At 36.9% G+C, this 137,399-nt stretch overlaps 2 protein-coding genes across 27 annotated transcripts; both read right to left on the bottom strand.

The window, feature by feature from the left end:
* Positions 1-2,062: 2,062 nt before the first annotated feature.
* LOC143177745 (cyclin-dependent kinases regulatory subunit) lies at positions 2,063-40,832 on the bottom strand. Of its 26 annotated transcripts, none has more exons than XM_076375937.1 (8): positions 40,432-40,832; positions 39,911-40,038; positions 36,987-37,082; positions 36,781-36,900; positions 18,259-18,340; positions 6,021-6,121; positions 4,684-5,782; positions 2,063-2,905 (listed from the first exon to the last, which is right to left on the bottom strand). In XM_076375937.1, exons 2-4 carry the CDS (start codon positions 39,970-39,972, stop codon positions 36,795-36,797), a joined length of 264 nt encoding a protein of 87 aa, XP_076232052.1. In that variant the 5' UTR covers positions 39,973-40,038; positions 40,432-40,832; the 3' UTR covers positions 2,063-2,905; positions 4,684-5,782; positions 6,021-6,121; positions 18,259-18,340; positions 36,781-36,794. The 26 variants fall into 26 exon arrangements, with proteins under 26 accessions (XP_076232052.1, XP_076231991.1, XP_076231999.1 ...); XM_076375876.1 differs by lacking the exons at positions 36,781-36,900; positions 36,987-37,082 and adding an exon at positions 17,676-17,873 and having other exon boundaries at positions 2,063-2,389; positions 2,476-2,905; XM_076375884.1 differs by lacking the exons at positions 36,781-36,900; positions 36,987-37,082 and adding an exon at positions 17,676-17,873 and having other exon boundaries at positions 2,063-2,389; positions 2,496-2,905.
* A 25,143-nt stretch (positions 40,833-65,975) lies between these two features.
* On the bottom strand, positions 65,976-137,069 carry LOC143177737 (uncharacterized). The gene is made up of 3 exons (XM_076375855.1): positions 136,054-137,069; positions 132,214-132,353; positions 65,976-66,800 (listed from the first exon to the last, which is right to left on the bottom strand). Exons 1-3 carry the CDS (start codon positions 136,239-136,241, stop codon positions 66,259-66,261), a joined length of 870 nt encoding a protein of 289 aa, XP_076231970.1. The 5' UTR covers positions 136,242-137,069; the 3' UTR covers positions 65,976-66,258.
* Positions 137,070-137,399: the final 330 nt, after the last annotated feature.

Genomic DNA, 137,399 nt, shown 5'->3' with positions numbered 1-137,399 from the left:
GTGTTAGAATCGCTTAAAGGAAATGATCTAACTGGGGTCCGGACAAGGTGAGAATGAGGGTATAGAAAAAGAAACAAGTACACTCGATTAAATTTGAATTGGCCCTTACAAGGGCTTATTTACGACGTTTATTTTAATATTTTTCAGGCGTGGCGGGAGGTCCTCTGTTTTCCTGGACGGTGGGCTCTTCGTCCGTGGCAGACTGCGTTGTGGCTGTCGATGGAGGGGGCCTTGGTCCGAACGACGCCAGTCAGCGACGCTGGCGTCTGGAAAAGAAAATAGCGGCGAAACCGCGACGGTAAGCGAGAGTGTAAATCAAGCTATACCGAATATTCCCGATTCCTGGCTGTGACAACAAGCCTATAGCAATACCTTGCCTGTAACGCGAAGGTAATGCAGTGGACTGTATAATCGACTTTCCTTTACCATTAGAGGAATCGTCGATAGGCGAATCCACAGAGAGGAGGAAACCTCATCTCTACGTCTTATGCATCTTATAAAAAGGCTTGCTTCGTGTGAATCACTGCGGGAGCAGAGATTCGCGAGCTGTGAGATGCACTATCCCTAGCTGGTGCTAGGCTCAGAGGCTGGTGACGGCCAGAGGCTCTACGACGCCGTTCACCGCACCGTGTGCATCTATTCGTCACACGGGGGTTGCTACTAAATGGATGGTAGAGCGCGAGTAACGTAGAGGTGATAAGCACTTACGTTTACTCTGTCCGGATGTACCCGTCAACCAATGCACCTAAGCAGTGGTCTCGATGCTCTTCTGACGACTAGCAAATTCAGAGAATTGTGACAATCACCGATTCCAAGAGTGCATTCAATCGCCAAAGAAATCTCTTTTTTGCAAGCTGATTCGTCTGTCATGCGTATAATACGCGGTAGCCGAACAGTCGAATAGATCAAACCGCAAGAGAAAATCGTTCAGTCAGCGAGAATTTTACTCTTCGAGTACTTCGAGCCTTTTGGAGAAACCAAGATGCTCTCTTCGAAGTAGTCTCGAAATGGCTATGTACTTCTACTGATTGAACTGTTACCTGTCAAAGGACTGGCACAAGACTGACTGCGAGACTCGTGCGTGTCTCCGCGAATGCGCAGAATACTCTAATTAGCCGTTACGCGGCGCTCGCTTATTATACTTTATCTTTTTTCAACATTCAACAGTTTTCTCTCTCTCTCTCTTCCAGGCTCGACGTTCCCACTCGACGTCGGGCCTAAAATTCGAACAGCTGACACAGGTCGTTCACCTGTTCGAGTTCAGCTGTAATTGTCTAAAAATGAGTCCTTCTTCAAATTCACCGTGTTTGTTATGAGTGAAACGGAATCTCCAACCGAAGGCGACCTTCAGTTGGTCACGTAGATCAACATACAACGGTTTTCGCAAACGAGATAGAGTTCTCGTTATATTATCGCTTTTTTAAACACACACTAACTAATCATATTTCTCTTATAAGTCACAAAAAATGTAATAATTATGTTTATTTTCAATATTATAGATAAATAATTGTGTTTACTTTTAATATTATAGAGAAAGAGTTCACACTACGCAAGTGAAAGAACGGCGGCAGGAACTTTGACCGGGGTCGTGACAGCGGCTACAGAGGCAGGAGAGACGGGCACCAAAATATGAAGAGTTTTATTTTTAAATAAAAAAGTTTAAGACATGTATTGTTTAGTTATTTCAAACTAAATGTATTGTGTAATTATCGTATAATTATCGTATAATTACACAAATTATGTTGACACAAGAGAATCCATTGTTGATGTCGACGAAATTGTTGAGCTAGCTAATGAAACAGGATTGGATAATATAAATGCGCCAGATATTGAAGAATTATTGCAAGTTGCAACTGGCGAAAGTCTTTCGAACGACGATCTTAAATTATGTAATAATGCGATAGATTGTATGGATGTGGGCGAACAATGAATAATATGAATGTAGTGGTATTTAGAATGGCACATTCTACAGGCAGTACGATTCGTGTGGCGTGCGGTTAAGAAATAAATTTCATAAACTGTGATTTCTCTTTAAAATAATGTATAACAACATTTATTGACCTAAGAGTTGTACAAACTTGAAATACTTGGCACAATTCTTAAAACTATGTGTACTTCAGTCTTTTAACGAAAGAGATTCTTATTAGTATATGAATTAGTAATTGTCGCGAGTTTCTACATCGACGGAATATTAATGATCTACAATCCGAGCAGATGGCAGTGATGATCAATGTTGATATGGATCAAGGAAAGGCCAAGGTTAAAATCTGGTTAAAGCTGCCTCGGTCGGTAATCAAGGAGCTGGTCAAAGCTGCCTCGATTCGGAGGATCCAAGGAGCTGGTTAAAGCTGCCTCGGTTAGGAGTGATCCAGGAACTGGCTAAAGCTGCCTAGATCGAAGGAACCAAAGAGTTGGTTAAAGCTGCTTCGGTATGATTTGAGCGTTTGGATTCAGAGTGAGAAATGCGCTACGTACTACTACTGTCTTTGTTCTACCTCAATGCTGGTGCTGGCACCGTCTTATTTATACCAGAAAATTTCCTCCCTCTTTTGGGCCCGATGACTGCCCTCGATGTCGGGGTAGCGTTGTGTTGCGCCTGCGTGTTCAGGAGTCATCGAATCGAGTCATCGCCTGACTCGTTTAGGAGTCAGGATATGTGCTCTTGATTGGTTCGGAGATCTTGGCGCATGCGTCTGGTGATGCTCGCGCAAGCGTATTGATAGTATCGCTCGCCGATTGATTTGCGATGTCGCTGCTTGATCGTCATCATGTCGTCAATGCGTGTTCCATCGCACGCCATAGGGTGTTGCTTCAGTCACGTACTGATTTTGTGCGTATGCGTAATGGGAAGCGTCCTGTTGTGTGTGCGCAAGTGCATCGCTCGTCGCTGGCACGATGATTTAATCTAGGGGATAGAGGTTACGATATGGTTGTATGCTCGGGTCATTGCCACTATACAGATTTAGCTATCACTTATCATTTATTAAATGTAAAAGAAAAATTGTCTTTTAAAACTCGATTTCTTCATGGGTGAAATCGCAGCTGGTTGTTACATAACTGTAAATACATTGAAGTCAAACTACTATCAGCAAACCAAAGCATGTCAAAGGACCTCACAATGGTAAGAACTTTACTTTTAACACGTGAGAGTTCCTCCTGCAAATTTTGTGTTACCTGTATGACAATATTTTCTTTCTTTATAATTATAAATGATAAGGTGTATTTACATCCTCATTTTAACTTTTTGATGATAACTATGTTTCACGTTGCAAAGGTATTTTCTTTCTGCGTATACAAAAATATATAAAACATGGCATACATATGTATATGAAACACTCGTCAGTCTACAGTACATTAAATATTATTTACTTTTATTATTTAGTCTTCTGCCATATTTTTTTAATCCAGAATGTATGTTACATTTGATTCTCTGATTACATTTACTTAATTTGAAAAACAATAACGTTTTTAATAAATAAATCATAATGCATTATTTTACTTTGCATTTATTAAGTTATTATTATTGTATTGTTGAAATATAAATTTATAATTCCCTTTAAATATAAATTATATAAATATTATTTTGAATATCACTTATAGATATCTTTAATAATGTCTTACAAAGATCTCAGTGGATGTGAAAAAATGAAAAGAAGAGACAGAAGAGAACTGGAACAAAATAAAATAAAATTGACATTATCCTCTTTTTTGACAATGTCAATAATATAAACAATAAATTTAAATTTGTATTTAATTATAGCGAAGAAGTATTCATGCACTGTAAAACTTATATTGAGAGAATTTATGGTAATGATTTAATTAAATGTTACGGAATTGAAAGTAGAAATGGAACAGTTTGATATATTAAGCAAAGCCGAGAATTTAGTCAACGCTTCTGAAATACTGAATTTTATAACTGAAAACAAAATTGTATTCGCATTTCCTAACGACGAAATAATTTTAAGATTGTTTTTTACATTATGAACAAGCAATGCCGAAGGGCAGCATTCATTCTCCATTTTAAAACTGGTAAAAAATTATTTTCACAGTACCCTTTCAGAACAAAAACTTAACACACTAGCAATCTTATACATAGAAACGGATATTGTAAAAAGTATTTGTTACGAAAATATGATTAATAAGTTTCCAAATGCCAAAATTAAAAAAAGAAGTTTTAATTTCTAAAATAATTTAATATTAACTTCTTAGTTTCATTTTAAAATATTTGGAACCTTAAACTAATAAAATAAATTAATACAGCGTCAAAAACGATGACTTTTTTAAAATAAATATTATCCTCATCTTCATTCTTATTGATATAAAAAGGAGCCCGACTTTCATTTGTATGCCTAGGGTCAAAAAAGTTCCAGACGTGGTCCTAATATGTCATATTATATTGTTGGATTTTTTTAATGCGAAATTTATTGAGTGTGGAACAATACAACTTAAATAAGCAAAGTGATTAACAGTGTGGTCATCTGAGTGCCACGACCTTCGATCTAAGACTGTGTCAAATTATATTAAATGCTTTTTTATATTAATTAAAATTATTATTAAATTTAATTTATTGTACTTAATTACTTATCAGTTTTCACCTTCCTAATCCATTACTCATCAATGTAATCAAGATGGGTAATGTAGAAGTTTTAAATTACCGACGGTTCGGTTATTAAGCTTACTTACTTGCTATGTGTTGGTATGGTCTGGATGAAGATCCCAGTGGAAAGCTCCTCCCCTGTCAAGTCAGTCTCCTCGGCGACGTTATCCCTGTCCCTCCCCCCTGACATCAGGCCCCTACAGGGGTCGACCGCTACAGGAATCGGTCTTATTAACACTGGATGGCTATACCAGCTGCCTCCAAGATCTTCGTGCTAACACCACGATTGCTAGAAAACGAATTTGTTCTCTACCGCTTGGATGGATCCTTTTATATTCAAAATTTTAAGAATGCGCCTGCACAGTGTTTCATAATTTAGATTATTTTATTCTATTTTTCTATTTTAATCGTGATTTCGACTTTGCCCAGTGCCTCCGTAAACGGCTTGGTGGACCGCTGACGGGTTTTGGTTGCGACGGGGGTTGAAGTGGGACCTTTCGCTGGTGGCGCTGATGGTGAATCCCGCGGAAATATTGCTGGTAGTGCGAAACCCTGAAGTGTCGGATGGCATCTTCTGCAGTGACAATTTCCCTTCCGAGTTCGAAGAGGCTGCCACTCCCATTTTGAAAAGACGGAACGTTTTTCACGCTTTCTGACATGGATCTGCAGGGGTGGGGTGGGGGTGGGGGGCTTTGTATGCCATCCAGTCGGGTTCCGGGAGGGAAATAACCGGGGAAATAAGCGGGATGGAATGAATCCATTTTTGTTGTAAAATGTTTGTGAATTATATATTTGATTTAATTTGCATTTTTTATATGTCCTGGTTTTTGGAGGTGGTAGAGTTGAAGCTGATTCTGTGGGTCTTAATTCCGGTGGCCTCGGTTCTGGTACCACTGGGCCAGTCTCTGGCGTAGACCTTAATTCTGTTGCTGGTTTTGCATGCGTTGGCTGGGCTGGTAGTGTCTTTGGAATAGGAAATTGTAACAAAAATTTTAAAGAAGAAACGGGGACAATTTTATTATAATTGTGAGGGACTCCGGGATAGAAGGGAGAATCTTATTCAAGATAGCTTCTAATTTAGCTTGATGGCTTCTTCTTTTACACACGTTCTTTGGCATGGTGAAAATTTTCTTCGCGGTGTCTTCTAATATGGCGGTCTGGCGTGGCGCACGGAGGCAAAATTACCTAATATCATGCAAATCAAAATTAATCTCATTAATCTTTAAATATCTACATGTTTCAATTTTAAAAGTAATTTATATACATACACAATAGTTCAAACTCTTTCAAGTATATAAATTATACATTTTGAATGTAATTATGATTTTAAACCAGGTTAGTTATTCTCTACAGTCTATTTATTATGTTTTATTCAAAATTCACTAGAAGAATGTTATTAAGATATTTAAAAACTTGGACCCACTTAAACATAATATACACTTCTGTACTGTCTTCGAAAAGCAGCGTTTCCTGCGGTAGTTAGAACATCTGTCCTAGGTCTACGAAACAGTAGCACATGAGGTTCTAGAAGCAAATTTAAATTAATTTAATTAGTCACTATAGTAATTACTAATATAAGTTTCTGATTTAATTGTAGAAGTATTGAAGGAGGATGACCCTAAGACCGGGTTTTTGGGTCCAGTACCAAACTGGCCGAAATTGTGAAATTATATTCGTACTAATACATCTCACAATGCCATAAAAGGATTTTTCAAAAAAGTGAATCGATTCGGAATTACAGACGATTTCAGTGTCGGATATTATAGAGGTAATTTGCACTTTTTGGTAAATGATATATTTCATACTGTTGCAATTGAGTCCGCATGATGTTACTTTTCCAAAAACATCCTACATATATAAGCTATAAACTGTGTAAAAAGTAACAAACATTCAAATCCAGTACTTTTTCAGCGCACACCACCTGTAGAGCTTACATCGGAGAGAGACGCCTGATGTCGATCGAAGTTTACGATTTTTTCTCAATGAAAAATGTTGTCCAAACATTCTATGAGGAAAAAGGAGACTTTGCAGATAACAACTTAAGTCATTAAACATACACAATTGAGAACTATAGTTTTTTATAACTTAGCCATTTGAAAGCTATTACGAATGAATGGTTCTTAGTTATGGATTTGGTTTGGAGGATTTTCGCAACTTCTTAAATGTTTTATTTTGAAAATGTTTCACATATTGTCGGATGATTCCGTTCCTGACAAGAACGGATTTGAACCATAAACATTCTTTCATGTTGGCGATGTACAAGGTAAGTACAAAGCAAACGTCGTATCGCTTGGCGCTCTTGTGACACTTGCGGTATTTTGTCTACAGCAGACGCCGTAACAGAGTCAAAAGTATTTTGTTTACGATAAAACACTCTCCAGTAGGCCTAAATTCGTTAATTTGACGGACTGAAACCATCTAGTAACGTGCGCGACCTGTCTTTCTTGATCGGTGTAAGCGTAAGCTATATGATGCGCGCGCGCCAGGCGATACGACGTTGGTTTTTTCCTCCGAGCTATACAGTGTACCGTGTTGTTACGTTCAAGTATCTTCCTTGTCGCGATCATCAATTGCGACAGTGCTTACTAGATTTCGTAGAGCGTATACTGGAGTCTCAAGACAGTTACGCGTAATATTAACTTCTAAATCTTGACGGTATTATTTACTATATCAAAGCATAATAAATGCGCTTGTAATAAATATCCAAAGCGGAGTCGGCGTTTAACGTCCGTTACATTGAACATTATAACACGCGAGTTAAAGATATGCGATTCTTGTTGTTATATTGTTGCAAAAGCATTATCTTTTGTTAAGGATACAGGTGCTGAGTTTTCGAACAATACTTCCACGGTTCTTTGTACAAGTCAAGTCATCAATTCGTAAAGTTTTTCAACTGCGAATAATGATGAATCTATTGAAAGCTGCATAGCGTTCGATATAAATAATTTTAGAAGTACTAGTAAAATAAAACTTCCAATTAAAAGACCATTATTATTAGGCTCGAAATGTATAGTATTCAGGAATCCAAACGGTCGTGTTAGAATGTCATCTAAAGCATGGTTGAAGGTTTATAATAGTGATTTCTTGATACCGGAAAGGTCAAGATTCTGTGACAAACACATACAAACCAATGGCTATTTAACGAAAAATGCCATATGAGCTATTGAAATTGTTTCCCAATCTTCTGATATGGATGCGTGCTACATTTTTCAGAGAAGGGTAGACAGCATTCCATTATTCAAGCAAATGAATCATAACTTGTTACTAACTTCGATGGGTAGTAGAAGCTGTAAATGGTCTTACAAAAACTTGGAAAGCTCTTAACAAAGTTTTTCTAAATACACAAATTCCGCATATCAGAGATTACGTCAGAATTGTATGTGCACTATCCTATGCTTTTCGACCCCCTCACGTTGTAGACACGCCAGAAGATGCTAGAATAGCAGATCGTATGTTACAATTAGTGAAGCAACCCAACACACTGCAGCAGTGTGTTGAGAAAGAAGATTAAGCGAAAAAGCGTGTCATATGGACAACTATCGCGAAAAATTCAGTGCCGAATTTTCCTCGGTTGACTTTAGAAGAGTCAAGGTACCTAACATTCGGCGTCTATCAGTTGAAACAGGCTCGATTTTACACTGATGAATATATGTATAATGACGATATATACTTATTATATGTATATCGCCAAGACAAAAGAATTTTTAGGATAGAAATCCGTTCTCATCATACATGTAAGACGTACAATCTGTGAATAGAAACCACTGTTGGACCTAACCCTGTATGTGATTAGTACTGTCAGTGCAAGACTGGTGCCAGAGTTGTAGGATGTTGTGCCCATACAGCAAGCGTACTATGATATTTGAGTTACGGACTGCATTATGAAGACAACACCAAGCAGCTGGCGCGAGAATTTGAACAATATGTTCAAGACGTAACTTCATGTTGGTCGGATGATGAAGCAACATCATGAGAAATGGAATCATCCGACAATACGCGAAATCTTTTCAAAATAAAAGATTTAAGAAGTTGCGAAAATTCTTCAAACCAAGTCCATAAATAAGAACCACTCATTCGCAATGGTTTTCAAATTACTATAGTTACAGATTGTGTATGTTGTGGTCGCTCGAGCAAGTTGTTGTTTCTTATACAGTTTATAGGTTATATCTGAGGGATGTTTTTAGGAAAATAGTATCATGCGGGCACAACTGCAACAATATGAAATGTATCGTTATTTTCCAAAAAGTACAAATTCCCTCTATAAAATCCGACACTAAAATCGTCTGTAATTCTGAATCTATTCACTTTTTTGAAAAATCCTTTTATGGTATTGTGAGATGTATTAGTACGAATATAATTTCATAATTTCGGTCAGATTGGTACTGGGCTTAAAAGCCCCGGCTTTGGGGCCCACTTCCTTTACATAAACAGTAATGAAATTAACTGATAATTCGTCATTAAATAAACATATCATTTGCTATTATACATAATTTATACTTTAAAATCAACAAAGTTATATTTTCAAACCCAACTATTATGGCTACAGTCCAAATTTTCCTGAAATTGTACATACTGCTGAAGCTGTATACACCGTGCTATATGGTGTATACAGTATTCAGCAGTTTTAGCAGTCTCAACCAGTTTTGGAGTCTAGTCTTAATATAGACTAGAGTCTAAAAATGTACATACAAACATGTATAAAATACCCGTATATGTATAAGACTATATGAAGCGTCGGAACCGCTTGCTGAAATATATGGGAAGCGTATAGCTCAACGTTATTCAGAAATGTTGTTCAAAATGTTATTCAAATAAAATTTAATTTGAATAATGTTCAACTCTGATACAAGATGTGAGAGGATGCGTGGTGCATACAACCGGGAAGGAGGACATTCTATTACTTGTAGAAATATGTAAACCGAAAATGAGAAATAAAATTTTTTTATAAGACGTCTAGTTTTCCGAAAAATTGAATTTAAAGATTCGTCTACTATGCGTGCACTTGACTGTCTTTTTACTAATAATTGTATTATTTTACATTTACATTACAAAATGAATTGTTAATTGTTTAGAATTAACGTCTTCTCACCAATTTTTTTGCGCCTTTGCTACACTGTAGATTTTGATGTATAGATTAAGAATCTAGAAGAAAAACTTGGTGCCTTTTTCTCGTTTTGGAAATATAAAGGTTTATATTACGGTGCGGTCGCCGCTGTATTAGTTACACAGTACTGATAGAATGGAGCTCATGCGTATGCGCATCTTACGCGGAGTCATGAGACACGCATGCGTGCTAGTGAAATATAGTTTGCAATATAGAAGAGCATTCATTTATTGTCCACACTAAACAAGTATTACACATAAACTATTGCTCTACTTTTATTTTGGAAACTTATGAAGTGAACATGATTGAAAATGGTTGCTTTATAAGTACATAAAGTAATAATGTTCTTATACATACCATGCTTTTGAAGTTAGCGTTATTAAAACTACTTGCTTTACGAGTATATAAATTAATGATAGTTGGTTTTCATCTATGCCCCAAACTAATAAAGTAACTATAATTAAATATGCTTGTTTTATCAATTCGTTGGATGCAATACAGAAATTTATATAATACTAGCTGCTGAAGTATACAATACATAGCAAACATATTAGTGTATTTACTAATAAAGCAAACATGTACAGTATCTACTTTAGTAATTTGCAATATAGAGTGTTATATCCGGCCTTCACCTGGTCCCCTTTTTTGCTGTCAATAAGCGAGAAATGCTGATGCATTTTACAACATTGTTATGCGAGCGATTATAACCGTCGCCGCCGAGTTGATGCAACAAAACAACGCGTAAGCGTTTTCCTTTTGGGTATTACGAAGAATGATCCAAAAGGAATATTATAAAGAGGAGATGAGACAATCAGTCGTTAGTCTTTCAGTCAGGATCAGTCAATCCGGGATTAGAGCGAATCTCTGACCATCGCCGCGACGTGAGAGCTGTAACACTGTAACAGCGAGGGCGTATCGCGTAGCAACGGTAAATCGCGTAAAGAGTCGAAAGGAACAGCTAATAATTCCGCGAAGTTCATATCCGCCTCCTTTTTACCGCGTAGAGTAAGTCCGCGAAGTACAAAGTAGGGAAGTGCGTGAAACAAAGGAACTCGCGACGCGAAACAACTCCGAGTGACCAGCGACCGGCTACACTAGCGAGATGACATTCGTGACTTTGTACTCTCAATTAAGAAAAAGGAGTTGGTATGTTAAACTGCGACTTGTCAAATAAATATATAATTGTTAAACCCAAACAAGATATACCAGTTCACTTTCCTCCCTCTCCTTACCATACATATAAGAGAAAGTTTAATTAAGGTGTGTTTTAGCACTTTAAAAGAGCAAGAACCCCTAAGGTTGATCTCTGCCGCTCGAGACGACCACCGTCTAGCAGTGCCGACTCTGGCACCACCGGCGCCCCTGCCCAGGTCCAGTGATCCCCACCACACGCGCTAAGGTGGTAGTGGGAGCGCCCCACCAATCGTAGGCGGTGAAAGGCGCCTCACGTGGCGGGAGAACCGAGCGCCGCGATGCAGATTACAGATGAAAATCCGCACCGAGCGGAGAATACGAGCGCCATGAGAGGCATTGAGTGGGGCGGGGAAGGGGGAGCATTAGGCAGCGGCGCCCCTATAGATTTGGCGCCTTGCCCCCCCCCCCCCCCCCCCCCCCCCCCCGGCAGTACTGGCGTCTAGTTAGGACGTAATATGAGCAAGCACATGAACTTATATATTTATAAAGCAGGGGTTGCAGTCAAACTATTTCTTTTTATTTCCAGAGGCAAAGAAGTTAGTACTTATATATTTATGTAAAAAATAATTTCTTTACAAATATTTCAAAACACATGGTGTTTAAACATTCTTTTATGGAACACCGAATAGGAATACACGCGTTTCCGCCTTTCTTCTTCATACGTTATATCGGTCAAATATTTATAGCGAGCCGCTATTTCATATCGTCTTCTTGTCGTGTAGTTCTTTATTAGAGTAAATTGTAATACCTCATGGAGAACACCTTTGGCAAATCCATTTAGGTAACAGAAATTTATAATGATCATTCTATTATGATCATTGAGATTTCTATTTCCAAATGCTTGCTGAATAAACAAGGGCTACTTACTCGCATTTCCAATTAAGTCTTGAAGCAATAGCCAAGGGTTATTCATCATCTGAGTCACCGAATATCCTGCCATTGCGGTAAACTATTTTTTCTAAATTTTCAAGCTTTGAGAAGCAGCATGCGCGTTCCATGACTCCACAGAACTTGCGCATGCGCATAAGCTCGATTCTGTCAGTACTGTATATCTGATACAGTGGCGCCAGCACCGTACTATAAACTTTTATATCTTAAAAATGAGAAGCGAGCGACAACTTTTTCTATCAGATTCTTAACTACAAGGTAGCAAAGGTGCAAAATAGTTGGTGGGGAGGCCCTAATCCTAAAAAATTACCGCATTATTATCAAAAACCAAACTAAACAATAATCATAAAGTAGTACAGTAGAGTCTCGGTTATCCGAGTCCCGGTTAATCGAGGTTCCGTATTATCCGAGGAGCTTCAACCTTTAAGGTAGGATCTCGGTTATCCGAGTTCGGTGTTCCTTATTATCCGAGGTGCTGTGAATCAAAATATGTACAGTGGTGTCCGCGAATATGGAACCGTAATTTTTTTTTGGAACCTTTCCCAGCAAGGTTTGAGACTCGAGATCACAAGCCGACCGCCGAAGACAAGGACAGAACTAGCCGTTTGTGTACTCTTTACAGAATGAATGCAGTTGTTATCGGATCTTAACGAGCGAAACAGCATTCGATTTTTCATCTCCTGATGAAAGAAAGTCCAAACATTACGTAAAATAACGAAAATACGAAAAAAATTAATTAAAACAAAGCGATTCATATCCCGACGTCGACGCGCGGCATTCTTTGCTTCTCGCCGCGCGTCAACGTTATAAAGAGCGCTGCCGCCGTTTTGTTCTTTGCCGCGAAAGAAGCCGCGGAATTCAAAGAAAAATGTCGGAGCGAAGTAAGAAAACTATAAGATTTACTGGTAAAAAGATTGACAAACAGTGCATCAGTCACCTTACAACTTTCGATACGGAAAGACAACTAAATCTGTAGAGTGTGTTCTGTGTAGCATGAGTGGAAAACGTAAACGTGTTGTTGTTTCTTTAGAAACGAAATTTAATGCACTTCAACGCTTGGATCAAGGAGAATCCCTAAAAAAGGTGGCTACTGATTTAGGTGTCGGTGAAGTTACTGTGGGTGATTGGAAGAGAAAGAAAGGGCACATTGAAAAATGGTACAATTCACGATATGCTTCGGGATGTGGTAGTGAATATAGTATGGTCAGGAAAACGATGAAAAAAGGAGAATTTGAAAAAACTTCAGAAGCTCTGTTTTTGTGGTTTACTCAAATGAGAGAAAAAGGTAGCCCAATTTTTGGGCCAATTTTACAAGCTAAAGCTTTAGAATTCCACAAGCAATTTGAGGACGAGGAAGAAGAATTTACAGCTAGCATTGGCTGGTTAGATAGGTGGAAAAAAAGATTCGGAATCAGACAATTAAACATCTGTGGGGAAAAATTATCAGCTAGCACGGAAGAAATTGCCACGTTTACAACTAAAATAAGGAGCATAATAAAGAAAGAAGATTTAAGTTTACACCAAATTTACAATTGCGATGAAACAGGTTTAAATCCTAAAATGCTCCCCTCAAAAACACTTGCAGCCAGAAACGAAAAATCCGCTCCAGGGTACAAACGAAATAAAGAAAGATTGACGATATTGGCCTGTGGAAATGCATCTGGTGAGCACAAACTTAAACTATGTGTTATTGGAAAGTCTAAAAATCCAAGAGCCTTTAAACATATCAATACAAAAAATCTACCCGTGAACTACACAAATCAAAAAAATGCATGGATGGACTCAAGTTTATTTAGAAAATGGTTTCATGAAGATTTTGTTCCCAGCACGAAACATTTTTTAAAGGAGAAAAATCTTCCCATCAAAGCACTTCTACTTTTAGATAATGCACCATCTCATCCAGATGTAAGTGAACTTGTCTGTGGTGATATCAGAGCAGCTTTTTTACCTCCGAATGTGACATCCCTTATTCAACCACTTGATCAAGGGGTACTCGAGACTTTAAAGCGAAATTATAAACGACAGCTTCTAAAGCATTTACTCGAAGATTTGGAAAATGACAAAAGTGTTGTTGAAAGCCTTAAAAAAATTAACATCAAGGATGTCATTTACTGGTTGGCGGATGCATGGAATAGTGTTAAATCATCTACCATGATTAGGTCCTGGGAAAAAATGTTAGGTTCTACTAATGAAAATGACAAAGATGGACAGAAGAAAAATGATGAAACAGAAATTTTAGAAATAGCCAATAAATTTCCCGTCTCAGAGGCCCTTAATGCAAAAGATATTACAGAATGGATGAATGAAGATGAAAACCAGGAAATGACCGACAATATAATTATAAATGTTGTGAATCAACAAAAAGAAGAAAATGAAGAGGAGGAGGAGGATGAAACGTGCACAGAATCTGTGAAAAAAATATCACACAGTGATGGCCTAGCTGCTATCGAAGCAGCTCTATCTTATATTGAACAACAAGAGGATACTACATCTGCCGATATTTCCTTCTTGAGACGCCTACGGAATGTAACAGCAAAAAAGAGAAAAGGTACAATAAAACAAAAAAAGATAACCTCATTTTTTTCGAAAATTGAACATAAAGAGTAAAAACGTGTAAATAGATTTTTTTAAGGCAGTTAAGGAGGAGTGACAACTTAATCAATCAAAAAATTTAAGTAAACCTATGATTTTCATACGTCCCAACGTGTCACCCCCCTCTTAATTAAACTTTCACTCAATTAAACAATTAATTAAATTTAAATATATGTGCAATATTATTCTACCAAAACGTTTTTGTAGTTTTATTATACGATTGATCAACTCCCATTAACCCTTCCGTATTATCCGAGTTTTCGATTATCCGAGGTAGGCTCGGTCCACATCACCTCGGATAACCGAGACTCTACTGTATTTAAAAATTATAATATCATAAGAACGGAAAGACTCAACTTCATTCAAGCAGGAGGTACAGCAATAATAATAAAAAAGAAACTTCACTATGAAGAAATTAGATTTCTCTCTTCGATTGATAACGAATCACTATAATCAAAATTAACATTAATATAAATCTATATATAGTTAGCATTTATGCAGTTAACGACAATCGAATCATATTTTTAAATGAACTAAATTCTATTTTTGAAAAACTTAATCTAGATAATGAAACCAATTTTTGTATAATGTCAATAATCAAAGAGGCACGTATCCAAAACAATGGCAATTTAAGTAAGGAATCAAATTTAAATTGAAAATTTACTTTCCTTCAACATGAACATTTAACCCTTTCGCTACGAGCGTCGGCCATGGACGGCATCCGCGTGACGGCCTGTGTGTACGAGCGTCGGCTATAGACAGCGACAGAGTAATACCGCTTGACCCTCAGCCCCGCGACATTTTTGTTTTTAGGCATATTGAACATCGATGGCATTTGGCTCATTTTCTGGTTTGCTTTTCATTTATTTTGAAAAAATGAAATATAAACATGCATTGGTTTGGAGCAATCGGGACAAGAATTATGTTCCAGTCTCCTTCAAGCTGTCAGTGGCTAATATTCAACCGTTTTGAATTAATCCAAATAAAAGTATATTTTGAATGCGCGAAATATATACAGGGTGTTTCTAAATTCGTGGGAAAACTCTGACATGTAGGTAAAAGACAAAAAAAATAAACCGAAAACTTCATATGCAATATTTTCGGAAACGCTTAGTTTGTTAGTTATACGCGATTTTATATTTCGTAAAATACCGATGTAGCAGTGACCCATCCCCTATAAGGTCATTGTCCGGGCTTCGACGAGGCCTCGAGCTTTTAAGGATCTAAGCATTTCTAGGCCTAAGTGAGCCTCTGGCGACTCGCAACGCGTGTCGAGAGATACTTCATCGAATGGGAAAGTATATTTTCTAATTGAAAATACTATTGATATTTATCTATGATTAAGCGATTGCTTTGGCATTTTTAGAAAGTCGAAAATTTTGCTTTCTCAAAAAGGGATAGCTTGTACCTTTTTGTGAGTGTATGCGTGTGTGCGTTTGCGTTTTTAGACGTGTGGGTTCGAATGGGCGAAGCACGCGCTCTGCGGCGCAAGTGTGTAACAGACTCGCAAGAAGTGAGCACGTGCAATCATAAAATGTGAGACAACATAATTTCGTTTATTGCATTTTATTTATGCTATTTCTAGAAGAAATACATGTTTATTTTACTTTACTTACCATACTTTTTAAATAACGTGGAAAAAATTTCATACTAAAATATTAAAAATGAAATTCGGTTTGAATGCCCTGTCATTTCTCAAAATGTTTCTGAAACTTCAGAAATCCTTTCGGAAAAGTCTATATAGAGATATGTTTGCGTGAAGGTGGAGGCCATTTCGAACATCGATTATAAACCTATGGTAAGTCCTTATTATTCACACATAGCGTTTTTCTTTAATACTATAGTCGAAGTCGCGTTAAAAGTTTACATGTAAAAATACATTTTGAAACATTTTCAGAAATGACGGCATTCAAATCGAATTTCATTTGTAATATTTTAGTACGAAATGTTATTTTCTTCTCTTCTATCTACATCTCCGAGATTTCCCACGAATTTAGAAATACCAGGTACATTCTGACGTTGCACATAGCGCCGTGCCCGTTTTGGCAAATTACGCGAAGTTTGTGACAAGAAGGACCGTACGGCCCCCTTGCGGAACGCATGCTGAGAGACGCTTCCTGGAGGGAAATATCGTGAATTTGAATCGTCGCTAATTTCGGGTGCCTCCGTGTCGAGCGCGCACGACGTTTCAGGGCCGTACAGGAAACCTGAGGGACCCTAAGGCCGTCCGTCCCCGTCCTCTGGCCGTGCAGCTTCCAGATTCAGGCGCCGTATCTACATCGGATGGTACTGGGACCTTCCACCCTCGGAGTTAAAGGACTTGTCGCCTCCGCGGAGGACCAGGGAGCCAAAGAAAAATCTGCCCATAGCGAGCTAAGGGATGGTCCCGCGGTGCTGCCCTTCTGTAATGACTCAAGAGGAAGGCGAGGATGGAGGCGAGCCCATAGATCTTGCTCAAGCGGTAGGGGCCACAGGAAGTCCTGGGGAAGTCTCCACGATGCGAAGAAATACGGATCGTCGCCGGAGAGGAGCGGCCTGCCCTCCGCGAATTAGGGGGGATGCATGCACGCGTGCCGAGCGTCGTCACTCAATGCCGACACGCGACTTTGGGTGAACGCTACAAGCGACCAGAAAAATTAGGGTAAGCTGCATAGTTTACCTTGATCTAATTACCGGGCACGGAGTGCCGTTGATGCTAGGCGCGATTCGGATTTCCTCCAGGGCGTCTCCGATCTCGCGGTATTGTGTATTTTGTCTACTGTGTCGCTTATTAAGGTCGCTTCCCATTGCTGTAACGGGCTCGTTCGGTCATAAATTGTGCGTGCTCGGCGAATTTTATTCGAAAAGACGTTCCCACTAGGCGAGCATAGGTGCATGGTCGCTTTGGATCTGCCGGGCTCGTTTGGTGATTAAGCAGATCACGGTGCAGGTCCACTGGACACTTCAGACCCTCCTGCTCGTAGAGTTGACACTTTCAAGTGGACGGCGAACGCGCTCGCGGCCCGAACTTACAGCAATGGGAAGCGACCTATACGGTGTCACCACGAGCGACACAAACTTTGTAACGGGCCGAGTCTGCGTGTGCCGAGATTATTAGGACGCGTGTTTGTTGCTACTACCAACCACCTGTGTATTCTTCCGTTACCGTGCCGTCTGCACGGTTCAGTATATTGTATAATATACACTCGTGGAAGATACTTGACGTTTCGTCTTTGCCTTGCCGTGAAGGCTCGATTCTTCTGCGCGTCTGAACCACAACTTTTCCTCTCCCGCTGAACTAGTCGAGGTTTTCTGCCGTACCTGCACTGTAAGGCTCGCGTATCGTTGTTGATTTTCATTGTAGTTGACACGAAAGTGCCTGGCGCCAATCTGGACAATCGTCCTGCCGAGTGACTTGCAGGGCGGATACGGCGAAGTTGTCAGGCTGTCCTGCCTCAAGCTCACGGAAGCCCCACGCAGAAAAAGCTGTCCTCCAACACCGCATCGATCAAAAATAGCCTGATAATATTAATTTAACGGAAATCTTAGTCTATGAAATATATTTCTTGACAGCACGCCAGACGAATCGAATTCCCTATTCACAGGTAACCCGCTCTATCTGTGAACATTCTATATACGACGAAGTCAGATCGTTCCTCTAATAACAACAATATGTATTTACTGTAAAAATATGATCGTAGTTTCACGATTGCTTCAATGCAAAATCAGCATTTTTTGGCATTTTTTGCATTTTTTATTTTTCACGGCGTCAATTATGAATTTAAAAATCTCAAAAAATTCTACAACGTGTATCTTGATGTCTGAAATATCTCTGATTTTTTGTCGAATTTTTTATTCAATAAGATACGAGTGATTTCCAAAAGAAACGTGATTTTCTATTTACCTTCATTACTACTTCCCAGGTTGAGATAGAGGGTTTAAAATTGGCACAAACTACTTTTTTATGATGATTTTTGTGAAACAACCTGGAACAGAGAAAAAGAGAAACAAGATAGAAGAATCACGCGATTGGAACTGGATGCATTTAGTAAAAGATACGATAAAGAGGATTGGACAAAAACGATACATGAGAAAATGGCAAATTTAGATGCAATAGCAACCGAAGAAAGCATAAGAGCTGAAATAGAGAAGGAAAACGCAAGTTGGAACTGATAGAAGGGGAGAAAAGAAGAAATAACGTGACGATTAGAGGTCTTCAACCTAAAGAAGGAAACAGAACTGAAGAAGTGGAAAGATTTTTTTACAGAGAGTACAGAAAGAGAGGGCAGTGTTGATAAAGTCACAAAATATGGTATTGTAAACAATAATCAAAGCGGCATGTTTATAGTACGACTGGAGTCAAAGGATATGAAAATTCAGTTAATGCAATAGGAGAGGGAACTGAGAGAGTTATCGATATATATTAACGATGATTTTACGCTAAAGGAAAGAGAAATACAAAAGTGAATCGTGGCAATTGAGAAAGAGTTAAGAACAAAAGGTAGAAAAGTTAAATGGAAACATATAAGGTTGCAAGTCGATAACAAACGGTACAGATGGAGCATTCGAAAATGCTGATCATTTAATTTATGGATTTTTCTGGATTTAGCGTCCAGAAAAAGTGGAACCTTTTCAAGAGGCAGTATTAGAACAATGGAGGGTCTCAACGAAGAACCGCAAGGGAAGAATACAATAAACCAATTTGTGAAGATGATTAAAGAACAACGCGAAAGAGAGCAGAAATATGTCAGTGTTGGAAAGCAGTTAGACGATTCAGGCCATATGTCCAGATTCAGTGCCAAATTCAGGCTATATGTCCCCAACTATAGAGGAATCTCTCTGCTCGATATAGGCTACAAAATATTAACGAATCTACTATGTGAGAGACTGCGTAACAGGTTGAGTAGAAAAGGATTTTTTGGGAGAAAGTCAGGCCCACTTCCACAGAGGGAGGGGGTCTAAAGACCAGATATTTGTGTTAAACGCCTTAATGAATAATAAATTGAAGAAGTCGAGAGGTAGACTCTATGCACTCTTCATCGATTTCAAGGCAGCATTTGACTTAGTTAAGAGGGGACTTCTAGGAGCGAAATTGGAGAATTTTAGAATCAGACGGAGGATGATAAGAATGATAAAAGAAATCTACAACAGAACTGAGATCAGAGTTATTACAGCTACGGACGTGACAGAATCCTTCCGTTCAAGTAATGGCGTAAGACAAGGTTTTTATTTATTTATAAAGTTCACATCCACCATGAGGTTATTAGTGATCACAATTACAAACACAATTACAACAATTTAATATTGAATACGAGTGTAAAGGAATTATTATACAATGCAATTATATCCACATAATAACATAAGGATTTTTAATTATGCTTTCAGTGCTTGGTTTTTGAGATTTATTTCTAGTGTTGCTTATCAAATTCTGTTGTATAAATTTACTTTTTTCAAGAGCAATAGAAATTGTGTGGATAATTTGTCATCATTTAGAATTTTGCCGGGTTCCGTTGGAAGACGAAATTTGGATCTTGTGGGTTCGTAGTTTGTGCAGGTAAATAAGTGGTTGATTGACATGATACAGTTGCAGTTGTTACACATTGTTAGTTCGCTTTTGGCTATTAGATGTGAATGGCTAATATTTGTATGTCCAATTCTTAATCTTGTCAACATCATTTGATCTCATCTAGTTGTGTTCTTCCAAGTTTCGTCTTTTTGGTCTTAAGGATATGTCTGAGGTAAGTTTGGAAGTCTTTGTGGAAGATTTGTGGTTGTTCCCAGAGTTGGTTATAAGTTCCTTCTTCATCATTGGAATTAAGAATCTCAGATTGTAAATATATTGGAATCTTAGTAAAGATAATTTCTTTCGAATTTAACTTGTTTAAATTTTTAATGATTTTTTGTACTAATGGATGTTGAGAATTTTCCTTCGTGGTAATAAAGAGTGAAGTATCTGAATTAATCAGTACTATTATTAAGAATTTGTTTTGGTCTGAATGATTGATATAGTCTAGAGCTTTTGTAATGGCATACATTTCGCTCGAACATAAGGAATATTCTTTTGGAAGTTCAAATTTCGCCTGTTGCGTGGGAGTCTTAACAGTGTAACTTGTCTCCGTTTTGGATTTATAGGCCTTGATATACAATCTGGTATGGTCTCTAACGTCTTGTACTTTTTCCGCAGGTATTACTTTAGTGTTGGCGGTTCTTAAGTCTGTGGTTTCGCTCGGTCTTGGCAGATCTATTATTTTTAATTCAGTCTAAGAGGGTGTGAGGTATTGTCTTCTTTCCAGCAGATTTCGTATTTTCAATTCGATTTTTTTTAAATAGTTCCGTGTTAGAATATTTATCGCTTTTAGGAGGTATGATCTTTTTTTAGGTTCAATTATCGTGTTTTTGTGGAACAACTTCTATGTGTTGCTTAGAGGTTTTGTGGCCACAGCAGATGCATATTTGAAGGTGAGTGATATATTTGATTCTCAAAAGATGTTAAATTAGCTTTACTGAGAAGTCCAGTTCAAGGGCTTGTTCGAAAGGCTCCGGTAATTATTCGAGCTCCTCTGTTGTTTATTACCTCCAATTTGTCCAAGGTACTCTTTCTGGCGGAGTTATAAATTATCGACCCACAATATACTTTGAATCAGATAAGTGCTGTATATGTAATAGAAAGTACCTCGTGATCTGCACCCCAATTTCTTCCAGCTATTGTTTTAAGGATATCTAATCTTCTTGGGCAACTGTCTTTAAGATTCTTAATATGCGGTACCCATGTTAACCTTTCATCAAAGGTTAATCCTAGAATTCGGACTTCCCTACTAGGTGTCAATTCCTGTCCATCCAGAAAAAGATTAATATTTTGATTGTTGGAGACTTTCGATCAATAGAAATTGATGAAAGTTGACTTGGTTTTGGAGAATTTAAACCCTGTTTCTTCAGACAATTTTTGTAAATTGTCGAGGGCTTTTTGAGCAATAAGTTGAGTTGTTTTGAGATTTCTCCTTGATATTAGTAATGTGACATCGTCAGCGTACATAGTTCTTATTGGTCTTAGTATTGAGTCTGTTATTTCATTTATTTCAATGAGAAAGAGAGTCACGCTCAAGATTGCTCCTTGAGGAACCCCGTTAGATATTTCAACTTTCTTTGACGATATATTTTTGACTCGCATTTCAACAAATTGAAAAAAGGAAATTCAACAAATTTCCTGTTACCTTGAAGTTGCATAAGTTTCTTAGAATTCTGTCTCGCCAGACCATATCATATGCCTTTTCTATGTCTAAACTGACCGCAATTAGATGTTCTGTGTTACTGAATACATTGCAGACGCTAGATTATATTGTTACTAAAAAGGTGGTTTTTCTCTAAATACCATTTTTGTCTCTCATTTAAAATCTTCTCTAATAATTTGCAGAGACAGCAAGTGAGAGAAACTGATCTATAGTTTTCGGTGTAATATTTATCTTTTCCTGATTTGAAAGTCGGCACCACAATGGACTCTTTCCAATTGGAAAGAGCTAATTAGCGAGGAATACATTAGTAGTGATGATTACGTTGTACATTCTTAAGAGATATTTTAGAGCCCCTATCGGTAGTTTTTTAATGAATATATTTGGGATTTCATCGGGGCCAGGGCTTGAGTCTTTACAAGGCTGTAGTGTTTTTTCTTGTTCTATTTTCCTTGCTAATGCTCCTGTTCTTTGGAAAATGCATTTGTTCTCAAAGGTCTTATACTTCTTGTAGACGTTAAAGGCGCGTTTTTTTTCTTTGACTGCCTCTTCGCACTTGTCGATCCACCAAGGTAGATTCTTTTCCCCCTTTCTTTCTGAAGTTTTAGGGATAGTTTCCTTGGCTGTTTCTATTATCAGTTACCCTAAGCTATGAAGATATTCGTCTATGTTCTGCGGTTTCATATTGCATGGCTGAGTGAGGTGTAGAATTTTAGATTCAATAATAGACTTACATGCCTTCCAGTTGGCTTTCTTGAATTTCCATCTGGGTTTGGTAATGGCTTCTTCCATACTGTTATTTAGAAGGTCAACAAAAATAGGAAAATGGTCACTATTGTACAAGTCAGAAGATGTTGTCCAGTTTATATGATTAAGTAATGATGGGTTGCCGTAGAGAGCCAAATCGATTCAGCTAGAGGAACCCGTTGATACGTTGAAGTGTTTGGGAGTGGCAGAATTTAGTAATATCAAATCGGTTTCCTGTATTATATGCTCTAGCATTTTTTTATTTACACAATATGTGTAGATCCCCACAAGGTACTGTGACTATTAAAGTCTCCTAATAGCAGGATAGGTTTAGGTAATTCTTCAATGAGGTTCGTTATTTCTGTTTCTTGGAGGTTGTGACTATTTGGGATGTTTACGTTGCATATAGTTAATTTTGTTGAGGGTAATGTAATGTGTGCTGCAACAGCTTCAAGTTCGGTTTGAATTTGTAGATCGATGAAATGTATGTTGTTTTTAACATAGGCGACTACACCTCCACTTGCAATTGAATAGTTTGTTTTATTTTTATTTATTACTCCGTAATTTTGAATATTGAAGTACTGATTCTCTTTGAAGTTGGTTTCTTGGATGCACATAATAAGACGCTGATGTGTGTTAATAAGTTTCTGTAGAAATTCGTAGTGTGGTTTATGTCCGTTAACATTCTATTGAAGTATTTTGTAGTCTATAATTAGAATGTTGACTATACATATATATCTGTATGTGGATAGAATTATAAATTTAGTTCTCCTTCAGACGACGAGGCGTATAGGGAATTGAGTGTTGTATCGAGGCTTGGTTTAGATGACTTGTTCAGTTTCTTAAAGATTCTAGTGAAACGGTACTTTAAGCTTCGGTTGTTCAAATGCAGATATAATTCTTTCATCTGATAAAAGGTTATTATCTACGTTGGGTTCAAATGTCTTAGTTTCCTGATTCGTCAGTCCTGTCTGATCTCGCTCGTTTTAGAGGTTTATTTTTAGTATCCAGATTTTGAGTTAGGTCTGTTAATTTTGTTGTAATTTTGAGTAGCAGAGTTACGGATTCGGTAGCGATGGCTTTGTGTTCTTGCTGCGTTTGTTTGTCTTGTAGGGTTTCCTTACTTTCATTTATGATTGTATTTGGATTTGTTTCGTCTGCATTTTTGCAGTTTTTCGCTATATGGCCTTCTTGTTTACAGAGAAAACATTTTAGTGTATCGAATGAAGAATATGAGCCGTTTATTTTGAAAGTGGCATAAATCACTTTTTCAAAAAAATCAAGTTAATGATAACATTAATTACAATTTAACGGTATCTCTTCATTTCAAAAAAATTTGCAATCAAATGTTGAGAACTACTGAGAGTTTGTTCGAGAGAAGTTTTGCTAATTAACGGTATAACAAAGATGTTTATTTCGAAAGTGGCGTAAGTCACTGTATTCAGGAAATTAATTGCGGGGCTTAGTGGTGTAAGCGTCTCGCTGAAAGTCGACACCCAAAATGTTTTATAAACTAACTTTAGATGAAAATGATAAATTTATAACTTTGGATTTGTCACCAAAAAGAGGAAGACCTAGGCGTTATTCACAAATATAAATGGATCCGTTATACGCTGACTCTCGTCCTGTTACTTCAGCAATATATAAAGACATGATGGATTTGCTTAATTATATACCCCCAATATACCACAGTTATTTTAAAAATTTGAAACAAAATACGATTTCCGAGTACTTAATCACTCCTATTAATGACGAAGATTAAATTGAACTGATGTACTTTTACATGAAATACGTTATAATTATGAATTACTTATACTTATATTTCAAAATTTACTAATTATTTTTGTATTTTATGAATATTAAAATAAAAAATACTTGAATATACCTTTATATGAAATACATGGTATAAATTATTATTATTATTATTATATGTAATTTATTCATCAATTTTAGTAAATCACTGTCCTTTCAAAACCACTTCAGTAAAATATGTATATCTAGATAACTGGTATACGAGTATAGAGCTCGCAAACAAAATCTATGTAACTGTCAAACAGATATTGTTGGTACAATACGGCAGCACAGACTTGGTGTCCCATCATATATAAAAACAACGTTACTAAAAAGGGGCCAGTGTTTTGCAATGTATAATAATAAGATAATGCTATTGAAGTGGCGGGATAAAAGAGATGTACTGTTTCTTAGTACAATTCATTGCGCTACTATGATAGAAAAAGAAAAACGACGTGTTATAATAAGGAAACTGGAAGTGGTCATCGACTATAGTACGAAAATGGGTGGTGTGGACAGAAGTGACGGTATAATTGCATCGTATACACTTGCAAGGAAAAGGATGAAGAAGTATTATAAGAAAATGTTTCTCCACCTCATAGATGTCATTTGTTTTAACTCATACATACTATATAATAAAAATAAGGGAAAATTAAATAGGCTGAACTTTTTATTGAAATGCGTTGAAGAATATGCAATTCAGCAAACACAAAATTCTAAAGCTGGTCGACCATCTACATTCACAAAACCTACACGGCTCATCGGAAAACATTTCCCCGGTTTTATACTGGCTATTTCGTCAAAAGCAAATCCTCTCCGAAGATGTACCGTCTGTTCGAAAAATGGAATCAGTAAGGAGTTAAGATATTGGTGTAGGACCTGCGAAGTGTTTGTTACGTTGTGTGGTACCGTGCTTCGAGAAATATCACAACGAACTCAATTTAAATTCTTAATATTATTTTCTTTCTGCATGTATTTTTGTTATTTATGTATTTCATTATTTTTTGAGAATTTTTAAGTTTATAAAAACAATAACCTTTTCAGAAATAAATTATTAAGTTTTGATTAAATAAAATATAGTTCTTCCCCGTTTTTCATAAAATTTATAATAGGACCATTTTGCCCTCCGTTCGACGTGTATACACGTCATTGCCTGATTTTAATTCCACACACTGTAGGGGGTTTTTAAAACTAAATTCCACGCTTAACTGGTTAAATTTTTTGAGACATAAACTTCCTACATTGTTACAAGAAATTTCGGAAAACATCAACGAAGATATGTATTTCCAACCGGACGGATGTTCAGCTCATAATGTTGCAATAGTGAAAACGTATTTAACTACAGTTTTTGGGGATCGATGGATCGGAACATATGGTCCAATTCGATGGCCAGCTCGATCGCCGGATATAACCCCTTTAGATTTTCATCTTTGGGGATATTTACAATCGATTGTGTATGAAAGACCCGAGGATAGTATTGAAAATCTTAAAGAACGCATAATTCACGCGTGTAGAAATGTAAAAAGAAGTCCCCTAATGGAAGCTACACATAAGACTACATTACAAAGAGCAGAACTTGGCATTGCAGAAGATGGGATGCAATTCGAAAATTTAATTTAATTACTAATTAATTACATGTACATTTTTAACATTTGTGTTTTTAATTTGGCTCCGAATAATTTTTCTTTTTTTTTTTTTTATGAGCAGGCCCTGAAACAATGTTTACGTTCATTTGTTTACCTCAACATGCGAGGCGTTGATATTATGTATTATCTAATTATTTCAAATATTTTGGCAACCGATTTATGGCAATATTTTCTTTCAAGGTTATTTGAAAGTTATCGTATAGCAGGTCGTTGAATTCGTTTCAACGTCACCTACAATATTATGAAGTTAATAATATCCAGTTCCATTATAGATATGACGGCGACCTTGATTTTTTGTTAAAAATCAATTTTTTTTTCTAATTTAAAAAATTGCAATTTCTTGTCCGTTAAATACTGATTAACTTTGGTAGGAAACACTTTTCTGTCAGACTATCCGAAAGGACAAAAAATCGTGGGGACTAATTTGTGCCACACCCTGTGTAAGTTTAATGTGCGAAAATCTCAATTCTTGAAATATGTGTAACGTTTATTTACTGAACTATCAAGCGGTCTTAAGTAGCTGACCACCACTGTATATATCATTCTGAGACAGTTAAGGTTTTGTTAGATCAAAATCGGTCGACGAGAAGGAGAATATTTCCTAAATAGATTTGGAGATTAGCTTCACGGCGATTTGGTTTATTTGAAGGTCCATTACAGATTGATGAAAGACCTTCATCATCAAAATTTGTTTCTTCTGGAAGACCGACAAAACCTTTCTCGAAATGTTCCCATAAAACCAAAACGCGAAAAGTGACAAATATTATAAACCAAAATTCCGTCCAGGAAATTACTTTTGCTGCAGAAGTAGCTCTGCGTTCGGATGGTCAAAAAAGTGCTGCTAATCTTGTTAGTAATGCATCAAAGTTTGTACAAGAAATTAAATGTTTAAAAAAATAAACTTTGCGACAAAGATCAATGACAGCCGATGAGGCTTTGGCATTCTATATAGACTTTTTGAAAATGTAGTAATTATTACTAATAATTGAACTATTAAATGACGTGCAGAAGGAAGTTATTAACAGCATTGCTGTTGATGAAGATGAAGAATCATCAGAATTCGCTAATTCTGATTCTTCTGAAAGCAAAGTGAATAGCGACTAGTATTAGAATTATTTTATATTAACTTATATTTCTGTTGTTTTTTAAAAGTATTTACTGATTATTGTGTATTTTCTTTTTAATTTTATTTTATAGCTATAGAAAAATACTGTATTTTTATTTTTTTTTATTTAGTTAATAATATTTTTATATTATCAACACTTTTAGTAAAATAATGGACTGTGATATAAAGCAAATGTATATTTTGAGTATTAAAACTTTATATAAGCCCAAAACCGTGAAAAAATAATTTTGTCCAGCTAGCGTATGGTATTCGAACCACTGTGCGAGCGTTCAAAATACATCCATTGTAGAATTCTGTACTTTTCGTATTTTTCTTACAATAGTCCTTCTCTTGGCATTTTTTAATATGATTATAATACTGTTATGACTTCGATCCCGTTCAATATGGAAATAGGGAAATCGATTAAACAAACCAATAATCTTAATGTACTAATAAATACTTTTCTATCACGTGTTACGAGCCGAGAGCTAGATAGTCTGACCGAGGGTCAGGGTTTTGGGAATATTGTTATTGTTTCGTGGACAAACCAACGAGTAACTTTGCACTCATTGGGAGTGCAAAGGATCCAGTGCGCAAAGGCCAACACCGGGAGCCTCTTTAGGTTTTAGGTAGGTTTTCGTGGACGAACCGACACTCAACTTGACGAGTATCGGGAGCCACTAGGATGGAATAAAGACGAACCAGCGAATAACTTTGCACTCGCCAGGAGCCACCTCACGGACGTGGACGCACCAGTGCGCAAAGGCCAACACCGGGAGTCACTTGTAGGTTAGGAAAGGGACCTTCGCAAGGATTGCGAAGATGTTAGTATAGCCTCGTAACTTTCAAATTTATAATACATCTCGAGCGGTAAAGATACAATATTTGTGGGATCGTTACGCGTTCGCTTCTTATTGGATTTAGGAAAGGTTTTGATTGAACTAAGTCCAATTTAACAAACCTTATAAAAATGTATATTATTACACGTTTAAGTTTGACTCGAAGGAATACAATTGTCGATGAGTTTACGTGTCGCGGAACTAAGTCCTCTCTCTCTAGATTACGCACAGAGGTATGCGGGGGACGCGTCGTTAAGACTACGTTACAGTGAATTTACTCTACGTACTGTACTCTACGATTCTGCTCGATCTTGCTTCCAGTCTAAGCTGCGTACTAAACTCGAATTGGATTGGAAATGAGCCCGCTAGACCGAGTTTCTTGGCCTTTTTATAGTCAAAAATCTATGGGGAAAATGGTGGGGACTCGGCTGCATCGCAGAGTTTCCGAGAAAAGTTGAATGATAGTTTCAAAGAAATCTATTAATTGGGTGCAACGGAAATGCCTATCGGCCCTTGCATGGTGACTTCCAGGCAAAGTCAAAGGTCAACGGAAGGAGCTTTGAATCGAGCCCTTTCATAGTTACTTTACGTAACTCGTCTGGACTCGTAACACACGATCCGAATCGTGTAATGTAATCTATACATATGTGAGCAAAACTCTAAAATCAATATCTGTGATCTGTGTTCTACGACTCTCTTGGCGTTCTTCTTAGTCTTAAAAACCTCAAAAAAGATATAGAAATTAAAATAATGTACAATGAATTCAAATAAAAATCAACAAATAATAGCGAAATAGTACTCTTTGGATACGTTCACATATAAGCATCGAAAGAAATAAAGAAGTAGACGCACTTGCTAAAACTGTGATGACAGAGGAGCCTGATAATCGTATTTTAGTCCCTTTTTCCGATTTTCGCGAATCGTTTAAAGTTAAATATAAATTAAGAATTGAGAAATTTCTAATAAATCAAAGCAAAACAAAAGGCAAAAAGTACTTCTTGTAAGGTAAAGGTACTTGTAGTTAATCATATACCAGTAGTTGACCAGTTTTTCGAAAAAGATAAAAAACAAGGTTTTTATATGTTGTGCACTTTTGATGAAAGTGAACTTCAAATGCCAGAACATCTGTCAGTTAAATATTAAAACAATTACACGTGAAGTGAAATATGCATACTAACAACTGACGTGTAAATTTATTAGGATAAGTAATATGTCGTTATATTTCTGTACGTTCTGTCCTACGTGACGTGATGTAGGAATCAGGAAAAATGATTTCACACATGGTTTTCCGTGGAGTTCCCTTTTATTGCGATCGCCCGCTATACTCCTTTTAACTAGACTAGCCAGTGAGGATGCTGAGAGTACCTCGGCGCCCAAAATCCTCTAGCGCATCCCGGCCTTCATCACCTCCGTGTCTTTACCAAATCACGCGAAAGAATTAATATAGGCAGAAAGAACTCTAAATCTTCTACAGTTAAAAGAAATAATACAGGCTTTATAGAAATTAAAGCATCAAAGCGCCATAATATCAGTACGTGGTTCTCTGATTCGAAGAGCAAGGACTTGTATCAGAAGTTATCATGACGTTGGCACTGTTTATTTTTCCATACGTATATCAGGCGAAACTTTAAGTTCAACATTCTCAGAAACTAAGCATCGTATAAAGAAATAGCATTCTTTATTTTCGGTTTATTGCTTTAATTTAGTTCTTTATCAAAAATACGCATTGTATTTGCAAAGTTTTATAACAATTTTTAGGGATTTCACTGAAGAATCTCCTTTCGCGTCGGTAAGTGAAAATATTTGGAATATCGAAAAAAATCACGTGTGACTTGTGCCACGTGCTGGGGACTTGGACCTAAACGTTCCAAGCTTCATTCCGAAGCTGTTGGAAGCAGTCCCAAGCAGTTCAAAGTAGTCCGAAGTGTTGAGCTCACCTACTGTTCTAGCAACTCATAGTGTAGCTCGGAACGACATTTCACGGGACTTTTTGTGAGATAAATTATACACACGACTCGTATGTATAGTGTAAGCGCAAATTTTCAATAACTCGCGTACCAAATCTGGACATCACGACCCTTCTACGTAGCCAAATTAAAGTCATTTTTTTACTCTGTTCTATTCCTAACTTGGCAAAAAGCACTTCCGAGACGGTATTACACTTTTCGTCTTTATATTAGAAGACTATGAGATGGCAAAGCGCTCATTCGAGAGAGGGAGGTTCAATCAAGAGCTCTCTGGTGATGATTATGCTCAGAACAATATGTAAATTACCTAAAAATGCTTTGATTTCATGGCCGTGAATTGTTGATTTTTGCTTTACTTTGAACACTCATATTACTGAATATCAGCAGAATTTGACTAAATCATGATCAGAACATTCTCAGTTGACCTTTCTCTATCGAATGTACCCTTTCCCACCTCAAAATCTTCTAATATAATGACGAAAAGTGTATCCCCATAAACCAATGTTTTTGTCTAATTTTGTTGGGAATGTCGCCGCCCTGACATGTCTGATTCTAGGCCCTTAAAACTTAAAATCACAGACGATTATATAGGATAGACTGGATATGCAATGCTTTTTTGTGTCTCACATCTTTGAGGCTTTAGAGCCTCATTACCATTCTCGCGCTACGCCCAACATTAGCGGCTGTAACTGAAATAAGAATGCAGCACTGTGAACGATAAGAATAACAATTGTAATTTTGATCTGAAATTAAATACAAAGTGTGCCGAAAGATTAGTTACTTGGATTAGATTATTAACTTATTACAAACTGATACAGCCACCGGGAAGATATAAGACCTATTTTGTCAGTAATATATCGCATTTCATAGTAAAATTTATAACATACATTGAATAAATAAAGTAGTATGAAGTCATAATGAAATTATTTTAAAAAATTGATAATGCATTAACCTGAGAACATATTTTTTTAAATATTCCTTTTATTTCTTTATTAATCTTTATAAATGAAGTATTTATTTAGAAAGAAAAAACGTAATAAAAAAGAAATTATAGATGTTAACATCCATTATTAATGTTAATGTCAATTAACATTACAATTAACCAATTAAGTTAATCAATTAATAGTTTCTTCACGAATCGCTGCAAAAATATTTCAGAATAAGATAAGAATGATATTTTTATGACATACATACAATAATTTAAGCAGTAGTAATACCCGAATCGTACGACATGAAATAACGACGAACCGCACTCCCGTCGCACTACTACAAATGCATCTGTGCCTACTGTACATGTGTCTGCTGCCTTTTCCACGCTCTTCATAAAAATTTCATAATTTGAAAAGCCAAGCGCGGTCAGCCATGGGACATTTTTACTTTTTTAATTATTTCCTTATTTTGCTTTTGAACGTTTCGGTCGAATAAAGATCCAAAAATTATTAATTTACAAAGCATTTTCAGAGTTTGATTTTCTATTAACCCTCTATGGGCCCGTGTAACTTTCAAGTCACATGTTAACTTATCAACATTTTATCAAATAATTTTAGTTTTTTCCATGAGATCGCGTATACATATCTTAATTCTATAATTTCTCCGAGAGAACCAATACCAATATTCATGATGGTTGCTAGGACTAAAATAAAGAAATAACAAAACAAAGGCTGTGCAAAACTGCCTATATAGTAGAAGCAAGCGAAACTTTTATAACAATTGATATTATTTGTGCTTCTGTCAGTGTTTACCGATCAAAAAATAGTGTATATACACTGCGTATCAAAAGTTTAGACGCACCCTATTTTTTAAATAAAAACACAGCTCCTTATGAATCTTTCATTGATCCTTTTGTCGAATGTTTATAATACTTCGAAAAATTATGATTACAACTAAAAACATTGAAATTTGGTACTACAGGAAAGCATTTTTAGCTTAAACGTGCAAAATGGACGTATCAAACGTTTAGACGCACTTACTTTTTTGTTGTTTACAACTTCATATTGTAATCTAATGGCTGTATTAATTATTGGAATGAATATGGTTAAGTATGAAGCGAGTCAACATGAAAATAGCTGTAAAATTTAATTGTTAGGTAACGAAAACAGAAGCATCGAGTAAATAAATACAGTTAACCAGCAAAAAGTTAGTGATTGGCATGTGTGATTTGTTGTTCTTTATTATTTATTGTTACTGTTACTGTATTATTATTGCTATTATTATTATTAGTTAGTTATTTACTAGTGCTATTATTATTACTGTACATTATTGGTTATTACCGCTACAATGGGAAAATCTAGTACCTTAACTGATTTGATTTACTGCTCTCTTTGGGATTAAATGTATCAAAAATGATAATTTAGAGAGTTCTCAATCAGAACTCCAATATTGTTCGTGCAAAAATGGCAAACTGCCCAAATTTGAAGCAGGAACATAAAAATTTTCGCCTTGTTTTCGCGAAGGATCATATGACGTGAACTAACGAATGGGACAATGTAATATTACAAGCTATATTTTGTATTTTGGTAAAAAGTGTATGAACGTATGTACGTTTGAGGTGATCTGGAGTGATGAAAAGAAATTTAATCTAGATGGACCAGACGGATTCAATTTATACTGGCGAGATTTGAGGAAGGAGCCGAAGTATTTTTCGAAGCGTAATTTCGAAGGCGGTTCGTGTATGATTTGGGCTAGCTTTAGTGCATTCCGCACCACAGCAATTGCGTTCGTTTCACCGAAAATGAACAGCATTGGATATCAGTCAGTGCTTAAAGACAATTTGCTACCCTATATCCGCTGTTTTCCAAGCATTAAATTCATTTTCCAACAAGACAATGATTCCGTTTATACGAGTAGAGGCACAAAGAAGTAGCTCGAAGAGCAAAATCTTGATGTTATGTCCTGGCCATCTCGTTCACCGGACTTAAATCCGATAGAGAATTTATGGGGAATCCTCATTCGCGATGTTTATGCAGATTGTCGCCAATACAGTTCAGTTGATGAACTCAGAAATGGCATTATGACAGCATGGGCGAGAATCAAGCCCGAAACCATAACAAATTTAATCGTGAGCATGCCAAACCGATTTTTTTTTAACAATACAGGGTTCTGGTAGTTATACAAAATACTAGTCGTTATGTAAAATTGTAAAATTTGTCGAATAAATAAGCTTTGTTAAGTACGTCTAAATTTTTGATACGGCCGTTTTCCACCTTTAGACAAAAAATACTATCTTGTAGTGCCAAATTCAAAAATCTCTAGTGGTAATCATAGTTTTTCAAGGTATTGTAAACTGTCGACAAAAAAAATCAATCAAAGACTCATCGGGGTTGCGTTTTTGTTAAAAAAATAGAGTGCGTCTAAACTTTTGATACGCAGTGTAATAGCTCTGGGTTTGTATATCAATAACAACTTATTTGTTTGCATTTCAATTATCATTTTGTTATTATTTTTTATGATACGTTTCTATAACTTTGAGGTTACAGTGGACTATTATGGCAGATTTCGGTATATTTAGGATAAAGCTTGTGCTTTCCCTTTTTTTAAAATTTATACATCATATGCCTAAAGTATGAATGCAAAATCAAATAAAAATAATAGACGAATTAGGATTAGACGCGTTAGCGGTAATAGATCCGAAGATTCATTATTAGATTCTAAGTCCGATGAAAATCCAATAATATTTCCCCGACGGCGGTTAAATATTATTGACAGTGACGAAGAATTTAGTACGCAATCCTCGTCGGATGAGGAAAATTCAGGACCACAGATAATTGTTTGGCAACCAGTCGATATAACCAAGACAAATAATAACAGTGGTCATCGTCCTTGGAAAGGAGATTGCCCTAATGACCCCGAAGTACCTCATTCTCCTATGACCTATTTTCGAAAGGATAGTTTACAAAAATAAGACCCATTCTCGATAAATTGGTTAAAAATTTCAATAGCATTCCGATGTGATGGATATTTGTCCCACATTTAAAATGCGCGCGATAATGAAGACGCACGAGGCGTAGGCGAACGCAGCGCTAATAGAGTTTCAGTTGTTCTGTACGATACATTTTACACGCAACACGTGTGGTCGCATTGTTTTACCAAATAATATAATGTTCAGTTTTACACGAAACTTGTGGTTTATTCTTTTATAATCCCAACACGATGTCTGAACACGTATGTGTTGACGAGCAAATAATACCATTTAAAGGAAGACGCAGGCTGAAACAATATATGCCTAAAAAATGGGGCTATAAAGCGTTCTTGAGGACAGTCAGGCGAAGATACTGATGGGCTCGAGGATGAAGGGAAAAGCTAGTAAATGGTTTCACTCAAAGCCCGAATTTATTAACATGCCATTTGAAGAGTTTCTGACGCACATGAGAAGCATGTTCTTTCACAGGCAGAACAAATTAGTATGTCGTAAAAAATTCGAAGAGCGATCGTGGAAGAAAGGAGAGTTGTTCAGTGACCACTATCACGAGAAGATGATTTTGGCAAATCGTGCTCCTGTTGACGCCGACGAGATAGTGGACTATTTAAAAGATGGAATTCCGGATATGACACTTCGAGATCAAGCTCGAATCCAGAGATTTAACACTGCTACATCTCTTCGTGAGGCTTTTAAGAAGGTGATACTGAAGGGAAGCACAGAAGGCTCTATCATCAAGAGCAGCAATCGGAAGACATCCGTCGGCACAACGGAAAGGGGATACATCAACGAGGGACGAGGAGACGTTGTCCAAAGAAGGTGTCATCTATGCGGCGGGCGTAATCATCTAGCTGCTGCCTGTCCGACGAAGGAAAAAGGGGTAAAGTGCTTCGAGTGCAAGGACTATGGACATATTTCAGCGAAATGCTCGAAAAAACAATCTCCGAAAGGTATTTGTAGTGTTACTCGACCAGCTCATGGAAAATATTATAAGGAGATGGCAATTAACGGACAAAAAATGATAGCATTAATTGACACCGGTAGCGATCTATGTTTGATGCGTGCGGATAAATATATTCAATTAGGTGCACCACGGCATCAGCGTAGCGAAATTCGTTTTCGAGGGATAGGATCAGATGAAAATACAACGTTAGGTGAATTTTCAGCGTCGTTAGTAGTAGACAATAATATGTATCCAATAGTTATTAGAGTAATATCCGATAGTTTAATGCGACAGGACTATTGTTAGGTACAGACTTGTTAGATACCGTAGAATTGAAAGTGAGAGAAGGCAAAATTCAAATAGCTAAAGTAACTGAAGCTGTACCGATCAATTGCGATATGGCCAGTGTGTTAAGCGTAGATTACGATTGCGAAGTGTGTTCGGAATTGCGAGCTCGTTTTTTGTTTGTTTACTTTTTTCTTTGATCTTCGTTTGCGTCGCGTCGCGCGACCGGGACGCAGCCGTTACCGGCCTGCGTCGTTCGATCACGATCGGTCGGTTTCGGGGCTCTTCGGTGACTTTTGGCGGCTGTGGACCGGGAGCGCGACACGCTGGGCGATTTTCGCGAGATCGATCACGACGGTCGATGGCGTATCATTTCTAATGAAGTACAGTTTTGTCACAAGATCACCATTGTCCACTTACTAAACATTCACATAATTCATAGTCGGCACACCACGTGCAAAAGCATCCACCCCCGGGAAACGAAATGGTCGTCTCGAGAAAAACAAAGTGAATAGAGTTGACGTATGTAGCAAATACAAAGTACCGCGAAGAAGTCGAGCGTATGATTGAAACGTATGAACCCACCAAAAGTCGCGAAATAGATATACAAATGTCGATAGTTCTTAAAGACGACGAACCTGTTTACCAAAGGGCGAGACGGTTATCCCCCTTGGAAAGGGAGCAGGTAAACGCGCTCATTGAAGAATGGTTACGCGACGGTATAGTGCAACCATCGTGTTCGGAATACGCTAGCCCTGTAGTTCCCGTAAAGAAAAAGAATAGTACAACGCGATTGTGCGTAGATTTTAGGAAGCTCAATAGCAAAATCGTAAAGGATCGATATCCTCTGCCTTTAATGGAAGATCATTTAGATATGTTACAGGATGCTAAAATTTTCGGTACACTTGATCTTAAAAATGAGTTTTTCCACGTTGCAGTAGATGAACAGAGTCGTAAATATACCGCTTTTATTGTACCAGACAGCCAATACGAATTCTTGAAGGTACCGTTTGGCTTATGTAATTCTCCGGCTACATTTCAAAGATTCATTCGCGCGGGATTTAGGAAACTAATAGCAGATAAGATAGTTTTAGCACACATAGATGATTTAATTATACCATCGGAAGATTACGAAAGTGGTTTGGAGCGGTTGAAAATTGTGTTAGAGACTGTGTCTGAACTTAGATTAAATATAAATTGGAAGAAGTGTTGTTTCTTGCAAAATCGCGTAGAATATTTAGGCTATATTGTCGAAAACGGATCTATACGTCCGTCGGAACGTAAAACCGATGCTGTTATGCGATTTCCGGAACCGAGGAACGTCAAGCAGGTACAAAGTTTTATTGGTCTAACTAACTATTTTAGGAAATTTATTGCGGGGTACTCTCTAATAGTTCGTCCCTTAACAAACCTAAGAATATATTAAGCGATAGTCCGGTGTTGCGATTGTACAAATTAGATCGCGAGACAGAGTTGCATACCGATGCATCTATGCATGGATACAGTGCTATATTGATGCAACGTGATAGTGGGGATCAAGCCCTTCACCCTGTATATTAGACAAGCGGGAAAACGACGAATGCGGAAGAAAAATATGCAAGCTACGAACTAGAAGTTCTAGCGGTAGTAAAGGCGTTAAAGAAATTTAAGGTATACTTATTGGGAACGACCTTTAAAATTGTCACTGATTGCCGTGCGTTTGCGATGACCATGAACAAAAAAGATTTATGTGTAAGGGTAGCAAGGTGGGCATTGCTATTACAATTAACGATGATTAGTGGTAATCGATGCTCGCCATATAACCACAGCTATCTCATGTAAAAATGTATAAACATATATTTTAGCCAAATATTCAGATTTATGTTAAAAAAAAAAAAAAAAAAAAAACAAAAAAAGGACAAAAAAAAGTAATATACAGCAATAATAATAATGTTATTTGCAGATTATCTATGGTGACTTACTTTTTAGATATTATTTAAATATTAAAGCTGTCATTTGTATATTTGAAATTCGGTTGGTAGCTGTCGATTAGTGGCAGTGGCTGAGCGTGACCGCTGCCTAACTCATAATATTCTACCATACTATAAAAAATTGAAGATACATATAGTGCTTCATAATACCAATTTTCTTTATAATAAATATAGTGGAGCCATTAAGAAGAACTTACAAAAATATTTCATCATCTTCTCTACAATTTAAAATACATTTACCCGAATTACTTCCAAAAAGTGCAAATAATAGAATTATGAGGCGCAGGTGCAAACTATGTAACAATAAAAAGCATATTAGATTGGATACTATTTATCACTGTCCAAATTGTACAAAAAAAAACTGGGTTGTGCTTAAACCCTTGCTTTAGAGAATTTCATAAATATAAATAAATTATTGTTCAAATACATGTTAAATGCTATGTTTTTGTGTTGACATCCTAAGGCTGAATTCAAACTGTATATTTATATAAAATGTTTGTATTGCTATATATCTACTGTGCACTCATTGCCTATCTTGCTTTTTTATTTCTATATATTATTATGATTCTAATCTAAGTACTAACTACAGACTTCTATATAATACACTAGACTGCTAGCTTTTGTCTGTAAGGTGACCCAATTTTTATGTACGAATTTGGTATTTAGACTAAAACGCAACGAAAAAGTGCATAAAAAAGCGCTAAAATTTGGCTGTTTATTCAAATATGTATTTATGCTAAAGGTCAACTTTTATAACGTAGTAAAATATTGGAGGAAAATAATACTTACTATTAATAATATCATTTTCTATTGTAAAAGAAATAAATTATTTTTTATTAAAGTGTAAATAACAATACATGTATTTACAATACAATAAAACTAATGCAAAACTCTGCAATTCATACAAATTGTAATATTAATCTCAAATATTTTCACTGTTCAGAAGTTTATTATTCAGATCACTGACTTCCTTATGACATTGAAGCATGCAGACCTGCTGTAACCATATATGTAATACTGTTTGATACATTTGTACATATAATATGTTTATAATGTATATCAATAAAGATTGTTACTGAAATTACATGCATCTGTGGCAGAATTTGATCCTTTTGCATTCTGACATTCTGAGTTTCCATTCATTTTGTCTCCTTAGAGGAGACATTCAACGGCAAGGGTTTAAATTCTATGGTGTATTCTTAGGTAAGCTTTCGGAAGGGATTATATCTGACTTTAGTCTAGTCACTTTCACTTCTAGTGTATTATAAACATTAGTAGATTTAAAATGTTTTGCACAAATTATACTTTGTGCATTTATTAGCCAGTCTTTTCTATTCATTACTGTGATCCATGCTGACAATAATCATGGTTCCTTTAACGGAAATTTAAAAGTTTTCCAATATAAGAAGTTAGGTTTCAAATAAAGTTCAAATAACATAAAACATGCTTTGTATAATTTCAAAATAATATAATACTCACTGGAAGAACCCAATTCCGGAACCTTTAGTTTTTATACTTCCACAGTGATCAACTACACATTTAGTATGCATAATTACACAAATAACTTTTACTAGACGCTAACGAAAACTGATGTTTATCGACACTTCAATCAGCTTCAATGCGATCGAGATCGAAATGAACGCAATGTAGAAAAATATGCAACTCATATTATGTATGTATGCATAAGTACTTACATATTTGCCATATGGATGTATGTATAGGTACTTATATTATTGCACCTTTTAAACACGTGTGCACCAGTTTAGTACATACTTTTTGGGTACATTGCGTTTGCAGTCTAGTGTATTCTATAGAAGCCTTTGGTATTAACTCTCTTTGATATTAACTACTTAAAAAGAACATTTCATACATTATTGGTAGAACTGAAAAATTGACAAATCTTTTTTTCAAAGATAAGCACTTAGAATATTAAAATATCTGTTAATTTCTATACATTTACTGTATTTCAATATATATATATAATATTACAATTAAAGCAGTATAAAAATTATATTTTGTAATAATTTTTTCAATTTTCTAGTTGTGTTATTAGCTACCAGATATCTTATAGACTTACAATTAGTTTATAAAGTGAAATAACACAATACAAATATACAGGTTGTCTTTTAATTAATACTGCAAGTGAAAAAATAATGATGCTAAATAAAAAAATAAATCAAGAGTATAGAAAAACTTTTTGGTAATAGACTATGTGAGGGGGAGGGACAAAAAAGTGAATTTTTCTCTCCCACTTGAGAATAACAAAAAGTTACTCAAAAGTAAAGAAATATGCAATCTGATTCTCGTATTTCCCTTATTCTTAATATTCATACCCAGCTGAAATTCAAACTAAATTAATTCTAAAATGAAGAGTATTAGTGACAAATTGTGTTCTATGCTTTCAAATTACTTTTTTTTCTGTACAATTAAATACCATTCTTTCATTTGGTATCCTTACTTATACTTTAAACTATATGAAAACCATAACAAAAAAGGAATATTTTGTTTGATGCAGAATAAATACAAAATATTAAATGATAAATTTATTTATAATATTGAAAATATTCTTGTTAGAGATTGCTTTACTCATCAACGTTTAATAAACATTGCGTTAAGCATTAGTTTACACTTTTTATAAAATGTCAATACAACATCATCCTTTTAAGAGTTAATAGTTATCTTTGAATTTTTCCAATTATATTAGATTTTCATCAATCTAATCTAGTATTTTATCCTTTTCTTTATTTATATTTAAAACTTTTTCACTGTTATCTCAAAAATTAAAGACATATTGGTTACTATCATGTATATACAATACATGTATATACCTATATATTGTTTTATAAACATTTAAAAGATGCTACAATCATTTATACAGTAAATGACAATGTTGCATTCTAGGCAACTATAGACAATGGATAAGATCAAGTCATGTTAGTGGTTGTGCGAGCAGAGGAAATATTACCAAATACTACCATGAATTGAATATTTATACATCATATATTAGTTATGAATATTATATCTATAAATAGAGCCTGTACATATAATTGTTATTATAATAGAAACAGAAGCTGTCTTTTATCTCTGAGTGAATTAATAGAAATTCTCCTAATCTATTTACCTGGTACGTGCATCATGTAGTGAACCCAACCTGGACTTTGCTGCACTCCTAAATTTCTCCATTCAGTTTCCGACATAAGATGAGTTTTTGGAACGTGTCTTGCTAAATCTGCTGGTAAAATAACATGCCTAAGAACATGTAAAGTAAGTGTTAAAAGTAAACAAGCTTCAACTCTAGAGATAAATACTGAATTATTTACATATATAAAATATATACTATTTCATTATGAATATATATGTAAATAGCGATAATTAACTGAAAACTAAAGTACATTGTGTTCAGCAATATATTAGCATTTATTTAGTAACACTTATTTTGAATGATTATTTGTGCGTACGTGTGTATGCGCACCTCGGCACGTATATGGTTGTACCACATATTCCATATTATTATATACAGTATATATGTATATGTATTTATACACACATCAAAAACAAGTTGAAAATAAATTCCGTTGATATACACAATACATATTAATGGCTTAATTACAAATTATTATCAACTACTCTTTTTATACACACCTATATTCATATTTATCATCACTGTACTTTTCAGAATATTGTATTTGATCCACAGGCATATTAGATAATTAAAATATAAGATCTCGTAAGATTTATATATATTTCTAGAAGAATTAAATTTATCCTTCCTTTGCAACAGTTGTATACATATATATTGGATCTAAAGCAGAATGGAAAATGATGCCTTCAAGATGAAGGGGGAGTGACAGACGAACTGCTTCCACGCTTCCACCCATGGACAGGAATATAGGGACAGGGGCAAAGCCAGAGCAGAGCATACGCTCAGGCTCAGTGTATGGGCACGGAGGATTTTTAGAGAGGCGAAACTCCGGCGATTCTTAAGTCCCAATTTTCAGTGCGCATGCGTGACTATGGTGTACAGCCCTGATTCTAGCTACAGTAAATTGAGGAATTAGCTTCAAATTGTGGAGCTATGATATAAAGATGTGAAAGCAGCTACAGGAGTTATGATGTATAATCATGAATGTAGGATTCATCATTTAAAATTTCTAGTCTGTAATCTCTATTACAGGGGCAGACTCCTTCGGAACCTACTCCAAATCGATCGAAGCGCTATCGGGAAGAAACGCGCATTAGTGAAAACATAATTTATACATGAGACATTTGATAACGTGGCATCTAGCGTTATCTTGTTGAATTACAAATGGGAAGTGCGAAGGGATAATTGCCAAATCGCATTGTACGAAAGTTCTGTCACGCTGTAGCTACATCAATTACAATTTTATCCATCAGTAAATCTCTACTGAATACGCCTTGAGCCGATATTTTGCTTCATAGGGAATATAGAGAAGGACGGTGCGAACGAGAAAGAAAGAATATGCGTTAAGGGCCTAGGATCAGATATGTCAGGGCGGTGACATTACCGACAAAATTAGGCAAAAACAGAGGTTTACGCGCTGACGCTTTACGTCCTTATATTGAAAGATTTTGAGATGGAAAAAGACTCATTCGATAGAGCAAAGTTCAATCTAGCCCGCGCTGGTCATTATTTAATCAGATTCTGCTGATGTTCAGTAATATGAGTGTTCAAAGTAAAGCAAAAATCGACAAATTCACAGCCATGAAATCTAAGCATTTTTAGGTAATTTAGAGATTGTTCTGAGCGAAATCGTGACCAGCGCGGGCTAGATTGAACCTTCCCCTATCGAATGAGTCCTTTTCCATCTCAAAATCTTTCAATATAAGGACGTAAAGCAAAGCGCGTAAACCTCTGTTTTTGCCTATTTTTGTCGGTAATGTCACCGCCCTGACATATCTGATCCTAGGCCCTTAAATTGTAACTAATACGTTAAAGCGTAAAACTTTTATATATAAAATAAATAATTCATTAAGATAATTGTTTAGGATTAGGGCCTCCCCACCAATTCTTTTGCGTCTCTGCTACATTGTAGACTTTAAGGGCTTAGGGTAGTCACGTGACTTTACGAGATTTCTTGGTCGGTATCTGCCGTTACAGTTTTCTTTACAGAAATAAAATTAACCACAGACATGTGGCTGCCTAATGAATGCGAGATGGAGCCACACTATGATTCCCCCTCCACTATACACACTACTATACGAGCCGTATGTACGTGAATTCGGCCCTTCGGATCACTTCGGATAGCTTCGGAAAGACGAGAAAGAAGGCAAATGTCATATCTTACTCTCGTGTTTCTAAAACGCCAAAACGCTATTATGGTTTGGTGCAAGTCACCCGTAAGCAGCATTGAGCGACACGAGTCACTCCCGAAATATTTCGAGTGTAAACTCTGATTTGATCTGCAAAAGTAAATCAGTTTAATAAAAATTACTTTTCGAATTTATATAACTTAAATGTAAAAGATGATATACTTACAAGTTTTACACATTCTACGTTCTTGATACCAGCCTTTAAAAACAATTAAAACAAGTTCATGTTGATTTCCTACTAATTTACTTACAAACAATAAGAGTAAAAGGATTTTACTTATCTCTTTGTATATGTGGCGAATTATTTCCAATTCGTTCTTCCTTCCGGTTTGGTCTGGGTTAGGTCAGGGTTAGCTCTGGGTATATACAAAATAAGAGGAGACGTTGCTAAAAATACATTAATTTAATATATTTATAATCATATTAATCACGGTTGCCGCTGCGACCTCGACCGCGGCTTCTCCCGTACTTCCATTTACGGACTTTCTTTTTAAAAGCCCAAAACTGTAATATGAAAAATAGACACATGTTATTCACGAAATTTATTTCGTTCTTGAACAAAAAATGAATAGATAAATTACTTAGCGCTTTAGCATAAGATCGTCTGTGATCTACGTACATTTTGTCGTCATGCCTACTCTACAGCTAGCGCTGACGCCGACACCAATGCCGATTCCGACGCCGACGCCGACGCCGGAGTCGGTGCAAGCTTTAGAGGAGGCATGACGACAAAAGGTACGTAGATCATAGGCGATCTTATGCTAAAGCGCTAAGTAATTTATCTATTCATTTTTGTTCAAAAACGAAGTAAATTTTGTGAATAACATGTGTCATTTTTCATATTGTAATTTCGGTTCTTTAAAAAGAAAATCCGCAAGTGGAAGTATCGGAGAAGTCGCAGTCGGGGTCGCGGCAGCAATCGCGGTCCTGGCCTGGGGGGAAGAGGCGGGAACGGGGGGAAAATTTAATTATAAATTATTATAATTAAAAAGTAAATATATTAAATTAATGTATTTTTAGCAATGTCTCCTTTTATTTTGTATATACCCAGACCTAACCCAGACCTAAGAACATATAAATATTATAAACAATTTATATTCTTTATTTTTAGTTTATTATTGCATGTAGAATCGCTCTTTCTCGATTGTATCAGCTTGTACATAAACTTGTTTTAATTTAATTTTTCATACAAAATACACAGAGAATGTCATCGTTTGATCTTTAAACTCATCCCTCAAAATTTCATACAAATTTTTGAAGATCTCACCGAAGAATCTCCTTCCGAGTCGAAACGTGAAAATATCTATAATATCAAAAAGGCTGCGTGTGCCTTGTTGCGCTTGCCGGTGACTTGGACCTAAGCGTTTCAAGCTTCTTTCCGAATCTTTCCAAAGCCGTCCGAAGCAGTCCGAAACGCCGAGCTCACTTTCTGTTCGAACCTTACAATGTCACTCGGAATGACTTTTCATGGGACTTCTTGTGGGACATGAGTGAAACACGCAGCTCGTATAGTTGCATGTGTAGTAGTGCGTCAAATTCTCGAAACTCGCGTGCCAACTCAGGGCAGCACGGGCCTCCTGATTAGGCGCTGCCTGGTGTGTTCAAGCGGAACTAAACTTGTCAGTTTTTTACTCTGTTTTATCTCTAACCTGGCAAAAAGCACTGCCAAATCGCGCTGACGCTTTACGTCCTTATATTGGAAGGTTTTGAGCTCGAAAAGAGCTCATTCGATAGAGGAAGGATCAATCTAGCCCGCGCTGGTCATAATTTCACTCAGAACAATCTCTAAATTAGGTAAAAATGCTTAGATTTCATGGCTGTGAATTTGTCGATTTTTGCTTTACTTTGAACACTCATATTACTGAACATCAGCAGAATCTGATTAAATAATGACCAGCACGGGCTAGATTGAATCTTCCTCTATCGAATGAGTCCTTTTCCATCTCAAAATCTTTCAATATAAGGACGTAAAGCGTCAGCGCGTCAACCTCTGTTTTTGCCTAATTTTGTCGGTAATGTCACCGCCCTGACATATCTGATCCTAGGCCCTTAAGGTCGTACGGTAGTCACGTGACTTTTCGAGATTGCCAGGTCGGTATCTGCTATTACAGTTTTCGTTACAGAAATAGTAATACCCACAGACACGTGGCTGCCTGATGAACGCAAGGTGGAGCCTTTGTATAATTTCGAATTCGGGAGACAGCTTAGAAAATTTCCCCCTCTACTGCACACACTACTATGCGAGCTACGTGTACGTGAACTCGACGCTTCGCGACCGACTTCGGACATTTGCGGAAAGTAGAGAGAGTGCGAGTATGAGTCTTACTCTCTCACTCTTGAAACGCCATATTCAACTGTTCAAATCCCTACAAGCGGCACGTGCCACGCGCGATGTTTCCGATTGCTGAGATATTTTCTGTGATTCAATATAGCACCGAATCGTGTGAATGTAGTGGTATTTATCAAACGACACATGTTATTTGTATGTGTATAACTTTTACAAGTGTCACATTCTAAATACCACTACATTCATATTATTCATTGTTTGTCCACGTCGATGCTTTGTCGAGATAGACACTTTTTTCAAATATCGTTTTTATATTAATATGAAGATCACGCATATGTGTGCGTGTACATAAGTATACGTATACATATACAGTAATGTTACGGACGAGAGCCGCGCTCGGGTCTGGTCGTGGCTCTCGTCTGTGACTGGTAGTCGATTTGGCTTCCTTTGCTCTCGGTCGCCAAGATAATTGGTACACGACCGAAGAAGCAAAAAAAGGGGTCTCGCTCGACCGTCTATGCTCAAGCTGGATGCCCGAAATCAATGACGTTACAAAAGAGACAAGTATAACATTAGGGATTAAGAATAGGAAAAATTGAAGTTTCGTATTTGCATATATAAGTAGATACTAATGAAACTGAAACCAATTTTAAATAGAAATATTAATATATATATATGTATGTGTGTATGTATATTTTGAGTTAGATCTGGATTAGGATCGTTGGATTCTAAATACAGTAATAACACGATCGAGGGCCGTTTCGTCCACACGAACAAGAGCCGTGACGAGACCCGAGCACGGCTCTCGTCTGTAACATTACTGTATACGTAAATGAGCGTGACCTTCTTTCGATAAATCAAGTTTTATGTATGTTATAAATAATCGGAATCCTGTCGTGTTTAATATCATTTTCATCGGGAGAGCACTAGGAATTGACTGGTGTTACGTGCGTGAAAATCTGTTTGCGAATAAGAAACTTCAATTTTTCCTATTTAAATCCTTATGCTATCTTTGTTTTTTATAGTTTTAGTTTTAGTTTTTTTGGCCGCCTTGTTCTGGGGTATCGAGCTCGTACGCGATGGTTCCAAGAATTGGTTTCTCGGAGGCACACATCATACGAGGTAGTGGGGATAGACCGCGGCTCTCGTCCGTGTAGACGAAACGGCTCTCGTCGGCAACATTACTGTATCTACACATATACAGGGAAAAATCTATTGGCTAGAAGAAATTATCTTTCAAATTATTATTTTCAAAGATATGATAGTCAGGTTCACAGGAAAACCATTTCCAGAATTTGGGCCTACTGTTCCTGTAGCAAACCCTCCCGTATTGGTTTCAAGGAACAATGTATGGCATGTGGCACTTGACGCGTAGGCGAGATTTCCTGCGGTGCTCTCTACTCGAGCAGGTTTTCCTGTGTTGAAAAGCACTAAACTTTCGTATCCAATATCTCGAAAACCATTTGAAAAAAGATACATAATTTCTATGTCGTTAAATTTGTCTTGAAACGCACTACAAAGTGATTTGAAAAAAAGTATATAGTTCTATTTAAAAAACTAAACTTGATTATCATATCTTTGAAAATAATAATCTAAAAGATAATTTGTTATAGCCAATAAATTTTCCCCCTTATACCATGCAAATGACATGTAAACACTTTTTTAATTTTGTGTTTTTTTTTTGTGTGTTACGCGGGACACCCTGTATGTATACATAAGCGGTAACGCGCTAGGTTAGGAGCGAGCGATGCAATATGCGACACGAACCGAACATGACCGAGTGTTACTCGAAATCGCAACACCTAATCGACGGTATTGAGATATTTCAATTCCCTATGCATGTCTGGTGGTGTATCCAAACGCACACGACTGTTTTGAATATACATACATGTGATCTACTGCATTTATTTCTTCATTATACACAATGTAACTGTGACATCAGACGTGTATAGGATCTCACAATCTCACCTCACAACCGTAATGAAATGATGAACGTCAAGATGCACGGATCCTATACCTGTCATCTATGTCTTTACCATTGCTCGAATTCGGATCCCGTTCAAACCTGCAACTTTTTTTTTATTCTACAAGTAATTTTAATATACAATTCCAATCTTTATATAAATTTGATTTTATATTATTATGACTCAAATTATTATTTCATTCCATAAAAGACTGGTTGTAAAAAAAATGAGAACAGTTTAACTGTGTTTTATGGATATTTGCGTGGCTAAAATATGAATTATATTTTCTACAGTATTTTATAAATGATGTAATATATGAAGCGAGGAATTCTAAAGTTAAAAAGCTAAAAAAAATTATGTATGAAATAAAAAAGTCACAGATTTGAACCTGCATGATAGCAAAAGACGGGCTCCGTATTCTTGTCTTCTCGGGCTTTCGTAAATATGTCTGGGCAAATGAAAATATCGCGCGCGGTTTGTGTTGTTTGTCGGCAACTTGGACAGTATTTCAAGAGCGAGAGAGTAAGGTTCACTTTACATTTGCGTTCTCTTTTGACTTTTCGAATATGGCCGGAGTGGCCCGAAGCGCGGAGCTCCCGTACACGCGACTAGGTGGTGTGTGTAGTGGAGGGGGAAATTTTCAGTAACTCGCATCGCCAATTTGAGTATCACAGATTTCTATTCCACATCGGCAGCCTTTCAAATTAGGCGTCGCCTGGTTTGCAAATGCTCAACTAAATTTGTCACATTTTTTGCTCTGTTTTATCGATAACCCAGCCAAAAGCAATATTGTGGTTTGGTTTTACGGCCTGACACTTTTCGTCCTTATATGAGAACATTTTGAACTGGAAAAGGGTTGATTCGATAGAAAAAAGTACAACGCAGCGCAGTCAATTCGCGATTTCGTTCAAAACACTCTCTAAATTACATAAAAATGCTTAAATTTCCATAGCTGTCAATGGTAGATTTTTGGTCTACTTTACAACACTCGTATTACTAAATATCAGTAGAATTTCGTTAAATCGCGAGTTGATTGCACTGCATTGAACTGTTTTCTTTCGAATGAACCCATTCCCAGTTTAAAATGTTCTCATATAAGGACGAAAAGTGTCAGGCCGTAAACCCCTGTTTTTGCCTAATTTTGACGGTAATGTCGCCGCTCTGACATATCTGATCGTACCCCCTTAATGTGTAGATTAATAAAATGGAAGAAAAAATTGTCGCTCTTTTTTTGTTTTCGAAATATAAAGGTTTATATTATGGTGCGAGTGCCGTATCAGTTATACAGTACTGACATTACAATGATCATTCTGTTGTGATCATTGAAATTTTAGTTCCCAAATGTTTGCCGAATAAACAAGGGCCACTCACTCGCATTTCCAATTAAATCTTGAAGCAATAGCCAAGGGTTATTCATCATCTGAATTACCGAATATCCTGCCATTGCAGTAAACTATTTTTGCTAGATTTTCAAGCTTTGAGAAGCAGACATGCTCGTTTCATAACTTCGCAGAACTCACGCATGCGCATTAGCTCCATTCTGCCAGTACTGTATATCTGATATGGCGGCACCCGCACTGTAATACCTGTTGACAAGGCTAACACCCGCTTACATCGCTGGACTCGGAGCGTAATTGCGTAGCTCAGTGCGATTTTTTTTATTCTGTAATCGTCTCTCTTTTTATGTACTGACTGTTTTTTTTTATTTATCGACTGCGTTAATCGCTATGTTTATACGAAATGACAACCACGAGCTTTCAATGTTACAAATGTGGCAACACTTTAAATGTACCCCTGGTGAATATTGTTCACCAGGGGAAGTTTGATGAGTTTTATCAATAAACTTTTATATCTCAAAACCGAGAAGCGAGAAACAATTCTTTCTTTCAGATTCTTACTCTACACATTAAAATCTACAATGTAGCAAAGGCGTAGAAAAATTGGTAGGGAAGCCCTAATCCTAAACAATTGCCCTCATTGCCATGCATACTTTTGAACACTTTAATGTAAATTGTTGTACATATGATTCGTCTATAAAATGCCTTCTAAAATCAAAAGACTGATACAAAATGAATTGTAGACTAAAAATACTTTACTAAAATTAATCAGTTTAATCTTCTAATAGAACCTTTAAACCAATTATGCACGCCAATTATTTTTAGTGTCTAAATAATGTACATGATTTTTTGTTTAAACTGGAGATGTTGCGCATTTAAGGGTTAACTACATGTTGATCCATCGTTTTGTAAATTTGTATGCAAATACTATTAACCAAAACACAAAATACGGCTAAAATAGAATTTTGAATTTTTACGTTATAAACAAAATAATAACATTCCTAGTTAGACTACAATTTGTGTGGGTCCTGAAACGAGTGGCTTTACGAAAAACATATGTCCTTATAATATTTTGTGTAATGTCGAGTCCATTCACAACTTTTTGGATCCGATCTGATTTAAATTTGAATAATGCTTTTACTCATAATATACTATATGGTAGTAAATGACCTTCGAACTGACAAAATTGGTACCAATAATAAATTGGTGAATTGAGTTGGGTGGTCCAATTGTAATCTGTGAAAATGTATACGAAAATTAGAATTATTTAAAATAAAAATTGAAAAAAAAATTCACAGACTTCGCTTACAAGCAAGAGACAGGAAGATTGAAAATCTAATATAGCAATTTTGTAAATTCAAAAACGTACCCCATAACACCTCACCTTAAAACAAACAATCTTAAAATTAGCATCAGATTCAATCTACTATTGAATCTCCGAAACGATCGAAGTTCCTATTCACTGGAAATCGAAGCCCCTCACCACACGACGGATTACGTCGTCGCCACAGAAACGACAGCCCGTCACCTCAGGCTGCATGACTCGCATGACTTACGAAGCGTGGCACGCTATACCTCATGTCGCGTCACGTGACACCTTTTCACATAGTGCTAATCTGCACCTGCAGATTATGAGTGAATGCCTAATTCTCATTCAGCATTTATTACAAGTTCGCTAGTATCTTTGGACCTTTCCACTATATTGAAGTATGAAGACTGTGCTTCGACAATATAAATGTATGATTGTAAAAGAGGATCTAATATGTCAGACCGGCGACATTACCGACAAAAATACGCAAAAACAGAGGTTTACGCTATTATACTTTTCGTCCTTATATTAGAAGATTTTGAGCTGGTAAGGATAGGAGAAGATTCAATCGAGTACGTTCTGATTATAATTTAATCAGATTCTGCTGATGTTCAGTAATATGAGTGTTCAAAGTAATGCAAAAATCGACAAATTCATAGCCATGAAATCAAAGAATTTTTAGGTAATTTAGAGATTGTTCTAAACGAAGTCATAACCAGAGCGCACTCGACTGAACCTTTCTGTATCGAATGAGCCCTTTCCCAGCTTATAATCTTCTAATAAAAGGAGAAAAAGGGTATTTCTGTGATAGCAGTGCTGTTTGCTATGTAGGGAGAAAACAGAGTAAAAGAGTAACAAGTTTAGTTCAGTTTGTGCTCACCAGGCGGCAATTAATCAGGAAATCCGTGATACCTAGATTTGGTACTTGAGTTTTGAGAACTTGCCCCTCCACTACAAATATATAAAATTACACTGATTCTGTCAGAACTAGATCTAGAGGGTGCAGGGAATTTCGAATAAGCGTATGCCGACTTATTAGAAACATAGTTCTGGAAACTTTGATCAGACAACGCCACGGTCTAAATCCACGGCTGGCGGAGCCGCCAATTTGATGTATAAACAAACTGACATATGGATATTTTATTTCAACTTAGATTCTACTTCAATTCTGTAGCTCAGCTGTTGCAAAATTGACAGATATCTAATGTTTTTAACTAATTTTTTATATAATTTTTTTATATAATTTTTCTTACATATTTGGTACAAATCGTACAAATTACAGAATATGTAACGCAGAAATACTAATACTGAGTAAAAAGTACACTTTAAAAGTGATATAATTCCGTTCGTATGGTTTATTGTTTTAGATAGAAATATGGAAAGTGTACACATTAGATCCTTAATTTTATAGTAATAACAATTTCAAATAATTCAATTATTCTTTTATTACTGTAACATTAGAAAACTAACTAACTTTTTTCAAAGTGTGGATCGCCATTTAGTCTTAAAAAATCAATAGAATCTGCAACGCTATTATTTATAACTTGAGTAGCTAAACGCATATTCTTCTTTTTGTTATAAAAATTAATATGTGAAGATGCTAAACTGTTTGCTAGTTTTAAGTCTTCTTGTTCTTGTATTTCATGTAAAATTTTAATATAGGTGAAGGAATGGTTGTTAGGTGAAATAATACTATTTCCACTATGCGTGACGATTCCAGGCTTTATTCGCGAGTTGCTTTTTACTCTCGGTGGTGCGAGACTCTGTGTCTTCCAACTCTCATTCGTCGTCCTCCTAGGCTCGGTTCCTTGGAGGAGCTGTTCAACTAATTTTCATTGGTCAAGACAAATCATCTCTTAACCAATGAAAATGTCCTCTGACAATCCGCCCACTCTTTGCGCCTTTAGCGCGCTTCATCAGAGTGGGGCGAACTGTCGAAGGCCAATTTCCTAACGTAAATATTGGTGATGCAGCGGGGTCTCATCAGGGTCAAACCTAAACAACCCGTCAGGCCCTGGAAGTTACGTGTCACCACGTGATGCTTCGCAGGCCCTCGGCAATCCAGGCTTCGGTTTTCCCGAGACCCAAGATTTATGACACTTACGAACGCTATTGAGGCTGTCGTAGAAAATTCCTAAAGAACACTTAATTGTTCGACCCAAACGGCTAAAACGGATGCAGACAGCTTACTCAAAAATAGCTTCTCTGGCGTGGGCGTCATAAAACTTTCTAAACCTTTGTACGGCAAGAAAACATTTCTTCGAATACAGCTAGCCGCTACATAGGTAAAAGAAATTTCATCTTTTGGTGAAGTTATAATTTGTTCGTCCTAAAGTATTAGAGATAAACAAAAATTGTTTAAATTTGTAGACGCAATGTCTCGAAAATTAATTTAAAAAAGTATATAAATTAGACGTCGCTGGGTTCGTCTTGAAACACATCAACTGAACTGTAAAAAAATATATAGTTCTGTTTAAAAAACCAAGCTTGACCATCATATCTCATGTAATAATAATGTTATAAAAAATTTGCCATTGCTAATAAATTGGCCCCTCCGAACCATGCAATCCTATATAAACAATTTTTTTTATCTCTAATACTTTATGAATTAACGCACTATACAGTCTTCGCTGGGACACCCTGTATACTGCTTTGAGAAAAGATTTTTTCAAAGTAGGTGTTGTTAACAATACAAAGTTTTATTTACGAATAGTGTTACATATTAAAATACAACGTGTTTTCTTATTGATTTTGTGAATTTTCTATGTTAACATTACAATTATATACTAGAATCTTGGTTTTCGCATATAATAGTATCGGCTGTAAGTTGATTCAATAAACCTTTTCTCATAATACAATTAATCAAGCTTTCAACATATATAGCCTGAGTAACTTCCATTTTCTCCAGTTCTTTTGCAACATTGGTACCAACTGCTTCGAATTCGGTAGTTTCTTTTACATCCTTTTCTAACGCACACTGGCAAGCTTTCATGAAGCTATTGCTTGTAGTTTCCGCTTCGTACCTTTTGTTGTACCTTTTAGTAATACTTCTTTATTGGTCGTAGCTTGGGCGGAGTTTTCGGAGTTTTAAGGCGTATTTATAATTATAGACTGTCTAGAGCAAGAAATGTCTCTGGAAATGCCTTTGGGATAGTGAATAGTAGATTTAGAATTTTAAACACGTGCATCAATATGGCCCCTGAAAAGGTTCGATATATTTTGTTAGCAATATGTGCTTTGCATAACTATTTATCGAAACGATCTTCGTCTTATGCGACATCACTAACATATGACAATAATACAATACAAGTCAAATGGCATACAGAAGTAAATAATTTAGAAGATTTACAATTATTAAGACCAACAAATGTAGATGCAGAAGCTGTACAAAACCGTAACAACTATATGGTATATTTTAATAGTGATGGTAAAGTACCATGGCAAGATGCTATGTTAGACAATAGTGTTGTATAATTTACAAAACAAAATAAAGATAACAAACAAATACTTGCTTTCTCTTCTTCTTCCTCGATATAGACTTCCGTAATATCAGTAACAGTTTTGTCCATGTTACTAAGACTTTCTGCGAGTTCCTCTTGATATTTTGTAAATAACAATAAATTAAAATACTACAGATTTGGTTTATGTACATCATCTTTGTCCGAACCACTTCTTTTACAGTCATTAATTTTTATTAATTCTTTTCTAAACAATCCACGGATACCCTGAATTTTTTAACGACAAAGTCCTTATTGGTGCTTGGACAAAAAGTTTTGCAGAATTTTGTAAGGTCCTCATACGCCCGATTTTTTAAATTCCTATTTTTATAGTCATACGACTTAATCTTCCATAAACACGGATATATCCCATAAATTTCGATGAACTTCTCTAAATTTTCGCGCGACCAAGGCATTTTTGTGTGCGTATTAAAGACGGGACGTTGGACTGGCTGTGTGAATGCTTTGACGTGCCAAAACCTGCAATCCAAACATTTGAGTGAAGACTGCGCTCCGTGCGTGTCTTCAGACCGAGCATTTACACTGACAGTGTAGGCCTGCGTGTTTGGAATGTACATTCCAAAACTGTCGGAAAAAAATGTAATAAGCTTTGCGTGCGGACAGATCAAAGTCAATATAGGCGATTGATTGACTGATCTCTCATACCGTTCCGCACAGTTTATATCTCCTTAGCGCCATTGTTCTGCAGGTAACCATTCCGTTCGACCCCCGCCGGCCACCAGAAGTTTTCCCGAGAGTTACAGCGGTCGACCCGTAGCGACCCAAACTTGTCAGTAAACATGAACATTTTCAATTAACCCCATTAACGAATCTCGTGACTCTTCCTGTAGCCTGGCGACCGCGGATTGACCACTTTTTATCTCACCGTGCATGCTTTTTAACCTTCACACTCACGGAGATGGCCTCCCCTTTGAGGTTTACGACGGCCTAAAGTCGACGTTTTCACATCTACCTTTGCACGCTTGGCTTGAACCACGACTAAACGCTCCTGCGTAATCGAGTGTTTCTATCAGCGAGAATTCGCGCGTTTTTTAGGGTAAACCCGCGCGTTTGAAGCCAATGCATCCGCAGATGCATACATGTCGGGACATCAATTTTCACTCCGGACCCCCCGCTATGGCTCTCTTCTTGGGACCCTCCTACCCGCGTACACTCTCATCCTCATACAATTTCGACCTTAATCGTACACATTCGCTGGATTCAATCACCTTACAATGTTTTGATCACCTTAACCCACTCACATCGGACGCGGACGCTTTAACTCATTCAGAGCTCCTTGGATAATTTGGAAATGGCGTTCCTTGGCGAGTCTTTTCCTCAGCTTTGATCTAAACACAATCCGTACAACGATGTGAGTGAGTCAATCACACTCCACGCACTTATACCTATCCGCAACAAAAATAACGCACTTATACCTATTTGCAACAAAAGTTTATAATAGCTTGAAAAACTATGATTACTACTAGAGATTTTTAAATTTGACACTAAACGAAAGTATTTTTTGTCGCAATGTGAAAAACGGCCGTATTAAAAGTTTAGACGCACTTAACAAAACTTATTTATTCGACAAATTTTCCTGTATTGCTAAAAAAATTCAGTTTGGCATGCTCGCAATTAAATTTTTTATGGTTTCGAGCTTGATTGTCGCCCATGCTGTCATAATGCCATTTCTAAGTTCATCAACTGAACTGTATTGGCGACAATCTGCATAATCGTCGCAAATAAGAATTTCCTATAAATTCTCTACCGGATTTAAATCCGGTGAACGAAATGGCCAGACCATAACACCAAGATTTTGCTCTTTGAGTCACTTCCTTGTGCTTCTATTCGTATGAACGGAAGCATTGTCTTGCTGGAAAATGAATTTAGTACTTGGAAAGCGGCAGATATAGGGTAATAAATTGTCATTAAGCACTGTCTGATATCCAATGCTGTTCATTGTTAGTGGAACGAATGCAATTGCTGTGGTGCCGAACGCACTAAAGCCAGCCCAAATCATACATGAACCGAACCAAAATTTCGCTTCCAAAAATACTTTGGCTCCTTCTTCAAATCTCGCCAGTATGAACTAAATCCATTTGGTCCATCTAGATTACATTTTTTTCATACTGGCGAGATTTGAGGAAGGAGCCAAAGTATTTTTCGAAGCGATATTTTCGCACGAATTTTGTTATGTTTTTAAATATTTTAATGTAACAAAGTTGAAAAAATAGATACATATTATTGTGAATATTGGTGCCCGCGGAGTATTATAATACATAACGTAAGGTGTATTTCTGTGGCGTTGTATACCTATGATCAGCAGGTCCTCCGCTACCGCTGCTTTATCCTTCATGTCTACTTATTCTCTTATTTAGAATTTTTGATTCATTTTTTGGTTTAGTGCGCCATAGTTAAAGAAATAAAAATTGCTGGTTACGTAGTTTTTACGGATTACATTTTGCAACATATGGCATTTACGGGTTAGTTTTACATTTCTTAGGAAACAAACATTTAGACACGATTTACAATGTTTTAATACGCATAACAATAGTGTAGAATCCGTAGAAACTACGGAAACATTACTTTTTATATTTTTACTGTGGTATATCAAATTGAAAAATGTGAAAAAGATTGAGAACAATAGTCTTAGTGATTGTTGAATTGCGCGCCAATTATAAAAACTATGTGAAACGGGCTTTTACCGATGCGGGAGTGGGGAACTACCGGGGAGGTTAGTCTTGATGGCGACGCGGCATCGCGACACGCGCACGTGGTGATAATATATATTTTCTCGTAACTAAGAATTGTGGAATTTATTTCGAACCCGTTTCCCCTCCACCCAAAAACAGTGATAATTATCTGCTGAATTAATATGATTATTATTCCGGTATTGTTACAATACAAAATCGGCATTTAAACAATTTTTTCTCTTGTTTTTTTATCTTTTACAACTTTTAGAAATCTGGCAAAATTCCATAATTCATGTCGCAATAGCTAAAGTGTCCCTGATCTTTTTCATAATTTTTCATCTAATAGTTTAAAAGAAATTAGGCAATAATGTAGAAATCTTGAGTTTCGTGTATAAGATTCGAGGAAGGCGAGAGCAAACGCTACGCGTAGCTTGTGCACCGCCACTGATCGGCCGAGCGCTCGCTATTCGCACTCTCTGATTGGTCAATCTTTTTCATTAATAACTCGTTAACCAAGCTTCAAAGAACATTTTTGTAAAGGAAAAGGTTGTTTAGAATCATCCCAGGGATCCCCCTGTAATGGCTCCCGCACTTTGTTTAAGACACCCTGTATATGCATGTACATATACACGTGATACGTACTTACTGTAGATACGAGTTCAGATATATTTATCAGATACGTATAAATAAATGAAAATTCGTATAAAAAAATTATAGTTTTTATAAAATAATTTTACGTGCATAAGTATTTTAAAAAAGGAAAGTGAAAATTTTTTCCATGATAACCATCTGTTAGAATCAATGAAGGTGTTCTAACGAAGAGTCGGATTAGGAAAAAAAGTGGGTTAAACCAAGGAAACGTTCAGAAGCAATTCTCTTTGTTTGTCCTTAAAAAGACAGACGTTCATTTAAATAAAATCCCAAGGCGGACTGAAGGGGGTTTCCTTGTAGTTGGTGCCTCTTGGAGGGTGCGGGTCTCCTGTTTAGTATCATTGATGTCTAGAAGAGAAAATCGAATAATTCGCACTTGTCCTCGAGTAACCCGACTCCAGACTATGAAATGTAGTGGAAGGAGAAATACAGTAATGTTGCGAACGAGAGCCGTTTCGTCTACACGGACGAGAGCTGTGGTTTATCCCCACTACCTCGTTTGATACGTGCCGCCGAGAAACCAATTCTTGGAACCATCGCGTTCGAACTCGACGCGCGAGAACAAGGACGTCATAACAAACAACGATAGCATTAGGGATTTAAATAGGAAAAATTGAAGTTTCTTATTCGCAAACGGATTTTCACGCAAGTAATACCAATCGATTCCTTGTGCTGTCCCGATGAAAATCATGTCAAACACGACATGATTCCGATTATTTATAACAAAGATACATAAAACTTGGTTTGTAGAAAGGTCATGCTTGTCCACCTATACAGTAAGGTGACGGACGAGAGTCGCGATCAGACCCGAGCACGGCTCGGCAGCTACACATCTCGGCGACCGAGAGCAAAGGAAGCCGAATCGATTATCAGTCACAGACGAGAACTGCGATCCGACCCGAATGCGCCTTTCGTCCGTAACATTACTGTATATCATATTAATAAGACGAAGAAAAAATGTAACATCTAGACATTTGCCTAGGTGTCCGCGGCTTGGAAGTCAAATATTTGGCGTGGATAGGCAAGGTATTCTCAGATCATCAATACCCACACTTTCCCTTTCGCTGGCTTTCAGATAATTTGTCAATTTTAAACTGTGACAATATGAGTATATTTTTATTATCCTGCGTTTTTAAATAATTTTAAGATCATTCATCGACATCGATACCTTGCCTTTCACAGGCGTACAGCTAAAATTCATCAGTTTAAATAAAGCTTTGACACATTGCGTACACTTTCATTAGTTTGTAGTTTGTAAATAATTCTTATTCATCGACACCTTGACCTTGTCTAGTCACGCCAAGTATTTGACTTCCAAGCTGCGGACATCTAAGCATTCTAGGCAAGTGTCTAGATGTTACATTTTGTGACAATAAGCAACAAAAATATTATTAAGTTTAGTTGGCAATGCCTAGTTATCGTTTATGCCTAAACGGGCATTAGTGAAAACATATTTATACATGCGACATTTGATAATGTGGCATCTAGTGTTATTCTGTTGAATTACAAATGAGAAGTGCGAAGGTATAATTGCCAAATCGCATCGTAGGAATGTTCTGTCACGCTGTTGCCACATCAATTACAATTTTATGCATCAGTAAATCTCTACTGTATACGCCTTAAGCCGATATTTTGCTTCATACGGAATATAGAAAAGGACGGTGCGAGCGAGAAAGAAAGAGTATCACGAATGAAACAATACATATGTGTCCAAAATTATGAAAGTGGTCTAAGAAACAACATTTTCGTATGAGATTCACACAAAATTTCACATTTATAATAAATGTTCATTATTCAAGATTAATTATAATGTTACGTAATATAGAAATATTTTCTAATTTATTTAAATGTAATCCTTTCAATATCCCAAAATAAGAAATATACAATTTAGACTACTTTCATAATTATGGGCATATATATACAGGGTGTCCCAAAACTATGGGACAAGCCGAGACAAGCATATTCTTCATGCAAATAGAAATCGAAAAGTCCTGTACCGTTTTGCAATCTGGAGCTTCATTTTCAAGATATCGGTGATTGAAATTCAGGTATTGGACTTCCGGGGCGCGCTGTTCAAATCCCAGTCAGCCGAACGTGTGACCACACACACGCGAGTTCGAACGCGAGAAGCACGCGTCGGTGAACATACACACGCGTATACTGCTGATGTTACAGATGTTAACGCACTTCCATGGTATGAACTGAACAGTTACTTAACTTTTTCACTAATTGTAAGTCATAATAAATGTTTGAACACATCTCATTGTCTATCAACACACTTTTGAAGTCTTCTTAATAATGAGTCCTGTAATTACTTCATGTACTTGGCGTCGAGACGCTACCGCGTTTCTAGATTTGATACCATTTTAGTCAGAAAAATATTAGGAATATGTTAACAAAAATTGTGTGTAAAATGAATCAAAAATAAAAAATGTTCGCTGTTGCATTAGTATTGTCTCACACGGATATTTGATCCCGAGTCCTATTTACACTGTTCTGCGGTCGAACCTTTATGCCGCCAATGCTGTCGCATTAATCGGTTCACTTTTCTTATCGAGAGAATACTGTAAAAGTCAATATAGCGTTAAAGTCACCTGTCAAATAAGCTAAAATCATCAAGTTTTACACGTGTATGTCTTTTTAACGAATGAATGCTTAGAGTTAAGAGTGGTATTTTTGGACTCAGCTCGTCGAATACTATAAAAATATACAAAAAGTCAATAATTTTATGTACGCAAAAATAAAAAATTCAGTCATCGCTCGTCATAGCTTTCTTCGTTGAGGATGTAATTTAAGAAAAAAGGACCAGACAGTTCTCCCACAGTTGCTCATGTCGTAAGGTGTACCTTTTAAAGAAAATTCGGAGTATCATAATCCACCACTAATTCCGAGCATCTCTGTGCTGATCCTTGCATGACATTTGAAGACCATAGTGCCGGGTCGAGAAGCCCTAACGACAGCATTGTTTCTTCTGCAGAGTATAGAGAGCTACGCAGTTATTTGCCGAAATTCAGGTCAAAGGATGGTTCCATGGCGCCGCTCTGTTGAAGAAGCTTTAAAGAAGACAAGGATAGAGGTAAGCTTGGAAGTCATTGCCCACATAGGCAGAAGGATGCCGCAAATCCTGCAAAAATTTCCACAATCCTGAGAGAATGAGGATCGCGACCAGACGAAGAGCGATTTGTCCATACTTGGGAAGCACGCTTTTTGCGTATTACGCCTGGGGTGTAGAGTACTCCAGGGGTCTGCCGTTAATATAGCGAAGATGAATCACTCGTCACACGTTTGTTGAAGGGACCATCTAACAACAATTAAAAATTATACCTACTGCCATGCAAGTGTTTCCAGAATAGTGCAACAGATGAGTTGCACTCATGATATGTCGTTGACTATATTTTCGAGGACGGAATGCCGTGTTGTCAGTATCGAGTTCCTTCAGCGTCGAAATACTGTGACAAGTTATTACCATATACTGAATTTTACAGTCGCGAAAATTGTACGCCACATAATTTTATATTGCTGGATACCTGTGCATCATAATTGCTAACCATTAGCGATTGAAACGACTAAGGTCTTCAAATTGCCACCTGCAGCTGTTCCGTGTTATAATAAAAATCTATGGAAAACAAACTATCTATTCATAGCCTTGTTCTGAAGTCGTACTCCCGTCCTTCATCTGTGAACCATTAAGAACAATATGAGTTCTAGCTGTCTTTTCCGTTGTTTCGTATCCTTCGAACTACATTCGTTCATAGATTTCCGTAAAGTTTTGACAATCGGCACCTTCAGATACCTGGCATTTTCTGTTATTTACGATAGATGCGTGGCTCGTGGATGCAGAACGGTGAAATTGCACATATCCGACATCGAGTGTACTACCACTCGAAATTAGACTGCACGTGATAGGTTATAGCTATTTTTCGACATAATTGGATAATATTAATTGTTGCGGATAGGTATAGGGGTGTTATTGTTGTTGCGGATAGGTATAGGGGTGTTATTGTTGTTGCGGATAGGTATAAGTGTATTGTGATTGACTCACTCACATCGTTGCACGGATTGTGTTTAGATCAACGCTGAGTAAAAGACTCGCCAAAGAACGCCATTTACGAATTATCCAAGGAGCTCTAAATGAGCGACCGCGTCCGCGTCCGATGTGAGTGGGTTGATGTGATCAAAACATTGTAAGATGATTGAATCCAGCGAATCTGTAAGATTAAGGGCGGAATTGTATGGGGGTGAGAGTATACGCGGCAATGAAGGTCCCATGGGGAGAGCCACAGCGGGGGGTCTGGAATGAAAATTGATGTCCCGACACGCATGCACTTACGGATGTATTGGCTTCAAACGCGCGGATTTATCCTAAAAAACACGCGAATTCTCGCTGACAGAAACACTCGACTACACAGTAGTGTTTAGACGTGGTTCAAGCCAAGCATGCAAAGGTAGACGTGAAAACATCGATCTTAGGCCGTCATAAACCTCAAAAGGAAGGCCATCTCCCTGAGTGGGAAGATTAAAAAGCGTGCACGGTGAAATCAAACATGGTCAATCCGGGGCCGTCAGGCTACAGGAAGAGTCACGAGATTCGTTAATCGGGTTAATTAAAAATGTCCATGTTTAATGACAAGTTTGGGTCACGACAGATCGACTGCTCCGGCTCTCGGGTTAACCTCTGGTTACCGACAGGGGTCGCAAGGGATGGCTACTTGCGAAACAATGGCGCTAAGGAGATATAAACTGTGCGGATCGGTATGCGACATCAATCTGTAATATCATTGAAATCGTGCATTCTCTGATACATCATTCGACAGATTCTCTGATCGTCAATTTCTCTCATTCTCTGATCGGTCTTTGACGCGAACGGTTAGTCTGAAATATTCTACATCGACTTGGAGTCAACAACCCAACAGTGAGTACCTGTTACGCGAGAGTCGTAGCTGTTCATTACCGTTGTATCGATTGTGGATCTCTTATTAGCACCTTGAGTGCCGCTTTGTAGGTGTTCTTTTTTTTTTCGGGAAAGGTTCTGTATTTGGTGCTTATGTTCCTTCAAATTAATTGCCTGTGCATGATTTGAAAGTAACAATTGGCATTACGCCGAAGGAATTAGTCAGGCCTCGCGCACTATGTGCGTCGAACCCAAACCCTATTATCTACAAGAGGATTAAATGCCACCGGGGCATTTATTTCACCAATTCTTCAACCAAAACTACGATGCCAAAAAGAACCGAAGACAACACCACACCAAGCAGTTCAGAGGTCATCCTGGCTGCCCTGCAATCTTCGCATCCTTCGCACACTTCGCACGCTTCGCACTCCTCTGATGTCCGCCCCAAAAAGGGAAAAACCTCGGATAGCACCACCATCATCAAGGATAACCCTATGAACATCGAGGTTCAAGCGAATGTACCTACAAAAAATAGGTTTGAGTTCATAAACACTGAATTCTTCAAAAATCAGATCGGTGAAGCTAATCTCAATAATACCACATCTCTTAATACTGGAAAACCTATCGCTACTTCCGCATTAGATAATCACTCTAAAACTTTTCAAGAAAGACCTCTTCCTCTTTTTATTGACGCCGGAGCCCATAGTGTCATATCCTTAGCAAAACAGCTAAAAAACAGTATAGGCAGTAAATTTAACCTAAAATTCTTAGGGGACCAAGTAAGACTTAATTTTGATGAAACACAAGATTATTTAGATTTCAAAAATACTTTAATTGAGAAAAAACTGCAGTTCCATACCTACTCATTAAAGTCAGAGAAACTCCTTGTTGTTGTGTTGAAGGGACTCCTTTCTATACAGCAAACAGAGATAGTAGATAAATTAGAGTCACTGGGATTAAAAGCCATAAATTGTGTTTAGGTCAAGGGAAAATCCTCTTCTAAATTTTCTATTTATAAACTTACTTTTCCTCCCTTTATTACTTTCACCCAAATTACAAAAGTTAATCACTTATTTTATCTCCGGGTTTACTGGGAGAAATATTATGACTCTAAGAGGTATACTCAATGTTTTCGTTGTCAGTCATTTGGTCATGCTTCTGCCAATTGCAATAGAATCGAAAAATGCGTAAAATGTGGAGGCTCTCACGCAACACGCACATGCACCAAACCTCCCGAGCTACCACCCAAATTTGCGAACTGTGGGGAATCCCACACAGCCAATTACTCCGGCTGTCCATCTCTTCTCAAGTTTTTGAACAGCAGAAAAACTCAGGTCCAGGCTAATAAAGCTGATAATAGAAGTACCCTCCAACACGGCTTTTCAAATAAAACTCTTGTACATCAATCAATAGCTTCTCAATCACAGTTGCATAATGCTACCCCGGTTAGAATGAGTCCAAACCCCACTTTCTATACACCCAAACCAGTTAACTCAACTAGTTCACTTTCATATGCCAACTTTCTTATGGGCAACAGTAGCCAGAAACAAGCCCCACAGAAGATATCAAAAATCTAATAAAAGCTGTTAAAGACCTGGAAAAGGTAATAGACATCAAAAAAATGACATCTTTAATAGTCTCTCTCATGCACAAACTTACTGCATGCCAAAATAACATAGAAAAACTACTGGTCATTCAGGAATTTGCACAGGAAATTGATGACTAGCTCCTCTAAACGCTCACATAACTTCACGACATGGAACGCATGCTCCATCACCCCTAAAACACAAGAACTTGAATTATTTCTTCACAATAATCACATCTCTGCTGCAGCAATACAGGAAACCTGGTTAACTTCAAACTCACGCATCCACATAAAAGACTACTCCTTAGTTAGAGCTGATCGTCCTGACAATTCTGGATATGGAGGGGTCGGCATACTAATCCACAAAAATCTCTCTTACAGACAATATCCTTTACCCAATACCGGAAAAGTAGAACCAGTTGCAGTACATATAAAAAGCCCTAACTTAATCTTCATTTCGGCCTATTGCCCACCAAACGTCAAATTAACTCCTGCGATTCTAGACTGCATCACTTCCTTCCGCATTCCATTTATACTAGGTGCTGACTTAAATGCTAAACATCCCTACTGGAACAACGCCTCACGCAACTACAACGGTGGCATATTAAAATCACACACAGACAGTGCCCCGTACAACCTACTCTTCCCTCCTACACCATCCTTCTTTACCCCCAACTGCACACCATCAACCATAGACCTGTTTTTAACCAACTCACAATTCCGCTTTTCATGTAATTCCATAGAAGATCTTAGTTCTAACCACAGACCTGTTACGTAAGCTTCGCAAGCTTAGTAGACTGGGACAAATACAAAAAGCTAACAAATAATTTCACGATTATTTCCTCCTTCAACTCACCTGAAGATGTTGACATATCTATCAACAAGCTAGGTCGCTTTATTATGAAATGTAAAAAAGGAGCTTGCACCCCCGTTCAAGTAACTTCTCTTGATTTTACACCCGACATGGAATTTAAATCTTTAAAAGCCCTCCGAAACTCAGCCCGACGTTCCTGGTATAGAACGGGTAATCCAGTATACAAACAATTTTACAAATCCTTCGCAGCTAAGTTAAATAGGAAAATAACAGCCTTGAAGGCTCACGAAATACAATGTCAAATTAAAAACGCATCCAATCAGGACCACACTTTTTGGCCAATTTATAAAAAAATCACCAAGACAAAGACGCTCATTCCCTAATTAAAAGACCCCTCTGGATTAGTATTCATCACTGAAAAATGCAAAGCAAATGCTCTAGCTAAACAATTTCAATCAGTACATAACAGCGCCTACCTCAAATCATCTAACATAGAGATTAAATCATGTAATCAGCTCAAAACCTTCTTAGAGGAAAACCCAATAAATTACACACTGCCCAAAGATATAAACACCTTCTTAACACCAGAAATCATCAGTAATCACATCAATAGTTTAGATTCCAAAAAAGCAGTTGGAGTGGATGGCCTCTCCTCCGAAACACTTAAGAAAGCCTCAAGAAAAATCCACGTTCAGATTTATCACATATTTAGAGCCTCTATACAATTAAATTACTTTCCCTCATGCTGGAAAACTGCAAAGGTAATACCTATCCCAAAGCCAGGTAAGGACAAAACAATAACTTCTAGTTACAGACCTATCAGCCTTTTATCAACTCTTTCAAAAATATTCGAAAAAATAATCGCTAAAGTTATTCTCACTCATGTCAACACCAATAATATTATTCCTCATTTTCAATTTGGCTTCAGATCTAATCATTCTACAATACATCAGATCATTAGGGTATTTCAGTTCATTACCCATGAGGTGAACATCAACAGAATCGCAGCCATGATTCTTCTTGACGTAGAAAAGGCTTTCGATTCAGTTTGGCATGAGGGACTATTAGTCAAATTTATCTCCTTTGGTTTCCCCAACTGGGTCATCCACCTACTACTCAACTACCTCAACAACAGAGAGTTTTTTGTTCAAATAGGTTCTAGTAGATCAGAACTATTACCCATTTCAGCAGGTGTACCTCAAGGTTCCATTCTTGGGCCTCTTCTATTCTCCATATTGCCAATGATACATCCATTTTATCTGTGTCTTTGAGTCTTTCACTACTTCAAACCAGAATGCAAAAAGCTCTGGTTGAACTTAACCACTACTTCACGAATTGGAAACTCACAATAAACCCTACTAAGACTCAGGCAATATACTTCACACGTAGAGCTAAAATATCAACTCCACCTCCACTGCTGCTACAGGGAGCGGTTATTTCTTGGTCTAACACAGTAACTTATCTTGGAATAATATTCGACACTAGATTAACCTGGAAACATTCTGTTATTGACAGGCACAATAAAGCAAATAATGCAATTGGCGCAGCATATAAACTCATCAACAGTAACTCAGGACTAAAACAGGATTTACGTATCAGTATTTACACTCATTGTATCAGACCAGCACTACTTTATGGTTCCCAGATGTGGTGTGCAGCTGCTCCTACTCACATCCAATCCCTTCAAACTCCTCAAAATAAAGCTCTCAAATTCATTTTTGGGGTACCAAAAGACTTTTCCACAAACAAACTTCACAGTAGAGCCAAACTTCCGAAAATCAAGGAAGTCATGGTAAAATTCAACTCAAGATATGACACTTCTAACCATAATAACCCTTTAGTAAAATCCACCAATCCTATACCATCAAATCAAATTCCTTATAAAATTAAAATCAGATACCCTCTGTCATACCACAGTAAAATAGACTCAACTACCTCTATTTAACTAAATAATGCTTCGCTACGCTTACATGTTTGACTGCACGGATAACACCACTCTCAATTAACTAACCCCTTTAGCTTCACATCTCCCATCTCTATAAACTACTTTCAATTATATTCGAACATGTTTTCGTGTTCCCAATTCTCAATTCTCAACACTCATACTCTTGTTACTATACATGTTTCAGGTTTTTTTGTAAATTTTTCCTGAGCGACACAAAGTATCCCAGAGGGACGCCACTATCAAGATTTCGGACGAATACACACATTGGATCGTGCGCAGTAGGCACTACCGCCTCCCAGCCACTGTTACAAATCAAGATTCACCCCAATCAAAAAAAAAAAAAAATGCGACATCAATCTGTAATAAGCTTGGCATGCGGTCACATCAAAGAGAAAAACGGAAATTAGGCGATTCCTTTCCTGTACATTAATAATAAGGGTTACAGTTGCTACAGTTCCAAAAAAGAACGAACGTTTAGGTCACTAATGATCCCTTTGTTCATTTCTGTTGCTTGTTTTAAATGCGATATTAGTAATGCTATAGAATAGAGCTAATGGGGTCCAAATGGACAACATAACTTGTTTTCGTGTCAGTAATTTTACTGACGACCATTTAGATATATCCGTGAAAAACGTATTTGTAACATCTTACTATAGGCTGTTCTTCCTCTAAGGAACAATCAGCATTAGTTGTTACAATGAAGAAGAATAATGTGTCAAAAATAAAAAAGGAGAAAACGAGTGTATGAATGAATGGGAAAGATAGAAGCTCATATCAAGAAACAGGACATACAATAGAGATTTACAATTACTCCAAGACAACAATTAACTGTTTAAGGTATAATAAATAACAGAAAATTGTAAATAAATAAAATTTATACCTAAGTATTTGATCTTTACAATTTACAAGTAAAATTTTCTCTTATCTATGCAAGTAAAACTAAAGTTTATTCCTAACTATTTCACTTGTATAATTAAAATTTATGTTTATCTTAACTGTACAAGAAATATTTACTTCTATCTTAACTGTACAAGAAAAATTAAAATTTATTTCAAACCTAATATCTAATGATAATGACAATAATAATAGAACTAATTTAACTAATGTAACCTAATGTTAAAATAAATGCTCTAGTGTCTAATATACTTACAGTTAATTAATATATCTACGGTTTAAGATTTGAATAATACTTTTGTAAGAATGATTCCCGATCATCGTCATTATTGTGTTCTGCCTTTTCTCTCTCTCTTAAATAGGTTAATTCATATTTTTGTACAATATTAAAAATTTCAGTTTTGGCTAAATTTTGCTCTAGTGGCGGTAAGGTTTTTAGAGTCATTCCTATACCTGATAAAAACGTATCTATGGGACTTTTTCTATTCTCTAAATAATTTAAAATCCTTTCAGGCGTGGACAGCTGAAGTGGATCTCTGACATCTGTTTCCGGAATGTTCTGTGCGACTTCTATATTGCTCATATCTTCTGTGTCTGTAGTAATGTTATCTTGTGTTACGTGTTCAGGTGATGAAGGGGTGATTTGTTCTGTTGGTTTTATGTCCTCAAAAAATGGCCTTAAAAAGCTTAAGATTTGACCGTATTTATATGTTTTTACTTTTTTTGTCGCTTGGCCGCTTCTTCCTCCCATTTTTCGTAAAGATTTCCTATAATTGTCGCGGATGTTATTCCACCTTGTTTTGCAGCTCGATACTGAAAGAAAAAAATTAATGACCATAAAATAAAATTTCTTTCATTTCAAGTTTCTAGCTATTGACGACTTCTTCAAAACTATTTCTTTCAGCTATCGCTATGACTACGGCACAGCCCGTAGCCTAATGCATGATACTTGCAAAGTGATTGTAAAACCATTGATGGACAAATATTTAGCGAAACCAACAAGAAAAAAGTGGAGGGCAATAGTTAAACAATTTAACCTCTTGAGTTTTCATTTCCTCTGTAAGACAATACAAGTGGGATAAGGTAGATTCGTTCTAAAAATCCAAGGGGTTAATGAGTTGTGGAATTTACCTAATTGTATTAGGGCAATCGATGGGAAACAGCTACGTAAAGATATTCGCGCATTCAAATTCAGGCGAAGTTTTACATTGCCATTTATTGAATATTTCTGAAGGTACATTATTGTCAGGGAGTATGAAAGAAACACCCTTCGTAATTGTGGAGGATGTAACATACCCACCAAGAAGCTATTAGATGTGGCCATATCCGGCTCCAGGACTAAAGCCTACCCGAATAATATTCAGTTACCGTTTATATAGAACACAAAGGGTTGTTGAAAATACCTTTGAAATATTATCTTAAAAATTTAGAATCTATAATAAAAGGCTACAACGCTACCCAAAAAATGTTGACTACCTAGTTCTAAGTACTTTCATCATGTAGAAGCAATTTAAGTGCTTCAGATATAGTGACTCTCGTTGGAGGGGCGCAGCTTAATGTGAGCAAGTTACATACAGAATATTTTAACTCATAAGAGAACATTCCGAAGTGTAAATGATAAAACGAGCTTATTAGCCAAAAATAGTAGATACATATTTTGATTTATTTGCTAGTATCCATGTCAGAAGGGTGAAAAACACCCCAAAACCGGGGGTGGAAAACATACTTTGTTTATATCTTAGAAGCTATTCGACATGGGCGAAATGTGTAAATTGGGTGATTACATGTTTTCAAACGAATTAACTTACAAAAACAGTTTTTAAAAATAAATTCAAAAATGACACCTTCTAATTGATTTTCCATATCAAATGAAACGATATTCCATTCTTTCATTTTGCATGTAAATACTATACACCGAAACACAAAATACAGATATTTTGGTATTTTTAATTTTTACATTGTAAAGGAAATAATTGCATTCAAAGTTTATCCACATTTTATGCGAAACTATGTACTGCAACAGGTTATTTTAGGAAAATCGAATAGTCTTATGATATTTGTCACAGTGTTATGAAATATGTATTTAATTGTTCATAAAATTAATAAAAAATAACATAACTAAAAATGATCCGCAGAGTCAGATACCCGCTACATAGTGTGCGAAAGTTTCGAAGTGCAAATTACTCCTAAATCGATTAGTGCTGTAAATATGTATCCCAACAACACTATCAGTGTAAAAATATGCGTCAAGTATATTCGCAAAAATCGTGGTTATTTCGATCTCAACAAAAACATTGCCAGCGTATCCCAACGTAACCTAAATTTCAAGAAAATTTGCCTGTGACGAAATATCTAATGGTCGTAGTATCTTGTTTAAAAAAGCGACAATATAACGAGTACTTTATCTCGTTCGCGAAAACCGTTGTATGTTGATCTACGTGACCAGCTGAAGGTCGCCTTCGGTTGGAGATTCCGTTTCACTCATAACAAACACGGTGAATTTGAAGAAAGACTCGTTTTTAGACAATTACAGTTAAACTTGAACAGGTGAACGACCTGTGTCAGCTGTTCGAATTTCAGGCCCGACGTCGAGTGGGAATGTCGAGCCTGGAAGAGAGAGAGAGAGAGAAAACTGTCAAATATTGGAAAAAGATAAAGTATGATAAAGCGAGCGCCGCGTAGCGGCTAATTAGCGTATTCCGCGCATTCGCGGAGACACGCGCGAGTCTCGCTGTCAGTCTTGTGCCAGTCCTTCGACAGGTAGCAATTAAATCAGCAGCCATAAAGCCATTTCGAGCCTATTTCGATAAGAGCAACTTGGTTTCTCCAAAACGCTCAAAATCTTCGAAGCGCTAGAATTCTAGCTGTCTGATCAATTTCTCTTGCGGCCTGATCTATTCATCTGTTCGGCTATCACGTATTATACGTGCGGATCATTCCACGCGAAATCGGGCACGTTTCGGAGCAAGTTCTTGTAATTTGCTCAAATTTGAATATGTTGTAGTCTTTAACGATATTTAAACGTACCCCAAAGGATTTTTCAAAATTTTGAAAATTGTCAATTTTACAGCTGTTTGAAGTTAAGTGCTACCTTTTTTTAAAAAAATTATAGCTATTGAACTAGTAAGCGGACGGAGATGAGCTTTACGGTGCTTATAGAGAAAATATTGAAGTTTGTAAAAAAAATTATTTCATTTAAAAAAAATTGTTTTTTAATCATCTTTTTTGCAATTATTTTAAACAAATGCAGGTTTTTCAGATGATGCGCGATTTTAAAAACCTGAAAAAAAAGGAGAATATAGTTTGATCCTTCCCCTTGATGGACAAACTTTCAAAAAGATGGACATTTTAAAATTGGCCCTGTGAAAATTGCCGAAAGTTGACGCTGCGTCGAGTCGCACTGCTGTGGCGGGCGCGTCGTCGCTGGCAGCCTACTCGTGTCCAGCGAACGAACGTGCGTTATTATTTGCGATCAAGGCGGCAAATATTGGTAACTCACTCTTTGTCAATGATACTTATTGACAAGTTCACATTCATTTTTGTCATGTGAAGTTGCAAAAAAGTGCCATTCTGCATTAATACCAAAATCTTCGAAATGAAAGCTAGGATTTAAGAGATTATATTTATGTTTTCAAGAATAAGACGAAGATTGAGTTACCAATATTGATTGATTGCATTAAACCTTCCAAATGCTCGGAGATAATGTAGAATAATTTTGGGTGAAGTCGCCTTGATTCCAAATAACGCACGTTCGTCCGCTGGAGTCGAGCAGGCTGCCAGCGACGACGCGCCCGCCACAGCAGTGCGACTCGACGCAGCGTCAACTTTCGGCAATTTTCACAGGGCCAATTTTAAAATGTCCATCTTTTTGAAAGTTTGTCCATCAAGGGGAAGGATCAAACTATATTCTCCTTTTTTTTCAGATTTTTAAAATCGCGCATCATCTTAAAAACCTGCATTTGTTTAAAATAATTGCAAAAAAGATGATTAAAAAACAAGTTTTTTTAAATGAAATAATTTTTTTTACAAACTTCAATATTTTCTCTATAAGCACCGTAAAGCTCATCTCCGTCCGCTTACTAGTTCAATAGCTATAATTTTTTAAAGAAAAGGTAGCACTTAACTTCAAACAGCTGTAAAATCGACAATTTTCAAAATTTTGAAAAATCCTTTGGGGTACGTTTAAATATCGTTAAAGACTACAACATATTCAAATTTGAGCAAATTACAAGAACTTGCTCCGAAACGTGCCCGATTTCGCGTGGAATGACCCGTGCGACAGACGGATCAGCTTGCAGAAAAGAGATTTCTCGGCGAATTAATGCACTCTTGGAATCGGTGATTGTCACGATTCTCTGAATTTGCTAATCATCAGAAGAGCATCGAGACCACTGCTTGGGTGTATTGGTTGACGGATACATCCGGACAGAGTAAACGCAAGTGCTTATCACCTCGGTGCGGTTCCACCGCTATCTTCTTTTTCAGACACCAGCATCGTGGACAGGCGTCGCCGACCAGAGGGCACCATTCCGCCGCACGACAAAGCCCGGACCACCAGGAGGCCCCCCATCCCTTTTGACAGATTTAATAAACGTCGTAATTAAACCCTTCTCAGGGCCGATTTAAATTTGATCAAGCGTACCAATTTTATTTCAAAACCCTAATTCTCACCTTATCCGGAACCTGGTTAGATTCCTTATTATAAGCGATTCTAACATATCTAAACTTTTATTTATCGCCAAATACGAATAGTTCACTCAACGTATCGAAACTACGTACCTGCCATAAGATGCATATTAGCTATATCACAACCGAATTAAGAATCGAGTCCATCATATTTTTATATCGCTGCCCAGTGAACGAAATCGCTTTTACGTATAATGTTCAGTCCAACAAAATTCTATTTCAGCTAAATAAATAAAAGTTTGTGCACTTATCTCGCGTAAGCTTCAGATCCCGCCAGTGATTCTCAGACATGAGGGAGCCCAGCTTCCGACGGTGCCATTTTCTGAGGGAAGCCGATTTTGTCGCCGGGTGTACATTCCACTTCATACCGTTATCAATATTCTTTTCATCAGATTTTTCTTGCACTCGTAAAATCGCGTTACTCGAAATCCACGCTTCAAATAAAGTACACAGACTACCGTATCTTTAGCTTCAAGCACGATTTCGTCCAACAATAGTGTCTTAAGCATTTTTATATTTAAAGTATCGCACATCTGACAGGTAGGTAATAAATAAATAAACCGTATCAAATAGCAGTTTCTTTATGTAGTCGCACAATTCTTGCGAACGTCTTGCGAACGCGTACATTCTAGTTTTATGTATATCAAACATTCCGTATCAGAGTTTAGCCATGTGTAACGACCCACGGTCTTCCCTCTTACTCTATCCATTTCTACCTCACTCTATCTATTACTATCTCTCTATTTATTACCATCTCTTTATATATTTGTATCCTTCTAATACCTTATTATTATATTACCGCGTATTCTATTATCTTAATGCTAATTAATATTTTTGTACCTTATTTTTATATCATATATTATAGGTTCCAATTATAGTTTAACATAAACACAACGTATATCGTACGTTTTCATTTACGATTAGAATAAGACTGCCATTAGAGAATAAGACATTACGCATGCGCGAATTCCGACTAGCGGGTATATAAGGAGCTGCGGAAGCAGCAAGAGACTTTTCCTCCTCATCTTCTGTTAGCTGGATTCAGCCGTCATTCTCTGATCGGTCAATTTCTCTCGCACTTTTGTGTTGAAAATTCAGTTACACTTTGGATAGTCAGAATTATTCGAGAATTATTCGAGAATGCTCTGATCGTTCGTCGCGGGGATCACAGTGAGTAATCGTCTAGTACGGTCGCCGAAGTTTTACGGTGCTCTGTGCACTTTTAGCGTCAGTGCCGTGTGTGTTGCTTATACCTTGGCTACGGTTGTGGAAGTGCTTGCTACTTTGTTTATACACGTCTGTGCATGTCACTAATATAGGGCTTGTACCCAAAAAAAATATCAGGCCGCGCATTTCATGCGCACCAAACTCCAACTTTGTTATATACAAGAGGGTTAAATGCCACCGTAGCATTAACCTTAATAACTCATTATCTCCCATTTCCGCTATGCCCAAGAGATCTGAGACCAACGCACCATCATGCGGTTCGAATAATGGTCCTGTTGCTACGCCTTCATCGAGTGGCACCGCCAAGAAGGGAAAATCCGAGGACCCTACGTTAGGCATCAAGGGAAATCCCATGGACTTTGAAGTCCAATCTAATATTTCGGTTAAAAATAGGTTCGACTTCCTAAATTCTGAATTCTTCAGAAAACAGGTTAGTGAGGTAAAATCTAGTAAGTCTGGAAATCAAGCAAATTCCAAAGTTGTTACTCCATCCACAATGGGTACGCAGAACCCATTACCTTTCGAAAGACCACCTCCGCTTTTTATCGATGCTAGTGCTCATAACGTCATTTCCCTAGCGAAACAGTTAAAAAACAGCATAGGTGATAAATTCAAATTTAAATTTCTAGGTGATCAGGTTAGACTGAACTTTAATGAAGTTCAGGACTACATAGATTTTAAACATACCCTTAATGACAGAGGACTGCAATTCCACACGTAATCCCTTAGATCGGAAAAACCTCTATCCGTTATTTTAAAAGGACTCCCTTCATTAGACTACACCGAGATAATTGATGAGCTCAAATCTGCAGGCCTAAATCCCCTTAGCTGTATGCAGGTTAAGGGGAAGTCATCTTCCAAGTTCTCAATTTATAAGATTTCATTCCCTCCAACTGTCACCTTTACTCAAGTCACCAAAGTCAATCACCTCTTTTATCTTCGGGTTTGTTGGGAGAAATTTAACAATACCAAAAGATACACCCAATGCTTCCGATGCCAGTCATTTGGACACGCATTCGCCAACTGCAACAGATTGGAAAAATGTGTAAAATGTGGAGACGCTCACCCTACTCGCTCTTGCAGTAAGTCATCAGAGTTACCGCCCAAGTGCGCTAACTGTGGGGGTACACACACTGCTAACTATTCAGGCTGTTCCGTTCTTATAAAATTTCTAGAAAAAAGAAATCACATCAATCACTCATTAAGACGGTAGTCAACTCTTCTCAAATTATTAATCATACTAGGAATTTTCAAGTTCAACCTTTTGATTCTAAGACTCACTCTCCTACCACATCCCCTCTTGTTAAATTTAACACAGTAAATACACCTAGTTCAGTTAATAAATCAACGCATCAAATGTCATATGCTAAGGCTCTTATGAGTGATAAACCTCAATCACAAACAACATACGACTCGCCACTTTCAATTATGGATGATCTTAAAAATCTAACTAATGCGATTTCAAATCTTGAAAAAGTCATTGATATCAAAAAAATGACCTCTATAATTATTTCCTTAACGCAAAAGCTTGCTTCATGTCAAAATAACATGGAAAAACTCCTTGTTATTCAAGAATTTGCTCACTTAATTGATGACTAATTCCACTAAATGTACCCATAATTTCATGACATGGAAGGCATGCTCCATTATTCCCAAAAAGCAAGAATTAGAGTTTTTCTTATATCAACATAAAATCTCCATAGCAACTATACAAGAAACATGGCTAACCCCTAGCTCTTCTTTATTCATAAAAGACTACTCGATCATACGAGCTGATCGTCCAGATAACTCGGGTTATGGGGGAGTTTGTATCCTTATACATAAAAATCTCTCTTACACTCCATATCCTTTACAGAACACCGGTATAATTGAAGCTGTCGCAATTAAACTAAGAAATCCTAACCTAATCTTTATATCAGCTTATTGTCCACCCTCAGTCAAACTAACCCATACGTTTCTAGACACATTAACCTCCTTCCGTATTCCATTTATACTAGGAGCAGACCTCAATGCTAAACACTGTTCTTAGAACAATCCCTCTCGTAACTACAAGGGAGGCATTCTTAAAACTCATTCGGATAGTGCCCCCTATAACCTAACGTTTCCTCCTACTCAAACATTCTTCACTCCAAACTGCACCCCCTCTACCATAGATATCTTCATTACTAACTCTCAATTTCGTTTTTCTTGTACCACAATAGATGACCTCAGCTCTAACCACAAACCAGTTACTCTAAATCTAAATCAAAGTCAATCAAAAATTACCCCAAGCTACCTGCGCCAGTATAACCGACTGGGATAAATTTAAAAGCTTAACAAACTGTTTCACTATCACCTCCTCCTACAACTCTACAACCGAAATCGATAGCTCAATTAGGAAGCTCGGACAATTTCTTGGTAATTGCAAAAAGAAAGCTTCAACACCAGTTCATGTTTCCACATTAGATTACACACCTGATAACGAATTTAAAACTATAAAAGCACTCCGCAACTCTGCGAGACGTTCGTGGTACCGCTCTGGTAATCCGGTCTATAAAGTATTTTATAAATCCCTAGCAACAAAATTAAATAAAAAAATTATTTCTTTAAAAGCTTCAGAAATTCAAAGCCAAATCAGTAATGCTTCCAAGCAGGATCATACATTCTAGCCCATTTACAGAAAGATCACTAAAACCAAGACAATTATCCCACAACTACAGGATTCCTCTGGTTTACTATATGACACAGAAATTAATAAGGCAAATGCTCTGGCCAAGCAATTTCAAAACACTCACTAAATAGCAGGCTCTATTCCCTCCAATATTGAAAACATTATACAAGAACAATTATCATCCTTTATTGATTCCAATCCTATCTCGCACTCCCTACTAGACGGAATAAGCAAATTTTTAACACCGACAATAATTAAGAAAACAATCTCTAGTTTGAATTCTAATAAAGCTGTAGGTCTTGACGGCATTGCCCCAGAAGTCCTTAAAAAAGCATCTGGTAAAATCCACATACAAATCTATTATTTAATTCGAGCTTCAATACAGTTTAACTATTTCCCTTTAAGTTGGAAAACTGCTAAAGTTATTCCTATCCCTAAACCAGGAAAAGATAAAACTAAAACAATAAACTATCGCCCAGTTAGTCTTCTACCTATTCTTTCAAAAATATTTGAAAAGATTATCGCAAAAGTAATTCTTACATACACAGATATAAACAATATTATCCCTCATTTTCACTTTGGTTTCAGATCTAACCATTCATCTATACATCAACTTATTAGAGTCTCCCAGTTTTTAACGCACAAAATGAATATTAATCGATTCGCAACCATGGTCCTACTTTATCTTGAAAAAGCTTTCGACTCTGTTTAGCACGATGGTCTTTTAGTTAAATTCATTCGACTTGGTTTCCCTAACTGGATAATTCACCTCTTAAGCAGTTATCTTAAAAATAGGGAATTCTTTGTGCAAATTGGATCCGGTAAATCCTCTACTTTATCAATACATGCTGGTGTTCCTCAAGGCTCAATTCTTGGCCCGCTTTTCTTCTCTATTTACATTTCTGATATCCCTAATCCCAATAATACCTTATTAGCATTATATGCTGACGTTACTGCTATTATCTCTGCTTCATGGAGCCTTTCTCTCCTGCATTCCAGACTACAAAATGCCCTCCTAAAATTGCACCAATATTTTTCAGAATGGAAACTTTCTATAAACCCCAATGAAACACAGGCTATATACTTTACAAGAAAGGTAAAAATACAAATTCCTCCTCCACTGTCATTACTAGGGACCTCAATTCCCTGGAGCAAGACAGTCTCATATCTAGGTATAGTATTTGATTATAAACTAACCTGGAAACCTGCAGTTACAGATAGATTTAATAAAGCCAATAAAACAATAGGTGCTGCTTCTAAACTCCTTAGAAGTACTTCCAATCTAAAACAGGAGCTTCGTATTAGTATTTACACGCAATGCATTAGACCAGCTCTCTTATATGGCCCACAAACTCATTTCAGCTACAAACTAACTTGTTACAAGTTTCAGACATAGACAAAAGCATCCACGCCCTAAATCTTCATCTCAGAAAATGTCAAAACAAAGCATCCACCTTTACACCTACCAAAAACAACCTTGCACACGACGACCTACTGCAGGCCTTCATTAGACTCAGGAGGAGTCACCGTCGTCAATTTCAAAGAACAGGACATCCCTTCTTCAAAGACCAAATTTCTTTCATCTCTGGAGAGATCAACGCTAGGATAGTACACCTTCGCAGATCCTCATGGAATGAAAGAATTAAATCTCTCCATAAACCGGACCCTACCTTTTGGAGAACCTATAAAACCCTCACCCGGTCCTATACACCTCTTCCTCCTTTATCCATTAATGGCAACCTTAATGCAGAAGATAAAGTCAGGGCAGATGCCCTTACTCAAGAATTTGCCAAAGTGCACAGTGCAGCATCAGGACTTCCTTCTCCCCACGAGGACGAAGTGCGAAATTACATCTAAGATCTCACACAGAAGACCCTGAACAACCCTCTGGATGAAGTCTACATCTCTCTCAAGGACATCATTGCAGCCGTGAGATCCGTCAAATCCAATAAGGCCCCAGGACCAGACAGAATGGACTACACAATGATAAAACACGCTTCCAGAAAGGTCATCCTTCAAATTTACTATGTATTCCGCTCCTCTATTCAACTCTCGTACTTTCCTAAATCTTAGAAAATTGCTAAAATCATACCAATCCATAAACCTGGTAAACCAAAAAACTCTTTACAAAGCTATAGACCCATCAGCCTCATCCCCATTCTCAGCAAAGTTTTTGAGAAATGCATACTCACTTACATCAATAATTTCCTCCAAACCAACAATACTATTATCAATCAGCAATTTGGTTTCCGATTCAGTCATTCTACCATACACCAGCTTCTTAGAGTCTCTCAGGATATTACTCATGAACTTAATGTAGGCAGAAAGGTGGCCTTAGTCTTGCTTGACCTTGCCAAAGCCTTTGATTCAGTCTGGCACCACGGACTACTTTATAAACTCTTCAAAATTAACTTCCCAACTACACTCATTAAATTACTACTCTCGTATCTGTTAAACAGAAAATTCTTCATTTCCGTCAACGGTATCTCGTCAGAATATCACCCTTCTGAGGCTGGGGTACCTCAAGGCTCTATTCTTGGTCCCGTCCTTTTTAATTTATTCATTAATGATTTACCCGCATTAGTTTCCCTCACTCTAGCACTATATGCTGATGACACAGCAATCTACGCTTCCTCTTGGAAACTGGACCTCCTCATCAAAAAACTTCAACTCTTTTTAGACCTTATTCTTAAATTCTTTACAGACTGGAAACTAACAGTTAACCCCTCTAAAACAGATATGGCTTTTGTACATTAGTTATGAAATAAAATTAAGTAGAAGTTACCCTTCTTTATCATAATGGAAATCGCATGTTATGCTCTCTTACAATGTTCATTATTTTTTGAGTGTCTGTAGATATTTACGATTTTTCATCTGGTATATTTCAAATATACATGGATTCAGCTTATGCAGGACATAAGTGGTTTTCAAAGATACATGGTCGAAATTATACAATTCAGCTTGAAATGTGGATAACCTAAAAACTCAAGTTGTCCCAAATTGTCTTCGGAATACAAAAAAAGCTCCATGTTCCTCCAAGCTCTTGATGGCACTGTTTGAAAGCATATACTATCTACTAATAATCCTGTAAAAATTGGTTGCTACTTTTTGCTACTTTAGCTGTTACTGATAAATAATTATAGAGGTACGCTGTGCATAAAAGTTCGAATAAACTCCGGTCGACGCGTTTACATAGGAATTGCAGAGAAAACCTCGTAATTCCATGTTTCTCAATATTTTTTAGCACTTCTGTTTCATATTATTTGTTAATATTTCGATGTTATATGAACTGTAATACAGTAGATACAAAATTAAAAAATTTTTATTTATAAAAAAGGATAGCAAACTTAAATGATAGTTCAGGTGTAATTTATGAGACACTTAGAACCAAACAGAAGTAAGTTATATTTGTGGAATTTTTCAGTTAAGAACAGAAATTATTCAATTTTTTATTTCATCTCTGTTTGCGTTTCGACAATCTTTTTACGGTACTGTCGATAAAGTTCTGCAAACCGGGTTTTGTTATTACGTTGTTTCAATAATAACAATGTTAGTAAGATAATACTTTTTCACTTGAGCAGTATTAAGTTTTTATACACAGGAAATACAATATAGCTAATATTTTTTGCTCTTCTTTGCAAAATTGATGCTATTTGGATAGCTTAGCTTACGTAATCTCTGCCAAGATAGTAAGTATTTACATCGAGAACTAGCTAAATAATATACATAGATGAAGTAACAACGATAGTAAGTTTTTCTAAATATAAATTTTGTAATTCACATATTTTATACTTTCTTGCTCGATCACAATAATCATTGAAGCTTTTTTGTAGCCTGCCTCCTTTGCTTGACACACCCTAAGTTTGTAATTGTATTTTCCAATAAATGTTGTTTGGAACATAAATCTTTCACGTTGATTACTATTTAAAACAGAGTATGTTTCTCTCAAATCGCGTTTCAATGATGGCCTATCGTGGAAGAAAGCTTCGCACGGAAGATCGTAAGAAATTTCCAAATTACTTGTACTTATTACAATACTCCCACAATTTCTCGAAATTTTATCACTTGAATATTCACGAAATCTATGTGTTCTAATTATGGTCTTTTAATACCGATCGGGCTCTTCTGTTGCGTGAAAACGATTTTCTTTTATTGCTAAATGAGATCATGTTGGTTGCTTGACGACTGAATAAACAAGATTTTCTCGACGTACAAATAATAGTTCTTGAAATTCTTTGAGCGTTTCATCATGAGTAATTTAGAAATTCCATATGAACTTTTGTGTGAAGTTTTCTTCCGTGATAGCCAGTCGTTGGAACATGTTTTACGCGAAAAATTCCCTATATTAAACGATGACCAAATGGATCAAGTGCTGTCAGAAGTCAGCAAAAGATTTTTGCCTCATTTTAACAATAGACTCAAATCAGTGAAAAAAAATTTATCCAAAAATATAGTAATTGGCTAAAGCATGTATTTGTCGTGAATACAGTAAGAAATAACGTGCAAACTTCGAGTTCCTCAAGCAAAGGTCGGAGACCACGAAAAAGTTTCGACGATTGCTGTGACAGAACAAAAAGGTACAAGGTACGTGAGCTCCAGCATTCGTACCCGGAAGAAATTATCAATGCTGCTGCTTCCTCTACATGTAATGTTCAAAAAGTTTTTGATACTGATACTGCATTGGCATTGGTTACGCAAACGAAATTGTCTAAATACCAGTATGAAATTCTCCGAAAAGCAACGAAGGATATTGGGCATAACATATTCCCTTCCTATAAAAAGTTAATAGATGCAAAACAAAAATACTATCCTTCTAACATCGTTGTTACCGAAAAGTCGGTTTACAAGATTTACTGGACCATACAACCAAAAGAATCTTGGAAACCAAAGCAGAGGAAAAGATTAAAAACTTTGAACAGCGAAATTTCACACTTCATACCAAGTGGGGCTGCGATGGATCAGCGGGTCACAATGATTTCAAGCAAACATTTTCGGACACAAATGCCTCCGACTCAAATTTATTTATGACTTCCATAGTGCCACTAAAAATGACAATAATTCAAGATGAGCTACAACATGTATGGAGAAATACAACACCTTCATCGAGGAGATTCTGCAGAGCATTAAAATTTGAATTTATAAAGGAAACACCGAATGTTATAAGGACTGAAACAAATCGCGTGAAAGAAGAAATTCAAAATTTACGACCGAGCGAAATATCTTTACATGGCCTGACTTTTACAGTGGAACACAAATTATATTTCACAATGATTGATGGAAAAATTGCCCAAATTGTAACAAATACTTCATCAGCTAGTAATTGTACAATATGTAGTGCAAAACCGTCCGAAATGAATAATATATCAAAATTAAGCAAATCGAATTCCATAAACAATGATGCTCTGACATTGGGTATGTCCACTTTACATACACGTATAAAGTTTATGGAGTATATATTACATTTAAGTTACAACTTAAGTTTTAAAGCATGGAGGACAACGCAGGCAACAAAAGCAATAAAAGATGAAACTAAAAGGCATATTAAAAATGCATTTAAGGAAAAACTAGGTATTCTTGTTAACACGGTTAAACAAGGGGCGGGCACAACGAATGATGGGAATTCATCCCGAAGATTTTTTGCAAATACAACGGTAACGGCTAAAATTACCCAAATTGACGAAGAGTTAATAAGACGTTTCGGCATTATATTGGAAGTCATTTGTTGCAATTTTTCGATTAATGCTCACAAATTTGAAGCATATACACGAGCAACTGCCGATTTAGCCATCTCGTTGTACCCGTGGTACAATATGCCAGCCACTGTCCACAACATTTTAATTCACGGCAAGAATATAATAGAGTCTGCTGCTTTGCCCATTGGTTCGCTTTCAGAAGAGACACAAGAAAGCAGAAATAAGGACTATAAACTTTATAGAATATACCACAGTAGAAAGTCCTCCCGAATGGCCACAAATGAGGATATATTTCATCAGATTCTTATATCTTCGGATCCATACATTAGCCACCTACGACCAGATCCGAAGCGTAAGTCGCTTCCACTTAGCGAAGAGGCAAAATTATTATTAGAATAATTTTTATATATTACAGTAAACATTAAGAAACTACTGTGTTTTGTACATACCAAAAATATTAGTTTATTGTACATAATGTATGAGAAATATGAGAGTATGAGTGAAACAGGTGAGTGACTGCAATAACGTGAATAATTCCTACGTAAATATTTATAATCACCTAAAAATTAGAATTATTTTATAGAGTGAACGTGAAACATATTATTATACGTTTTAACTATTATTTCATTACCTACCTTAACTATTAATCATTTTATCAAGCTTAAGAATTATATTATGTACTAAAAGTATTAGTTTATTGTAAATAATGTGTATAGAACGCGAGAACATGAGTGAAACATGTAAAAGATTGCAGTGGTGTAAATGATTTTTGGATAAATATTTATAATCGTCTGAATATTAGGATTATCTTACGAAGTGAACGTGAAACATATTATTTTACCTTTTTCACTATTATATTATTGTGTATTTTAATTATTGATTATAATTTTATTAATTATTTTCACAAAAACACATTAACTGTAATTCTATTATGTAATTGTAACATTTTGGTACTATTATATTATTTTATTCCGTGTTCAAATGTTCACAGATAATAAATAAGTTGTTTATGTAATAATAAACAAGTGTATATACATAATCGTTATACTATGGTTTCACTATAAACAGCGTTTACGGCATAAATTGCTATGTTCTTTATAATATATGCTTTCATTTTGTAGTCATTACTGTGCATGTAACGTCGAACTATTAAGAAGTAACAAAGAAAAAAAAGTATCAAGAAATATTGAAAAACATCGAAGTTGTGAGGTTTTTTCCACGATTCTTATGTGAACGGACCCACTGTGCGCCTTGTACACAGGATCCTCTACCGCGAATAATATCGCCTAACCTAACTCTCGTTCAACAATATATAACATAACTCTTGCGCTATCGAAATAAATAATTATAATTACGTTCAATATAACTTCACATTCATATAATCACACATAATATAACCTCATATTTTATGATTTTATTAATATTTAACTAGATTAGAATAGATATCAATATTGTATTAAAGGTAGGATTAGAATAAGTATTTGGTGAATAAATTATTGTTAAGAAAGATATAAGCCTTGCATTTCAACTCCTTAACCGCACGCCACACGAACCCTCACCTTTTCGTCCATTGGAAAGCCGCTCTTCCATGGACAACGTAGCGTCGTTTTATGGACGTTACAAATGCATCAACGTGAATTCTAGAAAGTATTTCATGATATCGCGTATCAGATTGTTGTCGCACATTTATAGTTAATTCATCATAAGCAAACAAAGTCTACAAATTAATAGACTCTAAAGAACCAAGAATTCTTTCGATCTTCTTTTTCTCCAATTGCACGAAAATCGCTTTGGATCTGCACATGGACATCACTTACTATAACTATAGCTATAACTTATAACTGTAACTTACAACATATATGCGAGTATATGTGAGTATGGCTGTTATTGTGAGTGTGGCTGTTGCTGTAGTGTTTCTATTTCATTAAGAAAATTTTAATAAGTTTGTAAATATGATTTTATTTTTTTATAACTATAAGTTATGTAATTATAAGTTATACTTATATAGTTATAAGTTATAGTTATAAGCACAAGGAGCTTCTAATTTGATTATTGATTTGATTAATGATCTCGAGTAAAACATATCAATTAATTTCTTAGAAAACGTATTCATAGAATCATGAAATCATTTATTTGTAATGATTAACACATGTAAAGATCTAAAGGTATTGTAGGGAATCATTTTTTTCTTATATTTTGTTTTTTCGAATAAAGTTTTTTTATAGAAACTTTCTAATTAATAATTCCTGTTTCCGTTAAAATATTCAACAAACACGATACAACTATACTGATAACGATGTAACTGTAATTATAACTTATAATATAAAAAAACAAAAAAAAAATAAAAAATTCTAACAGCATAAAAATTCCAAAACAGAATGCAATAATAATCCTTCAAAAGAGTAAACTCCTTTTTTTATGAGAACACAGCCATTTCACAAGTCAACGATGCTAGCATTGATCCTATTGTCCAATATAACTTCAACATCTATCATCTTCGTCCCATGCTCTTGATTATTAAGTTTATGTAATAGTTGGCCAATAGAAATAAACTTAACTGAAACACAACCCATTAACATTGAAATCGTGATTGCAACATAAGAATTTAGTTATACCATTTTATAAAGTCTGTTATTGCACTTACCTGTTTTCACACTCTAAATTTAAAATTCACGTACAACTTCATAAGATTGCCTCCATTTTGGAATACCGGATACTTCACCGAAGCTTCTAATTTGATTATTGTAAAAACTATCTAATTGTGTAAAAACTGATGAGCACATAAATAATGCCTATGCCTAAATAACTGAAACTATATGAAATAAATTTATAACAAATTAAACTAAAAACATGTAAAGTACTTTATTACTTTCATTTAAAATACTCAGTTAAAAACGAAAAAATCTCAGATACATAACCTCTATCTCTACAAACTGTCAAACATCATGAACGGCAAACGAAAGTCATATCACATTTAAAATGATCACAGAACCGTGCTATGAAGAGTTGCAAAATCGAACATAGTTTGATTTATTTAGGCAGTATTTATTGACTCATCAATTTCTCCATTTATTAACAATCAAACATTGATAATGATAGAAACACTGTAAGGAATACTTAGATAGTTCAATATCTGACAGAAGTTATAGTTTATTAGACTGCGTAACAGTTCATTTTGTTTCGTTTCTTGCAGATTATTAAGTTATGGCAAGGTATTCTAATCGAGAGTATGTTGATATGTTACTCGCTTTGGGAGCTTGTGAAGGTAACACTTCTGCTGTAAGTAGTTATTATGCAGATAAACTTTCTAATCGCCGACATCCAGATAGGAAAGTCATAGAGTGGAACAAATGGCAACTAAGACTAGGACATTTGTATCGTGTCATGAAAATCGTGGTCATAGTCGACGATTGTACAACAGCATTGAAAAAAGTGGCCTATCATTGTCACTGTTTATAAACATTAGCATGGACAGAAACAACCGGTAATAGAATACACGATAAGTAAATCATATTGCGTAATTGAGCAAATTTCAAATTCGATTTTCTCGGAAAGGAAATCTAGAATGAAAAAATTGTATAGGTAACCGTCATAAAAATGATGGGTGTCTTAAAACGCCAGATACCTACATTTGATGAAGTCACTAAAGTCGTCTACTTTTGGAAGGCGGATTAAGTTTAAATATTCTTGACATAACTTTCGGTTATTTATAAATAATAAGTGTGGGATGAGTTAGCTGTATGGCATGGAATGAAGCCATGTTAAGGGTGAAGTCGAAGCGAGTGCGATCGAATGGTTGTTGTATTGTTTTATCATTGCCTTGGTTTTGTCAATAAGATACATTTTGCCCGTTTGAACCATGATTGCATTTTTCTGTATCTGATTCTACATAAGTAACAAAATATTGTAACAACAAGCTACACATACTTGCAACACTAATCGATTCAGGAATCGTTTACACTTCAAAGCTTTCGTACGCTATATAGCGGGCACCGGAACCCGCGGATCATCTTTAGTTATGTTATTTTTTATTAATTTAATGAACAATTAAGTATATTATAAGACTCATAAATATCATAAGACTATTCGATTTTCTTAAAATAACCTGTTGCAGTACATAATTTCGGATGAAATGTGGATAAACTTTGAATGCAATTATTTCCTTTGCAATGTAAAAATTAAAAATACCAAAATATCCGTATTTTGTGTTTCAGTGCATAGTATCTACATGCAAATTTATGAAAGAATCTTACATTTGATACGGAAAATCATTTTGAAGGTGTCATTTTTTAATTTATTTTTAAAAACTGTTTTTGTAAGTTGATTCGTCGTTTGAAAACATGTAATCACCCAATTTACACATTTCTGTGTTTAAATATATTTAAATATGTTAAATATGTTCTGTGTCAAAATATGTTTTCCACTCCCAAGTTTGGGGTGGTTTCCACCGCTTTAACATGAATACTAGCAGATAAAAAACATACGGGTGTAATATTTTTGTCTAGTCTACAAACTTGCCAAGTTTCATAAAAATCAAACATTTACGGTTCCGTCTATTCCTTTATCAGCAGGGCCTGCTCTATGTCTATATAACAATTAGTATTACCAATAGTATTAAAGGGATACGATCAGATATGTCAGAGCGGGGATATTGCGGACAAAAGTAGATAAAAACGTGGTTTATACCCTGCGACTTTTTGTCCTTCATATGAGAAGATTTTGAGCTGGGAATGGGTTCATTTGAAAGACAAAAATTCAACGCAGCGCAGTGAACTATGGTAGAATTAATTTCAACAGGCGGCTCAGGGTCACTCAGCCCCTCACGCGCCTTTCTGGTGGGTTCCCCCACCGCGACAGATCCCCGTGCGCGCGGAAGCACTTGCCGTGCATGTGGAATATCCGTGAGTTCACTCCTTTGTCCCACCAGAGAGGCGCGTGAGGGGCTGAGTGACCCTGAGCCGCCTGTTGAAATTAATTTTACCATAGTGATTTAACGAAAATCTGCTGATATTTATTAATACGACCGTTACAAAGGAGTGCAGAAATCTACCATTCACAGCCACGGAATTCAAGCATTTTTATATAATTTAGAGAGCGTTTTGAACGAAATTACGAGTTGACTGTGCTTTGTAGAGCTTTTTTCTTTCGAATGAATCCTTCCCCAGTTCAAAATCTTCTCATATAAGGACGAAAAGTCACAGGGCGTAAAGCCATACCACAGTATTGCTTTTTGCTGAGTTATCAATAAAACAGAATAAAAAATGTGACGAATTTAGTTGGGCTTTTATGAACCAGCCGGCGCCTAAATGGGAAGGCTGCCTATGTGGAATTGGAATCTGTGATACTCAAATTGGCAATGCGAGTTACAGAAAATTTCCATCTCTACTACACACACCACCACAAGGGTTGTGTGTACATGACCTCGGAAAGTCAAAACAGAAGGCGAATGTAAAGCGAATCTTACTCTTTTGCTCTTCAACCTGAAACTTTGTCCAAGTCGCGGGTAAGTGGCATTAACTATGCTCGATCTTCTCGATTATTCAAATGTTTTCATTTTCCAATTTACAGTTAGAATAGGACTCTTCGGTATGACTGGGGGATGAGGGAGGGATGGATCCTGGTTGAGGGATGAATCTAAAAATTAAATGATGACATTTTGCGGAATACCTCGTTTCAATGAGTATTTCTTATTAACAATTAAAACCAATGTATATACGAACTATAGTAGGGCACAGGGTACAACCGCGAAAGTCGTCTACATGTAAAAATAAACCGAAAATAATGACTGCTATACATACATACATGAATGTACACGAAGATCAGAAATAATGAGGTACACGTATACCAGACGAATTTTTAAATTTAATTTTCCCGGAAACGAAGCACCTTACAAAAAAAATTATATTCTTTGTTTTTGGTTTATTTTTATATGTACATAAAATCATCTTCTTCCTAGTTGTATCGCACGCCCTACCACATCGTATATGTTCAGAAGTTAGTAGTATCCTCAAAACAAGCGATTGGATAGCTGCGGATCATAGTTTCGTTACAAATAACACGTCTCAGGTTCGATATCCAGTATGGAAAGAACTATTTCTTTTACATATTTAAATTGCATGTAAGATTATTTTACAAATATTATAATTTCTTTATACTGCTGCCGCTCTCTCGTCTGCTTGCGAGAGCTAGCGTGTTCTACCTCCGATCGCCGTTAGGTGTGAAAAAGATAGAATTTGGGGTCCTTGACCAGGTTAAAGAGTTGTAACTCACCGTGAACTTTAGTACCTTTCATTCAAGCACGGTTTAGCTTTGGTATTATCGCGATCTGTATCGCAAAACGGACTACGCCTAAGTGACCTCTCAGGAGGCAAAACGGGGGGTCGAGGCCGTCACATTTTTCCGACTCTCCTGGAATTCGCTAATTCGGCGCGAAGTTATTGACCGAACGCGGTTGTGCAATTGAATGCACGTGTAACTAGCAGGAGTTATAATAATACAAATTTTCGTTTATAAACACATATCTAACACATAGGTACATACATCTGAACTTCTTTCTGCTTTTTCCTTTGTTTCTTATAGAAGAATTTTGACTGCCTAGAGCCTAGATCCAGCGTCGAAACACCATAATGTTTTCGTGTACATATGATCTACTGCATTTGTTTTCTTGTATGTTCTGTGTGGTTGTGTGTGTTGGACACAGCGGTTGGCCACAATGTTAAACACGTTATTTTAAGGCTACGGTTACACTGGCTACGTTTTCGTACAAATTAGCGTTTGGACGAAATCGTCCGAACTGTTCATCGGACAAACATGACAAATAGCGGTTACAATGAATGCGTTTTCGCACGAAGTCGACGTACCTATAGTATTATGTCCAGTTTAAACACATACAGATGATTATTTCCGTAAATATTAAAAATGAGAAAAAATGTTTCAGACAAAATTTGTGTGGTGGCAACCAAGGGGGGCAACCGTGATGATAACAAATTGACCTTGCGATAACCTTAAACAGCCCTGTGAAGATCACATTTAAATTTTTAAATGGAACCCCATATTTTTGGTTACATATGCTTGTAGCTGATATCAAAACATTTTCAAACGGTACCTACACATGTATTTTGTATAAGCTATGGCTGAGTTATTATCTTTCAAAGTTGGCGTGGTGCCGTTATTAGCATTACCCGATGCACATCGCCGAAGAAATTGCTCGATAGGGCTTTGTATAATTTTGGCTAAGAAACAGTTGAACTATTTTGTTTATTATAACGGTTATTATCCAATCGTTAGAACAATTTTATCAGAGTGCATATTATGATTTAGCAATAGTAAGGAAAAGTGTTTTATCATAAGAATTGTAGTACAATATTTAATAATATAATTTGCTACTAAAAATAATGTGGAGCTTGTATTACTTTGAAACGATAAATAGTAATCTTATCGCAAAATTTGTACTAAATTCCACAAACGTCATTGTAATCAATCAAAACGGAACACGATAACGGTAGAGTATTGTCGATTGTTTTACTGTATTATTACTAGTACTAGTTTTCGTATTTTTACCAGGTAAAATAAACTCTTGAACGTTTTCCAAAGACCGCAAATGTAGAAGAACAAAAGAAAAGATCTCGTGCTTGGTTCAAGGATGAAGAAACTAATGTGTTAAGTGCGTTTCACTTAAGTCCAATGTTCTTCATCCGTAGTAGGATTGTCCAAATGTACTACTCATGAAATATAAAAAAAAAAAGAAAGAAAAAAATTAATTAAAACTATTTAGGTCTACTATAGTCCACAAAATTTGTCCTAATGATATTGCATTACGCATTTAATTTGCGTTACAGCCATTTGACAAAGTTACCGATAATCCATCATTTGTTTGTCACCCTATGGTGGTAGATGAATGCATACAGCATACTAATGCAGTTACCTTTACCCAATTTATTAAAATGTGGGCTCAAGAAAATCCGCATTGGGTATTCGAAAGAAATAACCAGTACCAGCAATCAGTTATGGTATGGTACAGCATATTTAACCGCCAAATAGTAGGTCTATATTTTTTTGACGACGTAGTAAATGGATAAAAGTATTTAGATTTCTTGCGAACATATTTAAGCGATATTTTGGACAACATGGCACTTAATGAAAGAAAAAATGTATGGTATCAGCAAAATGGCGAACCCCCACATTACACTACAGCGATGCGAAATTGGTTAAATGAAAATTTCCAAAATAAGTGGATTGGTACGCGGCGGAACATTATCGTGGCTACCACGATCGCCAGATTTGTCGCCGTGTGATTTTTTTCTGTGGGGTTATATCAAACAAATAGTTTTTCGTACACCCGTTGAGAATATAATACAATTGTGTCAACGCATAATTACTGCATGCGCGAGAATAACACCAGAAATTTAACAAAATTACGGAAATGTATCCTTGATAATAGAAGACACGTGGAAGAATAGTCCTCTTAGAATAAGGATAATATTACACCATTTTGATAGACACACATACGCACACATGCCAAATTTGAAAGATAATAACTCAACCATAACTTATACAAAATACATAGGTATAGGTAGCGTTTTGAAAATGTTTTGATATCAGCTACCAACATATTTAATCAAAAATATGGGGTTCCATTTAAAAATTTAAATGTGATCTTCATAGGGTTATCGCAAGGTCAAATAGTTATCGTTACAGAATGTCCCTCTTGATACCATACAATTTTTGCCTGAAACATTTTTTCTCATTTTTAATATTTACGGAAATAACCACCTGTATACATTTAAACCGGACATATTGTATGTAAAAGAAGGCGATTCCTTCGCTAGATAGATTTTTGTTTGAATGCTGTGCGTATGACTATATCTATGAACCAGAGCGTAATTATATAAAGGCTGTAACGTGTGATGAAACATTAGTATGTTATAACATTCAAAATGGATACTATTGACGATCTGTATTTTTTAGAAAATCCACTTTTGAAAGTTTTATTTGCAAGTGATGGATTAAACAAAAAAGGAAAGAAGCAAGTAAATGATATATTTGCTTGCAGAACAATATCCGGTGAATTTCATACACTATTTAGGACCAACGATCCATTTATTGCCTTCGTTAACTATTATATGTAATTATTATTATTATTATTACTATTATTCTTATTGATTTTAATTGTAGATGAAATCTGACAAATGAACAGCAAAATGACAATTATCGGCTTTCAAGAGTAGGGTAGTGCATAGAGTGTGCATTTCAAATTTTGGATGCAAACAGGCGAGTTTTAAGTGGATATTCTAGAAAAATGTGTTTGCTTACTACATAATATTATAATTGACAAGGATGGTATTCTGAATTTGAATAGAATTTTATCGTCTGAATGCGGTTTACCAATTTCGAGATATTATAATCACTCTGCGTTAGTAGCAGTAGCCATGAGAGAAATATATAAGAATTACTTTTCTGAGCATTAGCTCATGAAGATATATGTATTGCACAGTGTGAAAAAGTACATGAAATGAATAAATAATTGTAAATATAATTACCATTGGTGCATATTTCTCTTAGTTCCGAGTCAAATTTCGGACGCTTTGCTTCTCAAATCCTATACAAACATCGTGCTTCACACACTAATGTAATTAATTTATTAATATCCACAATTTTCTCCATTATTACATTTTTCTGATTGTGTTGAGGTAAAAAATCGAACCAGTTTGATAGTCGAATTCGTTTTTACGAATCCGCATGACCGTATGCCTACTCTAACAATAACAGCTCGTTGACCCCCAAAAAAACTTCTTCACAATGACAAATAATAAAAACATATTAGTAATATACTGCAATCCGCTTATGCATGGATATAATGTAAATGCGTAAATTGAAGTTCGAACGAAGTGACTGATCGCATAAGGAATCAATGGTTTTGACGAATTCATGCGTCTTCTAATAAAAGAAACGCATGCAGTGTAACTACGCGCATCAGAATCCATGAAATTGATTATTCTAACGTTTTCGTCAGAATACTAGTTCGTACGAAAACGCAACCAATGTAACCGCAGCCTAATTCTCTGCAAATACATGCATTCACATGTATACGTGGGTGAATGTATATACGCCATATGTATTTACTGTAGAGAAAAGTTCAAACATATTTATTAGATATATATTTATCACTGAAAATTTGTATACAAGAATTGCAATATTTGTGTAGTAATATTACATACAATATAATTTAATTTAATTTAAAAACACACACACACAGAAAAGTCCTTTCTATACTGGATATCAAACACAGGATCTGTCATTTAGAAAGACATCATCATCCGCAGCTACCCAACAGTCTTCCCTGAAAATATTAATTTCTAAGAATACATATACGGCCTTGTTTTAGTTGTTCATAAAAAATACACATAGAGATATTGACCAGAATGTCATCGCATGATTTTAACACTCATCCTTTAAAATTTCATAAAAATCTCTGGGAACCGTATCAGTAACGGCATTACGCACAGGCGCTGAGCAGTTCACACTTAGAGTACAAATTATAAAGCTACAATGCATTATTACCGTGATAAATGCGAAACAAATATCTTTTCAAAACCTTGATCTAAATATTATTAATTTTACGTCTATTTAATTTTGCATAAAAGTAAAACAATATCTTTTTGCATAATTTATTTCTTTTAATGAAGCTCCAAAAATTTGTGATGTTTCGGGCCTCTTAAAGACTAAATCCGTTACTGCCCCCTTTTATCAAATCGAAAAAAGACAATATTTAAGCAATTGAAACTATTGTACGTGGTTGATATTACTTGCCGGAAACTTGAACAACTGAATCTCAAGGTTTCAAGAGCGAAGAAGTAAGGGTCACGTAGCTTGTATACTAGCTTGTATACTAGTGTTTCCAATTTGGAATCATAGAATGACTCCATCTCGCCATCATTAGACAGCTGTGTGTCTGTAGGTAATACTATTTCTGTAACGAAACCTGTTATAGCAGATACCGATGTAGCAATTTCGAATAGGCATGTAATTACCGTATCCCCTTAATACCTACCTGTTAGTATTGGCATCGATTATTATATACTGTGTGGTCCACGGAATTTACACAGCTCTATAGCTTTCAAAGTATGCGTGGTACAACAAAATTTTATGTATATTGATTGCATGCTTTGGAGGGTCACATTATATAATTTATCCACCTTTTTCGTAAGGGAAAACATTTCAGAGATTTAAAGGTCTATTCCGTTTTTTTTTAAATGGAATACTAGATTTTGTTGTACGAAAATATGGTAGAATGTCGAATTCTGAGTAAAAAAATATTAACCTTTATTAGCCCTAAACCTGATAGTTAACGCATAATTTCTTGAAAATTTACTTCACGTAATTTTACAGATTGTACATGTATAGTAGATTTGAAAAATCGATTTCAAAGTATCTCGAAAACAACGCATTTCAGAAAAATATAATAAACGCAAAAGTTTCTCGCGTTCAAGGTAGAAATATAATTATCCTACTCATTCTTTATTTGTTAAGCATTTTCAAAGCAAGTTTGCAATAAACTTACAAGGGATGATCCCCAAAACCCGGAAATTCAAAAGATTATGAAACCTTGAAGATATATGTATTGTTGGGTGCGCACATGCTCCTGCGCGACTTGGCCGCGGTAGGCGACACGGTCGCGAGTCGGAACATGGCGGCCTCCGAGCACGCACGCGACACGCTTACTTGTATTATTATAGTTGTTAATATACGATGTGAATGATAAAACAAGTGTGCACTCATTTCATCGGATCCTACTCCCGAACCTGCGAATACCCACCATGTATAGAGCATATATGTATATGTAATATGCGATCTTTTTTCCTGCGAAAATTCATTCTAAGGGGGTAAAATCTACCCCTGAATGTTCGGTTATTTTTCAATTTCATTCTATAACTTGCAATCTATGGCAGATAGAAAAGAATGTTTAAGACGAAAGTTCCTTTATTTTATTAGATCTATCGACTGGAAAAATATTCTTCAATTGTCTAAAGAACTGGAAAAATGTTATAAACAAAAATGGTAATACAGGAGTAATGGCAGGAGCACTGTCTTGCTGATAAATTATGTGTGGTCTAACATTTAACAGAACATCTTCTAATAATTGTGGTAATTGGTTCATGAGGAAATCCAAATATGATTCTGCGGACAGTCTGTGAGAGAGGAAAAACGGTCCCACAATTTTGTCGCCAATTATCCCTGCCCACACATTGACGGTCCATCGATGTTGAAAATTGCTTGTGTGAGTTTCGCGCGAATTTACATAACTCCACACGTGCAAATTTCGGAGGTTGAACGCACCACTTCTCGTAAACGTACTTTCATCCGTCCACAAAATCTTGTTTAAAATGTGCGGATCATGTTCGTATGTGTTTAGCAGCCACGTGCAAAACTCTAGCCTAACAGGTTTATCGCACGGCTGTAAAGCTTGGACGCGGTACAAATGGTATGGATGAAGCCCTTCTTCTTGTAATATGCGGTGAACCGAAGACCGTGGCACGTTCAGAAGATGTTCTACCTGCTGTACACTTGTTGTAGGATTTTCTTCAACTTCTTGAAATACCCTTTCTTCAACTGTGGCAAAATTGGCATCCCTTGTTCGCCCTCTCAATGTATTGGGACCAAAATGACCGTAGTGTCGAGAATTCGTAATGACACGGGTTAAAATTTTTCTCGAAATCGGTTGCCTATTTCGGTACTTTTCATTGTACATACGTACAGTATCAAGAACATTGCCATTGCATTGGCCGTGTACGAATAGCATATCGTAATAATCACTACTGGTGAACATTTCAAACTGTCACTGTAAACAGTCTCTCACTGGCGATACTTTTTTACTGAATTTGCTTCTCGACTTTGCTTTCTTACTTTTTTGGTTCATCTTCTTCATGTTGTGGGTGGGCGTGTGGCGATTTCGTAGAAGGAGGAAAAGAGGCTTTTCGGGAACTTGTGTCGCAAATTCTATTGGTTGACCATGGTTTTGCATTTCCTATTGGTCACTCTTTAACATTAGGGTAGTTAAATGATGGAAAGAGGAGGGTGAAAGGTCAATACTTTTTCTTATTTTCGGACAAAACTTTCCCAAAGTGTTTTACGATATGTCATAGAAAAATAACTCTATTGTCCTAAAAGTAATAAACTGAAAGTCACGTTTTCGGATAATAGAAGAAATTTCTGCCACGCGCATGATAAGAAAACTGCAAAGCCTGTGAGGGATTATGAAGGATTCAGATCAATCATTCCAAGCCAACTGACCAGATTTGTCCGTCGATGTCTAAATTTTTTCACAGATGTAGCCCACGTGTAATTACAGAAGATTAAGTCTGGCTTTTGCTGGTATCAAAGATCGCGGCGCACTCCGTGCCAGGTAACCGATGCACACGTTCCACTCCTAGGGTTACCTGACCTGACCGTACTCCACTGATGCGTAGTATTATTTATTTTCAATGATTCCAAAAAATATTTCAGTTTCCATAGTCCAATGGAAACCACGAAAAGGTGGTGAGTTTTCTTCCATCGGGATGGGGTGGGATATCGTGGGAAATTGGCTTAAGGATTCTACCATATCAATAAGTGTGTAACGGAATGAATAATCGGATCTACAAGTAATTACGATTTCAAAAGAACTGCTAGAATAGAATGCAATATTTTTCCCTGCAACAGAGGTAGTGGCAACTGAAATGTTATCAACAATAAGTACCATTGACAAAGAGTGAGTTACCAATATTTTTTATTGATCACATTAAACCTTGCAAATGGAGTTGATGTAGAATAATGATTTGATCGCAAATAATAACGCACGTTCGCCCGCTGGAGTTGTCCAAGCTGCCAGCGACGACGCGCCCGCCGCGGCAATGCGACTATTCTGTTATAAATAACAGAATAATATATGAGGGTTAGACTACTATTGCTTTCTTCGAGATCGTTCGAGTATTCGTGATTAAGAATTAGTTGGACTCGTCGTCATTTAAATACATACGTACAAGGGTATAAGTAGTTTATTTGATTATATCTCGTTTGAGAGAAACAAAATATGTATAGTTTATAAAAGTTGATAATGTTTGGTTATTTTAAAACTAGCTTACGAGGGAGAAGGATCCTAATGGCTCGACTTTAGGAGACTTACAAGTTTTCTCGTCTTCTCGTTTCACAGTTTTCACGTCGCGTGGAGCATTAACTAACAACTGTGCACTCGACGGGCCTAATATTCGATACATGTGTCCAGGTAAAAAAACGACAAAGATAAAAGTTACAACAGGTTATAAAGGATTCGATTGGAATTTGTCTGAATGGTCGGACCGAATGACCTGTCGTAATTGATGCATACCTCTGCGATATTTACAGCGCGTATTCTGTGATCGCGTGAAGGCACAGTCTAGTCTTTCTACTTCCTCGTATTCTATCTATTCTATAAACGCGAGATATACACTAGCTGAGTCATCAACACACCTTTGACACCTGCTGGTGAATAACCAGCTTGCTCTGACAAAATACCAAGATACGGGGTCACTCGGATTCAGAGCAACGCTCAGAATGGAATGTTGCATATCAGATCGAAATTTTCCGGGAACGTAACAGAGGCCAATAACAAAACAGTTATTTTGTTAACTTTCTAGATGTGAATGCTATTATACTATACAGGACGTAACATGTATACGTTCCAAAATTTTAAAGGATGATAAAATACACCAAATGGATCACAAAATGTCCTGTGGCGTGTGTAACAGCCAACTCGCCCTTGCTTCGATGAATTCGTTGTTAATGTATATGTTTGTCTTTAGTTTTCGTAGCTTTCTCTTTTCTAGAGTTCCTGACTTTGTTCGTTGTCAAAGTGACATTTGCTTGAAAATGTAGCAGGTGGCGAAAATGCAAGCCAGGCAGCTGAAATTGTGAATGGTGTTTATGCTGCCGATACTTTAATAGCTAATTACGTGCAATTTTGGTTTCGTCGATTCTGTTCAGGAATTTTTGATGTTAAAGATGCAGCTCGTACAGGCAGGCCCGTCGTCGAAAATGTCGATAAAATCACGGAAATAATCGAAGTTGACCGGCATGTTTGTAGTCGTAGCATCGCCCAGGAGCTGAAAATCGACTATAAAACAGTTTTAAACCATTTGCGCAAAGTTGGATTCAAAAAGAAGCTTGATGTTTGGGTGCCACACCAATTAACACCAAAAAACATTACGGATCGAATTTCCATCTGCGAAGCCTTGGCCAAACGGAATGAAATTGACCCATTTCTTAAACGGATGGTGTCTGGGGATGAGAAATGGATCACATACGACAATATTGTGCGAAAACAATCGTAGTCAAAGAGTGGTGCAGCTCAAACGGTGGACAAACCAGGACTAACGGCCAGGAAGGTTCTACTGTGTATTTGGTGTGACTTGAAAGGAATCATTTATTATGAGTTGCTTCCGTATGGCCAAACACTAAATTCAGATCTCTACTGTCAACAACTGGACCGTTTGAAGCTACTGATTGACCAGAAACGGCCAGAATTGGCCAACAGAAAAGATGTTGTGTTCCATTAGGACAACGCAAGGCCACACACGTCTGTAGTGACTCGCCAGAAACTCCGGGAGCTTGATTGAGAAGTTTTAATGCATCTACCATATAGTCCGGACCTGGCACCAAGCGATTACCACCTTTTTCTCGCATTGCAAAACTTCCTGAGTGATAAGAAATTGATATCAAGAGAAGATTGTGAAAATCGATTACTAGAGTTTTTCGCCAATAAGGACCAAGACTTCTATGAGAGAGGCATTATGAAGCTACCTTTAAAATGGCAACAAATTATACAACAAAACAGTGCATATTTGACCCAAATCGGAAAATCCGAAACATCTTAAATAAAGTTTTGAATTTCACGCAAAAATAATAGATTTCTTTTTCCCCAACCTAATATAATACAAGACTAATTACACTGTTCAACACGGGTCTGATTTTGTAAGCGTGAATAAACATTTCTTATAGATTTCGACGTGCTGATTACGAATCTGCAAACCGTTTTTTTCCAGAACGTACAGTTTTTGAAAAAATCAATTTTGAAAAAAATGACAAATTTTCAACTTTGGGATTTTTCTGTGTTTTTGCTGTAGTAGTTATTTAGTTGCTCTTTGCACGAAATGATTCTGTGGACTCTCCCGAATAAAATAATATAAATAGTTATTAGATTATAAACATCGAAATAGGTTTAAATAACAATTAAAGTGAAAAGGACACCCAAAACGCACCCATTTCTGCCGATATTTTTCACTTTATTTCAAAAAGTAAGGGTCTAGGAGAAAATTTGACTATACCACGCGATAGAGCAAACCTTTCCACTAAGGAAAGCATCAAGCGAATGTTCAAAATTATTTTTGTTTTCAATATAGAAATAAAATATTTTGGCGAAACGCGCGGCGGCGACAGTGGTACTCAATGACGGCGGCGCGCGCCGGTGGACCCCTCGCCTATCGCCTGCCGTTCCGCGGCCCCTATACGCATTGACGTCATTGAGTACCACTGTCATTGAGTACCAATTTATATATATATAAAATTATATATAATTATATATAATAATATATTAATATATTATTAATATATTATATATAATTATATATTAATTATATATTAATATATATATATATATATATATATATATTATAATTATATATATATATGTACAATTATCTGGAAGTTCTGTCTATAAATACTATTTACAACAAGCAATATTTATAGCGAGCAAGCGTATTATATTTACAGCACGCAAGCATATCTAAAGCAGCGAAAGAATAAGAATTACGTGAAGCAAGTCAGAAAGCTATTTACATGTTAGCGATGTCTAAAAAAATAAATTAAATTACATGAATATAAATGAAAATAAATATAAAAATAAAAGTGATAATATTCTGGACATCGCTAAGTCGCGTCAAAGGACGAAGAGGGAGTATCCGCAAGGCCGTCGTCATATGCGGCATATAATCGTAATTTACAGTCCTGTTTCTGAACAGAACGAGAATACAAAGTCTCAGAGGACATAAAAGATAAATGTGTGTCATTTATTTCCATGGACTGAGGTTTGTCCCCCTTTGCCTTAATGCCGATTTCACTACGCAAAGGGCATTGACGGAATTCGAACTAAGATTATTACGTTTCTTAGTCCTTATGCCCGACAACATGGAAAACGATCTTACGGCATCGGCATTCGAATTGGGGAGCGATCTAATTGAATTAACTAATCTACATGAACATGGATATTTACTAAAGCCCTGATCATTTGAAGTTAACAAAATCGTTCTCTAAAAATTGTCGAAATCCATATTTAGAAATTTTTGCTGATCCTCATTTGCGAAGTCCAGATGCAATTCTGATCATTCTTTTTGCAAACCGTCTTCGTCGAAACCGCCGAACTTTTGTGCAATAAAGAGAACACTTCTGAAGGAAGTGTCTCTGCTGGTAAAATCTAATGCTAAACGAGGAGGATCATCGATTGGTAATCGATCACGAATTTTATTAGCAGCCGCGACGTAAAATTTTAAACAAACTGTACGAACGGTATCGACGATGTCGGCTTTGGCTTCCTCGATTAACCCGCGGAGGAAGTTATCACAATCCGGACCTATGTTAATGCGATCAAGTGCGATCTGGTTATCGCCTCGCGAAAAATCTATTAATTTTGCTAAACCCATGTGCTTCAAACGTGCGGGTTTCAAAAAATTACTTGCTATATTATACAAAAAAGTTTCCGCAGTCTTTTGAAGCAAATGGATTTTTGTTTCTCGAGCTTGTAAGAATAAATTAAAATTATTAAAAAACCCAAGAACGTAGTTTTAAAAAAGCAGATATGCTTTCACTTCTAGATTTCGCATTGAGATCGGCAGATATTCTCCAGACTTTGATTTTTCATTTAAGACTAACTCTTGCAGAAAATGTAACACACACACTGTCCCAATTATCTAGAAGTGTAACTACGGATGAATGATGTGACAGCCATCGCGTAGTATACAACTTTAAAATTTTGCGGTCGGAAATTTGGAAACATTGTTGAAAATCGCGAAAAATGGCCGAACGTTTGGGACTACTATAAATAAACGTCGCGACTTTACAAAGAAGTTCCTCGCAGAGCTCGGGAATGGTAGCACATGCTGCACGCAGTACCAATACCGAGGAGTGACATGCGTACGGCATGGTAAAAAACGAATTACCGCGAATTTGTGCTAGCTTCGTCTTAAATGACGAGTGTCGCCCTATCATGGCAGGTGCATTGTCACAAGATAGTGCAACAGTGTTTTTCAACGGAATTTGTCTTTTCCACATAGTGTAGTAGGTGGCCGAGGATGAAGATCGGTTTAGGAACAAAACTCTGATCGGACTAACTTCAGGCGTCTACCGATTGTTTTACCTACTTCCGGTACTACGCTAGTCAACTATAATAGCATGCTTCAATGCACTAAACAATTTTTCCGTGCTACAATCCTTCGCGTCGAGGTTAATCAATTCGACTAATTCCGTTAGAATATCCATAGTCTGGGGATCGACATACCGAACAAGAAACGTCATCCACTTTTCATTTATAATATCTGAGGTTTCATCTATAAATATTAAGAACTTATTGTTCTGTAAAACACTACTAAGACGTTCTGTTTCCCGAGGACACAGAATGTTCGATATAATACTACTACACTTTGTTCGACCTAACGTCATTTTTTCCAAAACATTGGAATCTTTTCCGACGTCTTGGAAAAACTGAAGAATCGCTTCTGCCGATTGATGCGAAATATTTCTGTCGGTGATCAGGGCCGCAAAACGATTCTCCGCAGATTTCTTTCGATCAAGAAATGACAAAGGTGATTCTTCAGATTGCGTACTGATATCGTTATTTGACCTCACATATATTCCATTCTTTTTACAGTTTTTGATGTGGCATTTAGAATCGGCATGACGTCTAATTTGCGATATACCACAAGCAAATGATTTATTGTGTTACGTACGGAGAATATTTTCCGTCTACTCTCCCAAATATTCAAGTCTCTGCCTGTTAAGAGAAAACGCCCTAGCACTCTCGTTTTTTTCGTTATCTTAATGTAAGCGCGACTCCGAGCAGCTGGGTAGCAACCACGACGCTGTACCAACCGTGAGAAATTTCCTTATATGGAAATTTCTAACGAACCCCCACTCATTTTTCGGCCTATATAAACTCAGAGATTTTAGCCCTAAGGGGTTCAGAACAGTACCGTCACGTTGATAGTCAAGTTCGTCAGAGTTGGTTGCTATCCAGTTAGATCGGGCTAAAGTTCCCTTTCGAGTCTACAGTTAACCTCATAGAATCCGCGAGTCGGCATAAATTCTATCTGGCAATTCCTACGACCACTCTGTAAGTCCCCGCATCGCCAGTGCGTTAACACCGTGCATTAATATCATACACTTTACGCGACAACACTACACTGTACACTTGTACGTAAAGACTGATTTAGAATATATTTAAGTATTCATTGTAATTTTGCGTAGATTACTTACAAACCTATAACTACCTTAAGCGATCCCATTCGAAGTTGACAGATCCACCACGATACAGCTTAACCGCTCAAGTTGTATCAATTAATAATTTAAAAGTTACGAGGCTCACTAACATCTCCAGCGGCTCTCTGATCTTACATCAGTTTCGTCCGCTTACCCTTACTTCCAAAGAAACTGCATTCAACCTAGTGGCTCCTCGATTTATTCGAGTTCGTCCACGAAAGCTAACCTATCCTGTAGCTAACTGATTTTTACATCAGTTTAGTCTACTTCCTACAGCCACCTGATACCAGGTTCGTCTGTACATTATCCAACTTCCTTACAGCACCCTGATTTCGCATCAGGCTCGTCTGTTCGAATTCGCCAACTTCCTTAACAGCACCTCAATTTAATTTGAGTTCGTCTGTAAAACTGATCCTCTAGTGACTCCCTGATTTTGCATCAGGTACGTTCACAAACTCACTCTCCTGCGGCTCACTGATCACCGATCAGTTTCGTCCGCAAGCACACCTATCCTCAGAGGCTCCTTGATTTTACATCAGGTCCGTCCTCGTTTACAATAATCCTAACCGCTCACTGATCTCGCATCAGTTTCGTCCGTGTACCAACCAACACATCAACCACTATATTCTTTGGAAATATACCTATCCTCGACGGTCTCTAGCGCTGCTCGCCTCCCGTCTCGTAACAATTGCAAACCGAACAAAAACACGAAAAAGGATCCTCGAGGACTTTATGCAACCAAGGCTTGAAATCTTCGATATCAAGCCATTGAGGCATAAAAGTCTTTTTTCTCGAGTCCTTAACATCCATACATACTCACGAACTTTTTTTTGACAAAAAGTATTTACGTCTCGCAGATTCCGTATGCCTTTTAACGGTCGACAAAACACGGAAAACACATGAATTGCTTCCACTAGGTTTCTCGAACGTATCCATCTCACCGCAAAAAGAATGAAATAGTAAAAATATACAAGCTATATACACAAGCAAGAAAAATAAGCTCTAATTCGCGGAAAGGGGGAATTAAAGGGAAACTACAAAATTAGCTGTGTAAAAAGTTTTACTTACCTGATACAACACACAACAAATGTCACGAATCACAAAACACGCAACAATTAGCCATCGATCTGATCTAACCGTTAACTGTCACGTAGCGCGATCACCCCACTGGGTGCTTCATCACGTGAAACAAAAGAAACGCGATCGCGAATCGCGCAGAATCGTACTTTTCGAATAGATCAGTATAACGACCCGTGGGTCATGACATTCGAAATGCGTATATTTACTGCTATTCTTTGCCATTTTTTTACAGTATCATTATACTCATGTAAACGTTTTTATATATCAAGCTTTTTTTCGTGTGACTTAGTGTTCCTTTGGTTAATATAAATATTTTATATTGAAGGTTGTGACAACGTCCATGTTACTGGTGAAGAGTGGACTCTTCTTTTATTACATGCATTTGACGAATTTTCAGTATCAGAGTATTTATTGTGTGATAATCTTGAATTCTGAAGTGCAATTAATTCTAAATCAGAAAGGGTTAATTCGATAAGAGCAGTGTTTTCCAGACTAAACTGCATTACGTTAACTTTACGAAAGAAAAAATTCATCTTCCGACCTAATAGTAAAAAATATATTTGTAATATAAATATAAATATGAGGTAAGTATCATAATCCATGCATCGATTTTGCTCTAAATCTAATAAGATCTTGAGATGTGAATATAAAATTTAGATATAAAGTGTCATTGAAATTCATTCAGTCGTTTGAATGCAATTGGGTTAAAAAACATATGCGGTTTTCTAAAAACAGCTCTTCTTTTAATAGTTAAAACGTAATCAGGAGGTCTTAAAATGAGTTTTTCTGCACAAAAAAATTTTCGAAATTTTGTTCATTAGAATACTTTTCGAAGTTGGAAACTGAAAATATCCGGGCAATTGGAAAGCTCGCGCAAGGTGCGTGCCGCTTGCCAATTCATTGAATGATCAATCAAATGAAGTACCCGATCATACCGCGCAATACAATATAACTGCGGAACGCAACGCTATCAAGGCTTTCTTAACAGGGTTAAAACCCGAGATACTTTCCCGTATGCGATATTGTGATTATAGTACTCTCGACGCAACTATTAGCGCAGCTATTAGGGCAGAGGCCGAACATCACGAAAATCAAATGCGAATTCGAATGGCAGAAGGTCTTATTCAGAATACCCAATGTACAAATTGTTTCGGCTACGGCCATAATACAAATACTTGTAGTAGTCAGCCTATGGGAAATCAACAACAAGTTTCTCGAGTAGATTGGCAGATGAAACACTGTCAATTCTGTCAGAAGAGAGGTCATACAGTTCAAGAATGCCGAAGTCTAAACCGTCCTAGAAGAAACGCTCAACTTACAGACGTTCCTACATGTCAATTCTGCAAATTTAAGGGACACACAATTGAGCAATGCAGGAAGAAGAAATACTTCGACCAACGGGAAGCTGCAAAAACCGCTAACCAGGAGAGACCTCAAAGAGAACCAGTACAACCAAGAATGGTACGTAGACAAGCCATACTTAAACTCGCCACAACACAAATAAGCAAACCTCCAAGCATTAATCTCTGTGGTCCAGAATTCGACAATGGGCGAGCAACCTTAATGGTGGATACAGGCTCTGACTTAAATGTCATAAAGAAGTCTGCCATCTCTGCTTATGCACCTATATCAACCAATCTCATCTTCGATCTCAACGGAATTACGGAAGGACGACTTACTACCCTAGGGTATATAAAAGTAAAGACCTTAAATACAGAAATCACCTTTCACATCATTGAAAACCTTCCTATACCTCAGGACGGCATACTGGGAACTGAATTTTTTGGAAGTAACAAGGCGACCATCGATTACACAAAATCTGCAATAACATTAGGGAATGAGGTATTACCCTTGGCAGATCCAGAAACTATTACAATTCCCGCAAGAACAAGAAGTCAAATCTACGTACGCGTCGCTAATTTACAAGCAACCACAGGGTATATTCCCAAAATGAACATACATCCCAACATCTACATGGGAAATGCTGTAGTAGCAAACCATAATGGCACCGCCTATCTCTTTGCTATTAACTCTTCAACTGAAGATATCGAAATTCCAGTGCCCACGGTCGAAATACAGCCTTTTGAAGAGGCACCTTCAGCTGAAAACTGCACAAGAGGATATAAGGACCCGTGTCGAGCTTACAAGGTACTCCAACACATGCGCCTAAATCACCTTAACTCTGAAGAAAGAGCCAGTGTAGAGACCTTGGTAAAGCAACATGCAGACAAATTCTTACTTCCTGGAGAAGAGCTACAAGCTACAAACAAGGTGTACCATAGGGTAATTACCGAAAATGAAGTTCCTATACACGTTAAGCAATACCGCTATCCTCAAGTACACAAGGAGGAAATAAAAAATCAAGTAAATGACCTTCTCGATAAGGGAATTATTAGACCCTCTTCCTCCCCATATAACTCCCCCGTCTGGATCGTTCCGAAGAAGGAAGATTCCCAAGGGAAAAAGAAGTGGAGGATGGTTATCGACTTCAGGAAACTCAACGAAATAACTATGGGAGATGGATATCCACTTCCAAATATCGCAGATATATTGGACCAATTAGGAAGCGCCAAATACTTTTCTGTATTTGACTTGGCTTCTTGATTCCACCAAATCCCCATGCACCCTGAAGACCGGCACAAAACCGCCTTCTCCACCACCTACGGGCATTATGAATATGTACGGATGCCCTTTGGTCTCAAAAATTCTCCTGCAACCTTCCAGAGGCTAATGGACGAAGTTCTAATCGGCCTACAAGGGGTAGAACTGTTAGTATACGTCGACGACATAGTCCTCTATGCAAGTTCACTTAATGAACATACAATTAAGTTCAAGAAACTAATGAAACGTTTACAAGAGGCCAACCTCTCACTACAACCAGAAAAATGCGAGTTCTTAAAGAAAGAAGTCGCATACTTAGGGCACATCATCAGCGAAAATGGTGTTAAACCTGATCCAAAAAAGCTGGAAGCCGTAAAAAATTTTCCAATTCCCAAAACACAGAAGAATGTAAAACAATTTTTGGGACTGTGCGGATACTATCGTCGATTCATTAAGGATTTTTCTAAAATTGCTAGACCTTTAACAAACTTAACAAAAAAGGACTACACTTTCGAGTGGACAGGAAATCAACATAAAGCATTCGAATTTCTACGAGATGCACTTTGTAAAGAGCCTATCTTACAGTACCCTGATTTTAACAGGATGTTCAACATAACAACAGATGCATCTGGCTTTGCTGTAGGTGCTGTTCTCAGCCAAGGAGAAATCGGTAAGGACCTTCCCATAGCATATGCATCCAGAGTCCTGAACGATGCCGAGACAAGATACTCTCCAACAGAGCGAGAATTACTTGCTGTAGTATATGCTGTGCATCACTTTAGACCTTATGTGTATGGCAAGAAATTCCTTCTCATCACAGACCACAAACCATTAGAATGGTTACAAAATCTGACTAACCCAACGTCACGGTTAATGCGTTGGAAACTAAAACTAGCTGAGTATGAGTTTAAAATCGTTTATAAACCTGGCAAATATAATACTAACGCCGACGCCTTATCCAGGAATCCGACTTCACTTCCTGTATATGCAAAACGAGCAATTACTCACTCAAGCCCAGATTCGGATGAATTCAAGAGGAAAAAGGAATTTCACCAGTACAGAACCCGTCAAAGATCAACATCTCCCTCTAGCTCTGATCCTGAAGATCACAAGAAGAAAAAGGAATATCACCAGTTCCCAACATGCCAGAGAAGCACCACAACTTCAGCATCTGGGAATCCAGCCCCAAAGAAACAAGCAAGAATATATTCAAGCGATACAGATAACGAAACAGAAGTAGAAGTTAACGAAAAAAAGAAACAAAAAAGGAAAAAGAGCCAAACAACTTCCTCCTCCAACCAACCTGCATCTAAGAAACGAACAATTCAAGTGGAAGTCCATGAAACCCCAAGATCACCTCCTGCCAAAAATCCTAGTAAACCAACTCCCCTTAAACAAAAACCAGAACCTACTGCCTGGAATGAAATTATGGAAGCTGACGAGGAAACAATAGTCCCCAAACATCAATTTAGAGACCCACCAAAAATAGATTCTTGCTCAAAAACTAGTAGCAGTACAAGTTCCAGCGAAGCAACACTTACCGCACCTAAAAGGGAACCAATGTCAGACTCTAGTGGTACATTAACAGCCCCCGTATCCCCTATAAGGATCAGCAAGAAGGAACACAGAATACTTACCCCTCAAGTCTATGGACCAGTGCAGAAGAAGCCAACAAAAGAAGTGCACAAGAAACCAAAAGTTGTTAGTAATGTGCCTGTAGGAGTTAATATTCAGGAGTCCAACGATCACCTATGGATGAGGAAGGAAACGATAATAATATTCATTAATGAGAATGGCAAACCATTAGGAACATTAGGGGAAGAATTAATAAAACAGAAAAAAATCAAACCATGCAAACCACTGCAAGCAGGACAAATAGTAGAATTAAAGAAAGGTAGGAACACTGTCTTTGGTATAGTCACTACCAGCAATCCTTCAGAAGAAACCCTCCATAAGGTATTGAAGTCACTAAGGATTAAGCTGCAACAAGAAAACATAATGCAAGCATGCATATCAGGAGAAAAAGGAAAAATTCCGTGGAATAAATTACAAAATTTAATCCGGTTAAATTTTCTGCAAACAAATATGAAGTTTATTTTGTGTAAGGGCACCATCCAAATTCCACCACAGCAAGATCGCCTACAAATCATGAAGGAAAACCATGAATCACCAATAGGAGGTCATAAGGGTATTAAGAAGACTTACCATCGCATCAGAAATCAATACTACTGGAAAAACATGAAATATGATGTTACAAATTTCATCAAAACTTGCCTACAATGTCAAAGAAATAAATTAGTTAGAGTAAAAAACAAGGAACCAATGATAATAACAGACACACCTGTGGATGCATTTGACAAAATTTCCATGGATATCTTAGGATCACTTCCCTACACTGAAAGGAATCATAGTCACATTCTGACAATCCAAGATAACCTCACAAAATACTCCCTTGCAGTCCCATTAATGGCGACCACATCTGAAGATGTTGCCAAAGCGTTCACTGAACATTTCATATGCAGATTTGGTAGCCCAAAGGCAATATTAACAGATCAAGGCACTAATTTCACAGGATCCCTTATGAGGAAATTTGCACAAGCTTTCCACATCAAGCAATATCGAACTTCCGCTTTTCACCCTCAGTCGAATGGTTCCATTGAAAGAAGTCATCATCTTCTCATCGAATACTTGAAGCATTACGTATCCAAGGAGAAACAATGGGATCTATGGTTACCTCAAGCAATGTTCTCCTATAATACAAGCACACACGAAGGAACAAAATTCACTCCGCACGAACTTGTCTTCGGCAGAAAAGCGCGCTTACCCTCAAGCATTCCTTCAAATGACAGTCTAGGCACTTATACAGATTATGTAGACAATTTAATTTCCAAATTACATTCCATTCGGGAATTAGCACGAACTAATCTCGAACAATCAAAGTATAGACAAAAATATTACTATGACAGGAAAATTCATCCTGAAATCTACAAAGTTGGAGATTATGTGATGCTACTCAATCCGCGACGTGATAAACTAAGTAGCGAATACAGAGGGCCTTACCAGGTCATTGAAATCCTAGAGAATAATAATGTAAAAATTGCTATAGGACCGAAAAAACTTAAGGTTGTCCATATGGACAGAATTAAAAAAGCCCATCTATCATAAAATACATACATTAAGACAGAGCCAGCGGCCATTACCGACGCCAAGAAATAACTGACAATCAAAAGAGCCAAGATCGTAAGTAAAAAAATAGGAAATTTTAAAGAAGATATAGAATAGAATACATTATTTTCTAGAAGACCATGGAACGGTATACATGTCTAAAAAAAACGGCGCCGGTAGAAGTGTGCCTGATCAAGGAATTCTCAAGGATGGCCTGCGGGAAATGTGTAACACGAGATCCAGGAGAAATAGCTGACTGTCCCGACGCGCACTTATTGGTAACAAAGGCGGCAAGGAGAAGACTCGCAATATGCCACTTTTGCCGCCGCATTCTATACGGGCACTACCCGGCGGCGAAGTGCATGGAATGCAGGCAGGCGTCCCAGCAATTTTCCAAAGAAGACTGGTTCATCCTGGGACAAGACAGGCCTGTCCCAATTAGGACATAATAATAATAATAATAATAATAATAATAATAATAATAATAATATATATATATATATATATATATATATATATATAAATAAAAAAAAAAAAAAAAAAAACGCGACAAACGAAACAAAAAGAAGCAAGATTATTCATTTTCCCTATCATAACCTTCTTGCGAATTCGAAATGGCGCGACCAAAGTGCGCCCCACGACCGATAAGAAACAAATGCGCAAGAGGAAAATTCGAACGATATAAATACTCCTGCGCAAAGCTGCAAGCGCACCAATAAGGAAACAGGAAAAACAAAGGGACCAATCAGAAACCTACAAGATTTTTCAACAGCTTCGGAAAAGGGTATAAAAGAACGCAAAAAAAATCACAATCGCCACAGAAGAAAACATCATGCCGAAGCGAGCAGGCAAACGAAGAACCTACAGAGCTAACCTGGAAAGAATCATGGATAATTTACTCCAGATACCCGCTCCCATTCTCCCTATCCCAGAATCCGTCTTAGGACCGGTAACCATTAACTGAAATTTTCTTTATTCTTTCATTTTGAAAATACTAATAGCCTCTAATCTAACGAAGCAGCACCGAGAAACACAGTCAGAGCCGACTGTGCGGAGCAATGTGCCAGTCGTTCCGGGGACCAGGATAATGGTAGCAGGAGCTGTCCCAGGCCTTTATCCAGAGGGCGCCCCAGTCCTCGTCCCAACAAAAGCAGCTGCCCCTGCAGAAGACGCTCCAGCCGTCCAGCCTCCAGAGGAAACCTGATCCCTCCCAGTCACCCCGACCAGACCGATAACCCCGGATCCTGGACCCCTCCCAAAACCCACGATCCCGTACCGGTTACTACAAGTGGACGTTCCAGAGACAGACTGGAACCAATACAAGAACCTACCCCAAAACGACCCCCGAAAAAATTTGTGGCAAATAGGAAGCCTATTTGGAACCGGCGCTGCGGATCCCCCAAATTCAAATGGGAACTGCAGGTGCACCCGATGCACGAGGCCACCAAAGGAAGACCCCTCTCAGCGCAGAAAGACAAAGGAAATCCCAAAAATCTTGAAAAAGCAATGGGTAAAATCCAAGTCAAGACTCGATCTCTCGAGGACGAGAGATTCCGTAAGGGGGGAGGTGTAACGCCCCACGACTCTGTCTCTGTCTCTGTCTCTGTCTCTTCCTATTTCACTCTATCTCTCTCTACTATCGCTGTCTCTCTCCATCTTATTGTAAACATGTCTATCTCTTTCTATTTCTATCTTATTACTGTATATAAGCGCGTATTCTGTTATCCATTTACTAATAAACATTTTTGTATTACGACACACATTATATATTATAGATTTTAATTACATTCTCATATAAGTATAACATATTTCGTACGTTTTCATATTAAAACAGTCACTATTAGAATAAGAGCGCCATTAGAATTAGAACAACTGCGCATGTGCGAACTCCGACTGGCGGGTATAAAAGGAGCTGCGAAAGCAGCAGGAACGCACTTCTCTCTGGCATCAGGTTCCGAATAGACGAAGATCTGGGAGGCAGCTGAGATACTCGTCCAGTGAGATCGAGACCGCTCCTTTAGGGGTAGCGACCGTTTTCCAGAGATCAAGAGTATTCGATGCTCCTTTACAGGTTCAATCTTGAGTAACTTTATGACAGGTGCACTACGACGATTCTAAGCAAGTGCAGTACGGGCGACATCTTGGAGGTAGCTGATATACTAAAGATCGAGACCGCTCCTTTAGGGGTAGCGACCGTTCTACCAAATAGTAATTGATGCTCCTTTAATATAGAGTTCGTGCTTGCCGTAAGCAGACGAATCGCTTGCCAACAAGCGCTAGAAGCCATTCCTAGTCGGACGCATTTCTAAGACCGCTCCTGAAGAGTCTTTTCTCCAAGGTAGCGACTGATGTAGAAAAGATAACGAAGGGCTTACGGATGCTTAGGCAATCAAGCAAAGATTATATGTTTCATGAAACCTTGAGACCGCTCTTAGGTTATAGCCACCTATAACTTCGGCAGCGACCAGGGCATACGAGACAAGATCTATTGCACACACACACACACTTACACTGCGTATCGTCTAAAATAGAGGATCCTCTACCGCAATTAATACGGATTAATAATTAATAACAGCATAATTACTCTTATTCACGAATTTTAAGCATAGACACATAACCTAACTCTCGCGTTATCGAGATAAATGATAGAAGTATATCGCATAACGATTACAATCAACATAACCTCGTCTGTACATAATAATTAACCTTATTTGTTCTTATAAATATTTAACGAATTAGAATAGGCATTAGTATTGTATTTACGTTAGAATTAGAATAGGGTTTTACTGAATAAATTATTGTCAAGAAAGATCTAAGCTTTGGATTTTAACTCCTTAACCGCACGCCACACGAACCCCACTTTTCGTCCATCGGAAAGCCGCTCTTCCATGGACAACATAGCATCGCTTTAGGGACGTTACAATTGGAAAATGACAGACTATTTATTGGCGCACACACACACGCTCGCTCACTCGCACACATGCCAGCGCAGGAGAGTTCGCACATCTCGATCAGCTGTTCGTTATGCTGAATTTAAATTTTAACGCGTTCCGAACATTCTCGACGCTCCACAGTGCACAGTGGTCCAGAAGCCCTGTTTTTATGGCCAAAATTTGAAATTTTGTCATAATTTTCTGAAAGTTGGTAATTAGTAGTTTTTGAAGTCGCAGATAACGAATCTGACATTAAAAATTAAAAGTTTTTTACGGCAAGGTTATTATGGTGATCAAAATTTTGTAAAATGTTTTTCATTTTCATAGAACAATATCATTCAGGTACTTAATCACATGTTTTAAATAAGTATAACATATAGAAAAAAAGAAAGAACAAGAGTAATAGAATTTTTTATGATTTAAAAAAAGATTGTAATATTCACCTATATTCCTTCCGTATTTAAGTCAAATTTATTCATCTGTCAAAATAATATTACACAACTAATTATAAAATAAAATAATAATAAAACAGAAACACTCTAGAAAACACTTATATCCACTGCACTGCACTGGATGTTTCGCTTTGCTGACTTCGGAAAAGACTGATCTAATGAAGCGAAAGACGTAGTGAGAAAATCTGTTCGAATCTTAAGTGTCTACGATACACAATACTAACAAGAGATAAGGTTCCCTTTAAGAAAACATCACAGTTATGGTCCACAGACACCGAAACAGTTCAGGCGGGTTCAGGTCCCAAACACAACGTCAAAATACCTCGGACGCCTTTATTAAAATTAAAACAGAGTTAAAAGTAGCAAGAGGTACCAGCTAAACTTTGCATATTCTTTTTAACAATTATTTAAACTTTCGTATAAAATAAGTCTAAAGTTTAACACTTTTATGCATTTTTTTAAAACCTTTTTCAAAGCTTAAATTGTTATAAACTTTAGAATATTTGTTTATGGATTAAAAAATGTTTATGATGGCATGCAGAACGGAAAGTACATCTACTAATATATAAAAAATCATAATTATAACTTGTTTTCTAATATCCTATAAGTGGTATTTAAAACGTTTAATTGAATGTTCAATTTTATGGATTTGTTTTTAGAACACCGTATCTGATTATAGAATTACCTAAAATCAATAATATTTTGGATTTAGGACCTTTGAAGAGTTATCAGTTTATAGCAAAAAAAATTTTTTAATCTATTAACTTTGAAAAATTGAATTTTGGCCACAAAAACCGGGCTTCTGGATCACTGTGCGCTCGCTGCCTCCTCCTCCTCCTTCCTAACCACCACCTTCCTATTTTCCTTTTTCCTCTTCTCCTCCTCCTTCCTCTGCTCATTCTCACTCTCCTCCTCCTTCTGCACCATCACCTCCCTCTTCTCCACCTGCACCACTGGCTCCGAAGACGAAACGAAAACAAAGAAATCAGATGGAGCTAATGTTAGCTGCGGCGTCGGTGGTGCTGGAGAACAACAGGAAGCGGCGGTAAGTCCCCGCGGGAGTAGGCCAACGTATGATTACCTTGCTGTTGGTAGATCATTAGGTATGCTTTAAAAGAATAGAACATTCATAATTATGTATACGTTATTAAAAGTTTTCTACTTTACAGACGATTTTTGGAGTTATAATTGCGAGACAAATCTAATTCGTTGTGACACCAGAACCAGATGTTGAAGTATTTTCGATCGATGTTGAATCACATCGTAGCCTTCTTTGGAACTGATGGATTGTGGGATATGTTAACACCACAAGATGCTGTGGCCATCGTTGAAACTGCAGAAACTTATAACCAGAGGAATCTGATTGCTTCTCAACAAACATCTAATGGGGTATGCTTCAACAAATTTTCAATATATACATACTAATCAAATTCTTGATTTAAAGAATGTATGTGCTATATGAAGAACTGATCCAAATTCAATTTAAATGTATGCATAAATTAATGAAATGTTTATGATTCTCCAGTCTTGAAAAAAACTTATAAACATTTAAGCTTCCAATCCCTATAAATTATGATTTCCTGAGCGATTTCTTCACTAAAATAAAGATTTCGATCTTAACCTGTAACGAGTAAGAGGGAGATCGCGAACTCCCCACTCGAGACCCCCTCAGGCGGACGTAGTTCAGACCGCGGCCACCGCGGAATCTCGCGGTCCCGCGAGTGAAACCACGACACCACAGAAATATAAAGCGGGCAAACTGTACCGGGAGACAGAGTGTTCCAGCCACCGAGCGTGCATACAGCGAGCGAGTACCGTGATAGCGCACAAGCTGGTTCTTTCTTTTGTAACCGACTGTCCTCGGTCCAACAAGGGACCCTTGGAGGTGGTGTCTAACCGCTCCTTACGGTAATAACCGTGATCCTCGACGGGACAGTTCTCTCTCCGCGTCACCAACCTTGGGGTCTCTGTGTCTCACTCGTGGCGTAGCCCATTGAACACAGGCAACAGACCCCTCGGCCAAGATCAACGGGTAGCATAACCGCCGTAACCTGTAGCGACACTCACAGACTCCGATCCCGATGATCCCACTCCCCTACGTACTGTAAATACCGAGTGGAACAGCGGCTCCCAACACCCGCCGACACTGCCGTTGGGATATGTTTCCCCAACGTGTACCGAAAAGAGCAGCGGCTCCCAACCGACAGCGACCGTCTAGCCGGGGAGCTACGACTCCCGACCCGAGCGACTAAGCGGGGAGCGCGACTCCCCTCCAAACCGCGTAGAAGGGGCAGCGACTCCTACACCGTGTTACGAGCGAGATGCATCCGGCCTCACGCCGCGCGTTCCACGAACCTCAATAAAGGACTATTCTCAACCGAGATTTAGCTGACTCCCTTCATTCGCTACAACGAACCCGGCGCCCAAATGAGGCGGCACCTTCTTCCTCACTCCCCCCACCGGCGACCTCGCCACAGCGTGGTTACAAACCCTTATGTGGATAACCGGGTACCCAGGTACCCATTTCTATGTTTCGAAGTTGTCCGAAGCTGTTTCGAAGCTACCCGAAGCGCCGAGCTCGCGGATACGCGGCCCGTGCGTTAGTATGCATAGTGGAGGGGGTAATTCTCAAGATTTGCGTCCTCAGTCTGGCAGCACAGACTACGACGATTCTAAGCGAGTGTGGGGCCCAGCGTTTCGTATCCCCAGATTTAAGAGTAGGGAGAGAAAACAGCGCATGCACGCGGTATGCTGCATACCGGCAGATCGTGCCCGGCCGCCATTGTGACAGAGTCAAGAGAGAGAAAATAAAACCTGTAAGACTGATTATTCGACATAGTATTGTTCCTGAGTCATTTCCATACCGCACTGATCACCAAAGAGTAACGAGAGCAGAGTAGGGCTGCCAGCTTAACGATAACCCTACACGAATGTAGTACGAGCGACATCTTGCAAGGCAGCTGATATAGCAAACCTTTTTGGATCGAGAGCAGTCCTGTAGGGGTAGCGACCGTTCTAGCAAATATACAGTTAAAGGCAAAACTGAATACACATACGAATTTCTTGCGTAAATAATATTTTATTCATTGTTTGCATGTAGAATACAAAAAAAAAAAAAAAAAAAAAAAACGAAATATACAGTATTAAGTACAATGTTTTAACTTTCCAAAACATTTTCAACGATCGTAATATCCTTATTATTTTGATACATACAAATTTGTTTCGCGTAGTCGGTTTTGCATCGCGTTAAAATTGTTACAGCGACGAATTTTAAACACAGTTTTTGTAAACAATGCCCGGCAGTATCTATGACTGGGAGTACTCTAGTAGTTACAGTAATGTTGCGGACGAGAGCCGTTTTGTCTACGCAGGCGAGAGCCGTAGTCTATCCCCACTACCTCGTTTGATACGTGCCGCCGAGAAATCAATTCTTGGAACTATCGCGTTCGAGCTCGACGCCCGAGAACAAGAAGGTCATAAAAAAACAAGGATAGCATTAGGGATTTAAATAGAAAAAATTGAAGTTTCTTATTCGCAAACGGATTTTCACGCAAGTAACACCAATCGATTCCTTGTGCTCTCCCGATTAAAATAATGTCAATCACGACATGATTCCGATTATTTTTAACAAAGATACGTAAAACTTGGTTTGTAGAAAGAAAGGTCATGCTCATCGCGTTATGTATACAGTCTGTAATGTTATGAACGAGAGCCACGAGCGGACCCGAGCGCGGCTCTCGTCCGTGAATGGTAGTCGATTTCATAGCCACGACTAGACCCGAGCGCGGCTCTCGTCCGTGACTGGTAGTCGATTCGACGAGCGCGGCTCTCGTCCTTAGCATGTTAGAATAGTACGAAAAATTCTCCAATTCACTAACTCCCTACTATTCCCTCATATTTTTGTGTTTAATTATTTAATGACTGAAATTATTAAGAAAATGAAAGCGTAACACAAAAAGTATATAAGTTCCGTTTTAAATGTTTAGAAATTTTTATTTTTTTGTTTTCAATATCTTCTTTCCGACATGGATTAAATATAATATACATAAATTCTGTTTATGTCATTTTTAGCTCGTAAAGAACTGATAGAAAAGTAACTTTGACGATTCTCCGTAACCGTCGCAGGGTTTCAACCTTTATTATTTAAATATCTTTATTATAAATAATAGGAATCATGTCGTATTTGATATCATTTTTATCGGGAGAGCACAAGGAATCGATTGGTGTTATTTACGTGAAAATCTGTTTGCAAATAAGGAACTTCAATTTTTCGTATTAAATCCCTAACGCTATCCTTGTCTTTTCTGACGTCATTGATTTCGGGCATCGAGCTCGAACATCGACGAGCGAGCGAGACCCTTTTTTTGCTTCTCCGGTCGTGTACCAATTATCTCGGCGATCGAGAGCAAAAGGAAGCCGAATCGACTACCAGTCGCGGACGAGAGTCGCGACCAGACCCGAGAGCGGCTCTCGTCCGCAACATTACTGTACTTCGAATGCAAAAGAATGTATAATCGAATTATTGTTATAATCCACATATAAATCATGCAAAAAGCAATTATTCGAAAATACTCTCAAAAGAATTGTAATAACTGATGATAAACGCGATAACTTTAAGAAACAAATTCGTTCATTATCTCGACAGATCTTGTACCCTGTACATCAGCCACAGTTTCGAATACATAGTAAACTTTTCACTCCTGTCGACCAATATTTTAATCATACACCATTGATAATACATACAATTTCAACGAAAAATTACACTAAAATAACAGGATGTAAAACGCTTTAACATATGTACACGCATCATTCGGATAACAAATCGTTTCGTTTAATCGAATTTACTTTATTGTAATTGATCTGTAAAATGTAAAATAGTAATTTATAATCGTATACTTACGATACGATCAAATCAATGATCCGTAACAGCAAATCCGAAGAGAATTAGATAATGCATTTTAACCTTATAATAACTGGTACAGCAATGAATTTTACGCATTTGAAAACTACTTATTTTTCAGGTTTTATGAAAACTTATACAAGAGAGTATATTTGCATTCCATGAAAAATATTATTAGAACACCGAACACAAATTTATATGTGTATCAAAACTGATTAAAATGTCATTTATTTTAGATCCATGTTGTACAAGTTATGAGTTAATAATACCTAATATGACAGAAAAAATAAAATTATAATCCGTGTTTGGTGAAATCTTATCGGATTTTATTAATAAAAGATCTTTAACGTCAAATACAATTCTATTTCTTGATAAATGGACATTTATTATATCCACTGTATAAAACATTAACTATCGACCCATTTATAGATTGACAATTATTACTGTAAACTCTAAAACGTGAAATTGTTGATATACTATCGATCGATCGACATCAGATTGCAGTATCGAAAAGTAAGTTAAAACAAATTTTAGAGAAGATGGCAATAGTAACACTCCATTGAATACATTATTACATATAGACAAAGAAGTTCAAAAGATTTCTAACCAATAGGGGAAAGAGATCCCCCATCATCCCGCTAATTCTCTAAATAATGCGAAGAATCACGATAATCAGTAGACGCAAAACGATCGAAGAGGTCAAAAGGTATGTATCACCAATTTTATACATTTTTTCGAAGAAAACTTAAATTATATAATCAATAATATTTATTTGATTTATATCATGTTATATTATTATTGTTTTATTAATTTTTTACTTTTTTGTTTTCAAGTTATCACGAAACTAATACCGGGACTTCTGGTTCAAAACACGCAAAAACAGAAACCATGGATATTGATAGTAATGATATAAGTAAAAGTAATGGAACTGTTTGATTTTAATTAATGAAAACTAATATACATACTGTTATTCGGTACGTAACTGCTAAAAATAACATTTGTGGTTTATAAACATTTTTATTTACGCAAGTCCAATAAAATTGCATTTATTGAGAAGAAGTTTCGTGATATAATTCATATTTGGCGCGAATGTCTGCCGAGATTTCTGATGTGTTGCCAATCACTTCAATTGAACAATGCCACCATACTGTTAAATTGATTTAGAACTACAAAAATCGCATTTGGCATCTTCCTCGTTCGCGCAAATTTACGTAAATCTATCTTTCATTCTCTAACAATGCTAGTAATATAGTTCTCACAGACATCTTACTAGAATTCACTAAACATTTTTCGGCACACGAGCCGCTTAATATGCTATTTTTTCGATAATCCATACATTAATTTCACTAATATTTGCATCAATACGTAGATGAAGGTTCACAGAGTTATAGTTAATCAATTTCCATGAAAAAAACATCTCCTAAGATACTTTTAAAGAAGCTCAAAGTTTCAACATCTCCTCATTTTTCACTCGTGTATAGATAGTCTCGGCGAGAGCTTCTCGCCAGTTCATCCCCACCACTCGTGGTGTGAATGTACTTGGCGCGAGTCTTTACCGAGACTCCTGATATGCCAAAAGATTTCTGTAAAGTAAAATTGAAAAGGGGCGAATACACAATGAAAAGTTGCAATCGAATACTCGCTGTAAAATGGAAAGATAAGCGAGATGTTCATATTATGATGACAAAACACAAAACAGTAGAAATGACTACACAAAGATCCAATCGTACTTCAAAACCAAATTGTGTTATTGAGTACAACAAGGGAATGATTGGAATTGATCGGCAAGACAAAATACTAGCATGCTTCCTAATCATGAGAAAATATATAAAAGGATATTGAAAAATTTTCTTTTATCTGTTCGATATTGGTCTTTTCAATTCGTACATTTTATTCAACAAAATAAATAACGGGAAAAAAACAAAGTTACGTTGATTATAGGATCGAGACAGCCGAATCATTACTGAAGAATATGCCAAAATCAGATTACAAAGGACGAGGACAATTATCGTACGGAGATTGTTACGTCCCGGGTGCGCTACCGGGGATAGTACAGTATTCTGTGAAATTCAGGGTTGGGTTCACTTAGCTTCTCACGTATGCACGTACAGTTAGTTTTATTTATAATTCTCGTTTCGGAGATTAAACGTTATTACAAGTTGAATATAAATTACAATATCTGATTACCTTAATTTCGGAGGTACGAAATCAGGAGGAACCAATAGCTCGGCTTCTAGGAGACTTACAAGTTTCGCTTCCCGGTTTATTGTCGCGTTACACTATACAGACTATAAACTGTGACCTCCGGGTGTATTCCTTACTTGAGGTTAGTATACGAAAAAAAATAAGAGTCAAAAGTTCCGAGAGGTTTTTGAAGGAGTCGATTGGAATTTGTTCAAATGGAGGGGGGGGGGGGGGGGGGGTCCGTGTCGCAATTGATGCTTACCTCGGCGAAATCTACAGCGCGTGATCTGTAGTCGCGAGGTTTCCATCTATAATTTTTATTAATTTTGGACTACGATATTCCTCAAGTAATGTATACTAACGAGGTCGCAGTTTCTAATCTTCTCGCTATCTATTTTCTATCTTATTCTAACGCGAATTATACTAGGTCAGTCGCCAGCTCACATTTGACATCTTCCCGGGTTATTGCACTGCTGAGGTTGTCAAAATACCAGGTTACAGGGGCATTCGAGTTCAACGCGTTCTTGTTTTGAAATGATTTACCCGGAATATAACAGAGATATACCAGAGAGGACTACACGTGAAACATTGGATTCATTTTCCTATGGACCTAACAGCTTCAAAATTAAGGCCATCAAAACCTTGTAAATTTTGCACGAAAAATAAAAAACGTAGTGAAACAACGTGGGAGTACAAGGGGTGCAAAGTTCCATTACATGTACCAGTATGTTTCGAACGATATCACTCCACTGAATGTTATTAACTTTTTGTTGTTGATTTTTGTATAAAGGCTAATTATGTGAATTGTTAATTTATTCAGGAATTGGAGGTAAATGTTATTGATTTATTTTTGTTGGAAATGTGACTTTAACTTTACGCCTTATGTATGCACCATTAGGTGGCAACTGAGCAGTGTGTGTGTGCATATAAGTCAAGATGAGAGATGCTGCGGTTTGTCCAGGGGGAGTAAACTCTTATGTATGACTTTGGACACTCGTTAGTACACTTTCTAAAGAGTTATCTCAGATGGCACCATGATCGCACCACATCACGTGACTGGACGTGACTGATATTCAAATGTTTTGGCGCTACTATTACCGCCAAAACCGCATAGCAACTAATAGCAACAACTAATAGCAACACATAGCAATCTTGATTGCGGACTGTTGCGAACTGCGAAGAGAATTAGAGAAACTTTTATATTGTTTTATTAATAATAGAATTGTGTTGAAAATTTGATTAATAAGCTCATGGAATATTGTTCACTCAGTGAACTTATTTTTGAACTTATTTTTCAAATTTTTGTGCATAAATTATAAACTTTTCTAAAGTTTGTTTCAGGATAGTAGGATAGTGAGGTGCAGAGGAGTGGAGCATCAAGTAGAAAAAGTGTAAAAAGTGAATAAAGACATATAAGTGCATAAAACACATAAGTGCAGACAGTTTATATAAACAATTTGTGTGAATGTTTGGACATCAGAACAAAATGGTGAGAGCGTGTGCAGTTCCACAGTGTTCATCAGGTGTGACTATCCCAGCGTACCACTTTCCCAAAGATGTGCGATCAGAGTCTTGGGCTAATAAAATTCAGTGTCCTGTACTACTTAAACTGACAAGCACTGAAAGGCGCAGATACAGGGTGTGTTACAGACACTTTGAAGAAACCTCATTTCTGCGTTCTACTCAACGAAGAAGATTAAGACATAATGCTATTCCAACTTTGCATTTGCCAGTGCAGAGCCAGAACAAAGTATATGCATCTGAAAATATAGAAGCAGAAGTATATCCAGTTTCTGCTACAACAGTAGAAAGTGATAACAATAACGAACACAAGAGTCTCATAAAGAATTGCATGAGCGAAGAAATAACTGAAAGAATTTGTGAAGAAACACTATGGGATATTAATGAACATAATGAAGCTGGTCCAAGTAGTTCAATAATATCAGGATAGTTAGAACAGTGTTCAATGTCACAGAAAAGTCACAGAAATATACTATTGCAGGATAACATGAAACAGTGCCAATTGACACCAAAAGCAGCTAAATTATACAAAATTGCTAAAACACTGATGAAACGCAATCGTTATGCACACAGGAAGAGAGAAGATTTAAAGGCACGACTGGAACGAGCAATGGTGTTATCAGAATCTAATCTGGTACATAGATTTCAAAATCTATCCACCACGCAGAGGATGTTCATCGAAATGCAGTTACGTACATCCAGATCCATGCCACAGGTAAATAAAATTGTAGATGTAGCTAATGATATACCAGTAGCTATCCAGCATTTTCAGCCAGCCACAACAAATCGTACCAGACATGTTAGTACTACTACTACTACTGTTCACATGGGAGGCAACATGATGCAGGCAGTAAGAAAGGTAATGTTTACAATTTTAATATTTTTTTGCACGCTGCTCCACATGCATGAAGTGCCTGAAGATGTGCTTCAGTGATGATGAACCCTGTTACCCTGCCTGCCTGAAAGAATGATGCTGTCTTATGGTTTCTACTTATAATCATACTACTTATTTTTTCTACTTATTTCTTATAGTTTCTGCTTATTCTTTTATTTAATTGCAACCATATGCCTCTAACTGGTTTTGTGTTTGGGTATGGCTATATAACTATATTTGATTTGTAACTATTTATTGCTGCTGTGTAATATATGCTGTATTTTCATTGTATTATTTTATTGTAATTTGTTTATAACTTTATGAAATATGTTTTCAGGGAAGACGCTACACAACAGACGAGAAAATATTGGCCTTAGCACTTCTGAAGCACTCTTCTAAATCATACAGGCTCCTGAGGATGCTATGCAATCTTCCAAGTGCAACCATATTAAAGAAGATGCTAAGAAAAATTCCAATCAACGTGGTCAAGCGGATACCATGAGTGCTCAAGAAAAACTGTATGTATTGATGTGGGACGAGATGTCATTGATGCCCCATGTTGACTACGACGTTAACGAAGACAAAATAATAGGCTTCGAAGACTGGGGCACAAGAAGAACTTCAAGATTTGCAGATCATGCCCTTGTCTTCATGTTAAGAGGACTACACAGTGGTTAGAAAATGCCCATTTCCTACAATTATTGTGACAGCCAGACAAAAGCACCACAATTAATACAGTGCATCAAGAATATAGTAAAAGCACTGTAGAAAACTGGGATAGAAGTTGTTGCCACTGTATGTGATCAAGGATCGTCGAATGTTGCTGCCATCAACACATTACAGGCAGACACACAGAAAAAATGGAAACAAGGAGAAGAGCACCGTATGTATACATTATTAGGTTTTTCATATAATTTAAAAAATGTAATATTGTGAATCAATGCAATCATTTTATGCTTATAGGTGACGCAATTGAAGTAGATGGTATTCAATTGATACCATTTTATGATCCGCCACACTGAATTAAAGGAATAAGGAATAACTTATTAAATAAGGATCTGAAAATAAATGTGACACCAGGAAGAAAAGAATGTGAAAGGCAATTCGCATCATGGAGAATAATTGAACAGGCGTATAATATGGATATCTCTGGCTACGTGGTACGCCCCATGATGAAGAGACTCACAAAGGAACATGTTGTTCCTAAAAAAATTCCAAAAATGAAAGTGAAGTACGCATCGCAAGTGTTCAGCGAAACAGTAGCGTCACATATAGGATTCCTTAGTCGCCACCAATGTAAGTAAAAGTTATATTTTATTATATGAATAGTATGGACGTTCTCTTATGCTTGAATAACTAATAAAATATTCATTACTACAGGCGTTGTAGAAACAGACCATGGCCCATTAAAAATACCGAAGGAGGAAGGCCTCACGACAGCGGAAGTCCTTAACTTTTTCAATAAATTATTTGACTCCGTTAATGGGCATAGTGCAGCCTCAGAAGCTCAACCGAGGACAGTCATTTCAGAAGCCAGTGCACCTGAAGAATTTTGGTCTGACACGATTAAATATATAAAATGTATGCGATATGTCCATCCACTTACAAAAATGCCAGTGTCTGGATCACTATGTTTGAAGAATTGGATGAAGACTATCTCCGCATTTCAAGTTCTATGGAGATTATTAAAGACACAGGGATTTAAAAATTTCAAGACAAGATTGATTAATCAAGATCCCTTGGAAAATTTTTTTGGATGCATACGATCTGTTGGGCATCAAAACGTACATCCCACTCCGTACGGCTTCCAGGTGGCATATAAAATTATGCTCATCAATAATATTACCTCCAGCCAAAGTATTGGCTTCAATTGTGAAGATGTCTGCAGTGGACACTTTCTGTTTACATTGAAGAAGCTTTTAATAGAAGAAGAAGAAGAAGAAGATATCCAATCTGCAGTGTCCGAGGTAATAATGGAAGAAACGAGTGCTGCGTCTCAAAGTACTGAAAATATAGCACAGGAAGAATATGAAGAAATTAATACCTGTGCAATTGTAAAGAAAATAATTTGTACTAGCCCTCATAAAGAATGTCAGTTGTGCAAAGCATCTTTTTGCAGATTTAACGAAGATGCATCAATACAAAATGTATAGAAAAAAATTGATATTATGCTGCACAAAACCATGCCTCATGTTTATTTCAGAAGTAAACTCCAAGAACACATGGAGAACATGTTGCATGACGAAATAAACTTATCGTTTATTAAATGTAAGCAGCATGCACAACAGTTAAGAAAGAGAATATTGACTGTGAAAATTTCATATTTTATTAACAAGTGGTGCACCACAGTCAATAACATTCTATGTGGGAAAGACGTCAGAAGGCGACAAGATGCAGTACTTCAGCAAGCACTGTTAAAACAGATGAAGTTTAGAAGATCCGTACGGAAGAAGACCAATTAAACATTATTATCATGTATTTTTATTATTTATTTTCTCACGGGCCGAGCGAAGTAACAAAATAAACCAAACGAAAAGCTAACGTTAGAAGCGACGTAAACGCGACGAACCAAACGTATGCCGAACGCAAAAGCCAACGTTGGGAATCTCATGGTCCAAGTAAACACGATGAGCCAAACGAAAAGCCGACGCGAGGAAGCGATAAGAAAGAGTATAAAGAGGGGGGCAGGCGAACGCGAGAGTTAGTCTTGAGTTAGACTCTGGTGGTTTTCACGTCAAAATCATTGTCAATAATTGTAACGTCAATTGTGAACGAATAAAACTTTCTCTTCTCGAAACTTCGTGTGTAACATATTTGGTGGCAGCGGTGGGATCTGCTGAAAATCGTTGCTGAGTCAACGTAGCTGCGGAGACGGCCAGCGGATTCCGAAACCACGAGCAACGAAGAGAATACCTGACGAAGAGCCAACTCTCTAAGAAGTACGAAAAAGAAAGGAAAGAAAACAAAAACCAAGGTAAGATGGCCGAATCAGAAACTGTTACTAAAATGCTCTCTGAAATAATGAATCGATTGGAGAAGTTAGAAACGAAGAGTGAATCACTCCGGAGAGAGGATCTCCTCTCAAAATCAATGCAGTCTGTACTGACAAGCGATAACGAATTCGAACCGGCTCCGTGTACATTAAACGAATTATTAGGAACTGTGTCCGAGTTTGACGGAGAGACATTACCGGTTGAGACCTTCATTTGTCAAATAGAAACGGCCAAACATAATGTCCAGAAAGAAAAAACCCAGCTATTGTTAGGAAACATATTAGGCCAAAAGATAGTTGGAAAGGCCAGAACGGTGATCCGCGCTGAGATGATAGGAACGTTCGATGACTTGAAAGAACAATTGCGACAAAACTATGGAACCCCAATCGATTCAACAGTACTTCAATTACAGAGAATTCAATGCAAACAAGAGTTCAGAGAACCCGTAAATTCGTACGTATCCCGGTTCATGAGAATACACGATGCTGCACTAAACGCCGCATTAAGTAGGCCACTACCGACAGAGCATCGCGAACTGTTATTAGAAGAGGAAAAGAAAAAAGGAGTGATAGATTTTATAAATGGATTAGACAAAGAAACCCGGTTAGAGGTAAAAACAGCAAACCCGCGATCAATCCAAGAAGCAATAAACGCCGCGAGAATGTCGGAAATTATGCAGCAGAGACAGCACCTTTTTAAACCGAACCCAGCGAGATTTCAAAACCGTGTGAATTTCAATGCGAAAAGACCGCAACCGAATTCCCAAGCTCGTTCAAATCCCGTAAAACCCCAGGTGCGAAACACGATAAAACAATGTAATTACTGCAAAAGAATAGGACATCTAGAGGCAGAGTGTAGAACGAAACAATTTCAAAAATTTTCAAACGCGCCGAGGCTTCCCAGAAACCCCACCGGCGCACGCAATCCAAGAAAACCAAAAACCCGAACAAGAAACTTCCCTGGAAGAGAACTTTCAGGGGAACACCAGCGAAATGCTATACGAATAAACACGGCAGTAGGGGATCGATTAACGTACGTTACTCTGAAATTAGAAAACGCGAAGACAAGTAAATTCTTAGTAGACACGGGGGCAGCCATATCACTATTAAAAGAATCTATGATCATCGACAAAAAGAAGATATCTAGGCAAAATATACGCGAAGTGAGAACTCTATCACGAAGTACCTTTAAAACGGCAGGAGAATTTGAAACAAGATTGTTCGGAAAGAATTTAAGATTTCAGGTAGTAAGAGACGAAGTTATGCAGGAAGATGGCCTGATCGGAATAGATTCGTTGAGAACGTTGCATTGTACATGGGATATAAGCAGAGGACAGTTACGATTAGAGAACAACTTGTTCAAGAGAAAAGAAGACGACAGGGAAGAAATAACCATACCGCCGAAAACGAGCAAACTACAAAAAATTAAAGTAGCTAACATCCAAGACGGAGAAGCAAAGATAACACTAGAAGATACAGATATGCTAGTCACGGTGAAAGGTGGAATCGCCCGAATACCTGCAAACTTAAGTGAAACAGAAACTAAAAGGGTGAGAGCGACGGAAGTATTGGGCCAGAAAATCCAACCGTCAGATTTCCCAAAAAACCCTGAACCGCTTACGAAGGAACGCGAAGAATTGTTGAAACAAAACACTAGACTGGACCACGTTATAGAAGGGAAAGAACAAATATGGGAAATAATAAAAAGATATCACGACACCTTCGTACTACCAGGAGATCCCATACCCTTAACAAATTTAACTGAACACTCCATAGAGTTAACGGACTCAACCCCGATACACACCAGACAATATAGGTTCCCACCAATTCATCAAGAAGAAGTGGCAACGCAAGTAAGGAAAATGCTAGAGCAAGGAATAATTAGAGAAAGTAATTCCCCTTTCAATTCGCCATTGTGGATAGTACCCAAAAAACCGGACGCGTCAGGTAAACGGAAGTGGAGGCTCGTGATAGACTATCGGAAATTAAATGAGAGAACAAAACAGGACTCTTATCCACTCCCATTAATAGACGAAATATTGGATAAACTGGGCAATGCGAAATACTTTTCTGCATTTGATTTAGCTTCAGGCTTTCATCAAATAGCCATGAGAGAAGGAGATAAGGCAAAAACCGCTTTTTCTACTACAGACGGACACTACGAATATAACAGAATGCCGTTTGGACTGAAAAATGCACCAGCCACTTTCCAAAGGATGATGAACAACGGTCTAAGAGGATTAATTGGAAACACTTGCTTCGTGTATATGGACGATATAATAGTATTTGGAACAACCTTAGAGGAACACAATAAAAATTTGCAAATTCTGCTTGAACGATTATCGAAAGTCGGCCTAAAACTACAACCAGACAAATGCGAATACCTTAAACCAGAGTTATCATATCTAGGACACATAATATCCGCAGAAGGAATAAAACCGAATCCAGAACGAATAGAGAAAATAAAAACCTATCCAACGCCTAAGAATCCAAAAGAAATCAAGCAATTTCTAGGACTAGCAGGATACTATAGGAAGTTTATAAGAGACTTCTCGAAAAAAGCATCGCCGCTAACAACCCTACTCAAGGACGGAATCAAGTGGAAATGGGGAAATGAGGAGCAAACGGCTTTCGACACATTGCGAAACGCCCTTTGCGACGAACCAGTTCTTGCGTATCCCGATTGGAAAAAACCCTTTATATTGACCACAGACGCAAGCAATGAGGCAATCGGAGCTGTGCTTTCGCAAGGAATAGTTGGTCAGGACCGGCCAGTGGCGTACGCATCCAGAACGCTCAACCAGGCCGAAAAAAATTATTCAACCACCGAGAAAGAACTCCTGGCAATAGTTTGGGGAATAAAGCACTTTCATCAATACCTATACGGACGAAAATTTAAGGTAGTCACGGATCACAAACCCCTGACATGGGCTATGAACGTTAAGGATCCGACGTCTAGGCTTATAAGATGGAGGCTGAAATTAGAAGAGTACGAGTACGAAATAATTTACAAAAAGGGTAAGAGTAACACTAATGCGGACGCCCTATCCCGGATTACGGAAACCAACGTACACATGGTAAACGACGGCGAGACGGACGAGACAAGTGAAAATGTACTGAGCGACCTTCAGGAGGAAGCCGCTCCAACGTATGCCGAATTTAAAAGCAGAGCAAGAGCCCTCGGAAAAGAAGAAACGCTGGAATATGATACTGGACGTGTATCCCGGAGAGGACTCGTCGTAACAACCAGCAAAACAGAGAGGGGGCTGCAAATAGATCCAGAAGCGGAGGAAGAAGCATGGTACGCTGGGCTGAGAACCAAGGTACCTCAAGTGGATGAAATAGAAGTACGAATCCTGGATCCATATGTAAAAGAAACTATCCTGCGAATGATAGAATTCATTCATAAGGAAAAAACGCCAGAAAAGCGCCTAATAGTAAGATGTAATCTCACTAAGGATCCGGAAACGCGAGAAGAGAAAAAACGCTTGATAAAAAACGTGCACGAAAGCACGTTAGGAGGACATCAAGGAGTCGAAAAAACACTCTAACAAGAACGAAACAACCGACTGAGTCAGGAGTTACATCCTTGAGGAAATTCATTGGACACGTGCACAAATGAGGATTACTGAATGTAATAGGGGAAGGAATGAAAGTATTATTCGGGACGATGTCAGCCTCAGACGCAGAATACTATAACAATGAATTGGATAAGTTAAGAGAAGACAACCTCAAGATAGCACACTTAATAAAAGATCAAACCACAGTGTTACTTCATAAAATGCAAGACAACCTAGGAACCTATAAATATATACAACAACAAACAGAAAATCTGAACAATAATCTTTCAACTATTACAGAACGCAACAAAAGAAGAAATTTTCAATATGGAAATAGATGAGACATTAGCAGATCACATACTCCTCTACCACGATGTGTCAGCCACTATGCAGAAACTTCAAGAAGCTATAGTGGATGGAAAACACGGAATAGTACACCCAACGATTTTACCTCCTAAAGAGCTATTTGACGCAATCAAGAGTACCACCCAGTCCGAAAAATTTCCAGTACCACTAAAAGAAGAATACTATGGCACACTATTGGATGTAAGTGAAATAGCGATAACCCTCACGAAAGAAAAGCTAATTTATAATCTCCGAATTCCCATAATAGAAGAAGACATATACATACTATACAAGCCAATTGCCTTACCAACGTATTCATACCTACAAGGATACTCTATATACAATATAGAACACGAATACCTGCTCTTAAACGAACCGCGAACAGAGTTTATGCCTATCAACGAAGAAGAAAAAGCACAGTTTAAAACTATAGGAAACCAGTACGTGGCACGGAGGAAACACCCGAATTACCTCACGTCATCATCAAAAGCATGCCTGATAGCGCTACTCCTGAAAAAGGGCCAAGAATGTTCACAAAAATATATCAAGTTGCAAGGAACGTTGTTCATCCAACTCTTGACTAACCAAGATTGGATAGCGATCACCCCAAAGAGAGAACAGCTACACGTCCTATGCGATAAGGAAGAACCGCACGTAATAACAATACAAGACAGAAATATAATACACCTACCACAAGGCTGCGTAGGAACTACAGAAGAAGCCATAATAAAAGCCGGAGGAGATAAAGAAAATATCACGCTCAATATACCTGTAGAAACAATAGAGCACCAAGATCACTGGAAACAAACATTGGCGGAAAAGCAAATCGACGTACAGGATCTAAACATAACGTATCTCAAGAAGACTCAAGTGACAGCGCGAGACCTCCAATTACTAGGAACCACCATAGATGAAATAAACCAACAGATTGAGACACTGTCATTAAAGAAGAGAACAATGACGGTAATGGAACATCTCAAGTACTATACGGCAATATTGGGGTATATCAGCCTAATAGGAGCAGGACTATATGTCCTATACAAAATAAACTGCTTACAACCGACATGGAACCTATTAAAGGGAATCTTCAGACCGTGCACCATCATCTACGACCATTGTTCGTTTGGAAGATACGCACAAACAATAGATAGAACACCAGCGGAACCAGTAAGAATGACGGATCTAATGCATCAAGACGAAGAACCACCTCAATACCAGGAACAAGAAACCTCACCAAGACCAAGACCACCTAGGAGAGGATTTTACAGACTTACAGTCAAAGAAGTTCAATAATTCATGTGTTGCAGGATGGGGTACATCGCCGAGTACACATTAGAGGGAAACCTATTAGAAGATGAAACCAGAACACTGGAAACATTCATTGACATCCTAGAAAATTTCGTCTGCACCAGAGGAATAGAAGACGACAGCCTAGTCTATACCACATTGGATGACGACGAGCAAGAACAATATTATTGCAAAAATTATCAGCCAGAACTCACCTCGCTCACCCTTGAAGACAGAAGGAACACGTGGAAATACGCGAAGTACGGCGTAGAAAGACACATTTTATCAACCCGGGCCTTAGCAGAAAGAGAACTTTGTACCATGTGCGGAAAGAATATTCACAAGTATAGACGCGCCGAAGACTGTAACATCTGTTCGCTATACGTTACCAAATTTTTCTTTTTCCTAAAGCATAAGACACTAAACCTTAGAAGGTATATGCCGGCCTGCTATAGTGTAAATGTAAATTACGAAAACAAAACCAATCAGTATCTATCGCGAACATTTAACGAATGGGCACGCGAAAGAGATATAGCTACAAAGTTAGACCACATCCTAAACGTTGCGGAGGAACTAGAATACAACCTAATACTATTAGATACGAACGTAGAATTGTAATCAAAATGCGAGGACGCATTTTCTTTCACCCCAGGAGGAATCTCACGGGCCGAGCGAAGTAACAAAATAAACCAAACGAAAAGCTAACGTTAGAAGCGACGCAAACGCGACGAGCCAAACGTACGCCGAACGCAAAAGCCAACGTTGGGAATCTCATGGTCCAAGTAAACACGATGAGCCAAACGAAAAGCCGACGCAAGGAAGCGATAAGAAAGAGTATAAAGAGAAGGGCAGGCGAACGCGAGAGTCAGTCCTGAGTTAGACTCTGGTGGTTTTCACGTCAAAATCATTGTCAATAATTGTAACGTCAATTGTGAACGAATAAAGGTTTCTCTTCTCGAAACTTCGTGTGTAACAATATATATAATACCGAATTATATATTATTTTACATATATAAGTAGATACTAATAAAACTCAAACCAATTTTAAATAGAAATATATATATGTGTATATATTTTGAGTTAGGTCTGGATTAGGATCGATAGATTTTAAATACAGTAATAATACGATCGAGGGCCGTTTCGTCCACACGAACAAGAGCCGCGATCAGATCCGAGCGCAGCGTCCGCATCATCACGATAGTGGATTGGAGTACTTTTCGTAGCATTCTGCATATCTCGGCGACCGAGAGCAAAGGAACCCAAATCGTCTACCAGTCATGGACGAGAGCTGCACTCGGGTCTGGCCACGGCTATCGAATCGACTACCAGTCAGTCGACTACTCAATAGACTACCTGTAACATTACCGTATACGGGGATGAACGTGATCTTTCTTTCTACAAATCAAGTTTTATGTATGTTATAAATAACCGGAATCATCATGTCGTGTTTGATATCACTTCCATCGGGAGAGCACAAGGAATTGACTGGTATTACTTGCGTGAAAATCCGTTTGCGAATAAGAAACTTCAATTTTTCCTATTTAAATCCCTAATGCTATCCTTGTTTTATTTATGGCCTCCTTGTTCTCAGGCGTCGAGCTCGTCGCAAAGGTTCCAAGAATTGGTTTCTCGGAGGCACATATCATACGAGGTAGTGGGGATAGACCGCAGCTCTCGTCCCTGTAGAGTGTAGATGAAACGGCTCTCGTCCATGGAGACGAAACGGCTCTTGTCCGCAACATTACTGTATCTACACATATATAGGGAAAAATTTATTGGCTATAACAAATTTTCTTTTAAATTATTATTTTCAAAGATATGATAGTCAGGTTCACGGGAAAACCATTTCCAGAATTTGGGCCTACCGTTCCTGCAGCAGAGCCTCCCGTCTCGGTTTCAAGGGATAATGTACGGCATGTGGCACTTGACGCGCAGGCGAGACTTCCTGCGGTGCTCTCTACTCGAGCAAGTTTTCCTATGCTGAAGAGCACTAAACTTTCGTATGCAATATCTCGAAAACCATTTGAAAAAAGATACATAATTCCTATGTCGTTGAATTTGTCTTGAAACGCACTATAAAGTGACCTGAAAAAAAGTATATAGATCTATGTAAAAAACTGAACCTATCATATCTTTGAAAATAATAATCTAAAAGATAATTTGTTATAGCCAATAAATTTTCCCCCTTATACCATGCAAATTTCATGTAAACATTTTTTTTATATCTTAAACAGTTTAGGAAATAATGGACTGTACAGTGTTACGCAGGGCACCCTGTATGCATACATAGGTGGTAACGCGCTAGGCTACGAGCGAGCGATACGATTCGCGACGCATGCCGAACATGACCGATTGTTACTCGAAATCGCGACAGCTAATCGACGGTATTGAGATATTTCAATTCCCTATGCGTGACTGGAGGTGTATCCAAACGCACACAACTGTTTTGAATATACATGTGATCTACTGCATTTATTTCTTCATTATACATAATCTAACTGCGACATCAGACGTGTATAGGATCTCACAATCTCACCTCGTAACAGTAATGAAATGAAGGACGTCAAAATGCACAGATCCTATACCTGTTCGGGTTCGATCGAGTTCAGATCCCGTTCAAACCTGCAACTTTTTTTTTATTCTACAAGTAATTTTAATATACAATTCCAATCTTTATATATATTTGATTTTATAATACTTTGGCTCAAATTATTATTTTATTCCATAAAAGACTGGTTGTAAAAAAATGAGAACAGTGCAACTGTGTTGTATGGCTATCTGTGTGGCTAAAATATGAATTATATTTCCTACAGTATTTTATAAATGAAGTAATATATGAAACGAGGAATTCTAAAGTTAAAAAACTAAAAAGAAACTATATATGAAATAAAAAAGTCACAGATTTGAACCCGCATAATAGTAAAAGACGGGCTCCGTATTGTTGTCTTCACGGGCTTTCGTAAATATGCCTGGGCAAATGAAAATATCGCGCGCAGTTTGTGTCGTTTGTCGGCAACTTGGGCAGTATTTCAAGAGCGAGAGAGTAAGGTTCACTTTACATTCGCATTCTCTTTTGACTTTTCGAACATGTCCGGAGTGGCCCGAAGCGCCGAGCTCACGTACACGCGACTCCTAAGGTGGTGTGTGTAGTGGAGGGGGAAATTTTTATTAACTCGCATCGCCAATTTGGGTATCACAGATTCCGATTCCACATCGGCAGCTTTTCAAATTAGGCGTCGCCTGGTTCGCAAAAGCCCAACTAAATTTGTCACATTTTTTGCTCTGTTTTATCGATAACCTAGCCGAAAGCAATACTGTGGTATGATTTTACGGCCTAACACTTTGAAAAACGTACAACGCAGCGAAGTCAACTCGCGATTTCGTTCAAAACACTCTCTAAATTACATAAAAATGCTTAAATTTCTATAGCTGTCAATGGTAGATTTTTGCTCTACTTTATAACACTCGTATTACTAAATATCAGTAGAAGTTCGTTAAATCGCGAGTTGACTGCGCTGCATTGAACTTTTTTCTTTCGAATGAACCCATTCTCCGCTTAAAATCATCTCATATAAGGATGAAAAGTGTCAAGCCGTAAACCCCTGTGTTTGCCTAATTTTGTCGGTAATGTCGCCGCTCTGACATATCTGATCGAAGTTATAAAATAAAATCGAAAAATAGTCGAATTTTTGGGGTTTGATTTTACCCCCTCAGAATGAATTTCCGCAGAAAAAAATGTGTATTACATACCTATGCTCTACATATCCCTAAAGTTTCATAATTTTTTGAATTTTCGGGTCGGGGGTCATACCTTGTTGTTTTAAATACTAACGTATATTTTTCTTTCTCTTTCTTCTTATTCTCTGAAATTCTTATTCTCTCGTGAGAATGTAAGAATTTTTATATGGGACATTTTTTTATGAATCTTCATATTAAAAAGATATTTAATAAAATAAAAATCTTTTTCCATTTCATACTACCACAGAAGAAGGTAGAAAAGTAAATATGTATACAAACCATATAAACGACATTTCTTTATTTTTCTATTAACTAAATGATGATAAGATCAAATTAATTGTAATCACATTTTTACCCGACATTTTCAATAAGCAAAAAATCACAAAAGTCACTTACGTGCCTGATGTACGAACAGAGCTTCAAAATAATAAACTATCGCTTACAATACAAAAAGAATTATATAAAAATCGTTTTGCATAATCTGCACGACATGTTTTCAAAATGATTCTGTGTGTACTCAGAAAGTAATGTAAGGAAATGTAATTGTTATTTATTTAATCTTATCTTCATTTAGTTATAACAGAACATAACAGAAAAATAAATAAGTTTCGTTTTATTAATTTATTTTTTTAGATTAATTATCATTTGTATGCTTACTTTTCCATCCTTTTTTGTGGTAGTTAAGAAATGGAAAAAAATTTTTATTCTATTAAATATCTTTTTAATATAAAGTTTGATAAAAAATATGTCCCAGTTCTCGAAATTTTAATTATATACAGTTATTATCTATGTTACTTACCACTTGAATTCAATTGTTTTCCAATTTCCTCCCAAATTCGCGTCTTGTAATTGTTATCCATGTACTTGTTGTGAGATAAATCGTATAGAACAGGATATTTTCCAACTAATTCGATGAGTCGTGCGTTATCCATGATTTCGCTAAAAGAAAGAAACGGAAATATTGTTCCATGTTCAACTCACGTTTATAATTGTTATGTTTCAGGACATGACTCGTAATAACATAAACATTGCTTCAACTTAACTGCTACTGGTGCTCTCTTCTCTACAAGGTGTCCCTACAAACGGGTGGTATATGCAGGAAGTAAGTGATTCTATATGAAAAAATAAAAAAAATATAGAATAAAAACTTTTGATACCATGCTTTGTGTTTTGAGAAAATTGACTTTGAATTTTAACCGAGTACAAGCATACCGAAGTATAGTTTTAAGCACTTAAGGGGTAAATGGGGAAACGGAAAAGGTTCTAACTTACCGCAGAGACAGTCAGTAGTCAGACTGAGAGTGTTCCCCTTACTCTGTATACCCTTATAACACCATAAACTGTACTTTCGTACACTTGTACCCGATCATAATTCGAAAGCAATTTTCTCGAAAGCAAAACACGATCTCGAAAAGTTGTATTCTATATTTTTGTTTTATTTTTTTATGTAGAATCACCCCCTTTTTTCCACTTACACCACGAATTCTGGGACATCCTGCATGTCTAACTAATTGCTCCTATAACTCTCCTTTTTAAGATAATAAATAAAATCTACTCCAGGTGATAATCTTTAAATTTACAATAAAGTTTTATGTTTCTTTTTGGTTTTGCAAAATGTTTTATCTCCTCGTTACTAATAGTTAGTCCTGACTCCAATGCAACCTCTTCTCCTGTTAACTATTCCCATTAATTTCTGATAATATTTTCTTCATTCTCCTGTTTTTCCTTATCGAATGACAATAAGCTCTTATTGACAAACTTGGCAGATTCCTTAGAAAGCTACTGTTTCTTTTAGAAACCTCTCCATTATCTGCTTTAATTGAATACGACTTTGGTTCCTTATATTTACCAATAATTATTACCTTTTTGGAATTTTTTTTAAGGCGCTGTTTTCCTATCCTGATATTTTTTATAGTTATTTTGTTTCTCTATAACCCTAGCTTGAATATATTTATAATTCCTTTTAAACTTGTTTAGTGATTTTTATGTGGTTGGTCTTTTTGTTTTTAATTGTTTTATTTTAATTTTAATTTTAATTTTAGTTTTAATTTTAATTCCACCTATACATTGCTTTTTGATAATAAAGGCTATACGTTATTTGAAAGATGCAAAATTATCTACAACTACTATCTCAGGAATACCGTTCATTGCGAAAGATTTTCTAATGGCTGTTGTTATGAGACTATGTGCAGTTTTGTCTCTACAATCTCTCTTTTCATGCTTGACCTTGCATTCTTTCCAAAGTTTTGTTTATTCCAAAATGTACTTTATGGCTTAATGTTAACATATCAATCTTAAATGTATCAAGTACCATTAATTTATTTTTATACAAAATTATGTCCTCTATTATCACTAACTTGCTTCTGATATTACTAAATGCTAAGAAGTTTTTACTTTCATTCCTGTTCAACTCTGGTCATCCATTCAGATAGTAATCTCTGACTCGCTTTAGTATCTTATTTTATTCCGTTTTATCTTGAAATTTTGTCTTCTCATCTGTTATATTCATAATGGCTTTTATATTATGTATTACTTTACTTATTTTCAGATCAGCTTCCATTTTCTCATCAAGAAAATTCCTTTACAAGTCCATGACTTGTATGTTTTTCCCTGATACATGTTGTAATTCTAAATCATGTTTTATCTGTTTTAATATGTTCGCTGTATTGCGCTTCTCACAACAGTCACAATTGATGCGAATTCGCGTTAACCACAGCGAACATGTTAACCTCATTCGCTGTAATCTTGGTGATACTATATCACATTTTTTTTTTCATTAAACTTATTAAAAACTCATGATCCGTCATTACTCTAGCTTTTCTTCCATAAATATAATTTTTGAATTTTTGAATTGCAAAAGTAATCCCAACAAGTTCTTTCTCTATTTATGCTTAACATTTGTTCGTTTCAGTTAGACTTCTCGACGCAAACAATAATGGTTTGCTTTCCTCCATAGTGCACACTCCTAATCCTTTACTAGAAATATCTATTTGTACTAGTAATTCATTTTTACTATCAAACTTTATTAATAATGGCTGCAGTAAACTTGTCTTTTCATATTCTTAGCACCTTCCCATGGAATTCTGACCAGCTAAAATTCCTATCATTCTTTAATGATTCGCATATTAACTCTGAATATTCTACTAACTTAGAAATAAAACTACAAAAATAAATAAATATACTTAGCAGTGTTTTAATTCCTTTTTTCCCAGGTTTTTTCAATTTTAGTATTACCTTATTCCTCTTTTTATCAACTTTTAAACATTTCTTTGAAAATAAGTGACCCAAATATTTCACTTTTCTCATTCAATTACTTTATTTAGTGTACTATCATGAGCTTTTTTTGTTTGCCCACAAATTAAAATATCATCCACATATACACAGTGTTTCTGGAAGGTATATATAATTGGACATTACATGATTCCTCATAAAAAAAATATTAAAAGATACATATTAGACAGGCGATATGCATACATCACTGAACGAACCGTATGCTAGTCGTAAATATGTGGATAAAAAGCGGATAATTCTCTTTCAATAATTTTATTTAAATCTGCTGAATCTAAACATGAACTTAATTTACAGTTTGATTTCTCAACTATTACCAGGTTATTCACCCATTCAATTAATTCATCTAGTTTTTCAATAATGTTTCTTTTCGTTAGATCCTCAAGTGCCTGTTTCAATTTTAATAAATACAACTCTCCTCTGAATTCTCACCACTGCTATTGGTTCTTCTCTTAGCTCTATCATACATTTCTCCTTAAATTTCCCTCAAGCTGTGAACAAGTCGTTACTTCTCATTATAAATTATTGTTCATCCTGTGTACGTTTAATTCATGAATTCTTTATGTAATTCTAATTTCACACAAGCATTTAAACCTAATAAGGGTAATTTTTCTTTCTTTACAACTATAAATTCCTGTAATACCTCTATTTTTTTTACTTTACAATCTAAATTTACAGCAGATACTACAGTTTAAACTTAGCACCACCATATGCTTCTAGTAGAATATTTATTCTTTTTATCTTATCTATCTCTATCAATAATATATGAAGAAATATACAGGGTATTCCGCTATTAGTGGTACAACTGGTCGAGAGGTGATACTTTATAAAAAAATTAATCAATAAGAAAGAATAAAATTTTTTCATATATTTTTTTTACGAGAAAATCTAATTTAAAAATTTATCAAGTGCATGTGTAGTATATTCTGAATTATCAAACTTCTAGTTCTGTTTGTGTTTGCATCTATAAACATGAACAATTTGCTTTTTAGAAGTATGTTTATTAACATAGAATCTGATTGAAATTTTGTCCAATATGTTGCATACATAATTGTAATTTTTTAAGTTATTATGCACTGCTTGTAGTCTATCATAAATGTTTGTACTATTTTTTAATTCTTTAAAAGCCAAAATAATATTTACCTGTATATGAAAAAATTTTATTCTTTCTTTTCGATTTATTTTTTCATTGAGGTATCATCCCCTGCTCAGTTGTACCATTAATAACAAAGCACCCTGTATTTACTTGTACATCTGTGTTTAACTTAAATTTGACTTTATAACCATTAACAACAAATTTTATTCATACTTCTGTTACTTGGCTTATCTTGTGCTCTACTAATTGTACTACCTTTTTTCAAATGCTGGACATTCTCTTGGAACATCCATCATTTGATATCTTGTACATGCGAATTTATTTTCTTCCTTTACTTTGATTTTCTTATAAGTCTGATCTTGAACTTTCTTTTGTTTGGATTTTTTTCTGTCCATTTTCCTTTCTATTTTCTCCATTCTTTTTGTCTTGTTCAGTTCTTTCATTTTGTCTTTTAATATATCAGTTGCTTTCTATATTTCTATTGCTCTTCCGAACTTTAAACCTTTTATACTCAATAGTTTCTTTTGTTCTACTGTGTCTCTTATGCCTAATGCTATTCTATCATGATTCATATTTCTAATTTCTTGATTTCTTTCACAAAATAAATGTTTTTCAGACTACATTTTTCTTTGATTACAAATACTCATAAAATTTTGTAATTATTAAATTATAGTTTTTTTTCTCCTTCTCGTTTAAAGCAAAATTATAAAATATTTCTATACATTCCTCCCCAATTATGTGGAGGAACACAGCCACCTTGAATTCATCTGTTTTTCCATAAAAATGATTAGTTATCAAGTATATTTCAAATTTCTGTTTAAATTTTGTATAGTTTCCAGCCCCATTTTCGCTAATTCTAACTGCGACGATATTCTTATGTCTATTTTTTCATTTTTTGCGACTTACTCTGATAAACGCGACCACGTGGCTTCTTTACTTAACCTTACTTTCACCTTTTTAGTCTTGACTATCAATTGCTTTTTCTTTTTTACTGACTCATGCTAGTATAAACGTTACTTTAACTTAATGTCTACTTATTAGAAAATCAGTTACATACAAAAGTAACAATTGTATAAAACTCGATTTCCTCAGGTCCGTTCCGTTCCGTTCCGATCCGATCCGTTCCGGCGATACAAAAAACGTGTCCCTATGTTGGCCCCCACTCGCCTATACTTGCCTGCAGTCTCGGTGTGGGACATGCAGGGGATTCGTCATCCCCTCACAGTAAGGAATTCACTGGTTACGCTAAATACAAAGGATCAAAGGATACATCCATAATCCATAACAGTCACTGGCGTCACCACTGACTGACTGAGCGTACTGGGATTGCTTACTGAACGACCAGAAGTGTCATACCGGATGGAAGCATTCAGTGAACGGTCGTCATTTTTCTAAGCGAAAAATGTTTTACTTATGCCCATGGACCTGAAGACTCTAGAAGAACTTAGACTGTAGACTATATATACTCAATAAATACAAAGACATCTTAAAGAGACTTTTAGATGAGAATATAAAATTTAAATATAAAGTTTCATTTAAATCTGTTCAGCCGCTTAAATGCAATTGAGTTAATCAACATACAAGATATGTAAGAAAAGTTC

The sequence above is a fragment of the Calliopsis andreniformis genome, chromosome 1, assembly GCF_051401765.1.
Source record: "Calliopsis andreniformis isolate RMS-2024a chromosome 1, iyCalAndr_principal, whole genome shotgun sequence".
NCBI classification, from domain to species: Eukaryota; Metazoa; Arthropoda; class Insecta; order Hymenoptera; family Andrenidae; genus Calliopsis; species Calliopsis andreniformis.
The sequence above is the reverse complement of the archived record's forward strand: the minus strand, read 5'-3'. Positions and strand labels throughout refer to the sequence as shown.

Bases quoted from the DNA above. Each gene is read 5' to 3' on its own strand.
- LOC143177745 (XM_076375867.1), bottom strand. From the start codon at position 39,972: ATGGAGAAATTTAGGAGTGCAGCAAAGTCCAGGTTGGGTTCACTACAT. The intron at 17,874-18,258 runs GTAAATAGAAAA...TAATATTATCAG, and splicing joins CCTGGGAAGTAGTAATGAAG to GCTATTTTTGATCGATGCGG. The intron at 6,122-17,675 runs GTACGGCAGAAA...ATTTGCTTCTAG, and splicing joins ACGCGAGCCTTACAGTGCAG to AACCTCATGTGCTACTGTTT.
- LOC143177737 (XM_076375855.1), bottom strand. From the start codon at position 136,241: ATGAAAGAACTGAACAAGACAAAAAGAATGGAGAAAATAGAAAGGAAA. The intron at 132,354-136,053 runs GTAGTACAATTA...TCTTTCTTTTAG, and splicing joins TGTCCAGCATTTGAAAAAAG to CGAAATCATGGATAACGCAC. The intron at 66,801-132,213 runs GTAAGTAACATA...TTTTTCTTTCAG, and splicing joins AAAACAATTGAATTCAAGTG to TATCGAGCTGCAAAACAAGG.